This window comes from Trichoplusia ni, chromosome 2 (assembly GCF_003590095.1).
Source record: "Trichoplusia ni isolate ovarian cell line Hi5 chromosome 2, tn1, whole genome shotgun sequence".
NCBI lineage: Eukaryota > Metazoa > Arthropoda > Insecta > Lepidoptera > Noctuidae > Trichoplusia > Trichoplusia ni.
The window spans coordinates 11,469,576-11,613,754 of record NC_039479.1 but is presented as its reverse complement, the minus strand read 5'-3'; the positions used below and the strand labels follow the sequence as shown (position 1 = coordinate 11,613,754).

General features: G+C 33.7%; 2 protein-coding genes across 4 annotated transcripts; one reads left to right on the top strand and one right to left on the bottom strand.

Moving 5' to 3' along the window:
* Positions 1 to 35,693: 35,693 nt before the first annotated feature.
* LOC113507172 lies at positions 35,694 to 122,736 on the top strand. Of its 3 annotated transcripts, none has more exons than XM_026890043.1 (8): positions 35,694 to 35,952; positions 75,716 to 75,978; positions 111,406 to 111,638; positions 115,023 to 115,151; positions 116,914 to 117,007; positions 120,008 to 120,135; positions 120,635 to 120,803; positions 121,875 to 122,736. In XM_026890043.1, the coding sequence occupies exons 2-8, from the start codon at positions 75,900 to 75,902 to the stop codon at positions 121,976 to 121,978; spliced, it is 936 nt and encodes a 311-aa protein (XP_026745844.1). In that variant the 5' UTR covers positions 35,694 to 35,952; positions 75,716 to 75,899; the 3' UTR covers positions 121,979 to 122,736. The 3 variants fall into 3 exon arrangements, with proteins under 3 accessions (XP_026745844.1, XP_026745836.1, XP_026745830.1); XM_026890035.1 differs by having other exon boundaries at positions 121,851 to 122,736; XM_026890029.1 differs by having other exon boundaries at positions 121,848 to 122,736.
* LOC113507161 lies at positions 48,968 to 50,517 on the bottom strand. The gene is made up of 3 exons (XM_026890019.1): positions 50,413 to 50,517; positions 49,738 to 50,288; positions 48,968 to 49,630 (listed from the first exon to the last, which is right to left on the bottom strand). The coding sequence occupies exons 2-3, from the start codon at positions 50,260 to 50,262 to the stop codon at positions 49,127 to 49,129; spliced, it is 1,029 nt and encodes a 342-aa protein (XP_026745820.1). The 5' UTR covers positions 50,263 to 50,288; positions 50,413 to 50,517; the 3' UTR covers positions 48,968 to 49,126.
* Positions 122,737 to 144,179: the final 21,443 nt, after the last annotated feature.

Below are 144,179 nucleotides of genomic sequence, written 5' to 3'. Positions count from 1 at the left end.
GGAGTTATTTTGGGGCTAATATCGTAAGTCTTTCTACTCTATTACGTAAATCATGAAGGAGGTATTCCCTCATCATCCATTAAACATTTGTCAGTGATGTCTTAGAAAAAAAAATATAACTTTACTCACACGTTGGTACTTTGCTTGCGTTGGGATGGAACCTGCACCTTGTGCATATAAATCCATACATAGAACCCCACCGGAAACAACACAACCTCAATAATGACATCAACTAGCAGTGGGTAACTTTGCCAAAATATCATCAGACCAAAATTCAAGGCGCTCCACAAAATGACTACGATTAACTGAAAGGCTATTTTGCTAAGTTTAAATGGCGTGCCGTGAACTTCGACGATTGTATTTGAGAACGAATTGAGGTCTTGCATTGTACCTGCTTTCCGTTCGAACTTTTCATTTAATATTAGTTTTGCAGTTTATAAGATAATGTGTTCATTGTTTGAGTTCGGAGAACCAATTTAGCTTGATTGCTTGTTAAATGTAGCTTTTAGTGCCACTTACCTACTCTATAAATGTTGAGGAATCTGTTATAATGGTAGTAAGTTCATAAATTTTAAAAGACTATATTGCTAAGAGCTCTGACGAATCGTTCTAATATATTGAACTGATAAGTAAAAGTCATGTTACCTGTCGAAAAAGAATGTCATTTCTATTTTATTCTTCTTTATTCTAAGTTTTTCATATATTCGATGTAATATTATCTGGGCTCCCAAGTGATTAAAGATTTTGCCTTTTGAACTTCATGGATATTGAATTTAGGTAAAGCATTATTGCACTTGTAGAGGCCTATGTCCAGCAGAGGACTGCGATAGGCTGATGATGATGATGATGATGATGATGAAAGCATTATTCAAACTAAACTAAATCCTATTAATGATCCAGGAAATTATGTAACCACTAGCTGTTGTTCGTGGCTTCGCTAGCTTGGATATCGGTTACAACTATAAAAGCATTACCCTCTTATAACAAAGTCGGATAGAGCTACTGCTTTAGCAGAAGAAAACTAAATGTTAGTCGAAGGTGTCAGCTACTTCTTCATCAAATTTTATCGAACGCTCAGACCAGCCGTATGGCAGTGGTCTACCGGAAAAGTAACATATACACAATTACACGCACACACACAAATAAACTTTCGCGTTTTTTATTATTATTTGTGATATATAAATAAATCACCAAGTTGAAGAAAAAGTCACGTTATTATTGTGTGTTAAGAGACGAAATTACACAAAGGCATTAGAAATTCAATACACACTTCGATTCGACGGAAATGGAAGAAATAAGTGTTTACACCCTTATCTATGCAAAGATAGTGGTTATTAGTTTCCTGTACGGGAAATTTCCATTTTTATATAAACATTGCTTCTTTGACATGGAACTATTGTTTGTACAATTCAGCGAATAACTCCCAAAGCATTTTAAACTTTTTGTTGTTTACAAAAGGATGGTTTTCCTTTGTTACGCCGATGTTATCGTTGAGTTAGTTGGGAATAAGGTTGCATAAGTGTTTGTTTATACGAAATAACTTGTGTGGACTAAAAAGGATTGTTTCAGTTTTTCAAAGGAACTGCATCACTAATAATTTAATGTTCCGTACATAAATGGTAAAAGCGAAACCTTATACGTATATATACGCTGTCTTCCCAGCAGGCTATATCATGAATTGATGATGTATCAGTAGCCGCTATATCCACAACTACAAAGTATAGAGATCGGGCTTAAGCAACGGGTGTTAGGATCATACATTTGGTAGGTGACGAATACATTAGTGGTTTACCAACCATAAATTTGTGTAATTCATTAACATCCACAAATTATAATTGAGTTGTTTATCGGTTCGTTTTGATATAGCTTAATTGCACGGACCCTAAAATTCGCAATTCTGACAAAGACCTGGCCGTTTTTGTTGATAAAATTTCGTTTGAAAATTAATATTTTCTAGCTTGACTATTTTAAAATTTCCGTTATTCAATTATAATGCAAGTTCCGGTCATCTTCAACCCAAGTTACAGTGTCTAATACGGTTTGTATTACAAATTCAAGCAGCAATCCATCCCCAGAATCCAACTTAACAGCAATAAAACCTACACGTACAGCCATTTCAAGTTACGTTCTAATAATACACACGAAAATCCAACTCAAATAATATTCTAGAAGGTAAGATTCGTGAATACGTATACGATAGGTATTCGCAGTCGCGGTGTGTCGAAATTCGCTCAGACTCGGCTTCTAACGCCTCGCCTGAATTTATACGACGATGCCTATCACATGAGAATGGTATAGTCGACAGACTGGTATCAGCTAGTCCTTACGTAACACTGGCCGTAAAAATGGGTTTGGAGGTGAAAGGAGTTATGTGAGTTGGTAATTTTTTTGTTGCTGATTTTTTGGGTGCTGTAGCTCGAAAGGTCTATCCTGGAGTTTTAATCATAGAAAAGAAGGCATTTGCCCAGTAGTGGGAGAAAAATAGGTGTAGAGTATATAGTAGAATTGTCTATTCGCTAAAATACCTATATGAACCGAGCTTTATTTCAATACTACACATTCAATTAATAAGGTAAAGCTGTAAATATTTTGGCTTTTGTATAAATAAACGTTAAAAGAAATTCGCTGTAAAATTATACACAATTTATTTGACATTCCATGCCTATACACTAGTCAGATATGTATGTCACTGGAAAATAACAAAACCGCTAATTTGTAAATTTCCTAGGAAATTAAACCTTTCGTAGGAATTTCGTTCTAAACGAGAGATAACATGTATTATTCTAGGAAAATTATAAATTGGCGGTTTTGTCAGCTTTACGGTGACATATGTATAGTTAATTTATATTACATCATTTTCACTGTTTTTCAATTGTTGATTGTCAATCATGTTTAATATTGAAAAGAAAATATCATTTTGTTAGCATAGTGTTCAAATGTTTAATTCAAATTTTAAACTAAATTAATGTTTTAAATAATAATCTGACAAGTTTGGTGCGGATTGATCTAGGTCAAAATATTTAGTAAATATTATTATATTAAGTATAAATATTATCAGTTTACGTAATTCATATCAATGCTGGGTGTATGCTTGATAGATTTGATAATAAAAATAATAAACTGTCAATTAAATTTCAATTTAATCACGTTATTGCAATAATGTTTTATTTTACTAGTATAAAAATTATGACTGAACGATCTATCAATATATCGATTCAACACGAAAGATTATTTATATTTGCCCGCATTTCTATTCCTTGAAAATTATTTCAGTATCTTTTTTTGTTTAGGGTCGCCACTGAATACGTCATATAAATGATATACAACCACGTCTGCTTTTCCGGGCTAATTTTATTTACTTGTGTCATCGTTAAGCAAGAAAAAAATCTAGCATTTTTATTGCAGATCTTTATAGTCTTATCTGTCCCGCACATCCCTCCATAGTTCCCTATCGAACGCCACTTCAATCTATCCCTCGTTAGTACAGCCTTAGCTACTGAATTTAGTCATATATTTCAACATTTCAAAACACAATATAACTCCATCGTGAAGCCGCAACCAAAACATAAGCATTAACGCTACTTTAAACTAATCAACATACTTCAAACAGCGCGTCTAAGTTTCCCTATAAAATAAAAACCACAAAGTTCTTAACATCACTGAGGAGATAGAACAAAATATTTACGTTGGGCATCCAGCGTCTTATAATTAGTTCAGTGTTTGCGTTGTTGTAGTCTACAGGTTGTGAAGACGGCCAGTAAACTGTGTACATAAGGCTGGACACAGAGTAATGAGACAATGGATAGGCTACTGTGACTAAGCTCAAACAACACGCACGCGTTGATAGCTTTTGTTTTTTTAGATTGTTGGAATTAATTTAAATGGAGTTAACTAACCAGTATTATCACAACTATAGTTTTGACGTATTACCAGTTGCTACAGTTTTATTTTATACCTTTTGTTTATGGTTTAAAATTATCTGCACCAAAAAAAAAAACTATATAATTTAACTGTGACTAATTTTAGTATAAAACTATTCTTTCATTATAAAAAAAACAAATGCCAAAGTTATACCAAGTCGAGAATAATGGAAAATACACATTGAACACTCCATGTATTCACTAATCTGTTTAACCGAGACCAGTGTTTTATTAGGGCTGCATTATACCATAGCCGTTTAAACAGGTCCTTTGTTTGAAAACCTTAATTTAAATAATAAATTTCGTGTGTTGTACAGGTAATTTTTGGTGAGCCCTGGCCTGATTACGGAGGTTATTATATTTTTATGGCTAATTGTATTTGTGAATTGAATGTCAAAGTATTAAGCCGCAAAGTTCAATATATCATATAAATGGAACTACATACTTCTAATGTATTTTAGGAGATTTTTTTCTTGTCATTATATTATTTAGACTTGCAATCTCTCGTTTCCAAAGATTGCTTGAACATCCCTTATAACATAACTAAATAATTTGTTAAAGAATAGAGAAAATCCATAAAAAGTACGTTACACACAAAACGGCGTTTTTAGTTAAAAAATACGGCGGAGGTTGAAGGCTTTCGTTATTTTCGCTGGTGTTAAAACTACTAGCGCTGAAACTTACGGCTTTTCAGAGCAAACGATAACAGTCTTCCGAGGGTTTGTGGGCGCATACGTTATCTTAATGTTAAGTCTTAATTCTTATGAAAACGTCGGAAATTGCGTCAGAAGTTTCCCAAAAGTAGCGTTTTAAGTTACGAGGTTTTTGGTAAATGATTGTAATACTATGTCATTTTGTATGATTTTTTTGGATTTGTAGATTAAAATGCTGATGGTATTTTTAATAGAAGTTGTTAAAACTTTTGTGTTTGATATCTTATGACAGTTATGACCTATGATCATTTAAATAATGTTATGTATTGTGTGTGCGTTGCTTCAGTATGTATATGTGTAACAGTAACTATTAGGTAATTTTCTTTAATAGGCTACATTTTTAATTTTAATGCTTCGCTTTAAAAAGATCTATCCTTCATTTAATCTCTAGAAACTGAATTGTGTTTACAAATTTGCAGCTAAGATTATTTCAAACCTTATTGATCAACATCGTAAAGGTCTCTTTACCAGCCTATTCATTGTCAAACCTGTCCATAATATTAACTGCCATTAATATTTAATAAACACTACATATTATAATAGCATGAATATTAAAAGTATCGGTACAATACGATACCTGCAGTGCTATCGTTGAATGATAAAATTATAATTATAATACTTAATAAATATTGAATCAAATTACTAGAATACAGTTATAATGATAAACGCTATTATAATTTTAGGCTATAGGAATAATTTAATGTTGCTATAAATATTCATTCAATAAACATCATTATTTAATTTGATTCGTTAATTTGTTGTTTGATTCAGTTTATTTTAGACCGAGGTCGTCCCACGATGAGTTAAAGGGTTAATTCACATTGAAAGAGTAGCGGCCAGCAGCATCTTTATATATACATGTATTTCAAAGTAATTTGAACTCAAAAGAACGTAACTGAGAGCGAACACGAGACTGCACGAGGTTTTTCAAAGTCGATTCCCTTAGTCACTTTTTTCGCGTGCATGCTCTTTCAATGTGAATTGACCCTAAAGCATCCTTTCTTTCTCCTCGCTCAATGATCATAAAGAACGCAGGAACATACTACAATAAGTTCATAAAATATTTGTTACTAGCAAAATTACCCACAAAACAACACCGCATACTAATTACAGCTAAGCGATCACAACCTAAACAGCAAAAGTTCATTCGAATCGTAATTACATAACATTTAATAAAGTCTTAAATATGTTTGCTGACAAACTCTACACTTGATTACATACTTGAAAGGGTCTCGAGGCATTTCGAAATGTAGAAACAATAATTTCTCGAGCAGTGCAGAGTTTAGGAACGCGTTATGAGCAAATACGTAGGTACTGGTAAAGTAGGGTGATATTAAAGATTCCCGAATGCTTCCCCGTCTTATTGGTCTTGCGAGAGTTGTATGAACTCTACGTAGAGTGATACGCTGGAGATTTGGTTAAGGGTTCCTGTTGAAGACTTGTTTTAGTGTTTACAGCTAAGACTCCGTTATTTGTCCGTTACTAGGCTATATCTCATGGACCGTGACTTCTGGACATCTGTTATTGAAGATACATAAAAATAACAATAAATGTCTTGGTATATTCATAAAATTGATGGATATATACGTTATTGCAAATTAGTGTTTTTTTTCTTTATTCTCTTTGTACGACTCCCACTTGAAATCTATGTATTGTTCACAATGATGCCATGTCCAAAAGATTAATTTTATTTTGATTTGTTTAATTCAACCCACACAAAATAGTATTCATTTCTCTAGCAATTATTTCAATACAAACATTCTACAGCTTTTAATAATATCAAAATCCTATAACGTAACTAACGCACAATAAGATTTTATGTTACAAATATAATACAAATCCAATCATCTTAGACCCGCACACTTTTGCCAGATATAAAAGACAGTTGAGTGATAGATAAGACAACAATAAGAGCAATCAGCCTGTCTGGCCCACAAAAACCGATTAGCGAGGCACAGTGAGCGATTACATATATTATGTAGCCTGCATTAAATTAATCTGATATGAAAGTTACCTTCAATATCATAAATGAATTATAATCTCGTTAGGAATAGCTGTCATTCTGATGCTTGAAATATGCTACGGGTATTAAAATAATCTTTAGTCGATGAATCGTCTTGGTAGCTAAGAGTATCTAGATACATTTGTTAAATTAATCTAAAGGCCTCAAACACAGTCAAGACTTTAAATTAAGTACAAAAAGTATTACTACATGAGCCTATAGTAGGCAAAAATATTCTATTAAAATTATACTACATGTAAAGTTTGTTTTTATGGATGGTTTGCTACTCTTTCACGCAAAAACCACTGAACGAATTTGGACAGAATTTGAAACTCAGATAGTTTATAACGTGAATTAATACACTGAATAGCTTTTATATTTGAGTTTTTCTGACAATAACAAGTAAGACTCCCTCTTCAGTTTCTGTCTGAAAATATTGTCATTTTCACCTCAAGTATTGAATTAACTATAAAAAATTACAGTAAATATTGACACAAATTTTTAGTGACTTAAGTATATATAACACCGGCACACCATGAAAAGATTACGTCATGTCCGGAAAACCCAGTGAAATAATTTTACTTTTAATTTACATTAAACTTCACATTTCATTATAATGGTGCCAGAATTTTAAAGCCCTCTCATATCAGGCTATCTGAAATAAAATATTTGAGGAAAAATATTCGACGTGACATCAAGCAGGCTTCTGCATAAATCTAATTAAAATTCTCTGAGTGATGACGTAATGTAATTACAATGTTCATTGCACGAACCTAACGGGCTAGTGATAATAATCATGCACTTTGATAATGCTGTTACATAATTAATTAGAATCAGAATTGTGTGTAGGTTTGGGTGTGATGGGAATATACATTTTTAACCAGGTCAATTTGGGTACTTGTAAAAGTAACTATATGTGTAGGTATTATAGAATTTGTTTTTATTTAGTAGGCAATTAAATGCAATAAAGTGCTAAAAGTATTTTGTGTGATTTGGGCACTTTGTCACTTGTAATTTGGTTAATTTGCTATAGCGTTGCATTGGTATTTCATTCACCAGATATGTTAATCCAAGGTGTAAGCTACCTCCAAACCAAATTTCATCCGAATCGGTCCAGCCGTTTAAGCATGAAGAGGTTACAAAAATACACACATACATATACACTCGCATGCTTTCGCATTCATGATATTAGAGTTGACATTGCAATATTGAAAATCCTCAAATAGTCCCAGTTTTAACCTACAAATATCCACATAAAATTTTGGTTATTTAATCTATATTAACCCTTCAATGACCTCACTTAAAAATAACATGATGGAATCTTTAATCGGAAATCAGGACAACAGTTCTATTTGACGTCAGCACACAACTCTGTGTTAACAATTTGAGTAATCGGTGTGACGCAGTGTGAAGTGTTTATTTATTTATACGTATTTAGAATTCTACTAGCATTTAAAGGTCATACCGAGTACTCCTGAGCAAAGTTCATAAACGTGCTTCAGCGTATGAATTATAAAGTAGTCTTTTATATAGGTACTCTAGTCTGTATGTTGCCGTTATAATATTTAGTTTCATGTAGGCTAAATATGTCTAATCGTTAGAATTATTTTTAGAAATTCATTTGTTTTCATTGCCGAGTCTCCTGTGGAACATCTCATACTCGTTACAGTCGGATAAAATTATAACTATTGTTATAATGCGCTGAATACGTCACAAAAATGTGTGTTAGAGATACATTGCGCTTTTAGTTTAGGTTGTCCTTTACTTGAGACTTACAAAAGCAGTAATGGATGAAAAACAAAAATCTAAATTCCATCGCATGTTCATCAATGGTAGTCACGTAAAACAACAAGTTTTTCGAGTGTTCGCATTATGTATGGATGAGGCTACTTGGGATCGATGGGTTCTACCTTAACTTCGCCATAAATCCTAAGGATCAGGGATCGACGACAAGTTTTAATTTAAAACGACTTACCACACGAATGCTGCCGGCAGCGGGATTAAAACTTGTTCGCTGGGATGTATCGCTTTCAGCTACCTGAATATCAAGATTTAAGAAAGGAAATCAAATTAAGATGGCAATTTAAGGCTGCTTTTTTGTACAAAACGTGAAATTAAAATTTTTCACAAAAAGAAACAAAATGAAACCTACATTGGATATAACTTAAATGACTGATATTTTAAATGTTAACATGATTATCATTATATTATTCTTTTTGTTGCTCCAGAAAATTAATTGTAAATTAAAACAACAAATTATCTATTTAAATAATGTTAACAAGACTTAGCATTATCCGTAGGATCTCATTTTAATAGTATTTAGAATCATTAATTCGAGCCAACCAGAGGAAAGGCGAGGAAAATAAATTAATCACTACTAAAGACAAAAAACTGTTTCTTCTTTAAGCTAAAATATCGAAACGGAATCAATAGCTTTGCTGCAAGTTTTAATCCAAGGAGCGACGGCGATCGCTCTCTAAGTCCTTTTAAATTAAAACTACTACTGACACGTCACACTTAGGATTTGCAGAGACTGACGTCCGGCTGTCTGGATACACAGTATAAACTCTACACTTAGGGTTCCGTATAAATAGACCAAAGAAAAACCAATTTTTGGAAGAAAATTGGCAGCTTTCCAATTTTCACTTCCATTATTTGTCGTTTTAACAGCATCATCTGTCAAAATTTCAATTTCTCCGTTTTTGTTTTGGGCCTATTGACAGATAGGCAGATGGACAAACCTAGACTAGTCTAATCTAGTCTGACCTTAAAACGAGCCTAAGCGCCAGTTAAATCCTAACAAATGCTACCGTCCGTGAAAATATACAACTTTCTCGAAGACAAATTAATTTTAGAACTGATTACCTAATTCAGCCCAATTGCAATCGACGCGATGAATTATGGAGCTAAGTCTTCACTACAATTGTTTCTTCTAGTCGACTAAAGACTAAATACTAAAGACAAAACCCTTAACAGAATTCGTTTGTTTACTATATCCGTGATACCGTTCCTATAATCACACTCTAAACTGTTTCCGCAACGCCGCATACAGGAGCGCGTCGTAAAAAAATATTTGAATAACACAACACATGCGCAATGTAACGTACATTTATTAATATTATACAGCAAAATATGTTAAAAGAATAGCGAACGTTCACACGACAAACCTGCCCGCTGCGCTTTCGTGTCTACACACTTGTTACCGCTAAAAAACTCATAGCCACAGTCTAAAAAAAAAGTGAGGACGGAATTGTCGTACTGGTCTTTTAGGTCTTCACAATGTTCGTGTTTTTGTATTCTGTGTCAAATAATATGGGTGTGGTTATCCGTAATGTACGAGGACCAAGTCCTGCCTCCGGTATTACATTTACATAATGTACTTAGCGCGAAGAGCCGCATACAAAGGCTCTCCCCAGAAAGTGATGAGATGAGTGCGCGTCAAAGAAAAATGAATTCTTTCACATACTGTTTAAACGTATATTTCTTTGTTATAAAAATATTTTGCTTGTATTAAATTATTACGCGGTATTTTACTCGAGAGTACCTAAGTAGAGTTTTCGTTTGCAACGCTACTCCTATACTGGTTTCTAAGTGTCTCATAGAATATAAACTATCTACTATGTATGCAAAACGACTGTCCAGTCTATAATTTAACTAAACTTTGACCTGAACTTGATTTTCAACGAACTTAGGTTTTGGAAAGCTGAAACTTCGAGAATTGATATTATTAAAGTCGTAAATAAATAAATATACATGTGTAAGTGTACACTGGCCAGTGACCACTTTTAAGTAAATCTAACAGAAGAATAAAAAAAACAGCATAATTATAACTGAAAACCATTTTATCTTGAGCTCTCAATTAATGAGTGATTCCTTAAATACAGCGTTAAATCTTAATTTGTCGGTACCGCCGGCACTCGCCTCTACACTGTGAGCCACGAACCTCCGACTGGGAACCAAATTGAATAACGCTTGAGGAAGCGATGGTATCATCTTCATGGTCGCTGGACGCTGGTCACACCGAACACGAATCTGAGAGGTCATTATGATTATTAGTAAGTAATGATACTAGACATTCAAACTATCGTAACATAAAAAATGTTTATAAGACCTGTTGGTGGATACTATGACAGCATTGTCAAGGTTAGGTTTATGCTTTAGCAGGTTTTTTTTATTATATTATAGATTACAGTAACAGGTACCTATACACTAAAATTTTAGTTAAAAAACTTTAATACTCAAATCTTGTTTGTCTTTATGATTCAGTTATCTACGGTAAACCAGAAACATCTTACTAATAAACAACTTAAAGGATTAAACTTTTTGCTTTGTATGATAATAAATGCCTGCTTTAGGTCCCACTGCTGGGCAAAGGCCTCCCCCTTACTCTTCCACACTTCTCTATTTTGTGCAAGTTCCGGCCACGTGCGCCCCGCGTATTTGATAATAAATAGCGCGGGCACTGCACGCGGAATTTCTCATAAAATCCAAATAACCCGTTCGACTTTTGTTCAGTTAACTATATTTTGTTATTCACATGAAACGTCAGTATGAAAACAAAAGCCAGCCGTCGATCAGTCGCATTGGTGAGGCGAGTGGCAAAAGTTGGCACAGAATCGCTCCAAGTTGCGAGGAAATCAAACACATAGACTGCGACATATTATAGACAGGAGATGAAAGACTTATTGTTGTGAACCGTTGAGGTTTATAGGGATCATGTGTTTTGAAAGAGATGTTCTTTATGTGATTACCTGTTTGATTTTGATTTAGTCAAAGATTAGTTAATTCAATAAAAAATAACTATCAAATTAGGCTACTAGGAATTTTGAAGGTTAAATGACAATCATCTGCACCGATAGTTGCCTTATTTCTTCCACGTCTTGATCATGATTGTGTTTTATATAGTACCGGCCTATAAATGTCCCACCGCTGGGCACAAACCTCTTCCAAGAGAAAAATATTATTTAAATTTGACCTCAACGATAATTTGATTTAATAGATATAATAGAGAACGACAAAGGCTGAGCTTAAGAAGAAATAAAAAAAGTGACACCAATTTGAAAATAATGATCAAGAATTTTACTCAAAAATGCAATAAAATATTCCTATGCACATTAAGGCTCGCTTCGGTGTAAACGAAACTATTATGCAAGACTGGCACCGGATTGGACTGGCTTAAGTTTCATTGTACAGTTGAGCTTGTTTTAGACTGACGGTAAATCTTCAACGATTTTACGGTTACTGTGAAGCTAGATCGCACTTGTATCATAATAAAGCAGACGAATTTACATACTGCAGTCTTTATAGCATGAAATTTCAAATGTTGATCCAACTGGTTTTACATTTCAGTGGTTAATTTTTAAGTATCACTGTTTTATTTGTTTTGTTGATGGGGCATCAAAAATAGAATTATTTGCGCACTTAAAAGCTTAGGATTTCAATTCATTATATTTTTGTTTTGTTTATAGTCTTATTTTTTTAAAGTAGATATGAGATTTATTTTAGCCGCGATAAACAATTGATTTATATATTTATTTCATAATTTATGTACACAGAAAATTCACCGAAAAATAAGATATTATGAAGAGAGATCTTCCAATTGAGATATAATAAATGAAATCTTTTTCAGAATCTCATCATATTCTTCAGAAAAATGCAACATTTTTCGTCTTAAAATTCTAGCGCAATTAAAATAAATAACGCTATGGCTTATTCAAACTACAAGTTTTGCAGTAACAGCAGACATACATTTTCTACTTTTAAGTTTTAATAAAAAACAATTACATACGTTTCAGATTACAAGACGCTACATTCATTTTTAAACAATTTTCTTAACTCAACTTTCTCTACTTTATGTAGGTTGCCTTGTGTGGTATAAGTCGAGTCGTCTTAAGGTACTTTGGGACTCACATAAATTTATGTGTCGTGTCGAGTGTACTGTATTATTCTATACAATTCTGGGGCAAGTTTGGAAAAGAACAAATGATGTATGTGGTGGCCATATTTATGAGTGTTTCTGGTATTTTTCTTTTAAAAATCTATACACGTTTTAAGACGTAAAATAAAAAAAGATATTAGAACAATTTGTTTCAATTATCTTGTTTCCTTGAAAGACTCAAAAATGCAACTTTAACTTGTGCCTTGTAGAGTATCGTTTCATTAAAATCTTCACTATCATTAAATTATTAGAGGTTTGGAAGAGAAAGAGGAAGACCTTTGCCCAGCCCAGTGGGATCTAAAATAGGCTATATAATAAGTTGTTTGGTCGTTTTTTGTTCAATAAACAATAGCTTTTGTTTACCCACTCACCCAAATGTACATAAAAATCACCATAAAAGTTAACTTTATTATAACAACATCTGCTGTCCAATAATCATAATGATAATGAGATGATATGAAATCTCCAGATTCAATACCAGATTGGAATGCAACAGTAAACAGAAGATATGCATCGATACCTCGCTCGGAATCCGGTCAAGTGTTAACGTATATTACACGTCACTGTAATTGGCTCGCGATAATGAAGTTGTAGCGACACGATGGAGCTCTAGTGATGGGCGTACTTGAGTATCGATTGTAGATCGAGTTGGTGGTGGTCGGATTGTATTTTATTTGAATATCGATTGTGTGAAGTCAGTTTTTTATTGTTGCTGATTGTATTATTGTGTGGGCCGGTGCATTAATATTTTTTCCTCTATGATTTTGACAAAGATTTTTTTTCCTAATTTAAGGTATTTTTTGTATCAGCGTAATTTTTTTGAAGTGTTATAGGTATGGAAGTCTTAAATTTTGACGTTAATTCACAAGACCACTAGTCTATTGAAGACTCTAGAGGATATGCTGACAGCAAATACTTCTTCTGTTACAAAATTAATAGTTTTCATAAATAACAACATTCTTTAAGCAAGTCTGTTGAGACAACCTGTCTTAGGCTTTCCTGCAAAAGAAACTGACATCACAAAGTAGACATGCAATACCGCAGGAAATTGATATAGTGATTAAACAGATGTTCTACTCTAGTTACGTTCCCTGACGGAATCAGCTGATGCAATTATCGACAGCTTTCGTACTGAAAAACTGTTGCTTAAAATTGTTTATACGCACATAAATGAGAGTTGTATTAAGCTGAAGCATAACAATAAAAAACAAATTAAATTTTAGTCGATAAACGTTCCTCATAATGATCGGAACTAAATTACCTTTAAAACGTTATGAACTCAATTTGAAGCTTAAATACTATCCATAAATCCGCAACAAGCCGCTACAATATTAAATTTACTAACTATTAATGTACTCGATTTCGTAAATCCGATTAATCGACTATTTGGACAGCACTAAAAATGTACGCTGAATTAACTTCACTACTGCTGGTTATTCTGTCACTTCAGTATTTCAGTTTTCATTTAATATAGGTTCTGTTTCAAGTTAGTAACTTTGTATAAGTTTGTGATATGCAATATGTACCAAGCCTTCGGTGTTAATTAAATTTAATGTTGACTGTTTAACGTTTTGATACTTTGTTGGTTTGCCAATTTGTTTGTCAAGAACTGAGGTAGCAACTTAAGACAGCTTTGCGTTTAAATTTCTTGTTGGTATTTTGGAAATTAAAAGACAAAGTAAGGTAATAAGGTTCTAGGGATTTTGTTGTTAAAGAACGAAATGAAGATAGCATATAATATACAGATGTCTGTAACGTCATTAATTAAATGTGTTTTTTTTTTCGATTTTATATGCATGACCACTTTAAAAACCTTTTATTATAAACCAATGAATTTAAAACTCATTTACAAAACTGAATATTAATGTCTAATACTCTAAAATGAACTCAATTTTCTGAAGCTTCGTTATAGTCTACGTCTACGTTCGTTAAAGTCTAATAGACAGAAAACAAAGCATCCATTATTAGTATCTCGTTCCATCAAAACGTATTCAACAAATGATCAACATATTCCCAAATCCATAGAACTTGGCAGTTGAAAATGATGTCTGAAATATTACGCTCAAAAGCTTTGAAAGATGCTACATAGATGTAGTTTGTCATTGATATTGACTGCGCCAGAGGCGAGCATGTACGCTATCCGACGTAGTCTTATTCCCGGCAGACGCATGTAGATTCGAACTCATGTTAGCTTACACTGTGAATGATACGTAATTTTAGATATAAAATGCAACATGTTTTGATTTGTACGTACGATCGATGTTGCTGTGTTACGTGATGTGTTTGAATGTAAAATGTTTTTGAGATGTTGGGCATGATAAATATCATAGTTTTTAGTGTTTCCCTCCTTGTCTTTAATTTTATAATGTTTATGATGAGGGACAAAATTTTTAAGTTTGCTACTTAAGTAGAAACTTATATGAGCTCGATTTATGTACCTAAGAAAAGAAAACACTATATTTTTTTTGGAATTGAATGATTGCATTGGAAACATGCGCAAAGAAGAAAGACACCCAAGCTTAATACAAGGTATTATGATCACACAAACTCTAAGCTTGTTCTTTGCGGGGATTGAACCTGCTGCATGTGATTGGCGTGATGATTTCAAGCATCGGGCTATCTGCGCAGTAATTGGTGAGAAACAAAATGAGAAAACAATTTAATATTAATATAAAACAGTCATACCGTCACAGTTTTGTTCAGATGAACAATACCAGCGCAAACAAAACAAACCAGCAACACATATCAGCTATTTGGCTTCGGATATGCAGTCTGACGCTACTCTCATGTATCAAAGGTCTCGGTCATCCAGCGGGAGATTACCCACAAACAGCGATACTACAAGAGGGATGATAAATCCGTAGCAGGTTCCGTCCCGCGCCCCGCTCGCTTCGCTCACACTACAAGCTGTTAATTTCCGCTGGCTTGTATCGGCTGAGCGTAGCGACGGCGGTATTATTACGCCTTCCCAGCAGTTTGCGACCTGTTACATAACATTTGTTAGGCTGAGGTCTTGTTCAGGAGAGGAACGGTTATGGGAGCTGGTGTCATGTCTCAATACCTCTTGGTGGACTTGGTATTCACTTGTTCAATCACTTTTGGTTATCAACGATGGTCATAGCTAGTCCACCGACGATGAAAAATAAAAAATCCCGGCACGTACGAAAGGCTTTTTTCTTTGAAACCAGGATACCTGAGAATTTTTGAAATGCTCGTCGAATTGATTGTTTGAAAACGAGAAGCGCCTATATTATTATGCAGTGTTGAGACCATCTTGCTTCTACGACCCGAAAAACCCTACCTTCAGAGATGGTGATAGACCAATTGGTCAAAATTGCAAGAAAGAAGTACACGTGGATTGAATCTAGACATTTTTGGAACTTTGTCTTCTTCAATCTTGGTCAGGTGTGAAAGTGATGATTCGTATCTATTGTCTTAAGTTACATAAGAATGATACTTCAAAAGCAAAAAGTTTAGAGAATGGAGGTCCACACATAAAACCCACAGTTCTACATATATACCTGTCCTATTTCGTAAAACGTTTGATATAATTGTATATGAATAACATAATATTATAATGTAATTATTGTGTAAAATGGAGTGTGGGCGTTAAATAGCAAGCATCTACCCACGTGGAAACAAACTGAACATTTGAATTATTAATTTACAAATGTGCATTTCTAACTGGTGGTAAACCTCTCTTTTCACTAATTTATTTACTTTTACCAATTAATTATTCAGCCGATAGGAAGGTATGGAAGAAGATGACATGTTGCGCCGACCCCAAATAAAATAATTGGGATAAGGGCAAGGGAATGATGAATGATGACCAATTAATTATTCAGTAACAATTGATAATAGCCTACTGATTTGTTATTTTTAAACTACTGTCATAATAATATTTGTTGTTATAATTGTTGTCATTACATCAGAGTATAGACGACATTGTGATTAGTAATAGTTTCAAGTCTCAATCGCTTTCTCTTTGCGAACCGGAGGTGTCTATCATCAAGTGAGACAGAAAGGTTAGTATTACTATCCCTTTCCTACTCATCGGCCTAGCCTTTTCCCAACTATGTTGGGGTCCCCTACCAGTCCAACCGGTTTCAGCTGAGTACCTGTGTTTTACAAGGAGGGACTGCCTATCTGACCTCTTCAACCCAGTTACCTGCCAACACGACACCCCTTGGTTAGACTGGCTGTCAGACTTTTTCAAGCTTCTGACTACCTGTAACGACTGCCAAAGATGTAGGAATAACAGCCGGGACCCACAATTTAACGTGCCTTCCAAAACACGGAGGAACTCGCTATGACAAAGATGGTCACCCATCTACGGATCAACCGCGTCAAGCATAGCTTAACCTGTGATCGAATCACTTATGCGGCTATAGCACAGCCACGAGCTCCTCACCAACTACTACTATCTATATTTCCTACTAATATTATAAATGCGAAAGTAACTCTGACTTTCTGTCTGTTACGCTTTCACGTCTAAACCACTGAACTGATTTAATGAAATTTGGTACAGAGGTAGAGTTGACCTTGAGAAAGAACATAGGATAGTGTTTATCCCGGACTTTTGAAGAGTTCTCTTGGAAACGCGATATAACCGACCTCGACGCTGGCGAAGCCGCGGGCGAAAAGCTAGTTAACCATAATTCATATCTGAAACATAGACATTTTCCAACATATTATAATAATCATTTAGCCATAGTTATCTTTACGCGCCCTTCAAAGGCAGCTAAAATCTTTAGGTTACCCTGTTATCTGACTATAGGGCTTTTGATTGCTCTTAACGACTATCATTAGATATTCATATGACAATTAGGACTAAGGGCTTAATGCGCGTTTTGAGGACCCTAAATCACTTTCACGCAATGTAGGAGGGTCTTGGTGTCCGTATGTAGATGTTTATTGGGTTTTTATCTCATATACTTGATTGACCCTTCGTCATTGCAGTTAACCGAATAAAAAGATTTTAAATGTCGTATGTATTTTTGATATTTATATCAATTAAAATGAAGTGAATTACGTTAAATATGAAATCTCGAAGTTTGTTAATAGGTCATTAATTATTAATTGTTGGCTGGCTCACGTTATTCATTTGAATTTTTCGATTTTTTAAGCTTACCTCTGCTTAGCACTAACTGCTGTAACAACAAAAGCTAAGAGTCAAACTTGATTAAATTTTAATTTGACCAATTAGATGAAAATCAACAAATCATTATCCAGTCCAAACTTCAGAAAAAAGACATTAAAAAATGCAAACGAATTGAGAACCTTTTTCAATTTTTAACACAGTTAAAAACATGAAAATCATAAAAAATTATAAACCAAGCACATCGATCTTCAACTCCAACATCAAGACATAAATTGTAGAGCAACACTACTAAGTGATGACGTAATCAATACTAAATGCTAAGCTCAAAGTAACGTGCAGTTAGACTAGGTTAACGATCAGTCTAAATAAATAAACGAAGTGCACACAGCCTCACCGTATCTTGTAGTGTACCAAAGAGGTTGCTGTGTAGTTTACTCTATATTATTAACACGTTTATGTATAAGCTTCTGCTTGCGATTCTGCTTGGGTAGGTTGTTTGGTAAAAAGTAGGGTGTGTCCCATCTTTGGCCTTCATATGTAATGTACCTTAAAGGGGTGCTTTTTTATAAGTTGTGTGTATTGTTTTGTGAAAGTCGAGTGATGGACAGGTTGTCGAGTTTATGAAGGACTAGCTGTTGCCCGCGACTTCGTCCCCGTGGGTAGAAGATATAAGTTATGATTTATACCTGCCCTGTTTTTTTTCACATTTTCCATTCTATCTTCGCTCCCATTAGTCGCAGCGTGATGGTTTATAGCTTAAAGCCTTCCTTGATAAATGGTCTATTCAACACAAAAAGAATTTTTCAATTTGGACCAATAGTTCCTGAAAAAAACAAACAAACTCTTCAGCTTTATATATTAGTATAGAGTATAAATATAGATTACCACAAATATCAAATTTCTATCTTAAGGATTACTAGAAACGATTGTTGTTGCGAATTTGTTTGAACCGCTTAAACAATATCATGAGTAAAGAGTTATGGTATGGCAACTCGCATTTAACCGATAATTTATAATTAATTCTTTAAAAATTTACCTAATTATTATACCTAAAAAGTTACCATTAAAATCCAGCCTTAAAGAACCTAAACCGCTTTCCGCTCCCCTTAAGCTTCATAGGATAGGCATTATCTAACGTTCATAGGCCGCACTGGTTGGATATTGAGGAAATGACACAGATGTTTCGGATCACATGTAATTCTAGGTATGTTCGCGAATCTTATGGTGCATCCAGCAGCCAGGATTATAACCGGAAATTTGGTGTGTCGCGTCCTCTATTGTTGGTTTGCTAAAGGAATTGAAAACTGAAAGCTTCATTCATTTTATACAGCAAGAAAGTTTTGTAGCTTTCTCTATAATGTTTAATGAATTTGTCCGGTAAATACCCGTTATTATGCATGGCGCATCTAGAATGTTGCTTAAAAATGCAATTGATCATCTTCAAAAAGGTTACTCTCTCAGGCAAAATTTCCATTAGCTGATCTTTCTTTCTTTGGTCAAAATTTTTCATTATATTTTTAATGAAAAATTTTGACCTTACATGAGTAGTAATCATTAAGAAGACTAACGAATTCCCAAAAAAAGTTTTCCAAATGCTTTGTCCCAAAAGCTGTTTACTTGTCTTGGTTAAAATAATATTGTTAATGGCCTTACTATTCCAAACATTTTGTATTTAGCCTTAAATAGGAACGGATATTAATAAATAACTAAATCGTAGTGCAGCTTAATAGAACCTAGTCTAAGAAAGTTTTAAGAGCGTGGGTTCATTCCTCTCATCCTCAGAAACTAGGTTTATAGCTAAAAGGAACAGGCACGTGTTAAGTTAACTCTTATAGTCCGGTACCAAAGTACCAAAGTAGTTACTAGACAAAGTCGCATCAAACTATCAACAGAAGTCGGTATTAAAATGTAGAAAGCCATAATATAATATATCCTGGGACAACTCACACACGGTCATCTGATCCCAAGCTAAGCAGAGCTTGTGTTATGGTAACCAGACAACTGATAAACTTACTTATAGATTTCTAAATACATACATATTATAGATAAATTACACCCAGACACCAGAACAAATGATCATGGTCATCACACAATATTTGTCCTGGGCGGGAATCGAACCTACGACCTCCGGTATAGCAGTCAGGGTCACTAACCACTAGACCAACTGGCCCGTCAAATATACTATCAAACGATGCTGTTTTGATAATAAGATCATATATATAGAAAGTAAGCATTAGAATGGATAACTTTTGTATGGAAATGACATTCTTTACTTTGACGCGAATTCTTAATTGCTTTTTGTCAGTTCAATAGATAATATGGCCCTGTTGTTAATAAAAGGTATCATAGAATTCGTAGTCTACAGTATGGTGGGTGAAACTCTACCCTCCTAGCGTTACAAAATAGCTAAAACTATAAAAGTATCTTTCCTGACGATGTTACTGATGATGATGATTTTAGCTCCGAAACTTGTTAGCAATGGTGATAAATACGCATGAATAATATAGTGAGTTTTTTCTAAAAGTTCCGACCTAATGCTGAAACTGACACTTTCACTGGAAACTGTGATTATAGAGTCGAGACTGAAAGATAAAACTTCTTCAACTATGATGGGCCTTTTGTGGGATGGGACAAAAAAAATTTACAAAAACCAAAAAATAACAATATTCTTTCAATACAATGAAGAAAAACAAATTGTCAATCAAGAGCAATCAAAAGACAACTGGAATTATATCGAATAGACTCGATTCATCCGTTATTTAACTCAATCGATTCTCAATTCGCACCATTAATATTGTTTTCCGACATTTTCTCGTCTGTTTCATTATTTACCTAGTTCCATTAGCATTCCAGTTTGGGTTTTATGTATGGATTTGTTATTATTGATTTATTGTATCGACTTTTTTGGCAAGCTCCACCACTTATTAAGTTTTATCAATATATTGTTTTATTCAAAAACTAAAAAAACTTCGTGCTAAATAGTTACAATCAAATTCTAGTGAACTGTAAACAAATGATATCTCGAAACCGAGAGAATATTTTTTTTTAATAGAATAATATTGTGTCTTCAATTGAAATTCTGAAAGGTAAAATTTGGTAAACTGGCCTTTGAATATGTGTAAAAAAACAAAAGAAGATGATGTTGACTTAAGAGAATTTGACTACAGAAATAAATAAAAGAGTCACAATAACACCCAATAGCGCGGTATCGCGGTAAATAAAAAAATACAAAGACGAGAGTTTTTGGAAATATATCTGAAGGAATAATTAGACTTTTCTGGTCAAATACCCAATTGAAATAAAAATTAAGTTTCAACCGATAAGTAAAAAGCAAAAAAGTTTTTTTAGTTTATTTTATCACAAATTCAAAAAGTGGTGCGTGATAGGTAAGTGTTTGTAGTTGTTGCCGCGTGTTTCGATTGTTCTTAACCTAATTATAAAGCAATATAGAGGTCAGTTTCTTCTTTTCTCACCTCAAGGCTTTTGGTCTAGACCAGTGCAGTTTAGTTTCAAAACCTTGCATGCCTCTCAAAATAGAACCAATTAACAAAAGTTATTGAACGGCCGAAACAAAAGAAATCTGAAAGAATCGAATTCCGAGTGCTCACAAATTATACACTTTATAGTCTGATTTGACGAAATTGAGTTTTAAATGGTATTATTAGAGTCGTATTTAGATAATCAACATGCAAATTACAGATGAAATCAACATGAGCATTGTGTTTCAAGAAATTAAGTATTTTTATTTACTATTCTTGAACTATAAAAAGGTTGATGCACTTTGCAATATTATAATTAACAAGATCTTACATGAAAATAGTCCCGAGTTAAATATTTACTGGAATGTATATCGGCTTTTTTTTTAATTTAGATGGATGCTTAAATTATACAGTTTACTTATGTGACAGTACTTACTTTATTTTTATCTATTTCTATGAGATTATTGATATGAATATTGTAGAGCCTGAAGTAATAAAATCAGAAGAGGAATTTATATTGAAGAATATGAAATAGTTTTAATCTGATGAAGCTGAGAGCTGGCGCTTAAAGAAAATTAAGCTCTAGTAGAGGTTCTCATAATTATCAATTTGCTTTAAATTATCATGGTCTAATAATTAATATCTTGGTCGGATTAGCTATGATTATGGTAAAAAAAATCCAATTTAGTTGGCTAGCGTGAGGAGTATTATTATTTTTAAAGAAAAATCGACATATGCTTTACAAACTCAGTCATTTGCACTAAGACTCCCACCATCAGAACAGCTCACACACAAATGGTTGTACTATATTTGGGGTTAGAACCCGCGACACCTTGAGCACAGTGAGTTTTGCGTGGTGATCTATATCACTCAGTTATTTATGCAGTCTATGAGTATTTAATGATTAAGTTCGAAAATATTTGTAGCAACACAGACCTAATATCAACCATACTTCGTTTGATGGAAACTACGAAATAAAGTCTATTGATTTTATTTTTAAGGATCAACAATCATTTTAAGTGTACATAACATAAAATCAGTGCTAAAAACCAAAAACAATAATTAAAATAATGCATCAAAAATTCATCGGTATTCAACAAAAACAAAATTGAAAAAAATGATATGAACTATTGTTTGCAAAATTGTTTTTTAACAAGTTATCAGAACAAAATCAAAATGGCTTCGAAATCAAAATATTTCTATCGCTCCAGTAAATCCGCTTTCAGGGGTGACGTCCGTCTTCTTTTCAACTTTTATTTCCTACCTGACTGTTTCTGTGGAGCTACACTATTGGCGTGTGGTACAAGTGACAAACTTTTGGAGTTTTGAGTGAATAGACAATGGCTAAAAGAGTAATCGTATGCTACTTCTATGTAGGTTTATCCAGTGGAAGTTAACTTATCACTGTAATTTTAAATACTTATTTTATTACTTTTATGTTATTTCTTTTATCAGCCCCATTAATTTATTTACATACCAACACCGTACATACCGAATTTTAAATGGGCACAATTAAATAAAATATATTGTCATAGGCCATGGAGTGGACTTTCTAAAGAAACAGAATTCAATAGCTCTTTCTCATAAAAATAATAAGACGCCTTTATTATTTAATCCCCAATTATTTTTAACAAACAAAAGAAAAATACAAAATTACCTCATCACTTGCACCACACGTCACAAAACATGGCGATCAAGAAGTTTAAAATCCCTTTGTGGACACATCAATCTTGCTTTACATCCAGTTTACAAGCAGTTTGTATTTATCTTATTTATTTGGGACATATCTATTGGGCCTTTGCGGCGTTGTGAACAGGCTTAATAACTTCAAATATTACCTGGTTCGCAACGTGTGGATAATATGGTAATTGTGGTACGATATATTTAAGTAGCAGAGGAAAATGGTATTTTATATTGATGGCAAAGTAGCCCTTTCACATATAACCTTTTTATACAGGTCTGTTTTATTGGGTGCAGTTTTTTCATTGATGGCGTGTGGAGTTGAATAAGCGACGATGACAGAGATGTTCTGTATTTAAAGTATAAAACAACGGTGCTACTGAAGGTATTTCTTTTGAAATGCTGGTTGATTTTTTGGTGTTGAGCCTCTCCAACCAGTGAAGCTTAGCAATCAGCTGGTTATATTATCCTCCTTATGGAAAGCTTTTCAGAACAACTCTCCTACGTTAGCAATATTGGTAGACAAAACATTAAATATATTACATATCTCTTTGGATATTATGGTAGAACTTTGTCAACGCCCTCATATTTTCTATTCAATTATTAATTTACAAAAAGCCTTCTTAAAAATACGTAGTATAAATACAAACGTCAGCTATTTAAGTTGCGGATTAATTTATAATTATGAAATGAAGTATATTTTGGTAGAGATCTAAAATAAAATAATAAATTCTGAATAGGTAAGATAAAATGTGAAAACTTTATTGGGGTAGAGCATGCGACAAATCAAATAACTTGGAACTTAAGTGTAATGGGAGCAGATGAGGTTGGTTACACGGAATCATATAAACACGATCTTTTGAAACTGATCTATGTTCTTGCATGCACTATTCAATGAATAACAAAGTATTAAAACTTATTAATTTAGTCTTTAGTATTGTAAAGGCGAAAAAGACATAGTTAACTTAAAGAAAATCATTAATGATTTTTGGAACATAATAATTTTTGAAATAGATGCATAACAGTTTTACTTCCTTCCGTATTTAAGAATATTTGGGGTAAATTAGGTTCTTAGATGTCGAGAAGAGTCTTCTACTTTTCTCTACATGCAATTTTTAAACCGTCGACAGAAAGACACATGCCGGTAATTTTTTGCTTAATTTTGTTTTTAAAACTCAGTTCAATAATAAGTGGTGAAATCTGCCCTAAGTCTAGCCGTGGAGCTTAAAATCCCTAACGAACATCGTCTGGTCGGTTCGACCGCATTATTAAAGAGACTAGTTAGTAATTGAGCGTCGACTCATATATTCATGTCTAAGTGACGTCACGACGTTATTTATAGCTCTACCGTTTCTTTCTGTTAGTTTTACTCTCAGAACTTTAACTATGAATGTAGTAAGAGTAAACAGTAGGTGTATTTTATTTTTAAGGAAGTTTTTTTTTATTTTGGTTGAGGAATAGTTTCATTTTTGCACAAAAACTAATTGGAACATTTGATACCACTAAGAGTGGGTGCGCATCTCTTAAAACAACAGTTTGTTTTCGTAACAAATAAATTTTGTAGAAATAGAATTTCTGAGACTGTTTTTCGCCCACGTCAACAATTTCATTTTCATCAATTTGAAATTCAATACAACAGTTATGCTTTGGCTATTTTCCAATGTGTTTATTTCCAATACTACATACACTCCAATCTATTATTATCCTACCTGCCACCACCACACACCACGTTCTGATTTACGTTACCAACACCGATACACACATTAATTGCTATCCCAATAATTGCTCAACTATATAATACAATCCTTCAGTCTACATTGTATGTTAATAAAGTGGTTTGGTTCCTCAGATCCCACGAAACATACCTACGTTGTGTGGCTCAAACTTAATCATTGTATTGATCCACGACCGCCAAGGCTAAACAGAAATAACACGGAGATTAGCCGCCATAAAATTATAGCTTATTCGTAACTGTAGTGAACCACTAAAGGTAATTTATTTTACCTTTACAAAGTATCTTTTCAAGGGGAAGGTTAGGCTGCTCTATCTTTGCGATCTTTGAGGCGGTAGGAAATATTCCGGTGATTATAGATTACGAACGGGTTTCAAGCGATGCTCCTTCGAATTGTAGCCTTGTTTTTTATGTAATTTTTATTTCTCTTTTTTTTAAACATTTATATTTATGTAGGTATGTTGACGAATATTGCATTTTCATATCTTAGTTTGCTGTGTTTGAGGTCCAAATTACAAACAATAAAAATTAAATATTTTTTTCTTAGAAACGTAATGATTGCAGCCAGACAGAACTGCCATGCCAGTAAAAATAAATGCACATGTTAGCTCCATATTTCCTTCACTTGATTTTAAATATACGACAGTTTAGAACGTAGTAATCTGGAACTTTGTAACCAAATCGTAGTTTCAATTATGTCTCTTGTATTCCACCGTGCGAGCACAGCGTCGACGCTGACTGTTGATCGAATGGTCGTAGACTCAAATCGGATTTCGTTTGACTATTGCGTCCAATTCCCCGGAGCTCAGCTCAGCTTGTCGAGTTCGGGTTCGGTCTGCAGCTCTTAGATGCAGGCGATCGATTCTTGGTTGAACATCACTTTAAATGTAAGTTACAAAGGAAAGGTATTACCTGGGTTAAAGGAATACAGGGCCTATTGGCCTAATAGTTAGTAGCCACCCACCCAGGATAAAGGTTTGTGTGATGAGCACGATCATTTGTTATGTGTCTGTAATCAGAAACACATTTGTCACGTGTATGTAAATATGTTTATCAGTTGTCTAGTACTCATAATACAAGCTTTGCTTAGTTTGAGACTAGATGGCATTCTGTGAGAGTTGTGGAGTATTAATAGAATATATTAGTTTTGTGTATCTGCGAGAGAGAGGGATCACAATGATGACATCTCTCTTCTCACTCACAAAGCTGTACTTCATGAATCCAAAAATAATATGCCGAAGTATTGACGACAAAATCTGTTTTCTATATTTGTATAAGGGTCTGCTCCTAGGTTTTCATCTAAATCCAGCAATAACTTTGCCGGAAAACTAAAGAGACTTCATACAAAACTTCATTGAATATAACAATAATCGGAAAAAGATTCGTTCCCAGATTTAAAATAATTAATCCAAAAGTTAATAAAAATACGTTATTCAGTTAAAGTTTTCTAAATTTCTCAAAAGTGCACGACAGTCTATCGACAGACTTCATAATTACTGTTAAGTGCAGTTCATTCCCCTTTCAAAACAAATGTCTTTAGGTCCTTAAATGTATGAGTCTAGGCGTCTTACACATGTGCTATAGTATCAAAGCAACGCTAAAGGAGTAACGTGCGGCTAAAGAAACAAAGAAAAACTAAGATCGTTTGCGTTCACGTATGTGCTTGCATGTGTGCGTGTATGTGTTGCCTTTGTCTGCAAGTAAAACAAAGAGAATCGATCTCCTCAGCCTTCAGTCATGAACGTGAGAACAGGAGTTAAACGTGGTGCCTGTGCAGAATCATATTATGAACTAGTCAGTTGTTAACGATTTTGAATATTCATTAAAATCAACAAGGCGAGCAAATAAAAAAAAACGACTACTGGCCTACGATAAAAACGACTCTCGGTCTAATATAAGCATATGTTGCGGAGACTTTTACAAACGTAATAATCACATGCAGAAAAACTGAAGATTAAAATGAATCTATATAAATAGTTCCAACAAAACAAAACACTATACATACATACTTGAATGTACTTTTAAAGATCGTGCTTAAGTGATTTTTCGATTGAAGACATAAATACTCCAACCGACATTGAACGAAAGGATGGATGAATACAAAACTTATTAAGCCCATAAGCGATTTGAAATTTCAAATATATTACGCAAAATAAATAAAATTAATTAACTGTAGCTATGCAAACTGGGATCGGATCAAACAAAGTTGAGTTTTAAAGTCAATGAAAATTCGCGGGCCCAAACCCCGTTTGAAACAGTGTTGGCGGTCTACGAGAGATTTTAATTAATTTTCAAATATTTCCGTCTAATTTGCGATGTTTATAAAATATCCTGTTTTCTATATGAAACACAAATAGGGCTTTGAACTTGGTTGTGTAGCTTTCGAATTTCTATGTCTAATTAATTTCTCTAATGCTAGCTTATATTTCTTTTGTTTAGATACTTTCGTGATGGAAAACAGCATTAGTATTTTTTTTTGTATAAAACCTTAGTTCAAAAATTAAACATAACTTAAAACAATTATACAGATTTACACAAAAAACAAACCCTAAATGTGAGAGATTTTTGTTTATAGTGTGTTTGTATGACAAAGTTCATATAGCTAATCTTTTTAATTACCTAAACAAATTAAGTACTAATTTAAGAATGTCAAAAACCTTTTAACGATTCAAAGGCAAAGAAATAGCACCTACGTGAATAAACTTGAAAAAATGGTATTCACATTACCCTTCATGATTTTCAACACATGTAATACACAAAAATGTCAAACATCAAAATTTAAACTTGAACGTTTTTTGATTACAATAACGTGGTACGAGTTTTATCTTAAAAGAGCAAGTAGCTTCAGTCCTAAGTTAAGAAGAATTGAAAACATAAAACTTCACAAAATGACGCAGTGATCTGCAACTATTGGTCAGACGCCAAACACTTAACTACAGTCACAAGAATATTGATATTCCATGCATTCCTTTCCAAACCCATAAAACAAACGAAACTCGTACCGTGAATGTGATAAACTAAAATTGTTATTCAATATTAAGATTACGTCATAGTTTTTGACCTAATCAAATATTGCAATATTTATTTACTTGGAAAAATATTGTTAGAATAGGTGTTACAAAAAAATAGGTGCATAATGGTCTGCTGTTTTTAGCGTCCAAATATTTTATACGAAAATAGGAAATTATTTCGTTGAAATAAAAAACAACTTAAACAAAAGAAATGTTTTGTTATAAGTTATATTTTTATTTATTAGTCTTATTGCCTGTCCCTACGTAGGTAATTAAATCTTGTAATTTCAATTTGACCCACTTCACGGTTTCCGATTAGGCTTGAATTTCAAATGCGTATGTAACATTGCGTGACATAGCAATATTATGATGATATGGCGCTGACCTAGTCCGGGGGCCGAAAATTAACCATATGAGCCTCGTTATAAAACGTCACAACTCCTCTAGCAACTGACTTGAGTCGGCACCAAGTCTTATTTTCCTGGTTATTTTTTCGAAACCCATTCCGTAACTATATATACCTATATAATAATTATTATCATTTGTTATTCAGTTTATTTTTCGCTTCTATGTGCTAATGTTAATATATCGGTATATTTTATTGTTTTAATTATATTTACCTTTTCTTACATGAGGTGAATTTATCTACACGCAAATAGCTTGAAAAAGATGCCTATGAACAAATTGCTTTGAATGTAATTTAGTTCTCTCAAAATTTGAGAGAACCACTATTTTTGATTTAATCAAAAATAGTGGTTCAATGCTCAACTAACTATTCGTAGTTTTTTAAAAAACCAAATTGAAACTGGCGTAGAAAAGCATCGAACAAAAAAGACACTTAGATCAGAAATCCTGGAGTAATTGAAGTATATACATAACGACGTCGACGTCGTTAATAACGACGTTTAATTCTTCAATCACAAATACGTTTCTGAAAGCTAGTTTTTACTTTAAACCATGTATTTATATTATAAATTCTATTACATTGAAGTTTATTCCTAATAGTAAATGTGCGATTTGGGTTTTATTCATTTTAAACAAAAAATACATAGCCAATTGTGTTATAGGCGTACGAGTATGTAAAATGTTTCTCATAAATTTGGTATTGGAATTTTAATTTCACACTGAGAAAATAAATACTGATATATTTATCGATATTCAAAAAGGTAAGTAATATTATTTAATAAAAAGGTAAAGCTTTTATTTATTTCGATCGAAAACGATCCCACGGGTATATAAAATCTGGATAAAAACTATTGTAGCAACCTACTAACCAGTTAGCACATGGTTATAAACTATCTTTGAACTAAGTTTCGTCTCAATCCGTTTAGTGGTTTGTGTGTGTATATTATATGTAGGTATCTAATATATATGTACATATATTTTCATATACTTGTTTTCGAAATACGCAGTAACACAAAATCAATGTTTATTTAATAAATCAGTTCGGATGTCAGGTAAATGCTAAACATACCTAATTAATTAGCTGTTTGTTGTTTGTTTAACGTTATTTTATTAACACATTTGTTTGTATTTTTGTCTCCATCACAAACTCAGCAATAAAAGTCAAATTGTGACTTAAAAGGTTGGACAACGAAGAGCATAGAACGACCAAAAAGTAGAGTCAATGGAATAAAACTGAACTTTACTAAATTCACCAATACATTATTTTAATAGTGCTTAAATTAACGTTGCGACCAAAGAACTGAAGAAAAGTGCTATTATAAAACGCGTAACCGCTGATAATAATTACTCAAATGTAGCAAGCGGCATTTCAAGTCAACCAACTTACGTACCTGTAGTAAAAATAAAGCAAACCTATACATTAACACTTGTCAAAAGACAACTTTAGTAGTAGGGCGTCAGGTAAGACTACGATCAAAACTTATTAACATTTCCCAGCCGAATGAAGCTAAGATTATATTCAAACTGAACGTAATTCGATCCTAACTGTAGGTGTTCAACTGGAATATCTACGCTTTAGTAAGACGAAGCGTAACAGAACTTATTAAATGGAGATCTTGTATAGAGACGACAATGCCGGGAATAAAAGCTCCAATTTGCTTAAAAGTGTCTTACATCCACGGATTTACATGTTTTAAGATAATTGTTTTTACAAAAATTGTATTTCAAATTTTCTCTATAGATGACTTGGTTGGGGTTTGTGAAGATTTAGACATCACCTCTATAAGTAAAGATATTTTTTTAGGAGAAAAAATATGAGACAATTGTATTGCAATACCCTTTTATGCTTAAAACGCACTTAAAATTGTTTTAAATCGTTTCATTCAATAAGAAAGTAGTCATAATTTTTTTTATTTTTAGCAAAACAAATCGGTTTTCATTTAAAAACCGGTCACTTGCGAGTCGGATTCGTGGAACTGTGGGTTCAGTCCAAATAGGTTAAAGAAAACAAAATTTGCAACAAAAATAGGTCACCCAAGAAATGAGCCGCAGGTAACATTCACCTCTATTTTAATTATAATTATGGTGGCAACAGAAATACATAATCTAGGAAAATTGTATTTGTCTAGCCGTCATGGTCCATGAGATATAGACTGCTGAAAGACGGACAGGCAGCGGAGCCTTGGTAATAGGGCTCCGCTTATACCCGTTTGTCATGAAACGATAAAAAAAATATATAACATAGTTTTGCTTTAAGAGTAACTAAACATATTCAGATTTTTATTCCGCTTATCTCTCTGACTAGAAACTAAAATTCTCTTATATATTCCTTGTATGAAATCTGAGAAAAGTTATTATTATAGCTCTCTCTTGCTTCTAAGCACGCCTTAAGTAATTGCAGGTTTTCTCCAGGAAAATATTCTACTTAGAAACAGATCCTATGTTGGGATTACCACATCTGGTTTACATGTATTAAAAACTACTTTTTCTTATGTCCAAATGTTTATCCAAGTATTTATCGAGATTGTCCGACTAGTTTCGAACCCAACCGGCGTCCTTATACGCGTGAAACTACTATAAAAATGAAGTCCATATCTTATCAGTTGCAAGCATGGATATAGGAAAATAGCAGCCATGCTATTTATAGCATGAAAGAAATTTAGCTATGACCGGCAACAAATTGTCCCAAGTACAAAATCAAAGTACATCTGAATCATAAAATGGCCAAAACCGCTGGATACACTAGGATCATCAAATCTTTCATATTAAGACACATTAAAAATGTATTATGGTTTTTTATTACAGCCACTGACTAGGTTCAGATCAACGAAAAACATTGTAAGAAAACCTTAACTCACGAAAAATACTTTGTCTTTATAAAACAGACGATAAAACTCAAGAAAAATCAATTTACTGCTATTAATAAACTTCAAAATTGCCCTCATTGCCGTAAAATAAATTAGTGCATAATGGCCTTTAATTTCTTTTTTATTGCCTATAATAATATCGTGGCCCGTACTTAGTTGCCTGTCTAAGGTTCACTGAAATTATGGCACGCAGACTGATGTACAGTTTATATCTATATGACTTTGATGGTTTAAGACTAGTTATAGCACTTTTCATGGAAACGTACTACATTTTCGTAGACGAATAATTGATTTTTATTTAACTGACAGGGATTTATAATTTATTGAAATATTAAACTGTATTAACGTTTCTGCGTTTTCGAAATAGAACAGTGACAAAGACACTGAGTTACCATATTAATCTCTTCAATTTTTGAGTATGATTTAGGCAAACAGTTTTACTTAAAACAATCCCAAAAACGGTTTTCTTTTTCAAGAAAATCTAGTAGCCTAAATTTTCAAGACTGCTATGAAGGTTAAAGACTTTTAGGCCTATGTAAAGAACACTAGAAGAGCACCAAGAAACAAACATTCTTTAGCATCCCAAACTATGTTTGGGTGAGAGATATCCCTTTAGTTAATTTACACCCTTCCTTAAGGGGCTCATTAGCACTTTCGGGGAAAAAGTGAGATACGTTTCGTGCCTCCACGTAATCACATTAGCGCGGTATGAGACAGAAATATATGCTTTTACATTTATTTTCAAAGCTTATTCGAGTCGTCGAGATATCTGTGAGGGATAAAAGAATCGTTTTCTTTTGGTAAGAGGAAATAATGGCCAGACCATGAGTTTAAGTGATGAAATTGTAGAGTGTTTGATGGTTAATAATTTATTCTTGTAATGTGGTTTTGTTTAAGCATTCTGTTTGGGGCTGATACAAAAAGCGTCTTCTTCTTGCTCTTTAAACCCATACTAATGTTATAAACGTACACTCTGTCTGTATATCTGTTAAACTGACACGCATAAAGCTTTAATACACAGATAGTCTACAATCATAGCTTAACTAAGTAATAGTTTTTCGTGACTTTTCCTGCTATGCGACATTCACTTCAAAACGAGAAAGATAAAAAAACGCAAGATTTTTCTCGAATTTTACAAACTATTATTATTATATCCCGCTTAATCGATCACGAACTTATGAAAAAACGATATTTGTTATATTATTAATACAATAAAACACTATTATTAATTAAATTTTCGAAAATTTCAAAACTATCACGAACTAATTGCAATAAGAAAGTGCGATTCAGCTACTTGTTTCACTGAATAGCTTAAAAAATAGGTAAGACACTGAAAAAGTCACATTGCTTGACCTCATTTTGCACTCTAGAGGACCCTATGCATACAAATTAATTAAGTGAATCAACTGAGACGGTTACAAGCCCTCATTTATTATTACATAAATAACAATAGCAATAAATTCTCCTCAAAACATTTAATCAACAATTCTCAAAATGTTTTACCATTTAATTTCTTGTGAATAATTGAGAATCTCATCGATTTTTTTTCTAAGAAATCACATTCAGTATTATGCTCTACACAATAAGTGATTTGGCTACATAGCTACGGATACCGTAGACGCGTAGCAATGAGCTACGTTTCGTAGACGTTGACTGAATAGTCTATGCAGCATTACGTATGTTGTTTTGAATTGGATTTAAATATTATTAGAAAAAAATATTTAAGTTTTGAACATACATATTGCTTAGAAATCTTCCAATAATTTTAATTTATTACTATCAAACAAAGTCTAATATTTTTATTGGCTTTTCTCTTCGACCAAAACTTAGTTAGCTATTAAAAGTATACATTAAATAGAGATTATTGTTGTTCCAATCAAGAAAAGTCGTTTTCACAAAATATTTATTTAACAAATTTGGTCTATTTGTTAAACAGTAAATACGTTGACTTTTTCAAAGTGATTTTATTTACAGTAAACGAATTTGTAAAGATTAGACCCAACAAATCCCAAGACCAAATTAAGTTTTCAGTGCCCACGATCGGTAACGTGGAATTAATCTTTTTAAGTTTAGGTTGAAATTAGGTTTAATAAAGACTCACGAAAGGCATTTAGAAACGCAGAACAGGCGTAATTATTGAAATATATTTTAAGTACATTTCATTTTAATACGATTGCTGACTAATAGCCTTAGTCACTGCATAGTCTGCAGCTGTTTTTGTCCCACTATTAGGACTGAGTTTTGAGGTGCCAGCATTTAAGTGAATGGCTCACATCATCCGGTTGCACAAAATACCTTTGAGTGATTTGTTTTTATCGTGCCAAAAATTCAACCCGCACAGGTTTTTTTAATGACTTACTGGCTAAAGGACACATTTTTAGGGTTCCGAATCAAAAGGGTAAAAGGGCACCCTATTACCTACCACCAGGCATGTATCTCATGAGCGATGATAGAGCAACAGTTGAAATATTCACAAATGAGGGATTATAAAAATAACAAGGGCAAGAGCCGCCATAGCAAAAAAAATCAATCATTAATTTAATTTCATGTTTGTGTCTTATCCCTATGGAACCCTCTGTTTTGCGAGTCTATCTTGCACTAAAAAGATTTTTATTACTTTTTTTAGTCAAACGTACCACAAAAGATAACGTTAAATTCAACCCGTGTAAGCAATTACCTGGAGTCGAGGTCAATGGTAAATTAAAGGTTACAAGTTTACGTAAAATTGCTTTTGTTTAAGATCGATACCCGCTAACGTAATTTTAAATGAGTCAAACGCTTTTTAACAATGTTTGCACGTATAGTTCATCCATTAAATTTAAAAGCATTGTTATTTGAAAATGTATTTAAACATGAGAACGTGTATTTATTCGAAAATATTTACTTTAATTATGATAAATTACATTTTGAAATTGCTTTTCTGTATTTTGCAAGGGTTATCTCATATCACATTTTTTTGCCATTAGCTTCAACACACACGATAAAAAAAATGTTTTTAAGGTATTAACTTTGCTAAGTTAATTTTTCTATTTGTGTTTTCAAAAACAAAATTGTAGAGCTTTAAAAGAAAGGCCTTTACTTTTTTCAACTACTTTTTAAAATTAGGCTAATAGAAAAATAGGATTAAGAATTCAAAAAACAATAACAGACTCGCCATGACCCCAACAAAAACTCATCATAAAACCCTACCAAAACTCAAAACGAAAGAAAACTTCAGAAATGTCTCAAAAAACTTCATAAATTAATCAATAACGAACAAAAGTTTGTTTTTCGTCGCGATTGAACATTTTAAAAGTGTAGGCGGCTCCAGGTATTTATACAAAAAAATATTGTAAGTAGGCTACGAAAAAGAAACTTGGGAATTTCGCATGTGTTCAAAGAAAAGTTATAATAAGTAGCTACAAAACCGATACATACATCATTTTACACACAAAATCGCGAGAGAATGGTACCTTTATGAATTCCAATAAGTCTTACTTCGAACGCAGGTGTCATTTCAAACGGGGAAAAATGTGTACTGTGCTTAGAGTGTGGTTATGTGCTGCAGAATGATGTAAAATTTGTCTGGCGAACTTGTGTTGAAAGGGTGGTGTTGTTGACAATGTATGGTCTCTGATTTGCTCTTTTTTTGGGTTCTGTGCACGAAGGGTAAAACCGGACCCTATGTAAGCCTCCGCTGCCTGTCAGACTATCCACTCTTAAAGCTCGTGAACCATTGTAGCTAGGGAAAATAACAACAAGTGTGATCATAAGTTTGACGGTAACCAATTTTTGTTACAAATTCGTTTTGCTTTATCATATTTGTACGTAATATTACGATTTCCTTTCTTTATCTTCATTAATTAAAAGACAAAAGACTCACAATCTGGTATTATTATAATTTATTTTGATTTAGAGCTGATAAAATACAAAGTGCATCGTCTCCTGTCAAGTTTAAAATTAGCTCCTCATTAGTCTTTGTATGAAGTAAATACATCATTAACGTTTAATTCAGTACGCGGTTATCAATTCACAAGAATCTATAAATGCCAATAAATCAATGCGCAGTTTGAATCGGTTTAATCGAAATCGTCTGAGTCTCTTCACAATCAGAATTCCGACAATGATATACCGAAATTGTGGTTTTATACAAAGCAACTGCCATCTGGTTAAGCATTAATTAAAGATAAATTCTGTTTTCGATCATTATTTTATGAAAATGTACTTGTATTTGAATAATATTCTTGCTATTATTTTATATAGGTATATTTAGGTGTTTTAATGAATTGTTTTGTCCATATTGGTGTATGTAAGATTTAAAGTGACTTTAATTAGTATCAAAAGTTTATTGAATATGCTAAAACATTAAGTTAAAACAACATAACAACATAGGGGATTCTGTTTAGTACTGTAATTGTTCCCTTCATTTATACAAACAACACTAAATATTGAAGGCGGGACAGAAATGAAATCCTGTTTAAAAATTCTCTCAACATAAATTCTCCGTTATCATGAGCACAAAAAGCCAACCATATTCACTGACGTCACTATTTGATACTCTACATACATTCCAAAAGTCCCTTTACGTCTAAATATTTTGTATGAAACAAATTCCGGCCGACGTCAATTAGTTAAACGAGAAAACCTGAACAAAATCACTATTATTCTTATTAGCCAACCAGGATAATAAAAATACACAAATATCAAATCAGAGGAGCTCCATCGACTCTTTGAAACATCCCGATAAGCAACTCGCCTGCAGGCATCTAGATCCGTTTTTTCTTCCACGTACTGTCCTTACAGCGCATACTTTATTTCTATTTGCCTGTACTGCGAGGTAAATGGGGAGGGGGTGCGGGTTGAGGGGCCAGGCACGCGCGGTAGCGTCGCCCCAGCCAGTAGAGGCTGCGACGACCGAGCGAGCGCCTGTACGCGTCGCTCCCAACACATAGGACTGGTGACTCTCCATAGTGTCTGTGACGTGTTTCAGTGCCAGCACATGCGTGGAAATGACCATATCGATGATTGTGAACAAATGTTTGTGACTTGTGATTAAGTGGTTGCGTGCGACTAAGTAAGTGAGTTGGGTGCGAGTTCATGTGGTTGCGTTGCATAGGTATCGCCGGTAAGTAGTGGTGTTTTCTGCAATAAAATTAGCATAGTAACAGGATTGGTACGATTGAGCTATACACTCGACCAATCCAAGCAATAATTAATCTTATTTTATTGTCAAAAGGTTATTTTTTAAATGGCCGTTTTATAGGTCGATTTTCACGTTGTTTTGTGCAGGGTAATGAGGTTATAGGGGTTGAGTGAATTTTGATGCTTTTTATTGAGGTGGGTCATTAAATTTAATGTGCATGAACCGAGTGTAATATTCGTGTACCGAGATGTTTATTCGTTTTAATTATTTTAATTTCGATATGTGAATAATGATGTTTCGAGAATCAATTAATATTTCATAAACAAGAAAGGCAATTAATCGTTTTAATTTAAAAATACTATATTATTACTTACCTTCACGAGTGCCGTTTTCAGGATACGCACGTGCCGTCGCATTGCTTGAATGTGTCTTTTGAATTTGTATTTCAACTAATAAAAAAAATATTCATTGAAATCAGACAATTAATTGCACTTTGGTTTTTTTTTATCAATCAGGTATATTTAATTAATAAAACCAGCGGTTCAGAATTGTATTTTAGGATCAAAAATGTCGTCAAATTTCAACGAGTATATAAACTGCACTACACCAGCCGCCAAATATATTGTATCTATTGCAGCATAATTATATTCTTACATAAAATATTTACCTTCATAAATAAAGACCTTTACAAACCGGTTTTCGTATTTAATTAACAACAATAACCAACCTATTCTGAGCTTTAGGGTTAGCTAGACGACGCGCTATAGATAAATCTGGATGATAGCCTGCCTTCACCCCAATCTTCAAACAGTTGGGCGTTTCTAGTCTAAAGGTCACGGTGATATCGAAATAAACGATAGATACAAAACATAACAATTATAAATACTACTCAAATGAACTATTTAAAACACATTTGGAATTCAGCTGCCCTTAATTATACCTGTCGTTAATCGCCGATAAAAAGATAGAGAAATAAAGTAACTGCTGGTGGGTGACCTTCATTAATTAAAGTGGAATTACAAGAAGAAGATTGACGTCTAAAACTGTCATTCATCAATAGACAACCATTCTCCAAATTCTAAAAACAAAACTGGTAATCTATTAAATGCTGTTGCTACGCAAATTATTTAACCACTAAAATTCTTAAATGAAATTGTGAACACCTGCCATACTGTGCTATATCTGAATGTACCACAACACGGCAAAAAGCTTTTTTTCCTTGTAGAAAAGGAATGAAGATTGACATTACGCTTGGTAACTTGCGGTTTTTTGAATCCAGATTTCAGATTTGGTATCCAACAGGCCTAAACCTCGTGATATGGCATTAGAATGTACAACGAATAGAAAACTTCAGAAGTGAAGGGATTACTAAAAGAACAGCAGTGAAAATTCAATACATTCGGCAAAACCTGAAAGAACCATTGAGGCTCTGATAAATCTGACTTGTCTACAGCCACTGGTCTTCAAGTCAATCGCCTTTTATCCCTCAACATATACGACCTCACTACCTTAATCAAAAGTAAAACAGGGTGTGGTCAATCAGTTTATTAAATGGATCAAACATTAACACTTAACGCCTCATTTGTCTCATGACCGGGCCAACTGAAGTCTTACTACTACAAAAGCAGTCGGATTAAAACCTATGCTCGATATAATGACGCAGATTCGAAGAAACAATTGAAATCGCAATGGCATTGTTTGTCCCCCTCATCCGAAGATAAAAGGAGATAGAAAAAAGTTAAAAGGACCATCGAGACGATCAAACGTTTTTGGCTAAAACGTTATGTTTTTCCTGAAACCGTTTGAAACTGATTGCGCATGTCAGAGCTAAATGAGCCATACAAAAATATATTAAATAACACGAAACGAACTCCTCATACACGTTAAACATTACAAACCAGGTAGGTGAACGATAAAGAATGTTTGAATCAACCCCAAACTATGTATTGGTCCTAAAATGTCTCGTCTTGGAGACCTCTCACAAGAAGAAGAAGGAAAAGATGTAGGTACGAGAATACAAAGTGGGATTGGCACTGAAATGGCCGAAAGGGAGCAAACTAAGTAATGTTTGTATGCCAACATTACAGGCGGAAGCCAAATTTGCCTACGGATACCGACGCTATAGCTGTGGGTGGAAATGATTACAATATGAATGCCCATTGGGAATTCCCATGGGCATTTTGAATTCAACCTTATATTGTCACAAAACAGAAAATAGTTATTTCTCCGGGGATACAAAAGTGATGACGGCTTAAGCAAACCGAGGAGTAAGGAAAACTAGTAATGTGGATCTGAGTTATAACAATGCTGGAAGTAACATGGCAGTCGTTATGTTTGGAACTGGCTTGATATAAAATCAATACTAAGCCGCTTCTGGTTGTAGCTTGAACAAATAAAAACTGCCATTATTTTACGAGAATATATAATTAAGCATTTTGAAGTAAAAGATCGATGTGGAAATCGAAAGATCTTTAAAGCCAAATGCGTTCTTAAGTAGACCGACTAGCTTTTTTGCTAAAATTTTGAGATGATAAATCAGAACTTACACAAATTTTGCAACATTCTTGTCTTTAACCCACAAAATTAACTCTAATTTACAACTTCGATGAACTCTCTTACTTTAAAATGTAGTTATAATTTTTTTGAGCATTTCCTCGATGCCTCACCCTTTGCCCCGGGAAAGGTAAAGGGTTATCCCAATTATTTATCGACTTAAGAGCAGCTAAACCGGGAGCCACGGATTTATTTCTAGACGTTCCCGATAATCCCACATTTAATGCATCCTGATATTTAGGGCAAGACGAATCGGTAGATGTCGCAAAATCTGACTATCAGTGCGGTAAATGGAAAACAACAGCCTATCGTTTTGAAGTAATAGACTGGGCTGACGGTCGTGAAACGTTTAGAAATAAATCAATGGCTCCCGGTTTAGCTGCTCTTAAGTCTTGCAGTTGTTGAAGTGTGACATCACTCAACATGGTGTAGAGCGAAATCTCCCTTCCACACCTACAAAATATAACGAAGACGGTCGTGATAGGCCGGCAGTTCTTCATCGAAACCCAATCGATACTTCTAAAGATATCCAAACGAGGCTTTAATTATGCAGAATTCGTTTTGATAATATTATGCGGGTGACGTCACAGGAATGGCGCAGTCGTGCCGGGAATGGAATTTTATGTTTCGTATTTTAATATCAGAACCAACCGAGTTCATTAAGAAAATACTGCTTTGATATTCTCTTTTAGATGTTAATATTTTATTGTTTTATTCAGTTAATTTAGGATTGAGATCTGTAAGAAATTTTGTTTGCCAATGTTAAAATCTTCAGTCATCTTCGTCAACTTACCTTACTGTTGTTTTTTTTTCAAATGGCAAATGGGATCGTCAGTAAACTGAATATAAAAAGGTTTTATGTATCAGATATAATCTTATCAATGAGACAAATACAAAGCGCTTTAAACTCAAGCATCGAAATTAAAATCTTCAAATAGAAAAGGTCGGTTACATACAAATAATATTATTAATAAATATATTTCACATTTTCACTTTGTTTAAAACTCGAAATAGTTTAAGAGGATCTACGTAAGAGGCTTAGTCTGCGTGGTTTGGTCGCATTCTTTGTATGCAGCGATTTTTATTTATTAAATTTAAGGACTCGGTTTGAAAGTTCTCGTAAAATACAATTTTGGGAACATTTTCTCTCACTCTCGATAGATGGCGCTGTAGTTCTTTTCTTGTCAGCGGGATGATATTACAACTTACTGCACATTTAGCCTACGTTATTAAAAGGGATTAATTTATTATAAGAAAATAGAATCTTTATTTAAGCTTTAGCTGATGCTAACACTTAGTTTTTTTTCTATTGTAAGTTTAACTAAAGGCGATAAAACGATTCGCCATAAACACCTGTAATAATAAATTTACTATACTTATTTGCGCTCAAGTTTGCATTTTAAATCAAGACTTTTACATTTCTTGTTTAATTCTCTAAAGACAATATTGTTTTACGAGATTACTTTAAAAGGTCTTTCAGTAAGTTCATAAGTTATCGTTCATTTTAGTTTTAAAACAAGACTGCAGTGAGTTAATCGCTTGCATCGAAATGCGGCAGACATTTTCTTCACTTATATAATCGGTCAAGAAGGCTTTTTCGCTGTACCTTGTAAAAAATGCAGATAAAATTAATCTTGACTTGTGCTTATTATTTTGTTTAACACTTAATAATACATTTGTTCAAAAATACGAGAATCGATGTTAGTAAATGAATAGTTTTGCTTGTATATTGTCCAAACACAAGTAAAATGGTTATCAATATTTTAAACTTTTAAATCCTTCGTTTTTTACGCACCACATACATGCGGCACATACGACACATTATAAATGAGGTGATGATTGAAATTAAAAAGATGAATATTATAGAAAGTTATCGACATAACTATTATTTACTAGTAAAAAACGAAAAAAAAAATCTGTCGGAAGTCACGTAAAAACGGAATAATTCTTGTATACTATGACTACCATAATTTTGACATAGCTATGACGGTAAAATATGTACTAAAACTCCGAACAATTCTCAATGCATTTTGCCTTACCGCGCAGTCGCAAACCATGACTCGATTCCCCATAATCTTGCCACAAAATTCCCTTTATCATCAGCCGTTTTAATCGAAAACCAGTTGATCCTCATCAAAATGTGTCTACAGACAAGAATCGATCAGTTTTCAAGTTTGAATATTTGAATAATTAACGGGGAACTGGATTGGGAGCGTTGTATTGATTTTGTGTAAAAATAACACGGTACACTGGTTATTTATTCAACATGAATATGTAACGAAATGAATTAGGCGATACTGTTTTTATTTTATCTTTATTTTTATCAAGTTATTATCGAAGAGAAATATTAGATAAGAAAAAAAAAGATTTCACTCATACTCATTAGACTGGTTTTCTTTAAAATAGAGAAATATCACTGTCATTTGTTTCTAATCATGTTTTAAGTGACATAATAATTGTTTTTGTATTACATTAGTCATGCAACATAGCGTATTAGTAAATGAGTCTTCTACGATTATACAAAATGATTTCATAAGCAATCGGAAACAATGAGGAATGGTGACATGTTTATGAAAAGTTTTGTGTGTTTAAACAACATGATATGACAGTCTTCTTTTGTTTCATTTGATCGCTAAAATAACATTTAGTTCATAATATGTTCTTGCGTTCCTTATGCTGAATGGTTCCCTGTATGTCGGAGTATTCTTATATTATGAGTATTAGTCTTGCCATTCGCAGTAAAATAGCTCTTTTCTATTATCTTCATCGTGCGCAAGCATAGTTCGGCTTACTTACAAATTTTCTTGATCGTTTGGAAAATAATGTGTGTTCACAACAGTTTAAAAGGAGCCTGTAAATTTAGTCGAGTAAAGATCCAATATGATTCAAATGAAATTAATTTTGTGCGATTCGATTGATAATCTTTCATAATTCAAATGGAAAAATACAAAAAAAATATCGAGTAAATACCGTACTAATGATAACGCTTTTTAACACCTCATATGGAATAAATTTTATTGGAAGCAGTTTTATTGCACTTTTAATAATTAAAAGTTTTAATTTTGCTTCGTAATTTTTATTTCAAAGAATGAAGCTGCTAGTTTTATATTATGACCCTTCGGCGATGCTTGAAATATAAACAGGTACTCAATAATGATTGTAGCAAGATGGCTGTTTTTGATTTAATAATTTGAATTTATGTCCATAAAGCAAATGTAAATTTATTTTTGCAAATTATCAAGAATGTGTAATGAATTTACAGCGAGACAATTTAAATTAATACAGAAATGCAAATGTTATTCACATAATGTTCTCGATAACGACCTATCCATTAATTTTTTCACTGTATTATTTGTAAAGTGAACGTGTAATGAGTTTTTACTTGATGTGCCTTCTCTTTGCGTTTCAATTTGTTTACTTTTCATATAAATATAGTAGATAAAAATACTTTGGAATGTTGAAATAAGGTTGCAATATGAATAATCACATTTACCGTTAAAATCGGAGAAGTACGATTTGGGTTTGCGAGACTGATGGTTCTGTAAAGTAGGCTAAAGGAAAAAAAACGGTTGGGTGAGATATTTCCTACCTAAAAAATTGCTTAACTCCGATCATTTTGTAGTAGGTATTACCGTGATAGCAAGACAGTTCGACCTTTCACATACATACACGGTGATTTTTTAGTCGTCTTACAAAAGCAGCCCAGTTCATGTATCCGACGTAAAATACCCCTAGGCGCGATTTTTTTTTTATCATCAACTAAGATACTAAGTACGAAGAAAATTAAACAAGAGAAATCTGAAATATACTCTTAAAAATGATAAAATTGTCGCCGCCCGCGCCCCTCACCATTGTTACAAGACTCTGACCGCGCTCGCAACAGAGCTGTGTTTCTAAAAAACTACGAATTACATCATAATCTTGAATAAAAATTGCATTTAATTTTTTTTCAAATCTCTTAAATACCTTTTTTTTATCATGAACGTGTTCTAGTCATTGGATACATGAACTGGGCTGCTTTTGTAAGACGACTAAAAAATCACGGTGTATATGTGAAAATTTGAACTGTCTTGCTATCAACGTTTATGATGTTATAGCCTGTGAGATGGACGAACAGTGGATAATCGGCTAATTCTGACTCTGAAACGCTAGAAAATTTTATTGAGCCTACTCACCTAAAAGTCTACATACGTCATCATCACCATCATACTGTCTCTATCTAGGAATATGATAGGGACAAACAGACATTTCAAAAGGTCACGTACACGTAAAGCTTTGTAGTTTTCGGAAAGTGTATCTAATATCTACATCAGATATAAACTGAACTCCGTACGGAACATTTCATCAACAATCCTATCATATTAACCTTTAATCATTTCTCCCGAGTCGACCCCCAACAACTAGTCCTCCACCCATACAATACAGTCATCTGCTCAAAATGTAGCTATCAAGCCGAAAAAATATACTATAAAGAACCACCATAATACATTAAGTATAAATCAAGCTACAAGCATTTCATTTAGATTCAAAACATATTACAATAAACTAACGATAAGAATCTAGGTCAACTATTTTGTTCGTACATACAGCCATTTAATTTCAAACAGAGCTTTAGTCAAAGGCCGCTATAAACTGAGACCTTTGCACGGTTACTTTACGCCCGGAGCCTTTATAATTAGCTTCGTAATTATCGTCTTTTTTCAAAGAAACGTGATTAATTTCCTCCTGCAATTATCTGTCCGTTCGCTGCCAAAATACATAATTATCGGTCCAGAATCTAAGCAAAATCTTCTCAAATTTACGTTGTATTTTAAGACTGAAAATGTAACAGTGAAAATGGTAAATGTGTTCGTAATTTTGTTGGCTTGATTCGTTGTAAAGTTTCAACGGTACTTCCCTTTTTGTGTTGGTTTAAAATTGGCACATTACTCTCGACGGTGAAGCCTTGTTGTACCACTTCCAATCTATTTTCAAGAATTTGGAGACGTATGAACGTCATTATGTTACTTAATTATATATCTTTGAATACACACGGCATATTTGACAAACTAAAAGGAACGGTGTGTATACACATCATGTTTATCGAGTCATCTATGACACATTTAGTTCTAAGCACTGTGGCAACAAGGTGCACTAATTCTCCACAAAATTACTTGGTCAATTTCCTGTCTCCTAAGAGAATCTCAAATGAGTGTACCAGGAATTCAGGAGTCCCAGTTAGAGATTGTACACACAATATGTTTGCGGTATTCAAAGCAAGCTTGCAAGCAATGGCGTCATGCCAATAGTCAGAATTATTAGCAAGAGGTGCTCTTTGTTACTGGAGTGCTAGTGCTATCAGAATATACGTCAGACGTAATATTGCTCTATGGTATCTGGAAAACAATGTTAAATGTGCTGCCAAATATTTTGCGTATTATATTTGCTTATACACAAGAAGAGGTTTGACTCTTAAGAAAGTGCTAGTGTGCATTTTGGGCTTGTAGAGCACTTTAGTCTAATGAAAGAAAAACTTATTGACGATTTCTTAAAAATACTTAAGTATGTGCAATACAGCATTCAGCTACTATCAATGATTTCTTAGTTTGTTTTCTTTTTGCAACTAACAAGGATATTTTTGAGGGAGGATTAGACTGGAAGCTGACCCTTCAACAAGGTTTGGAAAGGCTGATGATTAACATAAGTGAACACATTGACAAAATACGCTTCTTGTTATTCTTCTCTCAAAACAACTCAACTAAAAATCTTATTAACAAACAATACCCACGCAAACACAATTAATAAACTTAATAAACAAATACGAAATACCCTGAAAAATCACAAGCATGACAGTTATGTTATGAAAGATAACAAATAGCGTACTTCGGCAGAGTTATAAAAACGGGAGGGACTACGAGTTAACGACGAGTATAGGCGGAGGCCCTCTAAATTACTGCTGGAGGAAAATATCGGAATAAGCATGTATGGTCAGCATCAAAAGTCGGTTAACAAAATCATCTTTTGAACACAACTGTAGACCATGTCATTGTATATGACGCTTTTGAGCTATTTCGCAGGAAAATAGACGAAACCGAATTTTAACACCGATTTTCGACATACTATTGACTGAGATACTAGTATACTAGGTACATATTTTTTATTACCTCTTAAGCTTACTATCGGAGACGTGCGAGAGAGACACGGCTCTATATTATGTAGAGTGCTGTCGCGCTTCCACAACTCTATGAATAACTTTAATAGGCTACTATCTATTTGAGTTCCGATTTTTGTTGCTGGCCTTACTAAGAAGGATACACGGAAAGAAACTAATATCTGGTAAATAATTAGCTCGACGCTATTATCGTATTTATATTGAGGTTCCTAATTAAACTATCAGGAAAAGTAGTAAGTCCGTACTTTGTTGATAAGCGACACTAATATAAGTATTAACGATGTCTAAACCGTTAATATATTATTCTACAATCTTCAGACAACGCCATCTAGTTCCAAATAAGGAAAAACTTATATTATGAGAGAGACAAGAGATAAACATCCTCATCATAATTATATTTCTCAATACAATGCGGTTTTTCATGAATCGAACCACGATTTCTGGTAAACCAGTCAAACAGTCTAGGAATGTAGACAGCATATATTTTGTTTACGATAATGATACGATTAAGACTTGTCGCTTTCATACATTTAAGTCAATCAACGCTTGTCATTTGAATCTTCTTTTAATACTATAAGAATAAACTAATTACCTTTAAACATGGGTTTTATATAGCGCGGCTGGCTAATTACTGATCATATTCCACTGGTGCATATTAACATCATATTTTTTCAAAAATATGGTTTTCTCTTATCAATATCGATCAATGTAAAGTAACTTTGTATTGCCTTTCCTCTTAATTTTTCCGTACGCAAAGGGCAAAAACGAAACCTTGTTACTGACGATGCGCTGTTTGTTTGCCAGTCACCAGGTTGTATGTTATGAAATGATATTTGGCCTATCTTGGCTAAATGAATTGAGTATCAGATATGACGTATTGAGTCACCTTCATAACAACAAGAAATGAAAATTAACATAGAGTTAAAGCAAATTTTATTTCTGCACGAAATTTGTATTGTAAAAATAAGATTTGTAATAAAACCTTGTTCACAATCAAAAACAAATAAGTTAATAAACATAATGGTTCCAAGGAGAATCCTAATAAAAAAATCCTTTATATTTTAAGCATATCTATATTATTTGATCATACAGTATCCGGAATAACCTTAATGATACAAGAGGAATTGAGAATATTTTTCCTTTTTTTTTCCTTTTATGTATTTCGTATAGCTTCAGGGGTTTCTTTAATTATATCTTGCTTTATTTGTTCTGACATTGGTAACACGATCATTTGATGTGCTATAGTAATCAGACAAGATTTCTTTCTATTAATTTTGCAATGTATGTGGTTGTGATGGTGATTTATTGGTGCATAAGGCAATGAGAATGTAGCATAATTATGAAAGGGGTACAAAATAAGGGGTTATTGCTCTCCTCTAGCTGTTTAAATATTTTTATAAAGCAGAGCGAAATTTGAGACATTCAAATTTACCATTTTTTTATTCACGTAAATCTTTACAATTTTATTCACAAAAGCGTAACAGACAAAATATTAGATTTCTATTTAAAATGGAAAAAAAATATATACAAAAATGGTACAGCTGTTAAAAAATAGGTTCGTTTTGATTTTGTTAATAGAATAAAATATATGACTGACTGAAACTTGTAACACCATAATAACATAGAGCATAGCTATTTGTAACAACCTGTATTTTAAGCGTTGATTAATGGTATCAGACTTGCAAGTACTAATTACGAAATGGTATTTAAATAAGATAAATTTCCTTTCAAGAGTAATGAAAATGACTCAGAATTTATGATAAATTGGCGTTAGAATTATAAATTGTATTAAAGAACTAATCTTTCAACTTGTTTCGAATAAGGTACATTTCTATGATGATTAATATTCCACATATTACATTTATTTGTTTGTGAACGTGAATTAAATCTTAAATTTCAGATCCAAAGGGAATTTTTAGTCTTCGTCAATCTCTAAGGCATTAAATAAATGGAACCTCAATTTCAGTCAATTTGTTGCAGCTGCAAAACTTAGAGAACAGATAAAGTAGTTAAGATGCGCACAAACTGATCGACTCCCAAGGCACCGCCTATTATTGGTTTTAACTTACCCAAGTAAGATGTTTCGTGTACTCGGTTTCTCAGAACCGAAAGGCGACCGGAACAATAAATATTTCCCGGCAATCCACCCGGGAACCACCTTTTGCAACAAAGCATTTAGACAGTTAGTGCTAATAAGTTTCCCAGAACTAACAATGTAACTCCCAACATTTATCAGTCGTTTTTCTAGAAAACGTTCCTAAGACTTGAACTAAAAAAACGACGTACGACAGCATCCAGCTCGCAAAACTGGAGATTTATCGGTACGAACCGCTATTTTGCGAATTAAAAGAAAATAGGAACAAAAACGAAGGCGGAATTGCCAGGCGCGGTCACCGCAGACAAACTGCCTGCCGTTTTCGAACGCCCCCAGAATTCTAATAAAGAAGCAAATTGGAAAATCGCAGGTATTCGCATTGTACGATGACGCTGAATTGCGGAATCCGTGTTCCAGCGCACATGATTAACGAAACCAAAGAAAATACATGTCATGACAATAAATTATTGTCCATACTGTCAGTATAGTACACTTTTCCATTTTAGTCAAGTACGCGTGTTGAGCCATCATGTATTCAAGTAGAACGGATGTCAACTGACGTACCATATTCATAAACCACTTGCTTAGTCAACTTCCTAAGGAATTTGTTAAGCATTTTTATGAAAATTATTCTTGTAAAAAATGTTGGAGGAATTTTTAAGTCCACCGCGCTGACGAAAAAGTTAAAATTGTTTTAAATGAAAATCCAGTTTGCTAATGTTTGGTGTATTTTCGGGCAAACGTGGTTCCATTGTTATTAAAATTTATGAAAGCCAATAAGGCTTCATTTACATAAAATCATAGTGTTTTGTTATTCTTCGTGGGATCAACTAATTTTGAATTTCGGTTCTTACGTGGGCTTTATGAGTTTCTATAACATTTTCATTCGCGAGCAGGTCACATCAAATGACGTCATTTCTTAAAATAAATCTAAAACGTTACAGTTTGACAAGTTTCAATCAAAATCATCTCGCCTGTTTAAGGACAATACAATTACTTAGCAATGCGGATAAACCTTCTTTATACCTTCTCAGACTTTAATAAACCAGCAAGAATCCTCAAAGGCCTAACATAAACTTAAGAATTTGTACTCACACACTACCCTAAACAGTAAAATTTTGAATACGCAAGACGTAATAAAGAATGTATATGAGTACTAAACAACTCCATGGTTTGGTCACGAATAAAATGTGTCAGTATTGCGCGAGTTACATTGCCCCTGGGTGCCGTTACTTTCAGTGCTTGCGTTCCAGCACATTTCGAATTAAACCGTATTTACGACTTCCTACTCGCTCTGCCAGCCTGGTATGCTGACCAAATACTTCTGCGCTTTTGTTCGTGTATTTATTTAATTCTAGATATTGGGGTACTTAAAGAGATTTATTTTGGACCCTGCAGGTTTTACTTTTTATGTTGTAATTAAAACAATGTAATGTCCAAGTAACGGGTTACTTAGGTGGCTCATTTTGCGGAACGGAGGCCTTGACCATGACGCGGCAGAATCGCTTTATATGAGAGTAGGTAAAAATTAAACAAAAGCTGTTATTAAATATTCCAATTAAAGAAAAACACGGAAAAGTTTCGAAAAAGCCCTTTTTCCTTCAGTTCTTTTAAATTTCCAGTTCAAAAAAATACTGCATTCACTTTTGAAACTATAATTTCTGCTCTTAAAAGTTTGGATTCGAATTATCTAGTATTTTACCTTATACACTAGAGTTAACAGACCATAACCTGTTTCTACCCAATGACTTAAGTTAATCGAGAAATTTTATTACGTAGTTCAAAGATATTGTCGTCAACACTGTAACCAGTGTCACCCGGTTTTAGAACTTATACCTCACGTTGTAATATACAATTTAATCTTGATAAAATGAGTTTTAAAATTTACTAGCTTCGCTCCACGATGACATTTACTATTTATAACACATACAATCTTCTGTTCACACATAATGGGGCAAAAAATGTACCTCCAAAATTTTATCCATATCAGTCATCGTTTTAATTGTCTGTGGACTAGTACAAACAGTGACCTAAAGGTATTGACGGATAGCTCTTATTTACACACTGTAATGTAACTATATTTAATTTTTTGTTTGGTCACTTGGTGTGAAATAGAGGAGACTATTATTTTTATTCGTGTAGAAGATACAAACACACATCGTTTGTGTAAGTAACGGTCCGTAAGCCTAACCATTTTAATTAAAACTAGCGGCCCGGTACGTGCTTCGCTACGTATAAAGTGAAATAAAATAAACAAATCGGAACATCAAATTCATTTATTTAATCAAAAAAATATTTTATTTAAAATCGAAATCAATTGCTAGCTATTTACAGTCAACACACTAAAAATAGGTCATTTATTTACCTGTTCGTGGATCAATCATTGGTATATTGATATGGTAACCATCGTCACCTTTCCAATGCAATATTGGGTACTGTAATGCATCGTAACTACGATGAAGTTCCGAAACACGTTGCAATTGCTCATTTCTACGATGAAGTACAATATCACGGGATTGAAACTGATCACCAAGAATTACAATTGCAACCTCATCAATTGTTGGTGCATTAAATCGCCTTGCATGCTCTCCAAAAGGTGTTCTATCAGCTCTTATTACGATTTTGTGATTATCAGTTGGCATACGATCGAGAGCAATTTTAAACAATTGAACTAATGCGTTATGCTGATGGAAAAACCTTTGTAGCTCACGAATAATTTCTAGTCTTGTATTCGAAACAATTGCACAACGTTGATCCAATTCACGATTTTCATCACCAATAAAATAAATTTGCAAAAATTGATGATCAGCGTCGGGGTATGGCAATAACGAACCAGCTTGATGATAAATCTGGCCCTGAATCTGTAACATGTATACAATTTTAGGTAAATCTTATATCAGTTTTTTTTTAAATATACTTTATGCTTCAGATTGATACAAACATGGAATAATCCTGTTGAAGTATTTACCTTAAACGTCGGCATAAAATTATCTCTAATAATTTTAGTTGCACCAAAAGAAGTCATTTGAAATGCCGAATTGTATTGTTGAATATGACTCAGAAAGTGCTTCGACGCTTGCGATGTCCCAAAAATAAATGAATACAATGGTTCGGGTGGAGTTTCTAATGCTGGCAATCTCACTTTGCCATTAGCACAACACATGCCGGGTGTTTCACCTCGAAAGTTAGCCGCATCACAATGTGGACATATTGCGTCCATCATTCCAATGTATCCATACATACTATAATCAATCTGACTGTTGTAATTAAAAGCAGCACGCATCATTTCAGCCAAAACAGCACGACGTATTCGTGATGGCCGTGCAAGATTCAGTACAGGTACTGGGTTAACAAATCTATTGCGTGCATTACGTTCACGCTGCGATGCATTAGCTTGTGCGCGTTCATCTGCAGTCTGTGATCGTCTTAGTAATGCCACATCATTTGCATTACGCGTTCGCCGACCTATATTTGCTCGTCTGGCTGGTGGCATTTTTCCCGTATGCACATATGTTTTCGCTTAAAAATCGAAAAAAAAAATTAGAACAAAAAAAAAAACAAATTCCCAAGAAGCTGTCGCATATGATGCCATGTGAAATCATATACGGCAACTTAGAAAAGTATACATAAATTCAGGACTCACCGTTTGTATGAATGCACTGCAAATGCAATTATGTGAAAAGAAATTTATCGCTGATAATATGATTTAATCAAACCACGTCCAAAATGAATTGACGGCATGAATGACATAACAACGTGCTTGTCCTGTCAACAAAACTTCAAAAAAGTTTCTGTGAAAAAAGTTTCTATTGAATTCATTTATTACAAAAAATGTGACAAATGAGGAACCGCTCGACCGATTTTGTGCAAACTTCACATAAACCATCTACTAAATATCCGACCAAATCCTAAGCATTTGGTTTGGATAGGTGAGCCCGTTCTTGAGTTATGGAATTACAACGAAAAGTGGCATTGATTTTTATATATATAGATATGGCTTTGTTTGAAAAATCAACATAATTCCTTCGAAGAAATCAAAACTATAGAATGTGTTACTATACTTCCATAATTTGATTAAATATGTATATTTAATTCAACGAGAACAATTATGCTATAATTAAAGAAGGTAAGTTAATTAGCGACAGCAAAGTTTTCGTTAATTAGGCAAGTTATGAAGGTATCCAATTTGGAATATTTCCTATCGTAATCATATTGATTGTGGAAGGAAATTATTCTTGACAATCGACTGGTTTGAAATTGGCACAGAAATGTTATGAAAATATATTATTAGCTCAGAATTTATTCCTTATTTCACTTCTGAGAGCCTTAAGTTTTACGTTATTACATTTTTTTACAATACAGTTATGATTAATAGCTATTTAAGGATCATGGAAGTTGTGGAAGCAAGACAAAGTGTACAACGCGTAGTGATGTCTCGCTTGCACATTGACAACAGACTATCTTGAAGATCTCATAGTAGACGCTTTTTTTTGTACGTACCCAAAAAATTTTATATTAGCTCACAGTAAAGATCCATTTTTGTTAACCACCATCTAATGTCTAGAATCCATTTAACGGATACTCAATCTTACACACAAAAAAAAAATAAGTGCCAATTTTCACCAAAACCGCACCAGAAAAAAGGTTTCACGCATCAAAACACCCTTTGTTTGCGTGCCCCCATCATATGGACGTCCGATTCAATGAAAGTATACTAGTCACGCGATTTGATAACGTAATGTGACTATTGAAAATCAATGCACAGGGTTAATCATTGACTTGGAGACTGACCTTTTTGATAAAGGGATCGCCGCGACGTATATCGGTCAAGTGGTAGTTATAGATTTTTTTTCTTTGATATTTTCTTGCATGAATGATTTTTTCAGTCGACACTTTCGCCTTAGATTACAAGTAAGCTTGAAATTAAGTAGTAAGTTGTTGTAGCTTTAATTATGATCGGTTGACGAATTGAACAAAAACCAAAGTTGCTTTTGTACACGTGGATGTATTTTGCTCGAAATTTACACTAAAGATTCACAATACATCAGCTGAACAAGAGCCTCAAACTAGAGGAGCCAGAATATGTTTAAAGTACGCAATTTGAACAATAATTAGCGAAGAAATTAAACTAGAACATAACCCAAAAAACCTCTTTCATATTATTCCTTAAAACCGAATAATATATTGCCATCATGATCCTTTGTTCTCGTCAACTCGTGAGCCCCGCAACGTAATTTCGGTAATAGTTATCAAGTTACATTACCTCAGAAGATAACATCTTGATGAATAAATTAGTTCGCGTCATTATGTGTGCGTGAGCGTTTATGCCGAGTCATTGTTAGATACGTGAACCTTCTTAATTATTCCGTTCTTGTTTATGGGAAATTGTTTTAGGTAATTGGCGTTTGCTACTTTTGTGTCGATCGCTTTTTGTTTCGTGTGTCGAAATTGAATTATGTTGGTATTTATAAATCGTTTAGTCTTTTTTTTTTGGGTTAATGACATCTGATTTTATGTGATTATTTTGAGTGTGCCAGTAATATTTTATTTGTTTTTAGAATGTTTTTCCTTTTGAGTAAAGTTTGGTTGATTTTTAAATATTAACAACTTTTAAAATATTTTTAAAGCTGTGTGTGTTTTGCGATTACTTTGTGACTTTAGCCTAAAGGGAACAAAAGGATACATCTTTACAAAGAGTTTTAAGTTCTAAACAATATTTCTTGATAATAAAACAACCGTGTAAATATTCTCTTAGAAAGCCAAACAACTGTTATAAAGACAACGCATTTATTTTGGAAAATTTCTTACAAGTTAATCCCCAAGTAACTAAGCATAAACAAATAAAATTATCATAATTAAACTTTTTGGGTGTAAATCAACGGTGGATTCTTCTAGGCAGTATTTTTGGGTCCGTATTAAAATATCTTGGAAATACTGTGGAGGAATTTGAATGCTGAGTAATTTAAATTTCTAGACAAAAATATCATTTTGCTATATTTTTCTCGGCGGCTTTTCCCTCTTTCATGTTGGCTACTTACTAATTTGGAGGTGGTCTCCCTTTTCTGAACTTACGCTTAGACATTATACACGCTCAACCGCGAAGATGTGAAGTTATACTAATTTAAAATAAAAAATATAACATTTTGCTCTTGTCTAGAAATCGAAAATGCCCCCATGGGGAAATAAAATGATAAAAACTATCCATAATATCCAGGTTATAAACTCGGCTTTGCGTGAAAGAAGAACAAACATCCACACATACAAGCTTTAGAATTTAGCTTTTTACGAAAGAGCTGCCTGAAGAAAAATGTAATGTCTTGAACAATTTTGGCCGTGGCGGATAATGTCGTAATATACACGCCAGCTGCGCACATATTATAATGCACAAGCATGTATGCGAACATGGTGCACTCGTATAGTCAGATAAGATGGCAATCTGACGCTGTGAGGTACAGATCAGATGTAGGCACATTTTTATGTGTCTCTTGATACACCAACAATTATCTCACTGAAGTTTTGGTTAAAATAATCTGTTAGACCTAATTATTAAACTTTGCCGTTTAGTTTTCGAAGCAAGTGCTATTAAAAATGTGACCGAATCCTTTTATCCATGTAATTTAACGGCAACGGTTGGACTGATCTACTGCTTATGTTTTTTTAATTTTGTCCGATGTCTAGGAAAAGTTTAAGTGGTACGAGATTAAAGCACCGAGCCATTGCTAGTTTAATTAAAATATTAATATTATATTATAGTGAGCGCTGCATTTTAGGATCATAACGTAGCCTGTATTCATAAATAATAAACTCTCGTAAACTTCCGCTAAACGTTTTATGAGAATATTGAGCGTGACTTCTTCGCGATGCTGGTCCCCTGGTATCTGACCGATAGAACCATTTCACTAGATAATAAAGTATTCTTGTAGTAAGTAGCTCATAAGTGCAGAATAACGTAAGTACTACTTACAGGATAACTGTTTTAAACAAGTGACATGAAATTCGAAAAAAAAATCGCCTTTAAGTTTTTTATATTCTGCTGCACTTATCGTTTTGTAGTTTCACAATATTGTTTCAGAAACATCAAACATCTCGATATAAAGAGAATTTCATACTAAAGCATTCCCAAAAGGATTCAGCTAGCATTGTATTCCTTTAACACCTCGTCAATGACGTCACAAAGTTTGGCATAAATAATTTTCATTTCAAAACTCATTGTTTCCAAGTCCCAGTTATGGCGATGACGTCACGAATATTTTAGTGAACTTCCTACATCGGTTCGATAACGCAAATGTGACGCGGCGTTTTTGCTGCGTAAAACGAATGAAAAGCGAACTCTGGAAATGCCGAGTCATCCTTTTGCAGCAAGGTTTTTATGCCGCACTCCCGTTGGCAATTAAATTGAGTACTAAGTTAGAAAAGCTTAGATATACTTAGTATAGAAATATTTAATTACGGAACCGTTTCTCTTGTAATTTATTAACTTGTGGGTGACGCACGTTTGTGAATGGGTTTTGTACGTTGATTGCTTTCTTTTAGAATTCCATTTCGATTTTTGTAGTTGCTCGATTTGTTTGTGACTGATTTTGTGAATGTGACTTGATTAATTCCTGTGTTTTTCACTTGGCAGTAATACTGGTTTTATTGCTTAGTTTTTGCTGTACGTTATTTTTTTATTTGCAGATACTTACTTAAATAGATATGGAACCTTGAGCACAATCCAGAGTTGCGTCAAGCAAGGTGTATGACAAGAAAATGGGTTGAATACCTTTCGACTCTTCATATCTTCTACATAATCGATTGTCCTCAACCTCGTCCACTACTCATAAGTCGATTAAACTCTACTGTTTAGGACGCGGGAAAAACACCTATTAAATAGTAAAATTGTCGTCACATACAGAAACAAACCTTGAACCTTATAATACTCATTGCAATTGGAAACAAATAAGTTTTTTGGTAATCCATCAAGTTGACGGATAGACAATTAATTGAAAAAAAGCTGTTATTTTCTGATCAAATCAAAGGTCGACTTGAGCTACAAACATCGTGTATGTTAATGACGAGTGACGGTATTACACGGCTCAGCAGTTGATATATTCCCAAAATATTTCCTCCCGAAGAAAATTACGTAAGCCGCCTCGTAACGTTTCAGCCCACTGCACACAGAACACACGTTGATTAGATTACCACAGGGGAACACGACTGTAACTTTCTAATATGTAGTAATCGTTAAAACGTGACCTTTATTGCAATAATTACAGGAGCGAAATTCCTTTGAACTTATTTCGGGTAACCAATTACTTACCCACGCATCTTCGCGATTTGTATAAGCTCACGGTCTTTGACTAAGGTACGAGGGTTGTCAGTTTATAATGAGTAAGAACACCTTGCGTACTATATGTGCGAAGGTACTAATCTCTATTTACCGTGGTACCTACTTCTGCTGCTAAAAGTATATTTGTATTGTTGAGCGATAACCCTAAAATATTTTCTCCGTTAACTTCGTTCCTTTTTTATGAGAAAAAAATACTCTTCTATCTACTACTCTTCATTTTAAAAGATGAACAGCAAATTCATTTTGAGATTTTGTAAAGTTTGCAGTCGTGTTTTATGTTTTTTTTTTGTAATGTGAGTATATTTTGATAATGGTATTCTTAATTGAGTTCTATTTCAAAATTAAAAACCTTTTTTCTGAAGCTGACTGAAAACTATTTCGTGGAAACTTTTGCAGTTTTAGTCAAAAGACAGCATTGCCATTCGTATGTCGACTGATTGATGAGAAAGCCAAACGTAACATACAGGACCTTGTGTCAAAATAAATGTCTGACCTGCATAATATACAATGTACGTTAGGTAAATCTCTTTTATGTACAGACGTACACATAAATCTATATATATCGTGAACTAAATAAATCCAAAAACAAAAACACATTTTTTACCGTTAAAGGTTGCAAACCTTTAACATATGGAAGTTACTTGGCAGCATATACTAGGTTTTATGTCAAAGTGACACACGATGTCGATGAGGGAAATTGAACTCTCAGAATAAAGCCTTAAGGTTATAAATCAAAATAAAAATTTATTAAAAGCTCAGGCCATGTCAGCATCTGTCTCCAAGAGGTTTTCGGAATTCCTTTAAGAAGGGATGTGGAAGCTAAAAATTTCTAAAGGGTCCATATACAATTTCAAACTGTTGGTAAAATATTGAGTTTTAAAATTTAATTCTGAAGGTTTTTTAATATGATATACAACAATATGATATCATAGTTTATTCAACATCTCCATTATTCTCTACTCATAAAACTACTTAAATCGTAAATTTTCAATTCAACCCAGTACAGTGCCTCATAAAATATGACTAAATAAGTCATAAAGTATTCGCCGAAGCGTAATAGCCTTGCAATAGAAATTTGGGACATAATGCGACACATTTTGTTTAAGTGGCAGTTACGAGTCAAGCCGAATACGGCGTCAGAAATAAAGCAGATAATATGCATAGTGCTGAAATTGATTCAATGGCGCCAAAATCGTGTTTTGGGATCCTAATGACGCGTTTTAGTGATGTTTGGACTGGCACTTTGATTTTAGATGAATTGATCGTTACTTGGTCTGAGCATACGACCTGTTACTTTCACTGTCACAACCCATACTCGAAGAATCGATTATATTTCATTGGAACTGAATTGGATCTTCCCATTTAATGGCCACGCCAAAAATAGATTCTCATTTTAAGGAGGCTTTAATCTTATTATAGGCACTACACTTAAACGCGCAATTTCAATTTTTTTTTAAATATTTTAATTTTTTTCAAACTACTTTGATGAATGAAGTCATTTCATATATCCATAAGTGGTTCCAAAAATATTGTATTTTGAATACACAAAATACTAGTATGTAGTATACAATGTACTAGTATACTGGTGAAAATTATGATGTATTTTTTCTATAACCCAAGAGTGGATACTTATACCTTTAGATTTATCCACTCTGAAGTATATGATAATGTTCTTATACTTTATTTAATAGGCCATTTCGAGCTCAAGAAACCCTTTTATTGTAAATCAAAAGTGTTTTCAGGCATATAATCGATGAACACTCTAAAATAAAAGAGGGTAACGCGCTCAACAGTTAGCTGAAACAATGTGATATGTGAAGTAGGTATATTGCTCATGAAATTCAGCTTAAGGAAATTGCTCCTCTTCGAAGGAACCCTTGAAAGCGTTCAGAGGGGAAAATTTGATAGCTTATAGCTTTGATAGCACCAGAGTGATGACGAAAATGTTTTTGACGTTAAAGAAAAATGGTTTATGTTGAAGGACACTTTTTTGCCATTCGGGTGAAATTATGTTGCGTCTTGGTAATTAGTTGCCGATGTTTGAGATAAACCTCACGGACATTGGTACGAAATTCATTAGTGATGTATCTATGCACCACCACTTACAACCATACTTGTTGATATTTTTCAATTACGATATGATTGAATTACTTTAATGAAAACTAGTAGTTGTCAGCGGCTCCACCCACTACAAATAGACAATGATCCCACGAAAACATAACATCGGTATACAAACTATACTGTGTGTTAATCCAGATTTTAAACTGTCTGTGTACTAAATTTCGTTAAAATCCATTCAGTAGTTTTTGCTTGAAAGAGCAACAAGCCTCCATACATACAAACTTTCCCGTTAATAATATTAGTAGGACTTACAAGTATAATATTAGCTCATACAAAATCGTCTCACTCATAATACATTCACATCATACAGTCCTATACGTAAGCACTCTTGTTTTATTGTCTTACGTTATGACTAGCACATGACACGACACAAACCGAAGCTTTACACGGTATCCATTAAGTCTGATTACTAATCACTGGTAATGGAATATTTCGGTAAAATTGAAGGCAACAAATAAAAATTTTACGTCCTCTGCGGAATTGTAAAGCAAGTATCATTGGTTTTGGGGAATTTGTTCCTAATGATGGGGATATCGGTGTAGCGTTAGAATGGAAGAAAACTTAATAGTTATTCTTTTAACAAGCATTGATTTGATATTTGACGATTTTAAGGGTTCCCACAAAGAGTAAATTATACGAATTTCGATTACTTAGGCTCCGCTGACTGTACGTTTGTCTCCAGTCTTAATTTTACGAACCGTAACATCTAGATACGGCTTTGGTTTGAATATATAATAAGGCAGGAAATTAAGTAGCTTTAGAAGTTGAGTGTAGTTAACCATCTGAATCGTGAATTTTTCGTTAAATTATAACTTTATAGGACACAAGTTTTTGGTCCGGAAAATGTGTTTAGGTTAGCAAGGCTCTATTGGTATATAGCTGAAGCCGTAAGGATGAGACGTTAACATAGAAAAAGCTTAGTAGAAAATTATGCAATAAAATTGAATAGACCAGTAAAATAGCTACCTAATACGTAATAGGTATAAGGTAGCTTTTAGGGCTTTCAGTGTATAGTTCTAACGTATGATTAAATATTTGGTACTTTATTGATTAACCAGTTTTCCCATGCTGAATTCAGTTACTGAAAGGAAAAAAACTTTTAAAAGAAACTTACCTAACTTATCGCTTACTCGAAAGTTTTCAAATATTACTTAGTTGATTTATTTTTCGTACTAAGTAACGCGACATAAGTTAAACCATAAATATGAAACTTTGGCTGTGTCGCTGATTTGATGGAATCCCGCGCCTGATCAAGATCGGTTCGTTAACTTCCATTTTGAGTTAGCTTTCATATTAGTCCAAGGGAGGTGCGATAAAATCCTCCGTTACATATTTTTTATAAAGAAGTAAAAGGTAAATATGAACGTATAACAAAACGGTATATTTTTTTTTATTTATTTAGCTGATTAAAAATAAAGCTTTATTTGTAAAAAATAAATTCGATATTGAAAATAAACTGTTGTTATTTTTACATTTTTCGAGATGTCATTGCTTTTTTATATTTGTCGTGTTATTTACAAATTAAGTTCATGTCCAATAAAAAAAATATCAAAAGGATTAAGTGAAATAAGCCCGTTATCAATATTGCGATCAAAGCTTTATACTAGAAGAAAATAATTCAAAGGCGGGCTTCAAAGAAGGCTCCAAAGTGGATTTGTATTGAAAGGGTAGAAGTCTTTACAAACTGTTCAACTAGGGCGTCTCCTTACACCGCCGAGTAAACATTTGCTGCGAGATGAGTTGACACAGTGGGCGCGTGTAGTTGACAGCAGTAAAAGTATGGATGGACCTACTTTCCTAGAAAACAGACTTATATGTTAATGAGCATCGGAAAATTTGTGTCGTTCATGAAAATGCACATTTTGTAGAGGGCTCGTTTAGCTACAAAGTCATTGTCCAGCAAAATACTCAGTACAGGTAAAGTTGACCGTATTGTATAAATATTTATATTTTTAAAATAAATAATATTATAAAAAGAATAGCAGGATGGATGCGAAGGACGTGAGAGGCAGAGAAGAATGGCACAAAAAAGAGACCTGATTGCTGAAAATAATAAATTAACATTTTTATACCTAAGAACGATCAATACTCTGCGTAAAAACTTCACGATAGGTATAATAAAGCACCGTATGAGACGCTTCTGGCATCGAAAGTCAGGAAATGTCTTCCGGCCACCGTAGGGGCGGGCCTGCGGACGGTGAGTGATGGGTAGCTCACCACCGAAGTCAGCAAGCTCTGTGGAACCCATTAGGGCTGATGCTTGCCGGGGCAGCGGGGTAGTCCAGAAGGGTCACCGCGACCCCGGTATACAAAGGGCGAAAGAAGGTACATGGTTGCGTTTAAGACAGTAAAAGTCTGATACTCCCGTCCGTACCAAAGATGTAAGAGTCATTAGATGTTTTCCCAACCGAAAAAGGTATACTAAAGCTACACAAAGACAAAATTACCAATAGGCTTAAGCCCATCCCATTGGCGAAATATGGACAAGATTTATAGACAAATAGGTTAACTACAGCAATGAATAGGAGAAAGTTATTGAATGGTACGTAAACTCGGACATAGGAATAGCCAATTTATGGCTATCGTAAATAAAATTATAGCTGTCCACACCCTTATACATATTTTAGGAGAGTATTTGTGACAGTAATAATTACAGTGCGACCTCGATAAAATGTCGGTTTGACTAAATATGGTTGGTGAGCATTTATTTTAGTATAATTGTAAATGTGGAGTGGTGAAATAAATATTGAAGCCGATGAAAGTATGTATTTTTATATTTAGCTTGTAGAAGATTGGCCTTTAACAAGCAGTTACAGAAATCACGTTTATGTATTAAAATGACATGACATGTCTGTTTTATGACGATAATATTTAATACGTCTCAATTGAAGTTCTTTAGAAACAGGTTAAAAGAAAAAAAAGGTTACCCATCAAATATACCACAAAAGCAAGCGTTGTTAAACCTGTAATTTAATTATTTGTATTATTTGCCTGCCTGGAGCTTATGACAGACAACTAGACATAAAGATAAGTCTAGGTCCGTAACCCTTAAATTTACACTTCAAGAAGTTAAGTATTCTTCTTCTATAATCGTTCTTTACCTATTTCTATGGAACATTCAGCGTCTAGAAACCGACTTGCACTAAATGGCTTCTTTCTTCTAGACTTCTCTAAATCGTCTCCACTTGGTATTTCCATCGGAGTTATGGAATGCGGATCTTTTTTGAGCGGAAAGTGTTTGATATATTTTTTCGTTTCGTTGCGCTCTCTGCGGGCATTCGGCCAAGTTGAATCGACGTAAGGGCCAATAACTTTTGGTATTACAGTGGATGAATTAAGGGTATATATTTCAAGGGGTAAAGTGGTTTGGTAATCTCTGTGTACAAAAAAATACTTGTTATTTGTCTTTTTACGAAATATGGATTGATTAAAGGTTGAAACATACTTTTTAGAGTTCTGAACTCGACGGTTTCCTATTATTAAGGGTCCGGTACCTGTCCATTTGTCTTTCAATAGGCTGCAGCACATGAACCGTGATAACTAGAATGTGAAATTTTAACAGATGATATATTTTTGTTGACGTTATAACAGTCGGATAAAGCAACGAGTTGACAGGGAGCAAAATCTGAACTATAACATTTTTTGGAAATTTTGCTTTGGCCTTTTTGTACAGACTCCTCACTGTCGTGATTCTGCCTTGACCAATTTTTCTGATATCCAGTGTCTAGTCCCTTTCCTAATATAACTTCGAGACTTAAACAAATTTGGAGAAAAACCAAACGCAATACTCGTTAGTTCAGACTTCAGACTTTAATAAATTCAGAAATTCAAGTCTGCCTTCACTAAAAGTCTTCCACTTAAAACGTAACATGCTCAAAGAAAACCTTATGCGAGGAAGTTCTGTTATTTATATCTCACATATTTTATAGCATAAAATATTTATATATTAAGAGCAGTCCTGTCAGACTTATTTGAAATTCAGAGGCTGGCTTTGAAATATTATGACGCTTTTCCCAGTGTGTTAGTGTACATATTTTTCAAGACTATCTGGATTAAATATCTCTTCGAGGTACATAGAAAAAGGCTTTTAAAATTATTATTTTTTAAACGCTTCAATATGGGAGACATTGAAGAGTTTTCACTTGTGTGAAAAAACATCCAGACACAGGACAAGTATTTATTCTACGCGGGGATAGAACCTGCGACACGTCGCACGCTTTGGGTGTGGCGAGGTGATCTCAACCACTTGGCTACCCACGCATCCTGTGGACTTAACATATTTATAAGTATGTTCTACTTTCAAATTGTTGAAGTGCCTCTCTTGGGTTTAGGTTTCCCATGAAGTTTCTAGAATTACCTTTTTAATCTGTATATACGCTATTTGCAGTGGTATAATTTTGACTTAAAACCCTTTGAACATGTAAAATATGTGAATACACGTCTTCGCTTCTCACCTTTAGCTATTCTTTAACACCTGAATGCTCCGGCTTTACTGCGGCAACAATACTTTTATTCCAAACGTTCGTTTTCTGCGAGTGCTGTGTAGTTTCTAAAAATAGATGCGATTTGGGCAACGGCTGGGCTCCATATTTCAGAGGGTACCCATTCGGGATGAATCTAAATCTCCGTATCTTTGGCTCCTCGCCCGGTACAACACTGTTAGGTCATCAGAGCAATGACCTTTATTGAAACGGTGGTTAAGTAATCGTGACACTTGGTTTTGATTTCAAAGTTTAATCTATACTAATTTATAAAGCTGAAGAGTATGTTTGTTTGTGTGAACGCGCTAACCTCAGCAACTACTGGTTCGAATTGAAAATTCTTTTTGTGTTGAATAGACCATTCATCGAGGATATTATATATAGCCTCATCACGTTGCGACTAATGGGAGCGTAGATATAATGGAAAATGTGGAAAAAAGCAGGGCGGGTATAAATCATAACTTACATCTCTAACCACGCTGACGAAGTCGCGGGCAAGAGCTAGTTATATTATATATAGGCATCATTATAGTATAGTTGAGGGGTTCCGTAGAAATACGAACAAAAAACTAAACACTATTTAAATGATAATCAATTTTCAGATAGGCATTATGGATTGTAAAAAAGGGTACATTTATTGTAAATAACTGAATTAGGCTTTAGCGTAAAACTTGAAAACCCATAAAACTCAAATATGCTAGCGAAGTATTACCCAAAGGACAACTTACGAATGTATTTAATAAACCGATTTTCTAAAGATTTTCCTTTTCAAATTGCACACTTGCAGATATTTCATTATTTAAAAAAATCGTTTCACATTTTTTTCTGTATTGTAGAGATATAAAGTTATACGCCGCGTCGTTGTCAAATTCATTTCGTACCGCCATATTGGCAGCTATAAAAATATTTTGTTTTATGAGTGGATAAAACCAACCCCAAGCGTAAAGTAAGAATTGTTCTGACACAGTCTAAATAAATGGGAGGCTAAATCAATATTTCGTGGAGTAAAATGAAAGGAGTTGAAAAGGCGAGAGCATAAAATTTTTCAACCTATTTTATTACGTAGCATATTTTTAACACATTAATAAACCGCTGTGTACAAGAATAACAACAGACTGCATGTACAGTAGAGCTGTAGTTGTGGACATGTCCGCCGCCATTCCCTCTTAGGAATCATCATTCCTGTGAATGTTTTTCAGAGCATGGGTGTCTTTGTGCATGTGGTTTGAATATTTGGGAACCCCCCGATTTAACTTCTTAGCGCGGAGTCCATTAAAACAGAAACCGTTGAATTAAAATCCTACACTCCTCAACTTGAACTTTGTAATAGTAAGTTATTGTTGCAGTAGTGTAGCGTCTTACCACTCAAGCCCGATCATTTGACGGCACTTTAGAAAGACTGGTATTGTAAAAAGATTATGTCCGTGTAGTATCTTGGATCGATTTTCATGAAACATAGTTAAGAATACTCCTGACTCAAATTATTTATAAAAAAATCAAAACCAAAATCGCTTCGGTGCGATTCTAAATATACATAGAGCCATATACAGACACATAGACATGTCAAATCCATAATAGCCCGTCGTTTTCCTTCGGGGCTAAAATAAATTGCGTGATTTTCAAATGTAATTCCTAGGGTTCTCCACTCGATATTTGAGTAGGCAAATATGTATAGTAGATATTATTAAAAAAAAAGAAAGCATAAAAAATATAGAAGAAAATGCAAACCTCATTTAAACGTTCTAACAATGTCGCAGTTATTTTACCGCATTCAATTTCTTGCTTCGAATACTCAGCTGTAATTAATATAATTAACACTAATTAGGTACACGCGAACCTGATTGAGTCTTTGAAATGGTGTGGACGTAAAGAAAATAAGTGTTTAACTTTAACTACTTTCAGAAATAATAGTAATTTTTGTGTTAATTTTGACAAAAAATAACTTGAGCGTTTTTAATTTTCATTGTGACGTTCTAGATAAAAATTAAACTTTAATTTTTTTATCATTTTATGTATATTTGAAATGACCAAAGCACATCAAAAAATAGTGATCAACGCGCGTTTTATATTACAATTAGTTACTAATATTGTAAAACAAAAAAGTAGCATTTAATTGAAAAAAATGCTGCTGGGTCTTTAAATTTTGTATTTGTGAAGAAATAATAAATAATAATAATAGAAGAAATTTAATAAATAATAATAAAGATATACATATCTCTATATATCTTAAATGATTCCTAAAAATAATTCGTTAAAATCGAATGAACCTAAACCTCAACAGATTTTTCTAAATCTACTATGATATTTACAAAAAAGCCAACCTCCATCCAATTCTTCAGTAAATCGGAAAAGCTCTAAACGATTTCACTGAAAATGACAAAGTGCCCATTTTGATAACGACCTTTTCAACTACATTTAAAACCGTTATCTCTTATTCGAATTCTTTTAAGATCACAAGAAGACTTCAAATCTCTAGACCGTAGCAGATGAGTAAGCGGGACGGCGTAGTTTACGGAGTACCGCCGTCTTGCTTACACTACTGCAATTTGTTGGCCAACATCCATTCTGCTCACAAACTAGCACTCAGTAAGGTTCAAAATAAGCACTCCCACTACCAAAACCCGCATTCAATTAAAACGAAACCTCATTACAGGAACATTTTAAAACAACTTACCGCGCAAAATCGTTCGTTAATTAATCCGAATCCATTAAGCAAAGGCCAAATCATTTATAGCTTACAATAATAAATAATTAAAATTGATGCGAACACGTTAGGACGCGGTTTGTTACGAATGTTATGATAAAGCCTTTATATAGAGCTAAGGGAAATAACTGTAATTTAACACCCCGAAGGGATTGTAAATCGTAAGTAATTTATATTAATAGGTTTGAATTTATGTTAGTTTTGGTTGGAGGTGCTGCTTGGGGACCGATAGTGTTACTAACTAGACAACACTAGATCATAGCAAATTGTTCTGTTTTCACTGTTATTACATTCGTGTTTTGTGGGGCTGAATGTTTGTTTGAACTGGGCTGTGTTTTGTTTTGTTCGTTTGAGATGGTATGTGTGTTGGGTAAAATTATATTTGTATTACATATATTGTTAGACACAAAATTTATTTTCTAAATCTGGTATAATTGTTACTTATATCTAAGTTAAACAAGAACATAATTTAACTGAGCTAAAACAAATTCGTCTCTGTGCGTTCAAATGTCCAATTTTTTCCTATACCGTTTTTAGAAATTGATAGTTCATTTGTCATATGTCGTCACGAAGTCATGAAGACTTAGTGGTCCAACGTTTATTATTGCTTATAATATAATATTATAATACAAATCTACTATACAATTTCATATCAGGAAATCGTGTAATGAGGTTACATAAATTCCTAGTGATTTTCTCATACCATTAGTTTCTCAGTAGATATTCCTTGACAAACACACCTGCATTACGCATACAAATCAAATGCACAAACACTCTGAGCAAACATTTATCGTTCGACCATTCGATCTCTCCAGTTCAGCTGTGGGGTAAACAAATGAATCCTGAATTGTTGACTTCAGTGGATTAGGAACCAAAATTTCCTGTAAATTTATCTTGTAGTCCTGCACTGCGTTTGCCGACTCGTGGTGGTAACTTGTTTTATGGGCTCTAGCACTATTAACTGATGATGTGATCTGATTCTCTGGAAGCTGAAGATGAAAAGTTGGCTTTACGTCGAAACTTGAAGTGGCCTATGTTTGACAGTGTACCGCGATAGGCTGAGTTTATCCTCCTTTGTGAGTCCTTTTGAAGGAGTTATCATGAGCTGATCTATGCTTGTATCCGAATAAATAATTCTTTAGCAGTACGCTTAATTTCTGAGTATTTACATAATATACATATATACATTAACTATTAAGCTTAAAATTTTAAAGGAAGAAAGAAAAGTTTAAAAAGTAAAGAAAAACTCTATTGTGCTTGGTCACAATAGAGTTTTTCTTTTTCTTTTTAATACTGTGATCTAAAAAGACTAGAATTACATACTTATTAATTTTGCATCATACATTTTACTCAGTTACGTATTCTTCTTGGTGATACTTCACATTGTCCAAAGCGCAAGGATCAAAGCAAAATAATACATACAAATATTTCTCCAAAAATAAAATACTTTGAAAATTAAATTTGCTTTCAAACACGACAATTCAACAAGACTGCAACAATACTTTCTCAGTGAGTCAAAATGTGAAGTAACTCAATTTTGCCTTAAACTCATTCCGGTTAATCCATTTTTCTCTTTCTGAGAGCATCCCTTTAATTACTGAGGTTATTTGAGTGGCTTATGCCGCATTACATTCTTCCAAAACCTTAAAAATCCAAATAAATCTCGGTTAGAAACGCCAAAACATGGGCAGATGGAAAAATTTAAACCCAACCATGATTTCGGCCGGGTCGGATCTCGTAACGGTTGTAATTTATTTTTGGAAGACATCGTTCTAAATGAGTTTAATGAAGCAACATACTATAAACATAATGATTCTAATTTTATTCTTCAGAACATTTTATTACATTGTTTTTTTTTTCAATTAATTAACTTTATATCTACAACACTGCAACGGACGCCCAAATCGAATTTTTACTATTTTAGAAAGTAGTCATGAAATATCTGGAGTGTCAACATTTTCAATGTCTGGACATAATTATCAAAATATGAAATTTAAAACAAGCGAACATCAACAACGCACTCGGTACTCACAGCACAGGCTGACGAAATCGTTGAATTATACAATACTCGTAATCTGCCTACGGGACCCAAAAAATACGAGTCTTTTTGAATAATCACAGTCATTTTGTAGACGCCTCGACGCCACCCAGCGGGCGTAATCTTCAAGTTATTGCGTTAGTATTAACGACTAGAATAAACATAGGAATATTTCAGTATAATGAGGCCGTTTGCGTTAGCGACAAAATTAGTTCGAGTTGATGCGTATCAACGTTTTGTTTAGAATTCAAGTGATTTGTATAAAAATGAAAAAAGAAAAGAAATTCTGTTCTCATATTCAGAATTCTGTTTAAAAAAAAAACCGAAACAAGAGGGTAGGATACATTTTTCTTATCGAACTCAAATCGTTGAATTAAAACCTCCTTGCTTTATTCACTACATACATTTCCCAGTAGTATGTAGGTACAATGTTTACGTTCTCTACACGTGCTGATTCTACAACAAACAATACCCCTTCCAAGTGAGGCATTATAATGTTATTCCCTATCTCGTCAGTTTTGTTGCCAAGGGTAATATGAGACTGGCTACTGTCATGTGACGTCATCCTTTCTCGTGACACTCGGTCCACTTTGATCTCGTCCTGTTTATTTTCTCGTTGGTTTAGGGCATACCGGAAAATGTTATGGGGAATATTATGTTTCTGTATAATTTTTGTGCCAATGTTCTGCAATTTTATGTTCTGGACCTTAGAATTAACCAACAAGTTAAAAGTAACAAGTTTGACAAGATACCCAAAAATACTATTCAGACGCTTACAATTGCTTCATCAAATAGAAAAGTTTGAATTTTCCAAAAATACTTAGCATTACTTACATTACTTACTTACATTTGACTATTGAAGGTAAATGCATATCTAGTTAATAAAAAACCCTACTTATCCCAAACCAGTAGGAATAAAGCCGCTACGATATGCCGACATTTAGGTCAGCAATCGATATTTCAGTTACTTCGTCACGTTAATAATGGTGAACTTTCTCGGAAGCCTATTAAAAATTGAGGGAATCAATAAATTTTCTCATAAGGCCTTTCAAGCTTCCAAAACACGAAAGGAAGGAAAGCTGAAATCGGATTATGAATGTGTAAAAATAACATAGTTTGTGAGATGCAAAACTTTAAGTTGCCATATGTCATAATTTTACCAAATTTTGTATTTCGCATACCTAGTATCTCTGTAGTAAGATTTTGTATTACTTCTTTAAGAACCTGTCCTGTCCATGTCTGTACTCTTGCCATTGAAGCCGAATTAAGATCACACGCGATACTACACGTCTAGTTTTCATACTAAGGAGCAGTTGTCCAAGTCGCTCGGCCAAATTACGTAGCTACAATTTCAACTTTTCAATCAACAAGAACTTTACAAAATTGATCCAGACCTTCACAAGTCCCGAATATTCGAGGACTGAATCGGACTCGTGCATATTACAATAGCAATCTAAACTTCAATCACTTGTTTCAAGACCACTCTTGATAGGAGTTAACCGAGTAGGAACAATTTATGTATAGACATTTGCAGACAAGGCCAGACCTTGAAGATAATTCTTGCATGATCAAGACTTTCTTGTTATTTTCTATTCTAAAAAACGACTCTCGCACTCAGGAATTTAATCATTATGTCGCGAGGGATCGACAAAGATTCCTATCACATGCACAAAGACACGCAGAACCATTACAAGCATTTGTGGATCCTACATGTGCATATGTGCAGTTTGCCGAATCAATAATCTCATTTGAGTTGCTTTTCTCCTAAAAAAAGCTAGCGTGACTGAAATGAACAGTCAAGGGAATACAATAGTTACATAAACATCTTAACAAAACAAACACAACAATATCAAGATCTACGAAAAAATAAGAATTCATATAGATTAGATATTCTTCGAATTCATCCTGAATATATTTCCTCTAAACATAGCCATATCAATACTGGCGGAATATTCGTCCGGAGTACAATACCGTTTGATATTCCGTGTATGTTCCCCGTCCTGATTCCCGAGTGAGGATTGGCTCGTCACGTCGTCAGCGTCTACAGGGCGCGCCTTCACACGTTTCCTGTTTAAATGTACTTTTTCGTGGCAATTTCTTGTACATTGTGACAGTTTTTTGTAGTTGTTCTGCTTCTTTTTATGAGGTAAATTGGTATGAGGAATGTTTGGACTAGTAATTTTGGTTGGATTATGTAAGCGGTAGTGAAGTTGTTGTCCTTGTCCAGTATTCCTTTTGAAAAGTGAAATGGGAAAGTTGTATAACTGTTGTTACTTTTTGTAAATAAGAATAGTTAAAGACTATTAAAAGTTTTAGGCTTTGTTCAAACTTAATAAGTAATAAAGAGGACAATCCATCCAGTGATAACAAAACTAAGTTCATGCTGGCTTTAATTAACTTTAGACTTTTAAACAAAATTATTTATCTACTAAAAATTTTTGTCACATACTTTACACTCAAACATTATCAATCAAATGGACTCTACAATTGAGCATAATAAACCGTAATCCCCTGTATAATCACAGCCTTATTCAAACCACTTCTACCTGTCGCGGTTTTGTAAAGAAATATAAACAACCGGTGTGCGTAAAGAGGAACGTATCTTCAAATGATAAATGATGGCAGTTCTGTATGCATGGCTCACGCGCTTTTTTTCATTCGGTGTGTGAACGACAGACACTTCACACAAGTAGTTGCTTCTGTTTATACTAACATGGGCGTTGAGGGATGAATATACAGCGAGATGGAAGTGCAGAATAAATGTCAGCTATAATTTAGGGACCAGTCCTGTAGGTATATGACAAATGCACACACTCAAATATGAATAATATCTTTGTTTTAGTTAACAAACAACGTTTTCCATGTTTTATTTTACTCATATGGGGTCCTTATGTTGGGAAAAATCGTTTTTTTTTTGCCCGCACTGCATTAACTTACCCTTATTTTTAAGGGTAAGTTATGTCAGAAACTTATGTCATCCTTGAATCATCGCTTTGCTCATCTCCGTGCTAACAAAATTTATTCAGTGAACCATTTAATAGTCCACAACATTCACGCAACCAGCATTGATTCTACTTAAATCCATAAAAAGTTAACTAATAAACTCAGTATGTGCAAAATCATAAAACAATACGAATAAACTCTCACTTCACACACATAACTCCAACATGTTTCAGTGTTAACGACTTAATAAGGCACTGTCTCATTATTTTAATAGACGTTTTGAAGTAATAAAGGCAAGTTGGTCCTTTGAAGAAGAGCCTAAAGTTTCTCCCAAACATACACCAGGTTCATGTTTGCCTATAGGCAAAGTTTTAATGAGTTACAATGTTCTTATTTGTGTTTGTGTAAGTTTTCGTGACTTTTCTTCCTTTCAAAATAATACTTTGTTATAAGAAATGAATTCTGCAAAATTACTGCAGTTCTACTCGTAGTTTTGGTTAACCAGAAAGTTGTGTTTTATGACAACATTTTCTGGCATGGAAAGTAGGTGATGTAATAATGTAATTTTTTATTTTATTAAAGTTTATTAATATATGAACTGGAGGGTGGGAACTACTTTTTGTTTAAAAAACGACTCGTGCACTTATAAATTTAAGCAAAAATATTTAAGTTTCATACACCAAGACCTATTTTTATAAAAAAGCTATGTTGGTTATAAATAAATTACCGTTAAATTTGAAACCTCCCAAAATAAAACATAATGCTCAAAAGGTTTTTTGTCACCCATTTCCTATCTACAAAAAAAAAGCTATTGAAAAAGTTACGGAAAATATTTTGACTAATTTATATGATTGGCTCGTGACCTTCCGAAACTTTCATATCATTCAATCAGATTACTATTCTGCACAACAATAGTTTATGAACTTGTGTATTTCTTCCAATCCATTTTCATATAAACTACGATATTACGTTCTCTAGCTATTTTCGGTCTATTTTCGGTATTTTCCGAAATAAATTAACTAAATTACTTAATATTTTTACGTTTACATCATGAGGAAATCTTACAACGGAAAAAGGATGTCTTTAATAAATTTCGACTTCTGATTAAACAAGATATAATTTCTAATTTTTGACCTTCACTTCTTGTATAATGTATTGACTAATTAATGTTTTCGCAATATAATATGAATTAAAATGAAGACAATTCTGTAGGTGAACTATTAGCAACGATCGTACGGCCACGACTCAGATTTTCTCAGTATGGGAATTCAGTAAATACAGACTGAAAACTGCAAACTTTTTTTATTTCATATTGGTCACATTTTTAATACGCTTTTCGAGGAATGTGCATGGTATTGGATCTGAGCGGAAGTTCGAAACCAACAAATACTTTATTATCAAGAGGTATATATCTTACGACCTTTATTTATAGGCACACCTACCTCGTGATATCTCTGCGTCACCCTATGATGCAGGGATATCAAGAGGTAGGTGTTGACTGGTAGAGAATGCATCAGGCATTAAGTCCGCCATTGTACATTTAATGTATAAAAGTGTAAATAAATAAATATTATGTAGTTAATGTACATGAAAACAAAAAGGACAAACCATTGAGTATTTATATTATATTAATAACTCAGTCACATCTAAAACTGGAACCAACTTCGTTTAAACATGTCACAATGCAGTAGCAGCTGTGAAAACTAAACCGTTATCTAAGGGCACTTCAAACAAACTAGCACCGAAATCAAAACAACCAGGCAATTTAGCTAAAGATATTGCTCGCCATAAATTCACTTAGTTGGTTGGAGATCGTAAAGTTTTTACATCGCCCGAAACTTACGGTGTTATAATGTAAATGAGTTCTCCAACTCTTCTGTCCCTAAATCTTCACAATTTTCCCACCAAAGCGTGACAGGTTTAATCTTAGTTGATCGCGATCGAGCGAAACTTGTAAATAATGTGTGGTTAGACTCATAAATACTGGTAATCAAGACAGTTCGAATCTAAATTCTGAAGTTGTGTATAAAAAGTACAAGAACTCCATCGAAGTTGTTTGAAATCTGCTTTTGTATTTGTTGGGAGATTAGGGCTACTTAGAAAGCGTTGTATTTTGATATCGTTCTGATGTTTTGAGCATCGACTTCTGTTTAATTAAAGCTGTGGTGACAAAAACCTTTGTCCCTCGTAGGCATTTGAGTTATTTAATCAAGAATCTCGACCAAAGAGAATTACAAAAGAATCTATAATTTTCTGCAATCTGATACCTCATTTAAAAGATTTTCGAAACAGCCTATTTGGACAAATTGAACGACTGTAGCAAGCATCAGCTTAAACTGATATACTAACTGCAAAGAATTTCAGCTCTCCAACCATTTTTCTTTAGACATCTTCATCAGATACAACATTTGTACCAAAATGATCCCACATCTCAACAATTACAGCTCTATCGATCAATAACAGGACATTAACACTTGAAGTAGCCAACATTTCGGGAAGGATGATACAAAGTTCCTGCGATACGTCTTTGTCAGAGTCCAGAAAAACATTGAGGACAAACTGTGGGATAACTTCATCAATATTATCAATGTAACTTGGTGTCAATTTGTTTTTTCTTCCGGGATCGATGGAAAAACATGCTTCAAGGTTTTTGTGGCGTCTTTTTAAGATAGTGGCTTTTTAAATTCTTATACAGTATTCGAAACTGGCAGCTTTATTTTAGGCCTATGTCATTTTATTTGAATAACAGTGTCATGTGCTTACTTTTATAAGTATTTGTTTCAGTTGAGAAATAATTGGATATTTGTGCCAATTTTATTCAAAGAAAATTAATTACATTCAGATATCATAGAATGGAATAAACTTGAACGTACGTCACAGTGAACTTTGTTGAATTATTCCGGTGCAAGGATTTGCTTTATGACAAAAACTTTCCTACTTTGTCCGTTCCTTGCATTCTTAGCGTTGTTTCCATCTCGACTTCTGAAGTCTTGCTTATGCACCGTAACCTACTCTTGGCACGAACAATACTTGTAAATCAAATTATTCTTTCCGAATACTTTTGTTCTTTTGAGGTTTTTATGTAAAAGTAGACTGGTATGATACAAGTTATCTCTAGGCTATTCGATAATCTAACAATAGGAAGTACCTACCAGAGCACCTACAAACAGAAGCTAATTACATAATATAATATCATCATCATCATCATCATCATCATTGGCCTAGCCTTTTCCCAACTATGTTGTGGTTGGCTACCAGTCCAACCGGTTTCAGCTAAGTGCCAGTGTTTAAGAAGGAGCGACTGCTTATCTGACCTCCTTAACCCAGTTACCTGGGCAACACGATACCCCTTGGTTAGACTGTCTGTCAGACTTTTGCTTTACATAAAATAATACCATAATTAAAAAAAAAACATCACGACGACATGAGTCGACACAAGTTTTGGTTACTGTTGGGTTTGGTTATGTGACGAACTGGAAAAAAGAAATCATATTCCTAGCATACCTTTACATTTTATTCTTATCAAGACGTTTTATCGTAATACTAGGAAAAGGTGATTTAAATTACTAGGCTGTGTCGTAGTAAAATAGAAATCGTGTCTAGTCATGCAAAATAACTGTTTTATTTGTATGAAGCCATCAAAGTACTGTATTATTCTCGTCGAATAATCACATGTATCACATAACATTTGTTGGAAAACGTTTGGAGTAACATAAAACAGTTTTTATTGACAATACGAGCTCATTTTTATGGTCTGTTTATACCGTACGGCTAGAGTGAAGAATAGATTCGTTTGTGAAGGGATGTTCGCGATTTTTATATTTATTGGTATTAAAATATCGTAAATTGAGATTGAGGTATTTTGCTTTTTATGTACGGAAGAGCAAATTATCCTTTTTTAACGGAGTTTATGTAAAAAATCGCAAGGAATATAGTCAATTCAATGCAATATAACTTATTTTTGAGCATGTGTGAGTGGCCTATATTAATTTTCAATGATGTTGTTTACTAATACAGCTTATATTATGGTTATGCTGTCACCCATTGAATCTCCGCAATACACAATCGCTGTCAATCGCACACAACCAGATGAGTTGGACTATTTGAATCTAAGCACCGGCATCACGTTCATTTCTGTTATTGTGACTGAAATACACCTCTTTTTTTTCAATATTGCTCTTGTAAACAATTTTCTGAAAAGATGCCATTTAATGATGTGTTACTACTACTTGCTTTATTGACTTAAAACCAATGTAGTATTTTCATTTTGTTTGACTACATTCTGCACAAAATATACAATATCTGATACGTTCGTTTTTGATTACGATGTGTGAACATAATTCAATTTGGTGTACACATTTTCTTTGATATTTTTATACATTTGCCAACATGAGACTTGGCATTAAGTAAGGTAGGCCCGAAGTGAAGGGAATCTTGTTTCGTCAGCATTAACATTAAGACAAATTGGAAAAAAGATTGTAGGCCAAAGAAATGATAGGATTTGGCTGTCTCTTTGAGTAATCACAAGGCCCCTTTTATTTCCTTTTCTCGAATTATTTTTATGACTTCATTAGGATTACTTAAATTGCAAACTTGCTTTTAAATAAACAGCTTAATAGCGCGTGATTTTTCGATCTTTGATAAATGTATGACTGTTATATCGTAAATCGAAAATAAAATTGTCAAAAAATTTCCATAAAGACTTTTTGTTCTGTCTAAAAATTAAAAAAATCACAGCTCTCACACATATACAACTGTATTATATAGAATTAAAATCTCAAATATCAATCACAACTATTCCCATGCCTCCTAAAACCGATGCCAAAAAAACAACATCCACAAAATCCCGATATAATTACTCAAAACAAACTCTTAACACGGGCTGTTCCACTTCATTAGCAACTAAAACAGTGACAAGAGACATAAGAAACGCTGTATAGGTGACAGCGACAAAGAGACATACAAACAGTACGGTACATAAAGACTGGGCACACAATACAATTTCTACCTCGGACGCCTTGCCACAATACATGTCGTCCTTTTCAGGTCACTTCCAGTTGTAACATGCTCAACAAATAATTATGCTTCGTGTATTGTGTGAAAAAACGTTTGTTACAACACCGGGGGTTTATTGAATGGAGGAATTTCAGATACAGGGTGTTTGTTTTTTGATTTGTGAATGTTTTTGTAGTAATGAATGCTATGTAGACCTTTAGTGTTTTTTTTAGTTCGTATTTGATGAAATAAATGGTGATGCTCGTGTAAATAAGATTAAGTTGCCTAAAAGTTTTGTTTTGTTATTGCTTATTAATACTTTTAATAGTTTTTAATTGTCAAGGATCTATCAAAAATTATTAAATATTATGGCCTCATTAGTATTTTAAAAACAGATTTCTGAAGAACATAATATATAATTCTAAGGAAATTGATTACGTAACTACTTTTTCCACTTCCAAGAAAGTTTTTCTAACAAAACTCGTTTAAAAAATAAATTAAGGAAAATGGGAATCTAATGAATTCTCCGAACATCTTTCAATACCTACTTGAGAACATGAGAGAGTTAAAAGTTCTAAATATGAGCTGAAACTCATAAAAAACTTTCAGGTCTTTTAAGTCCTTTATACATATGGCAACGCACGTGTCTGGTATCCGACAATTTTATTCTCTAATCGACCACCATCATTTCAACCTCCATAGATATTTGCACATAGGCTTGCGTCGTCGAAGACTAAAGTCGTCTGATGTCGTAGAGTTATGTACGAAAACCCTTAGAAAACGGACCTTGCCTAGTGAAGCCTTACATATTCCATGAAAACGGGTTGCTGTACTGTAATGTAATTAGCAGCCGAGCGATTTAATATTAATATTCATAACTGTACAACACTGTACGTAGAAGTTTAAATGACTCATTTATTAAAAGTCAAATAAATATGCGTTTAATGTATTAACTTTAGTTAATGAAGGTTTTGGAAAAATTCAGTCTCTTTAAATATCTCAATAATAACTAACTGTTTGTCTTGGAATATCACCTTGCTTTTGAATTGGGATAGCAGTTGTGAGAAAAAGCTTACAACAAAGCAACAAAATGTAGAGTTTTGTCTCTGTCCCATAACTGAAAACATCTTCAGAAGGAGACGGATCTCTTGGTTTAAGAATGCAACATAATTCTTTGACAACGGGTTATTCACGATTATATATCGGTATCCTTTCTACTAAATCAGGAGCTATCGCGCTGGCGAGCGAATATTGCCATCGCGTGAGGACTATGATTAGGACCGAACATCAAACTTTCATTAATTTAAATCTAATATATTTTTTCTTTGTTTACAGATGTAACCACTGACACCTGACAAAAAAAACCTAAGACAATTTAGAAGAACGATGTCGATTAAAGCGTCGCTCGTTATACAAAGAACGATGAGTGTGCCGAAGAGTTTTTAGTGAGAAATTGTGAAAAATAGAAAGAGTGAAGATGTCGGTAAAAGCCAGCGTTGGTTAAACAAAAAGGAGAAAAATGGCCTTCAAAGGATACTGCGGCGAAGTGATCGGCTTTTTCCTGGCTGTGGCTTTTTGCATCATATGTCCGGAATATGGTGAGTACTCCTTACAAAGCATTGTGTGCTGATCTTTAAAGGAATTTTCTGAACTTCTGTTGGTGTTGTTGACTTTATTTTTAATACGTATCCACTCATGTTATGTGAAGGTAAGGTTTGTGATTTTGTGGGGGACAACCTCATTTTGGAGCCCATTAGGGCCGATGCCTGCCAAGCCAACAGGATTGTCCGAAAGGGTTACCGCAGCCTCAGCACACAAAGGGGAAAAGGAACATATTTCCGCTCTACCCAAAGCGGGAGGAGTCATTTAATGAATTCCCATAAAAAAGAGCGACAAACTCAGAACGTAATTCAATGTGAATTTGATGCATTCTAAATAACGCAACCTGAAATAGGATACCATGATAATTATACCGTTTTCATAAAATATCCCTTGCCAAATTCATAATACCAAAATACCACCATATGGGCAGAGGTACTTATGTACCAACAGTATGACGTCTCTAGGCTTTTATTATTATACAGCCTTACGAAGGGAGCATGGGTCAGTCAGATATGTATAGGTTCTCAATAACTTTGCACTGAAGAACATTAATACGATTTTGAAATATTGTGTCACATTTATTGTCCTCCTACTGCCGGGCATGGGCCTCCTCTTTTTCGTGCCAATTTCTACGGTCCTGTGCCAGCCTCATCCAGACTCATATTAAAATACAAATTATTATTAACTACGCTCTCTTTAGATCGAAATATTATTAAACGTAACTAAATTAGGTAGTATACTGATTATGTGTTTAAACAGTTAAGTTATTATATAATGAACGAATAAATTATCCATTAAAATTATATCGAGCCTTATTATAACGTGCATTATTCTTGTGGTGTAGGCTTTGTAATTAGTATCGATTGAACTGGCTTGTTTATATAGTAGTTAGTGGTCCTGAATGCTATACTAGAGGTCTTAGCTTTGATTCCCATCCAAGAAATATGATTACGTGATTTGCACACTCATTTGTTTTGGGTCTGGTTTCTAAGGTTTATCAAAATACTTAAACATTTAATAATTTAAGACATGGCTGTAAGCTCCCAGCTATATACACTAGTATTGAATATACACACAGTATTTCCAATCTCAAAAAAGTAACAGAATTCCGCACGGCTTAAAGAAATCAAAATGAATCTTTATCCTCTAAGAGCCTCCGTCAAAAGGTTCAACTTTGAATGTAAACTGAAGATCAACCTGATAAGAATATTAAAGCCCACATATTTATATCCGGATCTACCCGCACACGTCATACCGTTGTCATTCCGCACAAAAGTAACGTCATGTTCTTGCCAAATATGTGCTTGTGTATCTTTTATTCTTTACGCCAATTTTTTTTTGAAGAATTCCCAATTCCTTTGTGATTTTTTTTCGATTGCTATTCGTTTATTAAGATTTTTTCGGCAGTGATTTTGTTTCCTGATTTCTATCAGAAAAGAAATTCTTTTCTAACGACCTCTTTTTTAAAGTCAAAAGTATTTTTGTATTCGGCAAAAAAAAAATGGGAATCTAAATAATATGCAAGTAAATAAAAGAAAATAGTAATAAAGTATTTTGTTTAAATTATTTTCACCATTTAAAAATGCTTGAAAATGTACGACTTCCCCAAAAGCGAGCATTCTCTCAATCATTTTCCATGTACAAAAATACCACTGTCATATAAATAATCAGAATATGGACAACAAAAACTCTAGTTTCCTGAAAGAAAATTACGAATTCATGTAAAACATTTCCAATGCACGGAACCCTATTAAAGATTAATAGGATACGGTTAATGTAAAATGAATTTGTGTTCGAAAACCAGTGCATTTTTGTATTGAAATATGCGAGTGGAACAATTCATTACATGACCAGATTATAGCCGTGGAATGATGCGGAAGCAGGGTTAAATAATTATGTTTTAAAGTGCTTCATTGTTATTTTAAACTTGAATTAAAAATTTGCCTAGGTGATGTTTAATGAAGACGTTTTGGATCAAATAATCTGAATTAAATGTCATTTTCAATCGCTTATTTTGAAGTAATACCTTATTATTTTAATTTTATTAACAAATAAATTAAGTAAACTTTTTTATAAAGACTTTAAATTAAGTTAACAATTGAAGAAATAACTTAAATGTATGGGCACATACCGTATGCTATTAAGCCAAAGATGGTAAAATTAGGAGCTGACTCCAGAAGGCACTTAAAAAAGAAGACTCTTATTTTCTTTACGTCGATTTGTTGTGTTACCATGACATAAATAACAATATCCACATAAAAATGTACTGGATATATCGACTTCAACAAACTCGCCACCATTGTATTGATTTTAGTTAGAAACACACTATTACAATTAACTGCCTGGAACTTGACCTAGTCTCCAGGTTAGAATTTTTAATAATTCACTTCAAAGTTTCCATACTCTACATGCCTATTAGAGTTGCAGAGTTAAACACGATGCTTTAAGGGACTAGACACTGGACGTTAAAAACAAAAATGGGTAATCAATTGATCAGGGCGATTCAAAATCAAACTCCGAATAAACTAAACTCTTCAGCAATTACTTGAAAAAATGCTTAGGTTAATTTATTATTATTTTTTTATCTTTAAACAAAAAGGTAGGAAAATTATTAAATCGTTACTGTCTTACTTAAATGTACTTATAACTAAATATATATAAAAATAAATATTTTTCCAAAGAAAAAACATTTTATTCTAGTACAAACTAATAATTTAGCTACTTGGTTTTATAGAACCATTAACTTGTATAATGATCCATTAATCATTCGCTTCACAACACTTAAAAACACGTTAGCAACAAAGCCTCGTGTTTTTAAGTTTTGGCAAACATCAATCACTAACTCACCGTCAATCAAACATACCGCACTTACGTAATCGGTTTTATTAAAACGTTCAACCGATGTCCGAAGTAAACAAGCCGAATTCGCGACTACGCATTCCAGTTCCCACAAAGAGTGCCCACCAGTTCAGCATCGCAAATTGTTGCAGAACCCAATTATAGTGGTTTCGAACCCGAAATTTTGCGAGACCACACCAAGTCCCGAAGTTTTACTAACAAATTTACCTAACCGAGACAAAACTTGTTTTTGAATTTTGACGGCAAGCTTCAAAGCCCACTGCCCAGGTATGCTATGAGTAAACAAATAGTTCAATATTGAATTTAAGTGGGGAATCAGATAATGGCTTTTGTTCAGTTGTTGTGGAGTTTTATGGAAATCTATTTATGGATTTTATTTTGAAATACCCCAAAGCTACTGCCAGCGTAAACAAATTAACAATTCAAATTATTTTACAAAACAATCGAGTATTTTATGTTTATCAGTTACTGTGATATAAATGTTTTAGATTTCAAACTATAATGAAATTATTTGTGAAGTGTTGTTTAATCCCAAGTGTTTTAAAAAGTTCTAATATTCGAATTACAAATGTTAATTTAAGTACGTTGTATTTAAAGTTATGTTATTTTTATATAATACTCTTAAAACCGACAAAAAATGCAAGAAAAACAGTGCTGATATGGAAGAAAGAAGCAGAGAACCCAAAGGTGAGTTCAGGTGTACACTTTGGAAAAGTCCAGAGTATGATTCGTGGACTTTTTCAAAGTGGACCCGTGAACTCACCTGCGTTCAACGAAGATGCGACTGAAGATGAAGAACTAGATCTCTCTATTTCCGAGACAGAAGAGAAAACGCCAAACCCACAATATTATTATGACGTGTTAGTTTCAAAGCCCTAACAGAAACAGAATATAAGTGTTTCACGAAAGCTTGTTCCATATCTAAGTATAATTGAACAAGTGATTTGAATTTGGGTTAATCAAGACTGATTATAATGATGATAATAGTGAAAGTGGTGCTTTTTAAACAGTTTTCACACACAATCCATTTGAATTTTATAGGTTTAAGGCACTTTTGGTCTGAGGTGATGATGTATAAGTATTTAATTGTGTACTAAGTTTCTTCAATGAAAATGAAATGCAAGCCTCCGACACTCGAAGAATAAAAATACCAGTTTAAATTATTAACTATCCGAGACATGCATTGCCTAGTTTGCTAAGCTTATTTTATGAGTAGAAAAAAGACATTTTGTATTTATTTAAAAATTGTTTATCTATCTGGATAACCCATCTAGCCACTAGCGTCAGCTCATTTTCTAGAACCCTGGGTCCGGAACTAGTCGGACCATCCCGATAAATATAAGTGAGCTAACCTTTATTAAATGAGTTATCGTGAATTCGCCTCACTACAGTTATTATAATACACATTCGGTGTGTATTTCATTTTATATTATTCTGCGTCGAGTCTAGATTCTTTATCATCATACTCGTAGCTACTAAAGGCTAATAACCTTGATGTACATTTCGATATAAGTATTAAAAATGTAAGTAACAATAACAACGTATATCAGTATTTTAATGGGATCAGAGGTCGTCAGCATCGCAAAATACACAAGTTTCTACTCATCGCCTCCGGTCGTCATTATTTTACCCTTCATTCAATCCAGAAAATTGTTTAAAATTTTTTTTTTACAACGCAATTTTTGTAGGTCCAAAAATTTTGCAAATAATTGTTTAGGCCCAAAAATAATGATGGAGCAATTCTGATTTGTATTTTTATTCAACAATACAAACAAAACTGAAACGGTTAACAGCTTTTCTTGATGCTTTAAAAATAGAAAATTAATTACGAAACTTTTGTAAGATTGAAGATGTCAAAAATAACTTTAATTAAACAAAACAAACAAATACACTTTAATTTCATCATTTTCTTACGTTACAAAAACTTAAACAGTTTACAACCCTAACAAGTAAAATAGTATAACGGGACAACCCTATCACTCTGACCCTGTCTGTAACTCTGAACCACGCATGCGCAATCTTAACGCCCTTCACGCGTAGCTTGAACATACAGCACCAAAGAAAATAACTTGTAACTTATTATTTTAAAAACGAAAATTCATTAAGCGCCAAAATATTTCCAGTCATCGGTCACCGGTGACCGATGCGCCTAGAATTACCTGATACCATAGGTCAAGTCGTATTTTTTAGTAGGTCCAAATTGATAACAATAAATAACACAACTTTTTCAATAAAGGAAAATACTATCTCAGGTTATTTCTTACCGCAACGAATCTATCTAAAAACGAAAGCCAGCCTTAATCGAACTTTAGCCCATAAAAATCTATCATTTTATTTCATGTTGATCTGAAATATAATTGATTAACAGAGTAGTATTCCCATTCGCTACTGTGTGGCATCGCGAATTTTTTCAGAGAATAAAAAAAAAAGTTTTTTAGTCTATGGCAACTCACAACTAAACGTCACTTTCTTTTTTCGCGACTTAACGGCATCGTGGTGATTTTGTTAATTACACTTTAATTACGTTATTTAAATAGTTTTTGGCATATTTCAAGTCGAAAAAGTATTGCCAAGTGATACAAAAGCCTTGAAAATACTGGCCAAGATGTTTAAAAGTGATCTTCGAGACTATAAAGGCGCTGCGGAGTTAATGCAGGATGCGTGTACGCAGCCCTTGCCCTAGGTTCATCGCCGTGGGATGGAACCCCAAATTACGGAATATAAACGATGGAACACTGACCCATAACCTCAAAGAGGGGGACCAACAGGTGAGGTTTTCTCTGATTTTAGGTTCAGCGAACAAGGACGCAAATATGATGTGAGATGATGCGAAATACTAAAAACATGCATGAACCGAGCGGGTCCGAGAGACTTTAGCTCGAAGATCGGGCTCTTCGCGAGACGTCGTAGCTCTGATAAACCCTACTGCAAAGTTCGGGACGCGAGCCCGCAACTTTGATAGTACACAAAACAACATGCATTACGTATAACCGAGCTAGTACGCGATGCTCCACGCTCGATGTTAAATTGTGGGCGCCCCCAAATTACGGAATATAAACGATGGAACACTGACCCATAACCTCAAAGAGGGGGGCCAACAGGTGAGGTTTTCTCTGATTTTAGGTTCAGTGAACAAGGACACAAATATGATGTGAGATGATGCGAAGTACTAAAGACATGCATGAACCGAGCGGGTACGAGAGACTCTAGCTCGAAGATCGGGCTCTTCGCGAGACGTCGTAGCTCTGATAAACCCTACTGCAAAGTTCGGGACGCGAGCCCGCAATTTTGACAGTACACAAACAACATGCATTACTACAAAGTTCGGGACGCGAGCCCGCAACTTTGATGGTACACAAACAACATGCATTACTACAAAGTTCGGGACGCGAGCCCGCAACTTTGATAGAACAACATGCATTAAGTATAACCGAGCTTGTACGCGAGACAGCTCGAAGATCAAAACTTCGTACGAGATACGACAGTTTTGATGAAGAACATACTATGTTCACTGGTTCTCACAGTCCACAACAAGAACCAATGGTGACACTCTTCGAGGTGGATTCGAGGCTCAAGATAGAAACAAGACCAATGCACCTATCAAGAATGTATAACAAAAGTTATAACCGAATACCACCTCTAAAGCTAAGCAAGGACTGTGGAAAATATAAGTGGTCCGGCATCAAACCAAAGTGCTAGCACAGCAAGGTGGACCCAAGAGTGGTATGATACAACTGTGACACCCTCGCTGAACAGGACACAGGAAGGGTGGCCCCGAGAGGGTACACCATGCCATGCATCCAGCAGGCAATTGTCAACCAGGTATATGTAATATATCTAACTGTCTTTCATGTTGTGAACATACCACCACTAATGTACCTTAAAATACTTGAACATAACATTGTTTACATAAACAATATACATAAATAAATGAAATCAACAATATGTGTCAGACCATCAATAACTCATGAGTTAGGGGCTGTACAAATATACACTCACAGTAAAAATTTCTATCTATATACATATATGTCTAAAGATTTAATATTCTTAAGACCACCAAACTCAACGGACAGATCAGATTTGTTCTTAACTGAAAACCAAAAATATATATAGAAAAATATTATAGTTTTCAAATTGTGGATATGGGAACCTTGGACCATCAATATCACATGTCTTGCACAGTCTTAAGATAAAACTGATTCCTTAGGTTCAATAACACCTAAACTCAGAAAAATTAATCCGCTTTGAGTTTAAAAATGTCATATAAATTTACTGCAGTTCCATGTAGTCCATGTACAGCACCCACAGTCCTTACAGACTAGAAATTTAACAAACTGTTGTCTGAATGACCACCCATTGGTTAGAATCAGTATAAATGTCTGGCTGACAGAGGGGCTACACTCACATTTATCTAAATGATTTTCCCTCAATGTTAACTATGATTAAAGTATATTAGTGCAATAAATACTTTAGGTTTACTATGAATAGAGACTAGTTAACATCAGAAATACAGCAAGAATGCAACTCCTAACTATAGAGATACTAAATATCAATGATATTAAACATTGCCCAATCAGCAAATTGGCAAGATTGTTGGGAACCTTCTGTGAACCTGCCCAAGAGGTTATGTTCAAACACACACAAAAAATAATAAAACAAGTTAAGTACTTAGCCTTGTTGCATAACAATAGCAATCTTGATGCTGTCAACTGACCTAAGATGGGGCCCCATTACATAATCCGAAACTATAAGAACATTATAGAAAATGTATACTAGAACTAGTTTCTAAAGCTTTTCTAATAGAATGGTGACACATTGTAATGGCGAAAACAATTGTAGTGTGGTGCCTTGTTTAGAATGATGACTTGCATTTAATACATCAATTAGAACATAATATTAACTGGATTAAAACACATTGCAAGATTATACAGCCAGAGTAACATGGCTGCAAATACATAAGTAAGATAAATAGTGCTCAGTTCCACATGTAAGTCAACGAAAAAACCATACTTGTTTCGTTATCAATAGATTTTGGGCCCCACAAGTTTATCTATAGCAATAAAAACAATGTGACACACACATCTCTAAGAAGTGAGGCACCCAATAACATTAATGCTACTAAACACTAAATGTATATGCATCAATACTTAGTGGACATGAATATGTTTTTTAAGCATTCCCAACATTTGTTTACCTTACTAAATGTTTCAGAATATTAATAATGACAAAGCAAAAAGTCACTAAGTTCTTATTCACCCAATTTTGGGATTTTTAACCGACAACACACACTGAGCAGACTAGGTGCCCTGACAAAAAGCATCTCTTAGGGGAAGCAGTTAGAAGCCAACGTTAGATAGCTCATTAACCATCATGTTACCATCTGTGTCAACAAAGCAGTAACCGGGATCCTCTTTTGATCTTCACCCTTATTAATTAGGAAACATTAATAGATAGTTTAGAGAATGGAGCTAGCTTCAAAACCCTAAATTTCCACAAATCAGCATTGACTCTAAAGATGGGAGAGGAATTAGGTATGGATAACAAAGGATTTCTGAGAGGCTTACTCAGATTGAGATTTGCCTGTATTACAGAAAGCCAGAACCCATATTTTGTATTGAACCAGCTAACTCATCTGCTAGCTGCCTCAAAACACAATATTATAAACATATTGCTTATCGGTTAAGAAAGTATAGATGGTTATTAAATAGAACTTGCAACAACTGGTTACAAGCAACATGATGACAAAATAGGCTAGAACATAATTATATGGCACAGGAATAACTCTGTTGACAATAGACACAAACATACATATATTATGTTAATGAAACATACAATACACCTGTATCTGAAGACACAGAATTATTTAGTTATTTATTTGAACCAAGACACAAACATCTTCTAACTCCTAGCTTGGATAGCTGCTCAATGGGTACTAGCCGCCCTCTCATACATTAAACTAAATAACATAGCCCATGTCACACCCTGACAATTAATAAGATGAGAATTGTGATAACCAACCTTACTCTCAGTAAAAAAGGAAAGGAACCATAATGTACTTTTTACTTTTAAGATCATAAATTATGGCTAACTTCTAAGATTTAAAGATCCTTGTAGCCTTAACCAATACCTGAAATAAGTTAACTTTACCATATTAAAAGTTTTACCCTTGGCCTTCAAAACAGTTAATCAGGTATCAAATTTATACCTGCTGACAGCTGTATCCCACACTCGAGCAGTACATCTGCAAGAGCAGCAGGAATGCTCTTGAGTTTAATCAGGGAAAAAGGTGGTTTCGTTGTAGGTTCTACTACCTTTGCAAGGCCTTAAAGCTCATGTCTTAGGAACCGACAACTGCAGTGACAAAAATTTTAGTTTAATTTTAATCATAATTGAGTGACTTACAAACTGCAACTGACAGTAAATGGAATATCTCATTATCATCTTGTTATTTCTTATTAATAGCTTATAAATAAGAAATATTTGCAGTACCTTAAATACTCTTATTATTACTGCGCTAAAAAAGAGCAAAAATTAGTAACTAATTATCTAATTTTATGGCAAAATTAAAACAATATGAAGAAAATCTGTATTACTAAAAAAATCATAATTACATTGTAAATAATTAAAAATAATTATCAAATTGTTTGACACAATTAACACAATGTGTAAAAAATTTGTTACTAAAAATTTATTGTTACATTGTTAATAATGAATAATTAATTATCAAACTGTACACAATATCACTATGTATTGGAAATGTGTCTTACTCAAAATCCATAGTTACATTGTTAAAAGCTAATGGTTAAGTATCAAATTGCACAAGGTGCAGGAAATTTGTATGACTTAAAAAAAGTCATAGTTACATTGATGTCAAAAAGAGCACAAATAGTCAATCATGAAATTGGTGGACACAGTCTCCACAATATGTGGAACAATTGATAAAGATATATTTATTTGCATAAACATGTGTAACATAACATAAAATTTGTTCATTGTTCCACTTAAAAACTCATATTACATTAATCTCAGTAATAGAACAAAGATAAAGAAGTATTTATTTGCCTAAAACATGTATTAAACATTTTTTGATGTGGTGAAAATATAAGGACAATATATGCATCAACATGTTCTGCCCTTTTGGCTTACAAATTTGGCATTTAGAAAAATTTGTTAATTACTACAGACTAATTTTATAAAAAATGAAAATTAATAGTTGATCAATAATCAATGTGTATGACAGAATATATGTATTAAACATTTTGTGATGTGGTGAAAATATAAGGACAATATATGCATCAACATGTTCTGCCCTTTTGGCTTACAAATTTGGCATTTAGAAAAAATTGTTAATTACTACAGACTAATTTTATAAAAAATGAAAATTAATAGTTGATCAATAATCAATGTGTATGACAGAATATATGTATTAAACATTTTTTGATGTGGTGAAAATATAAGGACAATATATGCATCAACATGTTCTGCCCTTTTGGCTTACAAATTTGGCATTTAGAAAAATTTGTAAATTACTACAGACTAATTTTATAAAAAATGAAAATTAATAGTTGATCAATAATCAATGTGTATGACAGAATATATGGATAAAAACAAATATAGATACTAATATTAGGATAATATGCCACTATAAATAGATATCTTAATAATTATAAAGCCTTAACCGTTATTCATCATATCCAGGCTTATAAGATGTACCCATTATGCCTCAATCTCTGAACAACTACTCTGTTAATCAATTATATTTCAGATCAACATGAAATAAAATTGAGGATTGGATTAACTTACCTAAGTGACATCCAATCGTAATTTTATGAAGGTTGATCTGAAATATAATCACCCACCCCAACCCCAGCATCAATAGCTGAACCCTGGCATAATGGGACCCACAAAATCATGGTTAGCTCTAAATCAGTGACGTTTAGTTGTGAGTTGCCATAGACTAAAAAACTTTTTTTTTTATTCTCTGAAAAAATTCGCGATGCCACACAGTAGCGAATGGGAATACTACTCTGTTAATCAATTATATTTCAGATCAACCTTCATAAAATTACGATTGGATGTCACTTAGGTAAGTTAATCCAATCCTCAATCGTCCTTACTCATCTAAATTAGACGTTACTTTTATTACTTATAGTTAATAACTGATATAAATTGATATTGATAACCGAATTTAATGCGATAAGTCGTAAAATGAATAGAGATTCTTAGCTTAGGTACTAAAATTACCGATATTGCTAGCCTTTCTAATAATGTAGGCTGATTGCAATATGGCTTAGGTCATTCGATTTAGGTAATGAAGAAGTTTGATTGAAAGCTGTATTTTTTTGAAGTGTTAACGAAACACAATATCACAATTGCATAACTGCATCTCCTTTCCACAATAATATGTTTTATGATGATCATATTATAATAAACGCGTTGGACTTCTGTCTTTACATTTTATGTTTTTTTTTTTTGTAGTAGTAAACCGATTTTGTTGTTTTTTTTCATTTAACGTGAAATAGCGGTAATTTTTCTGCTATAAATTGTTTTGTTTTTAGTGTTTGGCTTAGTGTTTTTTATTTGGAGTCGGTTATAGAGCTTTGTTATTAAAAATGTATTATTACTCACATATTGAATGGTTTTTGTAACATTAGATTTTATGTTTCAATAACGTGTAACAACATTCAACATTATAACTGCTTACCTCTGCGTATAATAAAAGTTTGAAAAGCTAAAACACTGCATCATTAGTTCATGTCTCGACCAACATGAAAACCGTTTTATGAAATAAATGTAATTATGTTCTCAAAAAGACGCCGTTTCACAAAAAATCATAACGTTATTCATAATTGAGTCACGCGCGAAACCGGGAAACATTTTTTATAACTGCAGGCAGGGTGGCAAAAAATATCTTAATAGTGTAAAGAATTCTTATACCCAAGACGTAAGGTTCATAGTCGATTGACAATAGCTATTCAATTATTAACATTTTTTGGTATTCTGCACGAATAGAGTCATAAACAACGTAGCGAAATACATACCTATATTTTTTTAAATTTGATATTAGAATATGACGAAATTAACCCGTTTTTGCCGCAGTGGTACAAAATGTCTCGAATACATACATGTCGTACATATTTCAGTGCAATTAGAGGTTGAAGGCACGTACAGACATTTTCAGTTCTGAATTTCAAATTAAGACAAAGATAATAGACTTACTTCTATGTAATAGTCGTAATTGTGGAACTTAGAGATCGCTTAGAGCACATGAGCTATTAACATGCTTCTTAAGAGGTTATTAGTGAAGAAGTTTGAATAACCTAAAAGTTGTTATGACTTCAAGGCATTTAATGTAATAGTCGTAATGAAATGCTTTTGCAATTAGTAACTAAGAAATTTATATAAAGCAAGCATTTTTTTTTGTATTTGACAATTAAAATAAGGCATCATATTAAGAATTGGATCTCTTTAAATCATCAGTCACTGGTGGCCGACATTTGAATTGAACTAAAAATGTAGCATTTCGTATTTAGTGTAATAAAAAACTGGTCATTCGTCAATTATCGTAAGCAATGAAAATAAAATTATTTAGCCCTTGGCAGAGGTCAGCCTTAAAAGAAGTCCTCAAAATCTAGACTTTACGGTCAGTATTACGAGTTACCTTTGCGTGACCGAATATTAAGCTTAAGAGTCTAAAGTTTTAATTAAAAACTGAGTCATATTATTTATATTGCGATAATAAAATTAATGGAGTACATTTAAAGTAGAAATTATAATCACCGACGAAGTAATATACTTTATGTTTTTAAAGTTTCGGTCATTAAACTTGGTTTGTTTTTCTTTATTAAAATTTTGTTCGTCATAACATACGAGTGTTTTGTTTTCATGTATAAAAGAGTTGCCAATATTTTTTCAATTATTTCATGAACAAGAATTTATTTTCACAACAGAAAACCAATGATCATAAAATATATCGTAAATTAAGTTCAACCCCGAACAAAATCAGCTGTAACAAATCCCAGAGGTAGAACAAGAGCTAAAAATTAAATAAAACTTAAAACTGACGAGTGTATTTGAAAAATATTGAATAATATCCCTATTTCGTTGTTGCCTAAAGTATCAAAAGTATCTGGAAATTCCCACAGACATTTGTATGTCTTTTCGAGGCGTGAACTTCGCGAAATGCCGACAGAACAGAAATAAAGTTGTGAATAAAATATTACATTGTTTGACCGTATCGCCGTTGGAGGGTTAGAAGCGGTTGCAGCCGACGTATTAACTTATAAATAAAGAATGTTTGGAAGCAAAATGTATGTACTTACATAAATATTTATGTGAATTCTATGAATATGGAATTCGCGCTTTCAGATTTAGGGAGAGATTAAAAAATAATCTCGTGTAGAGATAGACGGTGGAAAATGTACTTTATAGGTTTTTGAATACGACACATTTTTGACAGATTCAATGGTTTTGTGGACGAATAAAGCAGATCCATCTTTTTGACTCGATATTTTGAGATGAAAGACGTGTTTGTGACTTAAAGATTGATTGCTGATTATGACACGTACAAAAACACACGACGACGTCCTAAAATATACGTCCGCAAACATACTGACATTTTTTTGTTTCTTTTTAGATGTTTTTGTTCACCTTAAGTTTGTTTTCCGTAATCAATTTTAAGAGAAAACAATATCAAATCCAGACGTTTTCAGAAGAACGTCGGGAAGAAAGTTCGGACAAGCGTATTCTTTTTTTAATTTAAAACTCATTAGTCACTTGTAACTTATCAAAGTTTCTTGTGGAAGAAAAACAGTCTGGCTTCTTTGTAAGATGAATGTTTCATGAATTTGATGTTATCTTAAAATAGGTCTTTAAATATGTTAATTATCTACAAGTTTATCATATTTTACTACAGCATTATGAAATTATAGTTGTAAGGGTTGGTTTAACGTGGTTTCGACAATTTTTTTATCATACGAGTATTAACGTGCAACTTTTTAATACTTTTATCATCCCAAAAATATTCCGTAAACATTACATTTCCCGAAAGCCAGCACCATAAAGTTTGAACAGCGTCCATATCTTTTACATACGGAATGGGTGAGAACAATAGTTGAAAACATAATTACAACTAAGTTTTTCAGCATTGTATAAAATTGTTTAAATAACGTTTCATGTGCGGACCAAGAGCGGCCATTGTAACGTAACCTCGCTCTAAGTAAACTGTTTTTGTATGTAAAGTTTAGCAAAACAATGAGACTAATTGTGCTTTAGTAGAATTAAGTGAGCTAAACGCTTAGTTTTGTGGGAAACGTACGAGAAAGACTTACGAATGGTTTACTTTTAAAAATTCATTTTTCTGCTACCTTCCGTGGTGTGTTTTGTTTTTGCAGTCGCTTGGAATGAGTGTGTTAGCACACTGCAGAACGAACTCCTTAAAGTTCCATGAAATGATTTTTTATAGTCCTAATTTAATAAAAGCACGATTGAAAAAACAGTAATAACAATTTACCAGCATAAAACATGCTCCTGAAAAACAATTACTTAAAATTCCTAAAATAATTGAGACAAATTTTATATGTTACTAGAAAAATATTTCAATTTTGTTTGAATTATGTATAGTCTGACCTTTATGTTTTGAAGAATATATTTTCGTTTTAATTTACCCTTTACCCAGTTTTCTGTTTTATACTAGTTACACTGATTTAAGATAACATTTTTCCACATAATTAAAAAAAAATACAATAACACGTTTCAGTTTACACAATACAAAATTCTTATATCTATTACTATAGCAACAGTCCATTTTGACAGATTTAGTTCCACGTAGGTACATTCAAGCAGAAGGTACCAAAATAATGTTTACGTTATTACCTTTTTCTATCTCCATAAAACGCTACAGTCAGCCATTATCTAATGGAGTTGACGGACTTGTTTCTGCCACGTATTTTTTGGTTTGGTTTTAGCTCTTAACGAAATGAAAATGTTCGCTGGAACAGTGGATACAATATTCTGGAACACCACACAATTTTTGCGACTCCACTGAAAATATACTTCAATTTTATCAAAGAGAAATATTAAGATTTCGGTAGTTATTTAAGCACACTACATTTCCAAATACTTCTGAATCGCTCCAAATTTAAAGTTTACTCCAGCACCACACATTTTAAATTCAAAGTCGGCCATGATGGAAGTCAATTTTTCACGCTAAAATCCTTTGTAACAAAATTTGTTTACACCAAAATCCTTTAAATCTCTTGATAATGTAAAACCCAGCAATTTCTCCGGCGGAAATGTTGCAATCTTTCGCAGTAATCCAACTTTATAGGTCAACTTTCACCGCAAAATAACATAGCTTATATTAAAGTAATGGTATTAAGATTTCGTCAAAAAAGAACGTATTTCTAATAAGCAGGTTCTAAATTATATCGATTTGGTCTTCGGTATCAATAATTCAGCTCTAATTAAATTAGTCAGTCTAAGGCTTACGTAACGAAGGTCGATCTTCTGTTAAATATTGGGTTTCATTAAAATTTACATACGGCTTGCACAGATAGCCGTCTAGTATATAAACATAAAATAGTATCACTTTTTTTACTCTCATGATCAAAGGGAAAACCAACCTATTCTCAAACGATAGTGAGAAACTGCATTTAAAAGAAAAAAACTCCATAAACACCTTAATGAAAATAGCCATAGCTGTAGCCATTCCGAATAAAAGCCTCTAAAATGAAATAAAATTTTAATATGACGGGCGGATGACAAATTAAATTACTCACACATACAAATCAACATAAATAATACTACGTTATAAAGTCGTGACTATTTACATATGTACTGTGTGTCCACACGAGTGACTCAAGGACTTAGTAACTAAATAACGAATTTAAGGCGATGAAACTTTTATTAGCTGTCTTGGTACTCGTGCGCTTTATCGATTAGTACAGGCAAGAGTCAACTGTTATATGTATGTGTAAATGTCTGGTTGATGCTAAAATAAAACAGTTTCGAGTAGCTTCAAACATCTGGGTTCCTACTTCTTTTACTCAAAGAAGCCATCAATAACATAGAGTTGTTTTTTGACACCAAAGCTTGATTTACGAGTAAATCTCACAGTCGAAACGATAAATCGATTCCTCAAATACCGTAGTCCCTAAGAAACTGAACACCAAAACTTCTTCGGATCTCAAAATCATAGTTCGACAATCGATTATAGACTTCATGGAAAGGATGTTAAGATCCAAAATCGGAAACTTTAAAAGACTTCGGGATATAAAATTTCCTGCTTCATCCTAGTATAGGTGGGATTATGGGTCCCTGGGGGGGTTGCCCATTCGGAGGAGCGAGCACGTGCATTGCTCTCAAAGCGCCGGGATCAGTACCTAAGCTCTGCTTGAAAAATTAAAAGAATACTACTTCCTTTTTTGTTAGATTGAAGAAATTCCGAATGAAAAGGTTCAAAGAGTTCATCAGCTGGTGAATGTAGATCATAATATTAACAAACTTTCTTTAGACGTTTGAGTGAGTTTTCAGTGATAAATGAGGAGTGATTGCACCGCAACGGGTTGGAAGTCAAAGCAATTTGTTCTAAGACGGGCTATTTACCGCAGAGTGAGGAAGTGGTTATGTGGCGACGGTGGTGTTGACGTCAAGGGCTGTCACAGACTGTTTCAAACTGGAATAGGCGAAAGTCTTTATGTAGCCGGTATGGTATATGTTTGTGTTTGCTTCTGCAAGACGTCTTGTTATATAGATATACTTTGTCATCTGGGTTCTGTATTTATTAACGAATCAGTCGGGCTTAGCGCTTGCCAAGGCATCTAACGCATACCGCAATAAACAGTTATATGCCTTTCGGTTTACTTATCTAAAAATCAACCGCTTATATAAATATCATGAGACCTTCAAATGCAAATAAAATCAATTAAAAGTTCACCAAACTAATCTAAATTGAAACTTTACTTACACATAAATGCAATAAACAACTTTAAAATTGTCTCGTTAGCGAAAACCCATTGTTGGCTTTCAAGGGCGATGGGGGGACAATAATTTTGTAACCCTCGGAGACAGATTACGTTCAAACTCGGTACATTTCTGTCTCTTGGGGAACATTTAAGTCATGGACATAATAGTCCCAAAGGATAAGTTGAATTTTGGTTTAAAGGGCCTCGTGAATGATGAGCCTGGTTGATGGGTAATTGTAGCTTTAGCTTACTTGGTTTTAAATTGAAGAGTATTTTATATTACTTTTTCGTCCGATTGAATTTTAAAGTGGGATAAAATGAGGATGTATATATATGATTTTCTTTTTGTTTTTGTAGTATTATTGAAATCTTTGTCAAAATACCGCTACTGGGAATTCAAATGTTGCTTTGCTAAGCCTTGATTTTTATGATTTATTTCAAAACTGGACTGGTCCATTTCTGTGGTTTACGATACAGAATCGCAGAAATATTTTTTGGAGGTTTTTTCCGAGCAATGGTACACATCAGGCTAGATAAGAAAAAAAAAGACAAGACGTTTTTTCATACACTTGGATTTAGTTTCACATTTATTTACGTTTGCCGTGTATAAACAACCAAAAAATTGCTCAAGCTTATATACAGTCGTGCCTAACACATAGGTACAGGAGCCTATTTCGTAACAACTCAGAAACACAACACATAAGAATGGTCACTTAAGGCAGAACCAGGAAATTCATCGTTCGTTTTACTTTATTTATTACCGGGAATGGAAAGTGGCACTCTATATTATTCAAGGGGCTAATGGTGAAGAAGTTTGAGCCAATGTTTACATGAAAAGACCTTTAAACATGAACAATGGGTACAAGGGTCTTTTCTATGTAAACCTCTATGTGTTGATTATTAAAATAATACGTTATCAAACTTAAGGACACATAATTTGCTGGCAGAGTATTAGGTATGCAAAATCTGAGTTAGCGGGCTCTATGCGTTGAATGGACAGTCTCTGTTAACGTTAACGTGAACGTTAACGGTTAATAATCTTTTTTTAACTGTCTCCCTGAATCAAAATGATCTCTCACGGCTGACAGGAATAATAATCCTTTAAAGAATTACTTTTGGGTGTGGTAGTAGGCCCTGTGATCAACATTGCTTTTGGGCGGTAAATCCTGAATGAGATCAGCCATCTTTACGCGGAAGATAGTGCGCAAGTTGACATGACAGGGAAAATACCAGGTACAGGACCAATGGCTAAATAGGCTTTTCCAGGTAAGGCAAATTACTACAGTACATCTGTTACGTGTTTCAGTAGAACAGAGGCTATAGGTCGACTAAATCTTGGCTTACCGCAAATCAGTCTCAGGACCTAACACGGATTGTAGAGGTTTGATAAATAAAGCTATTGGTACGCATCCAAGCCGAGGGTTTCCTAGGCTTGAATCACCACGAAACCCGACTGTTTCCGCTGGTATGAATACATAATTAAGGCCTGTTTGGAAGAGATTTCAAATGAGGTTTTTCTATCTGGAAATTTACATCAACCTAATCCTAATTTAGTAACACTAAAACCTCTTTCCATCGCAGTTGGGTAAAAAGGGTTTAATTGTACTATTAAAATAACAAAACAATTCAGAACTAAGCTCTTAATATCCATTAAAACAAGACCTATTTCAGCGTCCTCGTACCGTTGTTTACTTTAGCATTAACGTGTAAATTTTTTCCCACATAGCCGTAGATGGTTATATAACTACCGCGGTTCAGCATGTGTTGTACAATAAATATAATTAAGGCCGTACCAAAATATGACCCAATAAGCGCACGCAATTTCACGATTACGCGATTGTGGAAATATACGAGTTTAAGTACCACTTTAGACCAGAAATACGATAGTACGTAAGTGGCTGAACACAGACTGCCTGACCGCTGGCTGTCCATACAAATTGTTTTCAGTGAAGTCTGAAACCGTAATTCGTTATGAACATAAAGCGGATAAAACGTATATGCATCAACAGAAAAGTTTGTACCTGACAGGTCACAGGTTAAAAACGATATGTCGAAATTATTGCTGTTAGCAAAGGGGCATGGCTTAAAATTAATAAATTCTGGTTTAAAAATATAACAACTAAGTAAACCCAGATACCCGGTAGATTAGCAAAAAAAAGTATAGAATATAACTATTACATTACGGTATCATGGAAATATTCAGCGGAAATATTCGCCTAGATTCGCCTGTTTTCTGCCTTTATAAACAAAGACAGAAAAAACAGCCTAGTAAATAAAAAAGAATCTTAATATTCTGAACCTCTAGACGTTTCGCGATGAAATATTGAAGGAACACCACAGTACAGTGTCAACTGCTTATAAAAGCGAACTGGGAAAAATAGGTTAAGGGCTCCTAAGCGATTGGCGAAGGGACGCAAGAAAGACATAGTCGTACATTATCATTGCCATAGGTATGTTTAGTGTATCGTGTTGGTACTATATCTATTATTCAATTGAACCTGTATTTTTCATTTTGAGTTGGAAAACTAATTCAAGTAAAAAGGCCATCTTTTTAGACCTCATCTCCGCTCTCTGAAAGTCTGTTTGTCTGTTAGTCGATATGTTCTTCTGTCTAAATGTCACTAGGATGTATCTTATGAACGATGGTAGCCAGACAGTTAAAATGTTCACAAATTATTTTGTATTGCCAGTAGAACTAGTACTAATAAATATAAAAATTTAAGCTGTCTTTTTTTACATAAATAATTCAGATAGTACAATCAAAATCATAACAAAATTCAGTTTAAAATAAACGAATAATACAACCAAATACAAACATTATTCGCAAACTAAACAAGACCACACGAAATGGCTAAAATAAAGCAATTCAACGAGTTTATGTAACCGATGAAAGTGTGGTAAGTAAACATTTATAATTCTAATAAAAACCCGCTCTGCGATCGAAAACAAACTCATATAGTCTAGCTTCGTTCATTTATTGAAGATAAACAAAGAAACTAGGCCGTGTTAGGTTAGCCATAATTCTCCAATAAAAGAGGACACTGAAATATTATGAATACAATTTTAAAAACCTTTTTTTTTGTAAAACTATTCTGTCAGATGTATTTTGAACTATTTCTATGGTGGGGTCTATTAATTTACTATTATTAAAACTTAAGTTTCTTTTCTGTCGAAATAGGTTACAGCAACTTTTGTTTAAGTCTCTGTATATGTCAAAATTTATTCGATTTCATGAAGGAATGTTAAGAATATCACGAAATAATCAAAATATCGCCTTCACAGATACGGCCTTATTGTCCTCGAAAATCAAAACGCGTAGACACACTAGCTGAGGCACTCCCATTCAAAGTCTCTAACAAATCGGTTCAACTTGCACAGTTTGAACCTCTATCTGCTAAATGTTCTCACTTAGCGTATAGTCCACCGCACAGTAATAGTAATACTTCACATTGATATAACCCTTAATACAAAGGCTTAAGGTAGGTTTTTGCGTACCATTTTTAATTAACTTGTGTGGTCGTTTGTACGTTCTATGAAGCCAGCAAATATGTATTCGATCGTTGATTACGTTTGAATTGTCAATATTATATAACAGTTTTTTTATTCGCTTGCCAACTTCAATTAGGTCAACTTTGATTAGACTCTGAGGACACAATCACTGGTTGTTTGTATTGACTTATTTTTAATTAAACTACGAGGGAGTGAGAGTGATTTTTTAAAGTTATTGATCGCGTTACAAAAATAACCGGTCAAGTGATATTCAGGCCAGACCTGTTTGTTTTTTACGATTACTACAAAAAAACAATTAACGAAATAGGTTACTTATATAATTAATAAACAACTAACTAACATCATTTGTAAAAAACCACTCAAAATCTGATTTCAACGGTTCATAAGATACAACCTGGGGTTCCATTGTTACTTTTTGGGTACATAAACCCAAAAATATATTTACATTACTCTTTTGAATATGATGAATGATCCTAAGGATTGGTTTCTTTTTCGCGCTCATGAAAATTTGACTATTCGAGTATTTTTGTAACTGTCTATCAAACGAAGACGTTTGGTTCGAGGTGGTATTAATAAATCTTAGGATGTTGCGGTAGGTTCTATTTTTAGAATCCATCTCATCGGGAGATAAAAATACTCAAAGATTATTATTGATAGACTTGGTTTCAAATTGCCTTAAATCCGGAGTACACATTTTTTTTTCTTTGAGCGTTAAATAAGGCCTAGATGCTTTAGTAGATTCGTTTTTCACGAAGACGATATTGCAATTTCTGATAACAATTGTACGAGCTACAATCACAATAAAACCCATGACAAATCCGTTTAAGTTACCAAAGAAACCCAACACGAGTTGAGAGACACAATTACAGAAATAGTCAAACTAGGCTTTAATATAGTTGTTACCCGTAACAGAGTGGGGTTGGATTATAAGAGGTAATTGAGTTTTGGCCTCAAGTTGTTTGAATATGTTATCAAACGGGCAAATGTAACAGTAATTTGTGAGCAAAAACTAATTTGCCCAAGTTCAGTAGTAGCTTTGGTAAATTTTATCAGATTCCGAGGTGTGGGATGGGATCGAACGAGAACTTTGCTTGGGTGTGTTAATTTTAATATGAGTTACGGTTTTATTTCTCGAATTGCGGAATATAATATTGGATTTAGATTAAAGCTTGATTTGGGTTCTGAGTTCAATGATCGATCTTTATGATTCTAATTTTGTTTGAATTGCTAGGTTTAGTTTTATGTAGATTCATAAATAAATTAGGTTTACTGATTTTGATATCAATGATGTCATATTTCATTTCGTTGTGCTAATCTTAATGATTAGTCTTTTAGCTGTAAAATGAAGTTCAGTTCAGGAAAATGTCACTTAATATATTTCATAGTTTCAGTGCTTTGACAACCACAATCTATAATTATCATCCAGATAGACTATGGAATCACCCCAGTAGCATTCAAAATTCATTACCATAAGCCATAATCTGCAGGCTGATTGCGTACATTTTAATGACATGGAATTTAATTAAGACTACAAAAGATGTTGGCTGCAGCCTCGAGATGACCTCGACAGAGTGATCGATAAATATAAAGAGAATTTAGATCAATGGGAAAAGCGTATGGAAGAGGAATTAGGAGGACAAGGATGTATAAATACGATTAAATGCGATCGTTTTATCTGTTTTATCGAACACAACTCTGATCCGTGAGTATTTTATTTATTTTAGGTTAGTTTGAATCTCTTCTCTTAAATCCTTGCTACATGTTGGAACTTCATGCAACGGTTTCCATTAATGATAAAAGCGGGCTGTTGGTTAGTGGCTATTAATCACTTAATTTTCCCAGCGGTGAATTACAAAACAACTGAGGCACTTGCAAGTTTTTTATATCATGCCATGGCAATTTAAAATACAAAATATACAGCTCGAATGAAAACAGAACCAACTGTTTGGCTTAATTACCATTCGAAATTACAACTTAACTACGCAAACTTTATTTTCTATAGCATTACGGAATACGGCTATGGAAACTAATTCTTAAATAATAACACGAAAGTGGGCTTAGTAGGCAACGACACGATACTAAGGCTTAGTTTAGGCTGTCGTGCGTTCCTTGCCAATGGAAATATTAATTTGGTTATATTAAACGTCGCTTTGAATGCTAACAATACGTTATTGCTCGTGCTTTTGGGGACAACGAAATTACTTCGCCTGAAAGTTCACTGAACCTTTTGTGAATCGAAAACGAAACGCGAACTTAGACAATTGTTCACAAAGTCATCTTAGACAAAGATATACTTCTATTACTTATATACTACTATATTCTAAAGATGTTGAGTTGAATCTTCGTTGACGTTAATCACTGGTCATTTTATTTTTGTACTTTTTAAGTATGCAACAAAATAAATAAATAAAAACATATTTTTTGGAAAATCAACCTGATTGCCCAATTAGAATCTTTCTTTAACACCTTCCTTCTTCAATGTCCTGTTGAAAATCGTTATCACGATCAATCAAGACGAATTCGTTGTTGTCCCAAACAATCTATTGTATTAAATCTGTTCCGCCCTTTCCTTTTCAGTCGAAGGTGAGATATTTGATTGGAGGGAGCGTGTGAACTGTACGATAGTGTGTTTCGAGCTTAAGTAGGTCGCGGGCAAGGCGGGGTGTTTCCCGGCTCGAGTTATTTTCGCTCTAACGAGTTATCGCAATCGACCTTTATATGAAAAGAGGTAATTGCGCAATATGAATATCTGCGTATCAGACTTTAATATCTAGCTCGGAGTAACGACACAATTTCAGGTTCAGTTTTGTTTCTTCTCCTAGTTACTATATTTGAATGATATTACGACGTGTTCTAAGATAGGCAATTGTTTCTCGCGTCACATAAAGGCTAAGTGTTATATGTATTTACAACAGAATTTACAGAATGCTATCTCTTTGGTTAGGAATCACTGTAAATGCTGGTTAACTGGCATCGCGATTACAGACATATCTGATGGATCGTCCATTAAAAAAAGAACTAAAGTGTTCCCTATAGGATTTAATTTAATCCATAAATTGCTGACGTTTGCAAGTAATGTAATTAATTGAAATGTGGATGGACGTTTAACCACTTTGCGCACACAAAGCAACGCCACGTACTCCGTCATTAATTGAGAGGTTTGATTAATTGGATTTTTACCAATGTTTATTTATTTTGTTTTCATTTTGGACCGAAAGAAATACATCGGATTTTTTGTACTGTTGTGTTTGTAACATTTGATCCAGAATATAACAATATTAATCTGAACGTTGTGAATTTATATTTATTTTCAATAAAAATACTTTATCATGGAATAATAAAAGCGAAGTTTTTAGATATATTTTTGGTGAACCAGCCCTTCAAATACATTCTTCCTTAAACTCCTTAAAAGCAAAGAGTTTTAAAAACAGAATTATCTATAAATAGCTGTAACTCTGCCTACCTTGAGTGCTTTAACTTCCTAATCTTGCAGACGACATGAAATACGTGGAAACGCTTTTTCGTGCCTGCAAACACAAATTTTTAAGTGCTTCACAAATTATTTACACCTAAGCCAGTAGCGACCTCACCGGTACGTATACTCTGCTGTACAGTCAATAGACGGTGGAACAAGGCATGAATTTCGGCGACAGAATGATTAAATCCTTCTTTCAATGAATATAAGGACCTGAAACAGCAGTTTCAGATGATACACATAATATTTATGAAACAGTGGTTTAATTACGTTTCGGTAGGGTCGCCTGTTGGACTAGATGTGAATCATATACTCGGTTCTTTGTTCACCTCACCTATGGTTTAAGTGAATTAAAAAAATAAATAGGGTCAACGCTTTTTGTCGAAAACATGAAATAGATTCTTGAAACAGGTGCCGCAGGCATAAGCTACGTAAAATTGAAGTTTCACCATTCGTGCTCATCTTTAGAGTACATCTAAAACCCACTTAAAATATCAGGTATCATTACTATCCCGCCGCTTCCAACTCCCGTTTACGAACCCAACGCAGCTGCAACACAACAAACTATAACAATAACTTACCATCAAGCGAGTACAAGTCGTCTTAAAACTCTATAACTCTACACGCTCGACTATCGTAACTCGGGCCCACCTCTCTACGCCTGACCAAAGTTAGCTCGAAGTCACGCAGCCTTCCCTCTCTCCTCCCTCCCCCTTTACCCCCCCCCCCTTATACCCGTATTCGTGCGAGGCGATTAACCAAATTGTAGGGAATGGTTTAGCACTGCGCCACTCGGCTACTTAGCTCTCTTAATAATAGAGACTCACGCACCTACGGGATGCAGGTATATTTTTGTTGTCGAAATTCGTGATGGGATTGAGTTCAATTAGTATTTGCTGATGGCTGGTTGTATTACGGTCATTAGCGGTTGTATTGAGCAGAAGAATGAAGAAAATTTGTTCAAACTGTAGACTTTGATATGAATCTCTGCTTTTCACATTATGATCATGGACTCGATTCTGATCGTATTGAAAAATAGTGAATCTTTTTACTGATCCATTTTACTAATACATTTTTTTCCCCCATTTATGCTAAATGTGTTGGGCGTTATCTTATAATATAAAATTAAAATGAAACTATCTTGGAGTGGTAATAGTAAATTTGAAAATTAACTTCTTTTCGTACGATTCATATAACCTGCTTGTAAAGTTTTAAGGCGCCCATAAACCCTTAAGTAGCACAACCCAACCTTGTCTACTGGCTGACTCACAATTTTTTCATTTTAAAATTTACACCTTACAAAACAAGACAAAACACGTAACACATTCAAAGTATTGATCGAATTAATAGGAAATCCCACAAGCACACGTTATCAGCCAATTAACAATAGAATTCCTAATTTTATGCAGCCTAGTTCATTCCAACATAAAAGGCACTATTAACAACGGGTTGGTATTTATCATTTAAATTGACATAATTATAGAGAATAAATTTATTGCATGTATTACCACTGCGTGCTATAAATTATCGCGGAAAGCTAATATTATGAGGGATTTAATAGCTACAAACAAAAGTTTTATTCTACCAGTCATTTATTTTGTGGTTAGCATAATTATATTGTGCCGTTTTGTTTTAATTCTTATTAAAATACTATATGGTATAAAATCGATTAACCGTTAATTAAAGGTACCAGTTCGCTGAGGACACCTTTCTAAGATAATTTTAATTTGAAATATTTAATTGGAACATAGTAATTGGATGAAAACCTTGTTAAATTTGGAAACATTTTAAGTTTTTTTCAAAACCTCTGACTTTTAAAAAGTTTTTAATAATGAACTTCAAGAATTGTGTTATGTGTACTGTTGCACAATCATAATTGTTAATTATCAATCAATCGTGGTTGGGTATCTAGCTCTAAGATTGAACAATTACGTTTTAGAACCACAATTGCTGATTTTATTGTTTTAGTAGCCTAACTTGAATGACAGAATAGTTAAAATACCAAGAAAATAGTTTTAAAGTATAAGGCTTTAATTTTATTTCGTTCGACTTCAATTCAAATATATCGGGTATCTAAATGTTTTTACAGATGGCATATTATAAATTGATACATGTAAAATAGTTTATTGACATCAAGGCCTACCGTTTTTATAGTTGTACTTTTCTAGTGGTGGAAACCTGACGAAACACGATGTCACACATCTAACTGAAAGGAAGTAGCTTCTCTCTTTTGTAAAAGTAATAATATTCCTTTTAGAAGTGGTGCTAAGTGTTTACTAGAAGTAAAGGAATCTCTGGACAGCTCATTAATGGGGACATCTCATTTAGAAGTCACGTGACTTATGTAGTTGTATTACAATTTTATGGTAAATTGATAAGCACATTATTTTTTTAAATAATCCTTTTCAATAATTCAAAATTTTCCTTTACCGATTATAGGTTCTTATTAAAGCCTTTGTTTCTCATTAAAACGTGCCTATGGAAATGAAACGGACTCATTAGTAAATTTCAATTACGCTGGCAGTAAATTTGGAATTAAGTTTGCAATGAAAGAGGTATGATAGCGTGTTTGTGTAATTTTGTTATTAAACTAGCGTGCACTGGTTTTTGCGGTGCTATGAAATAGTTTTCAAAGAAAATCCTTTAGTTCGATAATTGCGATTTATATATCTACAATACCGCTATAGAAACATAGAATAGAGGAATATTGAAACAGAATTAAAAAATAATACAGTCTTTTAAACAAACATTGCATTTTATTTATTTATTTATTTATTTATTTAATAATTTATGTACACACAAAAAATAAAGAAAAACACAAAATTACAAAATAGGATGTACAAGGGTGCTGCTTATTTCTAAAGAAATCTCTACCAGCAGACCCGCGGTAGTTTTAGTGTTTGAATTTAACAAGCTTGATGAACACTTAGTACTTCATTAGCATGGTCAAAAACATTGTATGGATTATGATCTTGTAGTAAATAATTTATTAATTATAGTTACATAAATGAAAAGTGAAAGTATTACGGGTCATTGAACAGAATATTCATAAGGCTCTTATAACGTTTTTAAACTTTCGAACCATTGATGTTTGTTTTCTTTTCGATTACTTATTTTTATTTTTAATTTATTTGTTTAATACTGAATTCACTTATTAGACTACTATCAATCCGAGGCCTACTTTCATTTTTCTTTCTTCCCTATTTTCTTTCACTTATTCTCAGTTCGTATTTTTAAAGACATTTTATTTCAATGCAAGATCACACGATTCAGTTCTCCCGTCTCAGTGTGAGCGCGAGTAACCTAACCTCTCCAAGTCAGCCAAAGAAGTTAACAAGTACAATTTGGCTAATGGCGCTCGGGCCACGGCACGTTCACTTTGCGCTAGTGGTCACAGTTTTGTGTATAACCTAATTACGTATAACTGAAGAAATCTTAGATTATAATCTCAGATTAAGTGGTAACACTTGGTTGGGTTTAGTTGAAAATACTGTTTTGTATTCTGGGTTGGTGTTTGTGAATTAATAAAGGTTTGGTTGTAGGACATGAATAAAGTTTGGCATTTAGTTTCAGGGATTATAAATAAGAATTCTAAATTATGCTTAAAATTACCAGTTTCCAAAGTAACAAAAGTCATTACATCGATCCTCTTCAAAAACATTTTAATATGAATAATCTTCACGAAACTAGTAATATCTTACTTTAATTTATTGCTATGAAAATATGAAATTAAAATGAAAAAGTTTTTTTTTTCAGTACGCCTACACCGGACGCTTAAGACGTTGCAGATTACTCTAGACACCTAACTATAGGTGGCTAGTAATATCACCTAAGTAGCTACGACCATAACACATTTTCCTCAAATCGTTACAAAAAAGTAACTGAAATTACCGAACACAACGCCAACTTTCCACTCTAAAAGAGTAATGATAAAAGCATTTCGTATTACCATAAAATATTATTCATGGCTTTCCCAAAATATGTTCATGCGTATAGGAAACAGGCAAAGTTGTATTAACTTGAAGAAGTTAGATTAACGTTTATCCAGACGTATGGTGCGTGATTTATTTTTATATTGTGCGCTTTTATGTTATCTGTGCAACCTTTCATGGCGGCTGTTCAAAATGGCGGATTGAAAATATTTTGACGTTTGGTTTTATTGTCAAGTCAGTGTTCTTTTTTTTAAGTTTATTTTTTAATTTTGTTTTTACTGGGCTGCAGCAGCACTGCTGGCCCTTTACTGGCGGGTTTGAACCATGATTACCACGCTTGTTCTATGCGGGTTGGGGATTTTAATTACCAATGTTTGGAATCCAGGTTTTCTCTAGGTGTTTCCAGTCACCGTTCGTCAGTTTCTTAGAATAATCAAAAAACTACATTTACCTTTGAAAAAGTCACGATCGAACTTGCCCTTTCCTGCTTACAAATCTGCGTACACAGAACCGCAAGGCCACCATGTTACTGTAATGTAATCTATACTAATATATAAAGCTGAAGAGTTTGCTCGTTTGTTTGAACTCTCTAATCTCAGGAACTACTGGTTCAAATAGAAAAAATGTTTTTGGTTTGTATCAACCATTCATCGAGGAAGGTTTTAGGCTATATGTCAGGCTGCGACTAATAGGAGCGAAGATACAATGGAAAATGTGCAAAAAACAGGGAAAATTAATCATCTTCGAGGGCTTCCGTTCAAAAATTCCTAACTTATATCTTCAAACCACGCAGACGAAGTCGCGGGCAACAGCTAGTATAATATAAAAACAAAAGGAAAAAAACGTGATATTTTTCAGTGTAATTTTCAAGCTTTCATTAAAGCTATTTGCATATAGCTATTTGCTAGTTACATAATTTGGAGTTTATATTAAAATCAATTTATAACGGCCTCAATAACTTTGTTGCCAGTAATCAATATAGTATATTACCCCATAATATACAGTTAGAACCGTGATCAAGCATCCGGCAAATTACAAATTAATTTTCGTTCCAGCTCGTATCAGTTCAATGGAACTGATTAATATTGAAAATTATTACCGAAGTGAATTGCTTGCGAAACTTTATATTAGTTATATTGTATGAAGGTAATATCGTAAGGGCACATTTTTGATAACGTATATAATATTTAAGCTTGTATTAATTATTTTTTGGTAACTTATTTATAATGTTTTAAATCTTGGAGTTGAATATGATTCCAGATGTCTTTAAATGGTTTTAAACAGGAATAAAAATGTGCTTAATGTACTGGATTTGCATTGGTACTGCATTAATTTTAAATATCATTATTAAAATATATGACCATTATATTTAAAAAATACTGAGGCAAAGATTCTCTTACATATTAAAATAGTTTTGAATATGATAACAGAGCTATTTTGTTCAACAAAAATATTCTTACAAAATTTCATTTTATATTCACTTTTTGAATACTATACACACATAAAAAACATGTGAAAAAATCTCATCATAAATTCTTTAAGATATACCTCAAAAAGATATATAAAATTTAATACAAATACAGATGATATATCAAATACAGAAGAAATGGCTACAGTCGACGGCGAAATATCTTTTATATTGGCCCCGGGGCAAGACATGCTGTTCATTATTCACTTGTAAACCTATCTTTTGAAGCAATGCCTTGAATTTTAAAACAATGCTACTTTTTCAGGTTTTTTACTTTGATGGAATTTTTGGTCTCCTTATCTGGTTTATAGCCGTTTTGGTTCCAAGCTTTTATGGTAGTGCGGTCACAAATGCTCAATATTGTTACCACAGAAGTATTCCTTTGTTTAATTATTCAAAGTTTATTTTTATTCCGGATAAAAAAAAATGATTGCCCATGAGAAAATAAACGTTTTTAAATTTTGCCGCAAGGACCTGAATAACGATTGATCTAAAAATCAATTTGTAGGAATAAATGATCAACATATTGACTAGAAAGTCCAATCTATTATTATATTACGTAGCGTCACCACAAACCGAAAAATCAAACCGTCTAAATTCTGCTCCATATTTTCACGAATCAATCTATTCCACTGTGAATGACGTCCAACACACGCAATTCTAATTAATTACACACCAGCCCACTTCCACACCAAAATTTCCACACAGATCATTGTATACAGCAGTATGTCGAGAGGTGGCACAATAGATGAAACCCAATTATATCCTTCTACTTAACCGAACAAATTGTACTGTTTTGTCACTAACAAATTTGGTGAAGTTGAAAAAGGGGTGAAAGTATGAAGCCTTTGTTAGTCACGTCACGTTAGATAATTCTATTGAAGTTAATATTGATTGATAAGCCGGCTTTCTTTTTGTTGTCGCGTCTATTTGTCAGATGAAAACTGTTAGTCATGGTGACATCATAGTGACTTTTGGGGTGACAAAGGTGTACATTTTTGTTTTTGAATTTGTTTCAGTAAAGACTGGGGTTGACTTGTATCTATTAAATGATTCTGATTCATATATTATAATGAATTTCTGATCACGAAAATGAGTCATTTTATTTCTCATATGCGTATCGGACTTATAACAAAACGCAGGGTGCTGACTTCACTACCATTTCCGTAAATTTAATTCACTTTGCCTATTCATCAACCGCGTTTTAAAGATAGCAAAAATTTTCTACCGTGATTAATTAAACCAAAATCCCCACATAATATTAAACCTCGTTAGAAACGTTAAACGTCATAAATCTTTAGCCGTCTTCACAAATTGAGGTTAAAAGTATCCCACTAAAGATGAGTTACGCAACCAACTGTAACACAGAAATTAATTTCGCGAAGATACTGTAAGCACTTTTATTCTGATACTTGAAATGAGTGTGAAATTAGATCTTGAAGATCATTTTAAGATGAATAAATGAAAGCCGTAAAGAAAATGAGTGTTTGGCGTCAACAAAGGAGTTTAAAATTTAAATAGCGCAATTTTGAGAGCTTTGCCCAAGAGAATCTCGTCCTTCACCTGAAGGTTTTTATTGTGTTTGTGATACTCTATTTTCACTTCTACAAATGAGGATGTGTGGAACTTCGCATGCATACTCTCCTTAGCTATCCGATGATAGTCACGTGGTATTTGCCTGTGCACCTAGAACACCAATCTCACGGTGGTCTGATCTGAAACCCCCGTAGGGTTTGTCTTGAGCCAAGTAGCTTAGATGCTTAGGAAATTCTCTGACCTTTTTCTGCTTGAAAAACAATGGAGTCTTAGTTATAGTTTAACAGTTAAAGTCGCTAAACGTAAATCAAAAAATAAATCTACTTAAGTATTGGTTATTTAATTCTGGCAGCTTCTTAGCATAATTAAAAGTCACTCCTTACATTTATGTAGTTTCAAAACAATTTACTCTCTATTTTATAAGTAAAATGGAATCGAAAGCTGAATAAATAAACAATATTTCACGAGTCTTAGGATGCGACAACTTTTTATATTCTCATTTCGTTAGAGCTAGCAGTAAATTGTAAATAAACGGAACGATGCCAGCAACAAAGCTGTTACTTGATACGATTTTATTAACGTCAATCCTATTAAGAAAGGGATTTGTTTTTAATTTCTAAATGCTTCAGGGTTTCCTTATCAATTGACTGAGAAGTTTATTTGTATCGGGTTTATTTATAAGACAAAAACAGCTGGAGAATTACCACGACAATTGGATGCAATATTTTTGCAGTTGTGAAGGCATGACAGCCCACTGCGGCATTAAGTGGCGTCTCGTTCCCCTCCAATAAAAATATTTCTTTGAAACTTCGTAGGTTTTTAATAATTTTAATTCATTAGTTTTTTAAAACCGATTATCATAACCAACAAACTTCACAGCCTATTAAATCATCAGAAGAAATTCTCTGGCAATTTCTTATCCAACGAAACAAGTAGAACTCTTAATCACCGACTTCTCACACAAAAACAAATACTATATCACTATCTAAAGAAAATTTTCGTACGACAGGCCACATCCTTATCTTACGTATGTATTACGTATTTTGTGGTTTCTTCCTACAATTTGGCCAGCTATCGTAGTCTGGACATTTCCACAAAGATTTATACCCAACAGTCTTTCTCTAATATTGTTTACTTCGGTAATGGCCGCTTTTATTACTGCTATCCATTTGCTTTGTTTTATTTTTCGAACTTTCGGATTATCGGCTTTTAATGGTAACGAGGTATTAACAATATTTAGTATTTAAGTGTTTTTTTTTTATGTTGCGTTAAAAGAGTTTGAGAGAAATTGTTTATTCTTTGGACTTTTTGATGAAACTGTTTTATTTGGGAAAAAGTATTCATGGTGCATGCTATGTTTACATGTTGATGTGGTAACTGCAAATGTTGATCGAAATGATTGTAAATTGCGGCGTAATTATGAATGAAAATATTTAAAGCTACAAGACACTTTTCACACATCAAGGCTTAATACAGAAATCACCTTCACTACACTATACAAAGCTTTCAAGTCATATACCAAAATGTATTCAGAAGATACTATACTTACTAAAAAAAGAACTTTTATCTGAAATTTTACACAAACGAAAACGGCTACAACATAATTTCCCTGCACTACTAGACGTTTACTGGCCTGTGGCCGCATCTGCATTGCGCATTACTTAAACTTTAAACATATGCTTATAAAGCTACTTCATATGTATATCTCCATATGAAATTCTACTTAGAAAAGATAACTGAAGGCGCGCGTACCCTTACTTAGACAATTAATTCTGAATTTAGTTTGACGAAACTCGTTAAAGGAGAATCCTATTTAGCATAAGTTTTATCATTTAGAAGAAAGTTAAATTGTATTGTAGTTTGTTTTAAATAAGTCTGAAACTAGATATAATATAGATATCAATAAATAGTTATAATACGCAACTATGGGATAATAAAAACAGTTTTTTAATTCATATATGGAATGGCAAAAATGACGTGGTGGTTATCTGGTGGCCTTGCAGATTCCAATGCAGGCGAGATACCAATGTGACCTTTACAAAGTTGTGGGAGTCTGAAATCGCCTATCGACAGTGAGTTAGGGGAGTGACCAATGCTCATACCTTTCTTTAGAGGGGCTTTGTTCTGATCATCTCTTCATCGAGATTGACAATTGGGAATAAATAAATGAGCTAAAATAATCCTGATCGCGTTCGTATTTTCATTTACATATTTTTTTGTCGAATAATTACGTCGAAGTTCCATCACAAGAAAATCTGTCAACAAGAAGATAGATAATAATATAAATTGTAATAATATTTCTCGCCTGGAAATATCCCACGAAAGCTTCACAGAACTTTGATCACGTTCCAAATAAGATTGATTCGGACATTAATGAAAAGTTCGTGGGCACAATAAAATTAAACCGCAAAAAGTTCATAGGCACACAAAAAGTTTTGACATTTCCCCTCCAAGGTTTGCAAAAATATGTTAGGGTTTCCGCTATAAAATTACCAACGAACCCTTCCTTGTTCGTGTTTTGTTCCGATCCCTTGTGTTCGGCCATTTCGTGATATTCAATACTGCCAGTAATAACAATAGGCGAGGCCTCTAGTTTATTATCATGTATGTTATTAGCATCGGGCGTACGGAAAGTGGGAACAATTGAGAAAGTTCTGCGACAGAATTTATCTGTACCCTAATATTGGTTTGTGGAGTTTTGACATATTATTAAAATAACTTTAAGTATTATTAGAATTTCCGTTTGATTCTTCGTTTCGCGTCCTTCGTTTAGATTATTTGTTTTCGATCCTTTTCCGGGCTTTTCATTGTTCCCTGTATTTATACAAATTGTATTTTTGGAACGGCGCATTGTCTCTAGTGGTTGATATTTCAAAGACAATTGATCGTTTGAATGTAAGTTAAACATGGTAAAGACGATATATTCAATGGTACATATTGCGGCATTATCATATCAACTTAGTACAATTGAAGTGGAACGTCTAGTGTATGCTATTTCTCCAGCGCAATCATTGTTTGTGTCAGCAGTTACATTGGAATTTTTATTCTTATGGCACCGTTAGTGCAATAAGAATAATTTGATCATTTACTGCAATGTCTTTTAGCTTATTTTCTTCTATACTTGTCTTAATGATATCAGTTGCTATTCTTTAAAAAAAATATTTTCTACAAACTAAAAGCAGAATCGACCTCAACGGTTAACCCCTATGTTACGATGAAGATTCCCTTAGAGATTAGATGGCAATTAAATAGACAGGGTAGTAACTGACGAAAACGATTATGAATCAAATGACGCTTTAGGACAGACAGACGTGGTCATTTTTTTTATTTAAGAACTCTCCAAAGGTTTCCTAGCCTAATAAAGTTAATTATAATTTTGTGTTTGAATTATTTTTATTATCCTAAGCCGTGTTATTTCAACAATGCTCTTAAATTTGTTATTTCGTTCTTGTGAGTCACCTGTACTTGTAAATCGAATTGAACATGTAAGTGTAAAACAAGACGACTTAAAATATTGTTTATTTAATTTAAATACATGTACAAAACTATTGATTCAATTCAGGGAAAAGAAAGAACTTTGTGTAATATTACCGCATTACGCTAACTTATTCCAGAAACATGCACATTTGCTTCATTATGCTATCAAGATCAATATACTCAGCATAAAACTAAATGACAAACGGAGTACATCGACAGTTCTGGAACATTCTAGAAAACAAAGTAACGTCTCAAGAGTACCAAGAACAGCACTTACACATTAAAATAACATTAGCGAGCTCGTGTTTCTTACAGTCCCTGAAAGCATTTTGAGGCGAGGTTGCAAAACAAATATTACCTTTGAGTGAGAAGTAGTAATAATGTTATATTAGATGGCTTTATCTTCGCGTTTGTAATGAGCAACATTTTCGTTTGGCATTTATTCAAATCTTGGAATTATGCATTGAAGTCAATTCGATGTCGTTGATAAGGGGTTATGTTTTCGAAAAGCTACTCTTTTTCTTATTTGTTTCCATTTTTAATTAAGGAAATCCGAAAGAGTAAAAAAAAGCCTGATGATCCGATAAACATCTTTATCGACTCAACAAAACAATTTCATTTCACTAAACTAGCAGAAAATCCCCAACAAAAACTGAAACAATTCGTTCTAATCATCAACTACCTAACTATTCTCATTTTCCTAACATTCAACAAAAAGAGAAAAAAATCTTCGACGCTTCGAATCCAGTGAAACTGGCGCACGCCTCGAATGCCCGGTGTGACGTCACTCAACGAAGTGTTCACACACGTGATCGGTTTTACGAAGTTTCCAGCCGAGCAGACACGGATAATAAAGTTGTCGGCGTTAATCTATTCCAGTACTTTGCGGCACTATATTTGCAAGGGTTAAAACGGGGAAAGTAACTCCAACTTGACGTCAATTTGCTGAAATATATTCTGAGTAAAGGTGACATTGCTGGGAATATTTTTGTGAACTTTTCGTTTAAATTTTTGTTGGACCTTACTTGTCCTGGATATATTTTGAAGCAGTTGACTTTTAGTCATATCAGAGCTATATTGAATTGTTAACATAAAAATACATTACAAAAGGTATAAACGCCCGATCAATACTCTTCAGTAATGCTTAAAAAATGTAAGTGTGCGAAATTGAATCTTACTTAAACCATTTCTTTCTTCCTCAGTATCATCAGCCCAGCGCGAGCTCGGCAAGGGTTCTCCAACGAACGCCTCCGCCACAGCCTCGCCGTCCGGTTCGGTGGACAACTCGATCCGGTCCGGAGCGGCGCTGGACGGCGCGAGGCCCACGCCCCGGACCGGGCCCTACTTCGACCTGATGGCTTCCAAGAACGTCACGGCTTTACTCGGCAAGACGGCGTATTTGAACTGCCGTGTCAAGAATTTAGGGAATAAGACGGTAAGTTTTTTTTTGGAATATACACCAAAAACGCAACGGCCAGAAGAGTAATTATTACAAGCAATGTTGAGTCTTATAAAAGACGCCGCGATCCCGCATGAGCCTTCTAAAGACTTGCAGTGCCATGCTTAGTCACTGCTTACAGTGGGGATTGGCCTGAGGTACCTGTTTAGTGGTTACGATAGTATAGTCTTATTCAAATAAAGATTACTAGACTTTATGATTAAATCTGTCTGACAAAATTACATTTCGTTGCACCTGGTTTTTAAATAACGTCTCCTTTGCGCGTTTATAACATTAAAATTTGGTTAGTTTTACAAATACGAATAAAGAAGAAAGGCCCAAACAAGCAGGGAATTTACTCAGAACTAAATACTTACGACAAAACATACCTGGATCAGTTGATTTATTAAATGAATATGCCTTGTTTACTAAATCGAAAGTTTAGGGTGAGACTTTCTCCAAAATACCCATAAAAAAGTTCCACAAAATTCTACACAAACACAGCTATAACTAGTAAAGTATCTGTTGTCTCTAAGCACCGACGAAAAACGTCCAAAAGTGGTGCAGCCTTAACGTCAGGCCCCAGTTCCCTCTATAAGTTTATGACTCACGTGAAATGACGCCGAAGATAAAAGGTTGGGATAACATCTCGACGTTTTGCACGTACCTAGCGGGATTTATGTCCGTGGCAATGGATATGCTCTATCCTTTCGGGATCTCTCCAAAAATACGTTGGCGTTGGTGATGCTCTTTCCTTTCGACGACATTACATTGGTCTTATTGGGCAAATGTTGGTGATGACTTAATTCTACAATTATAATGTTGGTGTATTGGTGTTACGTTCATTTTTCATGTGAAGGAGTAAACAAACAAAACGTAAATATCGAAATGTTTTTGTTTCATAATGTGAAATAAAGTTGAGCATTCCGTTTAATAGGCATTGAAATGATTTCAATACTGAACCATGTTCATTTCATAAAACAATAACTGTTTGCATGTGTAATAACAACACGCGACAGAAGTATTTCGAAATAGCGAGCTTTCGTTTAATAAATGGATATTTATTTACATTCGGTATTATTTTACTTGTTTTAATATCATATTAAATGTTTCGAGAGATGAATAGGTGGATTCGATAGTGTTTTTCTATACATATTTTCGTACCTTTAATTAATATGTTAAACAGTTATGCAAATTAGTATCTTCCAAAGCTCATTTTCTGTGTTACCTTGTCTCTACATAATAAACAAAATATTGAAATATATGACCTACGAAAGTTATATAACCAAGAAATCAAAATTAACCCACATCACGCACAAGTGCTCAACTCAAAAAAAAAACTCCAAACAAACTGGCGGAACGGTACCATAAAATTGGCATCTCAAACTCACATCCGAGAAAGTCAAATTACTTCAGAACATTACTGCGGCACCAACGCACTTACAGCGACCTCTCCAACAACAGACATGTACCTACTGCGCGTAAACTTGAGCCGTGAGCATACACAGCCGTACTAACGAGTTACCCTTATTTCAACAGGCTACGTCCAATTTACATAGCGGTGTACCACAAACTCCTCGCTTAAAATGAAACGTAACAATAGCACAATGAAACTTTAAAGTCTGTATTGTGCTCAACTTTATAAATAAAAGTCTCATTAGGCCGACTCGCCACATCCCACATAAATAACAAGTCTGGCTAACGAGATCCCTGTTTCTTTCGCACGGCGGTTTTTAAATGCGACGCTATCAACGTTTTTAATTTATGTGCTGGACCGTAATTGGTGTGGGGTAAATGGTTTTCTGCATTCAAATTTACGGCTGACTGAACATTGTTTATCGATTCTCGTTTGCCTAATGTTTCAGAAAAAAATACAGAAATACAAAACTGCTTCTGTGGGTATTATTTATTCATCTATTACGGCACTGGACTCGATAACGAGCTGTATTTTACATCCAACATCCACAAATGTGGGTACATACAAAAACCAAGTAGCCGTAAAGATAATGACGTTGAGAACGGTCTTGTATAGAAAATGTTAGATCTAAAACCTTTGACCTACCGACATCTGGTTCTTCTCGCTCGTTAAATAACTACAATAGCAGATATTTTACAAAATCGTTCTTTTCTAAGTCAAAGTAAGTGTAAGCTTGAATGTAATCTAAAAATGTTACATAAGCCGTAAATTGGTAGAATTATAAAGCGAAAATACCACCATTAGGCAAAACATAGGATGCCTCTGCTATTGAAATAACCGGTCAATTGCGAGTCTTTCTAGTAACACTGTGGAATCTGAGTATAGTTAAAAGAAAACCTGATTTTGAAATAAATTTGATTGTACTTCCAGATTTTTCAAACGCGATCATTTTATCACCGGTGTTACTTATTACAGCGGAAACTGAAATGCATTATCTGTAAAAATGTAAACTGTCTAGCTATCACGGTTCTTAGCCCGGCGAAGCTCAGGCGACGACTATTACAGACAATTACAGACAAATCCTAAAGAAATATAACATAAATTACTTTCAAGCAAATAGCTTGGAAACTTCTACATTCAAACCAAGAAACAAACACCGCAAAAATATCAGGCCACTAAAGCAAAAAAACAAAACTTACCTTCATTTAGAACTATAATGATAGCGAGCGGCACAAGAACAAAGCTTCCTAATGCTAATGACAGATACTGTACAAGTTACACTGTTATACCATTAGGGTTTCCATTTCCATGCTCCGTTATAAGCTATTGCTAATGTGATTCTACTAGGGTTTTATTTTTTTCTCGTCATACCGAAATGAGTTTCGTTAACTACCTCATTTCCTTGTGAAATATTATAGGCTAGCCGATCCGTTTGCCAAGAATATTTTTGAGATAATACGAGATGATTGCACTAACAGTCTTTGCGTTTTTTATGGTGTTGGGTTATTTTAGAAACAGTGATTTGTTTTTTGATTAGGATTTTGCTTTTGAGGATTTCGTACCCAAAGGGATAGCTATATTCAATCTGTGTAATTTTGAGCAGTATCTCTTGAACCGTGCGAACTAGACAAATGATCTCGACTGAAATCTATTATTTCATTCAAGATTCTAACACTTTACCGACTTTCGGAATGACGTATGCATTCAAGGACAACATGTTTCAGCGTATTTCAGAATACACGTTTAAATATGGGTGATTTGCTTTATCTCTCTCCGGTAATGTCGGAAAGCCATCCTCTCGTACTAAGAGCGTAAAGGAACAAAGAGTGCACCATTTTTGAGCACATGTTTGTGTTCCTGTGCTCTAAGTTACCCAAATGTAATCAAATTTAACATTATTATTCTTATTCCAGAATTTTCTATCCCTTCGACTTAAATATCTTAATAATATACTTTTGTTTCAGTTAAACATGCAAGTATCTTGGGTGCGGCACAGAGATATACATCTACTTACAGTTGGACGGTACACGTACACAAGTGATCAAAGGTTTCGAGCTATCCATCTGCCACATTCCGAGGACTGGACTTTACAGGTAAGAAATAATTTTGAAGCTAGAAAGAGACAACCAGTCTTACTAAGGGGTATCGTGTTGCCCAGGTTGAGTTGAGGAGGTCAGATAGGCAGTCGCTCCTTGTAAAACACTGGTGCTTAGCTGCATCCGGTTAGACTAGAAGCCAACACCAATAGTCCCCATAGTTGGGAAGAGGTTAGAATGACCAATGGTATAATTTTACATCACACTGCTTAAATACGTTTAGTATTTGAGCAATTTCATACTTGGCCCATCATTTGCATTCACATTGTGGAAGCTAGACGCTGCTCTGCACCATGTGGCTGTCATTCACATATACACAGCTTCAACAAGGGTTTTGGTAAATAGTAGTCAGTTTTAAATGAGTTACAAATTTTTGTACTTTCACAAATATCGCAATACAAATAAAGTCAATATTCAAAAGAAATCTGATATTTAATAACTTTCACGAAGTGATATGTGAATGTTGTATACAAATAGGGATGATGACAATTTTTTTTTGCAGTGTCCGTCTTGTAGTTTTTTTTGTATAATGGATACGTATTTTTTTAATTTGTGCCGCAAACATAAATTGACCAAATTACAGTGAATAAATTTTATTCTATCGTTACGTCACAAGCCCCCTCTCCTAAACTTTAAAGCAGTTAATCTTTGTCAATTCTAGTTTTTCTGAAAAAGGAAAAAATACGTGTCTCATACTTTTCAATTATCTAACTGAGGGACTAACGAGATTTTTTCTTTTTATACCCAGTCATCATCCTTATTGTATTCAGTCGTCAGCTATCAAGTGAACTTTTTTGTTGAAATCAAATAAAAGTTTTTAAAAAAAACTCCCCAATCTTGTGACGCATATACCTACATATAAACATTTAAATTACAAAAGGTGACGTGAATTCTAAGTAGAACACATTTATGACCTGATTATGACTATAAAACATAATAAACAAGGCACATTATTCAAATATATTAGACCTGAAGCCATAAAATTTAACCCACTATTATATATGATAGGATTCACACGACGTTTAATACAGACATTAGTTGGGTCTCCGTAAATATTTCTGGTATAAGATTAACGACTTGAATTACATAATAATATAGTAAAATACGTAATTTATTCATCCCAAGTACAGTTTATGAAACATGGTTAGAACTATATGCATTAAATTTGACGTGAAATCATCCGTTTTACATGTTTCAGTGTTTAAAATGTATTAAAGACTGCCTTAAAAAAACTGTATTGAAAGTACATATAGAGATGAGCAGCTATTAAACTATTTGAACAAGTAAAAAATGGCATGTCATATGCCATATGATATGTGGTGTGCAATAAAGAATATTGTATCTATCTACCTTTTATGTTCATGACGTGGGCGAAGAAGGAATGGTGTTTCCATAATTAGAATATTACTAAAATCACTTTCATAATGCGGATTAATAATAACTTAAGGACGCTTTAATAGTTTGTATTTATTGGGACCGAAACCAGTCAAGTTTTTATTCACGACTTCAACCACCGTGTTAGCATATTAAAAAACTCCTATTGCATAAGAATAATGAATCACACATTATAATATATAGTGCAAAAACTATTTTTTTTAAACAATTACATATTAGCTGTTACATAACAGCGTAAATCTTAAAACGGTTTTTCAATTCAGTTTAATATTTGCCGTAACCTTTCCACGTCTAATACCTATTACTATCACGGTACTATATATCTTGAGTATAAGAGAAACTGTAACTGTTATTTTTGTTCCAGATCAAGTATCCGCAGCACAGAGACTCCGGTATATACGAGTGTCAAATATCTACGACTCCACACATGAGTCATTTTATACACCTCAATGTTGTCGGTAAGATTTCTTACTATTATAGTCACTTTTCTTCTTGTATGACAATTTATTGCAGGAAAAATCTGTACTTCTTTCCCACGATTGTATAAACTCACTTTCTTGTCTGTTTGTCGTTCTGGTTTGATTTTTGTGAGTCAATTTTAAGGCACTTCCCGATAAGTTAGCAGGCCGAAATTTTCAGGGTAGCCTCAAACCCGATGGCAATGCAATTTACAACTATAAAAACGGCTGGAACGATTTTGATATTTTGAATGGAGTGACTTCTTAGTCTACATCGAGTAGACAGGATCTAAGTTCTTTTATTATTAGGACATTTAAAAACGTGGGTTTTTAGATATGTTAAATCTATTAATTTAACTTTTTACGATACTTAGGCTCGAGTTTCAACAGATGTGTGGTTAATTAAATACATTTTACTAAATTTGACTTCTAAATGTGGAATCCTAAACAATAGGGCATTCAATTATTCCAATAATTACGAACATGGTATGCAATAAACATCAATTTACAATCTAGAATGAACGATTCTCCATTTGAATGTGCATTTAGCGTACACATCGAATAACATTAATTTATATTAACACTGGCATATATTCATGCTCATTTACATTCTTGAAACAAAAGAATACATCAAAAATTGTTCGAAATTTTGAATGGAAAGAAGAAAATCAATATCTTGAACTTTGCCTGAACTCAAATCACAGCCGTACCTAAGTTGACAGTTCTCGTTAAACACTAAAATTCAGTTCAGTAAACTCGATATGTTTCATGAAACAGACCTTTGATCTCGCCCTTTGTAATTCAAACGATTGGTTGTCCTAGTGTTGATTACCCGTATTTAATTATTTTGAACTATTGTTACGAAAATCAACAGAATAGAAACTTGAATAATATTTATGTTGGATAACTAATAGAATAAGCAGTCTTGAATATTGTGTTTGTCTTGAATGTTTCGTTTTTGAAGTTCCGTACACCAACAGAAAAAACAAACCTATTACTAAGACCGAATTTGTCAGTATGTCCATCTATATATTCGAATATTAGAAACCCATATAACATTTTAACTGATTATATTTGTATTGTCAATGTAATAAAAAATAGTTGTCAATGTTATAAAAGAAGAACAATCGATCTAAGAAACACTTGGTAAGATAGTAATCTTATTTTAAATTTCGACGAACCTTTAGGTTTGAGTTTGCAACTCGCATTAATTTGACCAAATATAGTTTTTGTAAATATAAAATAATATCCCAAGTCCTGACCATCACATTACAGAAATTACGTCAGCACGTAAATTGTGTAGTCTATCTATTAATACAGCTGCTACCTACATATTGTCTATATCAAAATATCTGAGACTAAAAACAATGAATCCCACATACGTAAAACAAAAACACTAAATATAGTCTAAAACTATTTCAATACAATTGAAATATGTTAAGTAATACAAAGGCAATGCGCTATTTCGGTCATTCTAGTTCATATTAAAATTGACTATAGAACAAGCCCGCCATATACATATGCTCATCATTGCGAGTTATCTTAATCTGGATCAATTGTGATAACTGACGAACACTAACTAGCGCTTAAGCCTAATGCCTTCCAGGGAAACCATTGACTGTCTTGGAATCCGCGACGAAATTAATCAACAGAAGTCAATATAAGGTGTAGGAAAGAATTACTTTCTTATATTATTCCTATTTGTTATATTCTGATACCCGATGAGTTTAGTCTCCAAGTGACTACCTTCATGCTTCAGTTACTCGCGCACTTCAGCTCGCCTCGCCGTCCGCTCGATTTCAAATCAGCAGGCTTTCTCCCAAAACTAGTTTGATCCTGTTTTTGGTTTCGATCCGAATTCCATGTATGGTAATGGACCTATCTAACCAGAACAAGATCGGGTAGCGATGCAGTGTTATCAGCGTTGTTAGCTGTCGATCGCTTGTCGACTGTAGAAATTAGAGCTAGTGGCGGATTCCGAAGTAACAACTCGATCTCATATCGATTGAAACAAAACTCGATTCGAAGCCTACGAGTATTAAAAGTTCGTAGTTTTTGTGTCACAGAATATTTAGTCGTTTGTATTTATAAATATACAAGAATATTAATCAGTTGTCTAGTACTCATGATATATAAAGCTTTCCTTAATTTGACACTAGATGGAGTTGTGTGAAAGTCGTGAAAAATATAATTATTTTAGGTTAAGTGACGCATTTTCTGTCAGACAAGAACTGAGATTAAAATTGCTGAGTATCGACTTGTGTCATCCTATATGAAGGGGCCTACCCCTAAACACATAGAAACATAACTTTTAATTTGAACGTTTATCAAAGCTGTTTACACGAGTTTAGTAGTCAGTAAGTTAGTGAACTTAGTACTGTTTGTGTTAATGTTTGTCCATGGCGGTTAATTAAGTGTCGCATATTATGGGGACTCACGCATATGGGGGCTAAGAAAAACAAAACAATAAGGGTGTTGGTTGTTTTGTTTTAAACGTAATGGGTCAATACACAAAATGAAGGCTGTTGAAGGTTGAAAAATTGATTAAGATTTTTAGTACATAATTATTGTTATAAAATTACAAAATTAAAAAAATTAAAACAGTACAAAAACAATATAAATATGTGTACAGTTGTTCAAAATAAAACAAAAAAAAATATTGTAACTAAATATGTGTTTACTTAATTGACAAGACACTGTCACGTCCGCCATATGACTTTTTTTTCATTTAGAGATTTTAGCCTTGACTGCTATACCGGATGTCATGAGCTCGATGCTAAGAAAATTTTTTTTTTCTGGATTGGCTCGATCATTTCTTCTATGTTGTTTAGTATGTGTTGTCTGTAACTCCTAAAACAAGCTTTGCTTAGGTTGAGACTAGAGGGCGTTATTTTATAATCTCGTATAAAATTAAAAAAAAAACACCGAAAACAAAAATGAAATGATTTGACATTGAAATGCCTTTTAAAAGAAACGGTACTCATTATCTTCTTGTTACAGAGCCTACAACAGAAATAATTGGGGGTCCAGACCTCTACATAGATAGAGGCAGCACGATCAACCTCACCTGCGTGGTTCTGTACTCGCCAGAGCCCCCAGCTTACATATTTTGGAATCATAATGATGCGGTAAGGTTTTCTTGTAACAATATTAATATTAACCTATCACCACTTTTTAAAGGTAAACTGTTTCAATTCGGAACTTTCTGTGTGTCTAAGCCTTCTTGATAGTTTAGATAGAACTGTATTGCTTTGAAGGGAACTGGTTGGTTTAATGATTTCAATGATTGTAGACATGAATAGTAACATACCCCTAAAAATGACTCTACATTTAATTTTTACCTAAAACATAATATTTTGTAAATGTTTAACATGTAGTAAAATTCTCCTTTTTGCAAAATTCATTACATTCCTTTGATGATACAACTAACTATATTATTAGTATTATGTAACCGTTTTCATTCCACAACCCTTAAAACATGTCACATTAAAACCAGAATTCCGCACAAACATAATCAGAATTACCATAACATATCCGAACAGTTTTAACATGAAAAACAGGAAAACGTATCCAATCTAGAAAATAGCATCAATTCTATTACCATAAACATGTAGTGAATAAACACAGATAATAAGTTACGACTCTCCGCGGGGGGGCGTGTCCGTCGTGACGGAGAAAGGAGAGACGACTACTTCTTTCCTGCTCATACAGCAGGCAAGGCCATCTGACTCCGGGATGTATCAGTGCAACCCGAGTAATGCGCAGTCCAAGAGTGTGATGGTGCATGTGCTTAATGGTGAGTTGGTTGATGTTATGTGTATTTTAAGTTTGGTCTTTTTATTTTGTAGAGTTGACAGATAGAGTTGTTGAGCCCTGAAAGTGGACTGGTTAACATTCGATATACGTTAACCAGTCGATTCGAACTCACAACATCAAACCAGTTAATTACAATATTATCCTCAATAATTAATTATAGGAAAACATAAATAAGTCCAAAAAGTCGTTACAAATACTTGAAATCATTCCAAGCATCTTGATTAATCTAAATAACAAAATAATCTCATCCGTTATTTACGGTAACATTAGCGAACAAATTCTCAGTAAACATTGCTTTAATTAGTAGGTACCTTATCAAGAATCTATTTAATTTAAATTATAATTTATTAAATCTTTAATCTTTATATTCAGAGGGAATTCGTAAAGAGCATCGCAATCTACTTGATAAACGACCTTCCTAAGATAAAGGAAAGAAAATACATTTTTTAAAACCTCCGCCGAATAAAAATTCAGCCTGAAGGCTATTATCATTACAGCAATGAATCAACTGAATTTCTTGTATCTTTTATTGCTAGGCGTTTGAAAAACTTGGATAAATTCATAAATTTTGAATTAATTGAATATTTTGATAACGGTGTCTTGGTAGATTTATTACTTGTTTTAATTGGGGATTTCTTGGATGTTTTAATCGCTACACGTGTAGAAAGTTTAGAGTGTTTTTTTATTTAGTTTGAGTTTTATTTCTGATATTTTTTTTTTGTATTTATGGAAATATATGTGACTTCAAATATTATTTACTTATTGGCAATAATTTTCTCAGAATTATGCAACTATATGTGCTTGGATTTTCGACTGATCGACTTGGCCTAATTACTTAAAATCAATCAATTAACTACGTTTTTTGAAATTTCATAAGCTTATAAGTAATTTTCCTATCAAAAGAACGTCTTTAACATTTTGTTCGAAATGAGAGTCTTATTCAAAATTTACCATTCTTAATCTGATTCTCTTCTATATGAACTGCTATCAATATTGTCGAGAACAGTTTTAATTTTTGCCAAAGAAGCAAATTCGATTTTTCCTTTATCAGGAGAGTACCCGGCGGCCATGCAGCGCGGAGGGCAGGCCTTCGCACCGACCTCACCAGCGCACTGCCTCGTGCTGGCAACCTGCCTCTTCCTCACACTCTCTTGACACATACGGTTCTTCTACTAAATGTAAATACGAAAATTTTATTAACAGGCCCTTGTATTGACAATACATACATTGAAAGTTGAATCGATTGTCGATACAACCGCCTGAACAAATTTGCTATTTTATAGTGTGGGTTGTGTTATGTACAATATAAAGTAAATTCATGAGCAAGTAGGTAATGCTTGTTCCTTATAGTGATGTATATAGTGTAATATAATACGTGTTAATCATATTATTTATGTAATATTAGATTGATTTCCAACTTATAAAATCCCTCATCATGGATTAAATTTCAGTATCTTTGTATCAGGATTATTATAATTTGATATTACATTTATTGGCGAATAATTCAAACGTAATCTTGTTTATGATAGATGTGTATTAGAAATGATGATGAAAATATTAATCCAACGTGGAGATAGTGGACAGAGGAATGTAAAAACAGCTGACAATACTACGTTTAAAACACAAAATGTTTAGACATGAAAATGTAAATAGTTGAGGTTATACGAATCACTCTATCTAGCCTTTAATAATATCTGTATTAAGTGATGTAAATTGTAAGTAAGATTTTAGTAAATTTTGGAATCTAAATGATGTTGTAAATAGTATTTGTAAGGACACTTTTGCCAATGGGTCTTGGCAAGAAAAAAAAGACAAAAGCTAGTGCAGAGTCCCTTAAAAACAGCATACTATAGAAATAAAAGAAAAAAAAATTTGATGAATAAAATTACTTCATAGAAAAAGTCTTGGTGAGACCCATTTGAAAGAGAATATGATACTGTAAAATAAATATACTAAGTTAATAGAGTAGGTGTAAGCGTAATCTAGGAGAAAATATTTTACATAGTTAGAAAACAATTCTGATTTGAAATCGAATAATTGTTTGTGTACTTAAATATTCTTCCTGTGACCGATATATTTCTATGAATATAACGAATAAATACGTAAAGAATCTTCGACTTTTTTTCAAGTTTCCGTTGCTTATTACCTAACTTACGATCTGGACTTTATTTTTTATGTAAAAAGTGTCTACGTAGTCTTGACCCCCGTCCTCTTAATTTTTAAAGACTCGTTATTTATATAAAAAATATTGAAGTGCTTTCTTGACAGAAACTGTCGTTAAATATATTTATTTCCACAACTGTACATAATGCTGTCCAGTTTCAGCTGAATCTCGATGTAAAAAAACGAAAAAAAAAGTCATTGAAAGTGTTTTTCTTGAATTAGGATAACAGATCTCGATAATTATAACCAGTTATTATTATGTCAAAGGTTTATTATTGTATACAAGTAACAATAGTATTAAATGAAACTTGTTGTATGTATTATGATACCTGACGATGCGGTGCTCCGCATAATATAAATTACATGTGTAATAAACATTATAAAGAAACAATAAAGTTTTAAAAAAAATATTTGACTTTCCGTACTCAATATCAATGCCATTAATCTGTTTGAAATCGTATCGGGAAACGCCAGCCTTTCAACAAGATGGACCCATGACCCAAAAAGGTACCTCGAAACTGGATGCGAAAGGCATAGAGTGGTGTGGTAAATCTTGGTAGGGTCAAAAGACCAGCAGTGGCAGCAAATTATTAATTGAAACCTATTGCAGAGGTGCTTTGTCTCCTATTATGGTGGGTTTTCATCAATCGCAATGTTACTCGATACATCTACATGTATAAAAAAATTGTAAAATTCAGGCAGTTATTTAAATTCCTATATAGATACCAAAATAATTCCTAAAGTATTAATTAATTTTGCATAAAATATCAACAGGAAACAGCATGAAAAAACTTTGTAATTTAAAAATTTCCTTTCTATATCTTCATATAATCCCGAAACATGTTTAATTAAATATGTTAAAAGAAAATTCGTTTTTGCCATCGTACATATCTGAACATTGAACAGTAAAAGTTTTTTTATACAGAAATAAATCATCAGTGAAAAAAAATATTCAGTAGGAAAACAAGAAGCGAGCGAGCGATCTTATGAATATCTAATCGTTCCGAACAAGGATGAAAGATGTCTTTCCTAATTCGCGAAGACTTATTTACATGCTACATCAAGCCAGATACCAAAGAAAGCTGAGAATTTGATATTTTTATTTCATTCAACAATGATACTTCGATATTTCAATAAGAATTTTTTAACATTTTTCCATGTTTCCCCTGACTTGTAACAGTTTGCTGAATTCATAAATTATTCTTTTAATAATTACCGAGAACAGAGTTTTTGTGTTAAATTAAATTGAAGTTGGAATTCTGTTCATTACATTTTCTTTTACGTTACAAATTATAATATGCGAAGTTTGCAGAAAATGTTAATGGCAGTATGTGTTCTTTTTTAAATTACGATAATTTCTGGAAAAATGTGATATAAATAAAAGCTTAATTTCAATTTTAGGTTCATGAGTAAAAAAAAAAATAATTTTATAATATATAGCTATTATTATATTATTCCACTCTCCAATGATAAAAGCTCAATCTAATTTTTAACGCTCTGTTGTCTGTCCGTCTTCTCACCTGGCCGTCTATGCGCCTGATGTTGTATTCTAAAGAATAATAATGTTTATTTGATTTACAAAAATAAAATGTTGTTCTTGTCATATAACTACAAAGAAAAGAATCCCATATGTTCAAATTATTTTCAACTTTGATTCTGAAGTTAGTTAATTTCTTCTTTGTATGACAGTCGCACAGAAAGAATAAGTTTGGTTGTTTTGATGATGGTGAAAAGCTTTCGGACCAAGTGAAGAATTTTTACTTTAACTGTTCTAATTAAAACTTGGTTTAAAATTCCATAATTGAAATTTAATAAAAAATAATATATTTTGGTTTAAAAACTAATGAACCAAACTTGATGATTTTTGATAGGATCAAAATAAATGACAGGTAATATACTGCAGACGAATTGAGAACGTCGTACTTTTTGAAGTCGATTGGAAATGAATAAACCCTTACTATAATTATAAAAGAGAAGAAATGTGGAAGGTAATAAAGAGTCGGTGAAGGTAATAGAAAGTCAAAAGTAAACAAAAAACTTCTACGCAAAGACACGTGATACATTACTAAAGCAATTGATGTAGAATAAAAATACGACAATCCTACCTAAATTTATATAAAAAGAACGTTTCTAAAAACCTAGAATGAATGATATCAAATTAATCAGCTTCGGCCTACAATACGCCCAACGAATAACAAAGGTCAGGAAAACTGTCTTTAGGCGTAGCAGCTATTTTATTGGCTACGGCAGAGCTACGGTAGTAGTGACGTCATCTATTCGTAGCCACACAATAAAGTCTTTACATAACTTTCTGTTACACAATTTGATATAAAAGCAAAAATATTGTGTAGCAAGCAATAAAATAGCTGGTATATTTTAAATTCGTATCCAAATGTTTTCGTAAAATAATATCGTATTTTTCAGCTATAAAAGTGTAAACATATTTTTTGTGTACAACGTGCCAAAAGAAATGACTTACACAGCATATTTCTATTATAAAAATAAATTATTTACATTCTTTCGTCGCTGTTTTTGACATGGCTCCGATAAAAATAATTGAAGGCCGAAAAGTTTGCTGCCTTTATACAGCTATATAGATAGGATGCAGCGTATTAAGCCAAGTACAAGAGAAAAAAATGGAAAAAAAAAAAATGCACAAACTATTTGGACAAACCTCAAAATTAGACTAGACGGCTTAAGAGATTCATTAATAAATTATTAAATTGAATAAATAATTTTAATTCAAAATGATAAATCGTGCCTTTTTCCCACGTTTTTATAAACTCACTTTCTTTTGTTTGTTTGTTTGTCATTCCGGTTAGATTATTGCAACTCAATTTTGAGGCACTTCTCGATAAGCTAAGGACAATGCAATTTATAACTGTAAAAAATGCTGGACCCATTTTGATAAAGTTAAAAAACGTGGGATTTAGAGTTTTTAAATCTATTATTTTTTTAATTTTAAAATTTTGTAATAAAGAATCGTCAACCACCATTTTTTTAACTAAACTTGGCTAAAATGTTCACATTCACGTTAAAACTGAATTGTTTTTCAGGAATAGTGTAACAATATCGATTGTAGTTGGCACGCACGTTCACCAAATGTACGAAAACAGAAATTACAGCACGGCGTAGGGTGAGAGACGTGTCGATCAAAATTAAGGGTCGTGTTTTGTTTGCGTGTAACGGTTGGAGGGAGGACGGGGTTTATTGCATACTACTTTCAAAATTGGCTTTTTAGTATTCCGCATATTTTTTATTTCTTGATTGTAGGCAAGTAATAATATACAGGTTTAAAGACGTTTGTTAGAAATTGGGTAGTTAAGTTTTATTATTTAAGTGAGTCTTAGTACAGCTCTACTTAACAATCGTTATATACCAGTGTGAAAAGAGTAACAATAAACTATACTATTTAAAACCTTTACTTAAATTACCTTAAGTAGATTTTCATGAACTAAGCCTTTCTTCCCTCACCCTGGAACGTAACCAAAAACCGAAAAGTCCTTATCTTCAGTAAAATATCGTAAATCAAAACAAAACCTTCAACATACAAAGAGGAAAATAGTCCAAACGTAGTACTATTTACACAACAGTAGCGAGTGATTCGTACTGTTAAACTTAGCGCCCTTAATAAATACTGAAGACACAATTAAATATACATTAACCAACACTAACTAACTTTTAGTTTTGTGGACCAATTTGTTCGGAGTTAGTAACGGGTCTCTTAGCGTCGTGCGTCGTCTCAATTTCCTGCTAGAAGTTCGGTAATTAATCATATCAGAACTAGTTATTGGAAATATTTTTTGTATCGACTTTGCTGAGTTGGACTAGAGATGAGGATTTTCGGAAAGCGTCAAATATTGTCTAAACGACAAAATAAAGTTTCATGTAAAATAATACTTTGTCAAATTAATGTCTGGTATACGTGAAACTCGCCATGACTGTGGGTACCGATTCAAAAGGAAAAACCGTAAGAAGCCAAAGTATTTAACGAACTGAATTAATCAATTCGTATATTTTTTTCTAAATCTTGTTAAGTATTTTTGACCACTTAAAACTAATTTGATTCACCATATTAAATAATAAATTTACAAAAAAAAACATTTATGCCTTATTGACCTTAAAACCAAGTAAAAGAGTACAGAGCCTTTATGAAACAAAAAATAATAATGGAACACGCTCAAAGCTGTGCCAATGCGTGTCACGTCACTCTATTCCCCTAGCTTCTAAACTGTAGCTTAACGATACCTATGGGAACTGACGGCCAGTCTGTTCGTGTGGAAACGACTCAATAAACTGTATGCTCGAGTACAACTCAACAGTATATCGTATTCTGAGCTACCTTTGAGGTTGATTTACTTTGGATTAGTTACTGGTGACAGTGGCCGACATAGTTGACTTACTGATTTAACAGTTAAGGATATCTAAAAGCTAAAAAAAATTTGAATTTGGCACAAATTGGGATTATAAATGCAGGAATATGTTGCTCGTTCAATGTGTGATAAATTGCAATGCATTGCCAAGTATATTGGCAATGCACTGAACGGTGGTTCAGATTTAGTCAGCTGGTAAGAGTCTGGTACTAACCACTTCATTCGAAGAGACTCAACCATGAGGATACCTCCACTTTCCAAAAAGGGTTCATGGCTGCATTAAGCAGTGCAGGTAGAGTCATTAAAGGTCAAGTAGGTTTGTAGTAGTGCATACAATTTAGAGCTCATTGGGACGATAGCGTTTATAGCTGACAAACTCCAATATGTTCATTCCGGAAATTTGTCTCAACTGCACTTATCGATTTGAAGATTTCAAATCTATTCCAACACTTGCCTTATCGGTGTCGGTACAGCGAAGCTTCGAAAAGTGGTCGTCAGTAGGTACTGAAGCAACTAACTCACACGATGTCAATATTGAATCACCACTGCCTCACTCGCTTCAATATCAAAGTTAGTGTTACTCAACGTAAATCAGCCTTAATGCGTATATCTTTAAGTTTCAATATAGAACAACAACTATGAACTCGTTAAATATATAAAGGCTAATGATAGGGTCGGTCCGAAACTTTGAAGCATAAAGGTGTGAGTTTAAAACTTTGTGACGTACGTAAGACTTCGTCGATTCCCTTAAGACATCCACAAACTTCTTCAATAGTTTTGTTTGCAGAAGAAAATACGTGTGACAAATGTTGACGTATTTTAATATTTATTTATGACGATATGCCGACCTCCGTGGTCGAGTGGCGTACGCACCGGTTTCAAGGTGTCGCTAGCTGTGAGGTCCCGGGTTCGATTCTCAGTCGGGTCAATGTAAAATTTAACATTTCTACATTGTCTCGGGTCTGAATTCCATAACACAAGTGCTTTAGCAACTTACTTTGGGTTCAGAACAATGTATGTGATGTTGTCCGCATTTTATTTACTCAAACACCAATTCATACATGGTTGGATGTAATACGCTCCCCCATAAAGCCATAGCTGCAAATAAATTCAAAGGTCAACATAATTTTATGACACAGTATTGGACACTTTAAAACGAAAACAGTTTACAGACCCTATTCAAAAGAGTTTACTCATTATCGTAAAACCTAGACAATTTTATATTCTGTGCATATTTAGATTACCAGCGGCCGGTATAAACTGCGTACTGGTTCGCCTTGCCTGTTTTCTTATACTAAATAGCAACGTTTCACAAAATTGGAACGCGTGACTTGCTGTAGTTCGATTTTTAGGTTGTGGGCACACTGAGTTGAAAAAAATATTTGTGTTGATTGCCGATTTCAGCTTGAAAATGGAATTACTGTTTTCAATGTATTATGTACATAACATTATCAAATAAAATAGTATTATTTTTGGAGTATCATTTCGGAAGAACTTTTTTCCAAAAAAAGTAAACAAATTTTTAAATTTTCTTTTAATAATGAGAAAACCAAGAACAGGCTCAATCCATATAATATTTCCCAAAAAACTAGATTTCTCCCATTGTGTCCCACACGTAAGCAAACGATTTAAGGTCGGAGTAATAACACAGATACCATCCGACGATGGCTATTAGTTATTAGTTTTTTAAAGTAGTCGATCGAAGACTTTCATATAAAGTATACATATTGCAAAACATACTGCATAAATCCTTGTTTCTATTGGAATTTATTAGAATGTTATTGCATTCTTAAATTGTATGAGGTATTTTGATAAAATCCAGCCTTATATGTGTATAGCGTTATATGTGGAGCTACAATGGTGACATTAATTTCACACCGTTCCGTTCAAACGGTTCGATCAAACCGTTTCAGGCGGGTTCCATAACATACATCGTGATATGAGAATTTTATATAGGTATCAGTTTTTATAATTTCACTCAATTGAATCGACCAATCAGCTAGACGTAGGCTATTTTCAAGATAAAGCATTAAGATTTATACATATTATTTCAACAATTTTTTTGGTGCTGTAGTTATCATTGGCCTAGCCTTTTCCCAACTATGTTGGGGTCGGCTACCAGTCCAACCGGTTTCAGCTAAGTACCAGTGTTTTACAAGGAGCGACTGCCTATCCGACCTCCTTAACCCAGTTACCTGGGCAACACGATACCCCTTAGTCTAACCAAGGGGTATCTTGTTGCCCAGGTATGGATGTCAGACTTTTTTTTGCAAGCTTCTGACTACCTGTAACGACTGTCAAAGATGAAGGAATAACAGCCGGGACCCACAATTTAACGTGCCTTCCGAAACACGGAGGAACTCGTTATGACAAAGATGGTCACCCATCTACAGACCAACCGCGTCAAGCATAGCTTAACCTGTGATTGTATCACTTATCCGGTTATAGCTTAGCCACGAGCTCCTCCTCTTTTTGGTGCTGTAGTTAGTCCGATAAAAAATTATTTACTTAGGTAAATGTAGCCAATGTCAACTATGAAAGCACTTTTATAGAACATTCACAGAAGATTAATGTTTCTTCCTGTTACAAAAACGATCACTAATTACTTTTCTTTAAGGAAAACTAAGTATTTCCCACGGAAGAATGGGCAACAGTTTAAAAATAAAATGGAGTTCAGTATTCGCTATCTCATGTACCTAATATTAAATTCATCACAGAGCTAAATAATACTTTTATTGTGATGCCTAAGCTTCTTTCCTTTTGAGTACTTAAACAATACTTTATTATATCTAACCTATATGTACATAGTACACAATAAAAGATTTGTTACTTTCTAGCCACAACTACAATGTAATATATTGTTCTTTACCCAACCGTCATCAATTCGCATTGGTTTTGAATAATAAGAGAAGACATGTAACAACAATTCGTACAAGGATTTGAAAAATAATAGAAGTCACAAATATGTTTTCAAGTTTATTATTACTGCTACAACTATTTTACTACTGCATCCTTCCACTAGATTGACATTCAGATTTACAAGAATTTTAAAAACATTTCGTAAAACTTACGATTACTTAGTACGATTTGTGATAAGAAACCAGGAGCCGAATTTACTGCAAGCCAATTTCAAAAGCTAGATCTAACGTCTTCACTAACCTAGATGTTCGAGTCTCCCAAATATCTCCGCAAGCCATATTGTCGTCTTACTTTATCTAAAGCCCACTCGAGACTTCATATAACTTACAGCTCGCAAGCCAAACGACTCCAATCTAGTTTGACCCCAAGCTGCCAGCTCCGCGCAGATTACATTAACTGCACAGCTACCAAACTTCCGTAAACAAAATCTTATTACGCTTTGGATCCCATTCCGACTGTAAGTACATACTTAAGACCAACAAAAATATATCATCAAAAAAGTTTTACGTGTAAAAAAGGCCTAACTGAGATTAATGTTCCAAGAATTTAATTATCTAGACGTGGAGTAGGTGCGGAAAAGTTTTTCCTTACGTAAGATGCCACTTTTTGCTTCCAGTGACGTCATACGGTGATAAATTAGGTGAAGTGCTGAGGTTTATATAAATCATGCAAATATTTGTGAGTGTTTGTCAACAGATGGGATCTAATGTCTTTATTTGGTTGGTCGTGGCGTTCCGGTAACCTTGTTCAATAATGTATTGCTGAAATAACAACTCATTCGTGGAAGTAATTTCGCAGTGTATTCATTCTTCGATCCAGTTTCCCAATTTCATTATTTAAGGTTATTTTTTACAAGAACTTACTGATTAATCTCAAAGATGAATCACTTGTAGTAAGCAATTGTTTGTAAAAATACTTATTTATTTCACTGCACAAGAGCTATAATTGTGGACCTTGTTAAGCACAGCAAAAGTATAAGCATCAACTTTCGCAATACTATACACAATTTTCAGTATGTCCACACACAGTCACATACATAGTATATTTACAACAAAGAAACACCGTGAAATGTAATCCGAATCATACAAATAAAAAAAAACCGTCGCTACGTCGTACAAATCAGTCATGATTAGCCTCTGTATCTCGTAACAGAGTTCATTACAAAATGAAAACCGTGATTCGACCTCAATCTGTGACAACGAAAATCGGGTTACGTAATTAAAAGAGCATGAAATTGTAATAGTCGCGAGTACTACGGAACAACAATTAGTTTAAAACCAAACTCCCATTGCGTTTATTGTACGGATGTTAATTATGCGGACTTTCAACCGTTGACGGGATATCCATACTTTGTAGAGTTTTGAGTAGGAATAAGGAAAATTGTCGCTTCATAAATTACTTGGTGGGTGTGTCTTTCAGTTTCTGAGATAATTTTTGAACCAAAATTCGTAAAAAAATAATAATCTAAGCAATACCGACTACAAGTTATTAATGACTGATTCTATGGTATATTTTTATAGAACCATCCTAATCAGAATCTAAAAGTCATAAAACTACATAAGCATACATCGTCTGAGTATATTAGGACCCGAATACGTACAAACACATTAGCATTAAATGCGAATTCGACACAATACATTATGCTCAATCACAGTAACAAAATCAGGTAGGCACGATAAGCTTTTAGTGCCAAACTTACCGACATCGTTAATTAAACATTACTCGAATAATCCCCGCAACAAAACAAAACGAGCTAAATCAGAAACATTCGATTCAGGAAAACATTCAATTCGATTGTTACGATAGTAATCGAGTCCACCTTTAATAAACATGCCGATTAATTGAACCCATGGATAGGAGCGGTCCAATCTCCCCTCACGTACTGGTCCAGATTAATCCACTCGGGATTACGGCAACTTAGAACAGGCACAATTATGCGTGTCACGACGCTCTTCTTATTTTTTCTCGGAAAATACTTTACCCGAAAAGGTTAAAACAGGGCTTATACTAACTCAGTTTCGAAGAAATTGTTACTAACATTATGAGTCTGTGTTCTAGGGACATTTCTATCAGGAGTTTCTGTTATAAGGTTACGGTAAGTTGAGTGTTTTTCTCAGGAATCTTAAGTTAAGAGTGAAGTATTTTTGGGGAAATCGTGCAGACAGGGATGGGAATAGAAAAAAGTACGTGAAAACTACGACAAACAGGCAACGGAAGAAGCATTATAAGTTTATACCCAAAGCTTCTACAACTAAACTATTCCATGCAATATTCAACAAAAATTACCCACAAGGACTATTAAATTCCAAACTATCGGCCCCAGCCGGCCACAGCCAAAACCGGTCAAAATTACCTCCACGTTCGATTACCGCAGTGATTAACTAAATCGCGTTGAACACCATCCCTTAGACCAATCAACCCCCACGTACAGAGAGTTGATCCACAGGAGATTACAACAACTTTCTATCGGGCAATTTCTAACAACTGGGTATTAAGCCCACATTGATTGCCTTAAGTTTTGAGCCCTTTGAAGGTTAGGTGTCACTGATTGGGTTTATCTTGATTGGGACGTGTTTGTCCTAATTTCTTGGATCATTGTAACACATACGGTCCTTGCTGATGCAGAGATATCGCTTTTTAGTAAATGAACTCTTCACGTGAAGGCTATGATTTGCTGAACCACATGTGAAATACACCATATTTGATATGCACAGATAAGTCCAAACATTCAATCATTACCCTATAGGATTCAGGGTTGATATTTTAAAATATCAATTTGGGTAAGGCAATCATCATTAACGTTGTTATATGCTGTTAATAGTTTAATCTATGTAAATATTACACGCAATGCGCATATATCACGACACACGAAACTGTCGTTAGCAACCGGACGCCAACGACAATCCCCTTATCTTCACTCATATTTGAGGGCAAAGGGATGCAAAGCCAGGGTAATCTTAGATAAACCACGGAAAATCTCTAAAGTACTATCATCAGGGCAACGACCCCTTTGGAAAAATAGTTTTTTTTCTGTTTAAAATATCCCCAGACAGTAATGATCAATTTTCCAGCTAACCCCCTTCCCCTACTGTCTTGCACATCAACGACCGTCAGAAAACACATCAAATCCTTGCAATCTTCTAACACAAAGGGGAAGTATGGAAGGGGAGATTATGGTATGAAAAACACCATGAATGGCGGGAATAAGTTCATAATAAGGAAGTATCCCCTTACATTCTTATACTGCGATTTCATATTTAGGGGCGGAGGGGAAGTTTTTATTTTTATTTCTTAAACTTTGTTCGTACAACCGATTTACATAATTGCAGTCGCATTTATTGTTTTATGACAACGCTACATTGTATACCAGATCCCCGAGCTGATATAAATTTTCACCCCAGACTTACGAGGGGGATATTGCGTACATTCTTAAATTATTGTTTCGAAGTACGATTTGTAAATGAAAAGCGAGATGGATGAACGTTATGAAAATGTTGCCTGTTTATGCTGTTTACTGTAAGGGGTATGCAAATATACAAATTGTGACTTGGATTTTATGTTGAAAACAGTGACGCAAGCTTTTAATAAGAGGGGATGTAATGTTGTTGAAATTCAAAGGGAAAGAATAATAAATTAAGTACTTATATTGCCACAACATACAAAATCCCGAAAATTGATCCAAAGTCTTCCTTGACATTAAGTTTTATAATAGTTCCGTACTTTAGAAAACCAGCAAAGACAACCTATTTTTATACAACGAAATAAGTTTTTCAGGCAATGAGAAACCCGTAATCTGATAACCGATTTACCTGGTATAAGGATATCGGATTTCCCTCATAATTAAATTTTGGAGGTCAGGGGCGCTTCGAGTTTCATAAAATCGTTTTATAAAGACTTTTGTAATTATATGTTTGAACTTAAAAGCTGGTAGGCTCTCTGTGTTTTAAGTAATTTTATGCGGGGTTTGGACTTTTTAGCAAAATACGCAATACATTCGTACTTATTTTTTATTTATGTAAGACGTTGACTAGTATTGGTGGTCCTAATTCCCGTAGCCAAGTTTCGCTTCAGGTCATGTCGTAAACGGATTTAGTAGTTCTAACATGATTACTCAAACAGTACAACCAATGTAATTATAACGGTCAGGTAGTTCATCTATACCCAATAACGCCCGACTTGCCGATTCTCCAGATTACATACATAACGTCGGTGAAATGACAAATGACAGTCGACAAATCGAACAGCCATCTTTTTGCAAATTGCCGGAGACAACAAAAGGCGATCGAAAAATGAATTTTACAATTCAAAATGTGGAGCTGTTTTCGTTCAACAAATATCTGCTAGCGATTGTCGTTTGTTTCACTGGCCACGTAACAGTGTGAAGCTTCATTAGTTGTGGCTGGCGTACCGCGTGAGAAGTACCCAAGTACGTGGGAGACAGTTACTTGCACACCCATTAGAACTCTCAATTTCAGCTTAGAAACTCCAACTAAATTGTCACTGGGATATCGATTAATTACTTTACAATTAGAACTGAATATTCTCGTAAGACTTACGAGGGAAACTTGCTAAGTACTTTATTATTGAGCACCGAATTTATGTAGAGGAATATGTTAAAACTATATATATGATAATTTAATGAAGTGAGATGAAATGCACAATGTTTTTACGTAATTAAAGATTAAATTAGATAAAAATGGATCATTAATTAATTAGATACATAGGTAAGATAAATTAAACACACCATCGTAACATAAAACGTGAACAAAAATAGATTAGGAATTAATTTACTAAAAAATTTCCGTAACGATTTCCGTTCCCCTCAAAGACATTATTATTTAACAACACAATCTGTCATTGTATTACACGATAACGGCTGGATACACGATATTTTTTTACATAACAGACAGGTGTGACACCCCTACCCCGTACCACTCCGTACCTCCCCACCCTAATTCCTGATCCAATTAACATAAAAACAATACATTTATTCAAAACATTGAACCGTTTAAATTGAGGGTAAGGACCAAATGTGTTCACATTCATGGTCGTTTCACAAACACCCTATTTGTAGGGTCCCTGCTAAAGCGATATTGCATATCTTCAACAATAACAGTTCTTTGACTCGCCGACCCTCCGTAATTTTACGAGAACGCATCAGACATAATCTCAGATTTGATTTTCGGAATGTTTATAGTTTTGAAGTGAGATGTCGTCAACTTTAGTACTAACACTGGCTGGACTTCGTCGAGTACGGTGTTATTGTTTATGATGTCTAGATATTTGTTGAATTATGTTTGATCCTAAATGTTAAACGTTAAGCCGGTCATATCGTTTAATTTGTTTGCTTAGTATACGCTTTATGAAATAAAATTATTGTTACTATTTATTTTGAATGGGGTTTTATAATATTCCTACAAAGTAGAAAGTATTGCCAAAAAAATCAGGATACAGTCTGTATAGGACCACATCGCCTAAATGGTTCAACGTACATCATCTTACACACACAGATAAAACAGGACAGATCGTATAAACTATATCACCAAGATGTAGTAAAATGTCTACTAAATCTAAGCGGAACCTTATTAAAATGCTATGGTAAGTGGTCGACATGACGGCCCATAAAAACTGATCATATTTCCTATCGTACATAAAATGTATAGGAGTATGTGTGTCTACGCGTTTAGGGGCAAAACAAACTATACTGAGCTTATACGAACCATATACGTTTTGCCACGGAGTAAGGGCGTAAATAGACTTATACAGGCTGTAATTTTTTTGCAGATAGTCTTGTTGTTAATGTTTGGTATTTTTTTTTGGTAGTATCTTTTGCGAGGCTGTTTAATGTTCAAGTGATGCAACAGTTTACACACGTGTAGTAGACTAGTTTCAGATCCAACTTTAGTCCTATATTAAGAGCTGCTGAATCGCCGATTAAAATTGGTGTTTGTTCAGAAATTGTGAAATAATCTGTAGCACCATTAAAAACTAAGTTCTTGAACAAAAACAACAAAGTAAACATATTTGTGCTAGAAATTATAAAGATAAACACTGTTGACGACCCCTGCCTATTAATCAATCACTAGTCAGAGATCACCAACACGCGGAACATGAACATTACTTGTTCTCCCTTTGTCTACAAGAAAAGGCTTGTCTTGATTGGATAGTTCCAGGTTAGTACAATCCTAACACGTATTGTTGTTTTATATCAAGCGGATCGTTGTTTTGTTGCCACGTAAACCGTAAACATGAGTACGGAATAAAGTTTATATTTGATAGTACGTATTGTATTTGCTTGTGATTGTTTTATTCGAAATACTCTGATAAAACAATTTTACGAAAATAAATCAAATATGTCATTGATTGATCAAAAGTCAACACACTCACAGTGTGTTTGTGTGTATGCTTATGTATGTTTATTAGGTACCTTATAACGAATTAATTAAACGACTAGACAGATTTTGATGAAAGTTGGTATGGCGACAGCTGACACTGGATAAAGACATGCTACTTTTATATGGCTTCGTTAGTAAAGGGTAATGTTTTTGCAGAAATAACCGACATCCACGCGGGCGAAACCGCGAGCAATAGCTATTGATACAATATGTGTTTACACATTACAACCCGGTCAAGTCAGGCCCCAATTTTCAAAGCTATTTATAACACGTAATTTTAGTACGAAATAACTCATTTCGGAAGCAAACAAACAAACCCATCCAAAACATTCTGTAATAACAGTCTCAAGAAATCTACGTAAATAGAAGATAATATTACCCAAATATCGAAATTTCGAGCAATTTCAAACGATATCCACCCTTTACCAAATCGCACCCTCCTTGTAACCGGATACATGCCGCGAGCGCCACGTGACCTCGGACTTCCGACTACGATTCGCCAAAACTGACGTGCTATATCTCCACCAGCAAAACTAGACCTCCCCTTCCCTCCTTAGCATCTAAGAAACCCATAATAAGACGGGAAACCGTGTGCATCAAGATGGGTCACGTTATGTTAGACAATTGTTTCACCGCTAAGCAATCCATCTGCTACAGTAAATAAATCGACAGTTTAATTTCGAAGAAGGTTAGTTCTCATGAGATACGTTTCTATAACTTATTTATACACGCCCTGTTTGTTGGTAAACATTGGGGTATTTTCGTTCGCAGTGCAGAGTTCATTCCTATATTGTAGAGAGGAATAGAAGTTACAAAAATAACACGAACTGAAAAAGTATAATTCAATAAAGAACTTAAATACCGGTAGAAATCGGTTCTCGTTCAGATTTTCGTTTCAATTAATTAATTGCTAAGTACCCGACTTGCTCTTTGCTTGATAAAAAATATTAGATTCAATTTTTTGCCAAATATTTTTTATCATACTTGAAATTGAAGTCGTTATCATAATGTTAGTTTTTAATTTCTTATAATAATTTTTCCTTTTACGGTTCCGAATAAAAAAGAGAACCCTAGGCCATTACTGAGACACCGCTGACTGACCATTCGTCATTCATCAGGCTGTATCTCTTAAACCGTGATAACTTGTCAGTTGAAATGGCACATACCATATTTCTGAAACTGCTCTAAAAAAAAGTTTAGAAATGGATATCAAGGTTAATTTGATGGGCGATTTTATTGAGATTTTATTTGTACTAAAACTTCAGTGTCACAAGTCTGGCTTGCACTTAAACAGCTTCATTTACTTTCGTAGCTTATCAGTCGATAAGAAATTTGCCTTAAAACGATATATCTGTATCTAAATGATTTCATTTTTAGGAAAAGTGTCTATATCTCTGACGAAGTTTTTAAAATAGCCCAGACGGTTCGATAAGCCAAGTTGAACTTCAACAATCTAGACGAGACATTATTCAATACTCTTCTGAAAACTTAAATATCTCGTAAAAGTTACAGCACAAATCAATCAACCTAATCCAACTCGCTTTTATCTCAGTCTTGTTCGAAGATATTCAAGCAAAAAACTGGAAAGAAACATTACAAAACAAAATGAAATAATATAATCCTCGGTGTTTAATTTCATTTTTTCCACATGAAAGCCATTTTGCATTTAATATACCCTCATAATAGTAATATATAGTGCGAATATTGCCGATAGGGGTCGTTAATAAATTACCACCGCGCCATCGCACAAAAAGCCTTCGCATAACCCTTAAAGCTATAACGAACAAACGTATAATCAACCTTAACTCGCAAGTACCACCTTATTCTCAATATTACCCTTATGTCCAAACAGTAAAGTTCATTTTCGTAATTCGTTGTTACTTGTGATCTGCGGTTAACGGTACAAGGGTCTCTGTATTATTATTTACTTTTATTTCATCATCATTCCGGTCACGTTTAAACTTCACCTAGGGAAAGCCTTTATTGTTTTGTTTCGCTTTTTTCTTTAATTAGGCTGAAGTGAGAGTAATATAAAATACTTAACTGATTTTGAGAAATAGATTTTTAGTGTGCTCAGTTCTTTAAAAAAAATAAGTTTGAGTTTGTATGTCGTTTGTCATACATATCATAGAACTGAGACACATCTATCAATGTGGAAATCGAAATCAAATGGAAATATAGGCCGGCTGGCAAAAGCTTCCTCAAATCCCTTCCCTTCATAAGCTCTCTGCCATGAGCTACCTCATACGAGTATTTTACCGTAAATTATAACCAGCCCATCTGCATGACTTGATTAAGACCTTCAATCAATATACAATTATTTTAGAACCTTTGAACCTTCCATAACTACGGTACACACATTTCTAAAGCTCTACAAAATATTGCCTCAAACGTAACCCAAGTTTACCAACAAGCAAAACCGTTTATCCATTCTAAAATGTTACCCGCCATCGCGAAATGCAACAATAATCCTCCCGGACGTTTCGATAACCAAACACGACGCGTTTTTCGTTCGGCAAATAAACCCATCCACACATATTAGTATCAGGATCCAGTCGGGGTGCCTCGTACCGTCTCGATACGAATATGGCTTGATTAACCGTCCGGAGTCGACTCGTTACCGCATTAACATAATACCAACTGATGTCTCTACATTGGGAGTTTGGTATTTACATATTATTTGAATTTCCTGAAAGGAAAAATTCGTTGAGCTTTGTGGCTCCCGATTTTATAGAGTGGTCATTAAATATTTATTGTTATGTTTTAAAAGAAACAATGTTATTTTTCTTTAATGGATTGGATAGATAATTCTGGTTTTTTCCCTCTTCCTACGGGTTTTTGGGTCCGATTGTTAAGCTAAGACCGCCCACTGTGTAAATTGGTTTGTTTTTTGTTATTTATAGAATTAAATTATAATTAATTATGTTTCTTAGTCTTATTTTGAAAGATCATTAAGCAAAGAGTGTGGACTTCTCGAAATGTCAAGAAAAGGTAGTTAAAATTGGAGTATGTGATAAATTAAAATACCTAGTACCTTCACAGTATTTCGCAATTGTTTTAAAGTAAACTTGAAAGAAACATCAAATAGACTTCTGATTAGAGAAATGTAAAACTGTATCTACGTTTCTGCTTATCCATTTACTAAGAATTGACTTACATAAAGCCTTTTATTACCTTTCACGAAGTAGATTGGAAAATCTTTCAGATTAGACGCTAGAGACTAGATAATCGGAATTTAGGCCTTCACTACAAACTATATTATGTAAACCTCTGGGCTCCAATATAAGAATAATTTCCGGAGAATTGCCTCAGTTAATACAATGGGAACTTTAGATCGGTACCTATAAACAGACTGGCGTTGGTATGTGTTACTTTAGAAAAAATAAATAAAGGGAGAGTCAAAGAGAGTTTATAAAAGTGATATTGAATTCATTTTAAATTCTTTGATACTTTGTTTTTTTCTTCTACCAGATTTCTACCATTTTCATCATCCTAAAAAAATAGAGGTTCCTGTATTCCAATTAAGCTTTTTTGAGTTGTTACATTTCTAGTACCTCTTATAGAATTGAGCAAAAATAATCATGCCATGCCATCCCAAAATGTTATGAACAGTGCATACCTTATCAATAGTTCTTTTAGTAATACGAAGCGTAATATTAGCATCAGATACCAGCCATGGCCAACCTATTTGAACCCAAAATACGCAAACAAAGCTGTTCCTATGAATAATTAATAGGAAAATCGATGAAAGCGCGGCACGAGATCGATAGCTGTTCAGTTTATTGAAAATAAACATTTGAATTGGTAATATTCAAAGGCTTTTCATAAAAACAATCAACGCCAAATGAACATTTCCATGTCAATAAAAATAAAACAGAAATGAAAAATTTTACTCGAAAACGTTTCTGATTCTCCGTATTGTTTTTCGTGGTACTTTACATCAATAAATATTGGAAAAGATAAATAAGAGGTACGAATACTTTTTTTTTGTTGCGATTAATTAATAAGGACTGATTGAAGATTGCTCAGACAGTTGAACAAAAAATCAATTTCTGTGTAGGCGGTCAGCTTAATAACTTTAGCTGTAGCACTAGTTTTTGTGTTGGCACTACTAGTGACATTCACATGGAGCGGTCTCACTCTTAATTTTCTTTTTAAGATGTCTTGTGTATGAGTTTTAAATGCTTTTGGAATCCTCACATACAATTAAATTACTCATATACAACTCCAACAAACCGTATGACCGTAATACCTATTGCGTAACCTCGACCAGTATATTAGAATGATTGTTATTTTTTAATGACGTCGGCAGCTGACATACATAATCTGTGTATTTTCAACTACCTAGCCATCACGCTTTGTGTGACGGCTGATGAAAGAGGATGGCAACGTGTCAGATAGATGGACAGACAACTTTAGTACCACGGTTTACACTTATGGTAAAAACCCTAAAAACTCTTAATTTAACTAATACCTTACAGTTTTATTTTACTCAAACAAAAGGCTTAAAATGACCACGGCACAAAGCAGACCATATGACTATTGCTGTTTACCGACCGTTTGTTGACAAGTTATTAACGATATGCATGCAGAACATGGCATTAACACGTAATGCCTGCAATTGTCTATTGCTGGGCATGAGAATATTCGATCGAATTTCAACGGCCAACTATTTTGCAGTCCAACAAGCCGTTTTGAAGTCTCGTGTAATAGTATTAGTAGAATAGCTTTCGTATAGTTTAGAATTGTTTATAGATTAAGAAAATTATCATCTATATCCATGATGTTCGGGAGCAAATTTTGTTGTTTAAATATTTATTAGAAAATTTATAAATAAACACCTAAACACCTGGTTTTGATTAACATAAGTAACTGTTTTCTTTGGTTTTTCATAACTATGTTGAGGTGGGCTTCCAGCCTCACCGGGTACAGCTATATAGCAGTGTTTACAGGAAGACTATTTGAACGACCTGCTCAAAACCTGGAAAACGTAATACCTACTGGTAAGATTGGTTGTCAGACTTTTTAGATTCTGACTATACAGCCGTCAAGTATGTATAATCAAAAGTCTAATATAGGTGATCACCCATCCGTGGACCGGCCGTATCAAGCGTAGCTTTACGTGTCCATCAAATATATTGCGTTGTTGCATGCGAAAGAGATTCAAATATAGATTTCCAGGTTTTCAATAATTCTAACAAAAAAGTTTCTAAATTCGAAAATCAAGTCCCAATCAAATTACTTCTCAACAATAGCGATAACAGTTTTGTATTCCAAACCAGACCTTCAATTCCTTTCACTCGTTTTGAAATTCGAACACCACCACGTTCACCTTGATTGGTCCCTTCCCGTCCAATACTGACGCATGAAACGGTTTTCTACCAGAAATTTTTCATTTGGAAGGGTAACCCGATTACCTCAGCTCGCTCCCTGACAATAGTCCACTGGCATTCATAATTACATTTGCATAAAGACGAGAATCGCTTGCTGCGTTTGTAGGACGTCGGGTTGGATTAAGCCACGTAAAATCTAATGAGTCCCGCTGATAATGGGCCGGCCTCATTAGATGCAATGACGTCTAATGCGCGGGATCTTTTACTATGCTATTAGTTTGAAAGTATTCTCTGATATCTGTACTTTTAGATTAAGTTACAATAATGTGTAATGTAAAAATTCTATTACAATCAGTTTTTAGACTGAATATCTGTTCCTCGCAGTTTCGCCTGCTTGGATGTCAATTATAGCTACAAAACATTACTTTCCTTTACAGCATTAAGGAAGTTTTGTGTGATTTCAATTTGTCAACTAGTATGGCATTTACAAAATGAGAGTCAACAACAACACAAGCAATAAATCGTGTTTTTGATAGAAACTTATTAAATACATTTGAGGTTGTGATGTTCCATTAACTTAAGTAGTTTTATATCTTGTCATAAAACTTTTATGTTCCTACCGTTCGTTATAGGGTGGTTTAATTTATAATAATGAATACATCAAAAAAAATCTGTGACCTATTTGTAATAAGGGATACTACACAACTATGCACTTAACTAGTTCCTTTTGTGGTTACTGAAAATATTTCGAAAAAACGTTCCTATTCTTTACTTACTCTGACACAGTATTAGAAGTCTTCATTTTTTATTCTCTATCATTATTTTGCCCCAGTTAGAAGCCATCAAGTCCTACATACATCGCGTGACGGGAAGGCATTACAGCGTTCGATTCACCGTCGAAACGTCATAAGATCTTTATCGAAGCGATGAGCTTCTAAATTTAATTTTTAATTAAGTAAGCCCGTCAGTTCGAAGGCTTGAAGCCCTATCATCAGTTCAGATTCCATTTCCACGTCGAAAAGTTCAAGTTTTTGGCATTAAATTGATAACTAGATACGATTTCTTTGATCTAATTCTAAAAGAGATAATTATTGAAGGTATTTAATAAGGTTCAGGTTCGTCTCATGTTCCGATAATTAAAAAACGTCGTTTTTCCTTGAGGTCCGATGGCAGTTCCGTACAAAGTTACTAAGCGCTTATTAAAATAGTCGAGATAAAAGCAATTTTATTAAAATGGTATTAAAGCAATTAGTTGCTGCCATAGTCGCTTATTTTCTGTTTTAAAGGTGAAGTAATTTTTATGTAGAGATAAAAAGAAAAATTGCTTAAGGAGTGCCTATTTAATGATTACTACTTTGCATTTTATTGGAGCGCGGTTGTATTTTTTGTAATTGTTTAGGCATAGAATAAAAATACCCTATCTAGTTATCAAGCTTGACCAGCTGATAACTTTTTGTGTTTAAGATTTAAATTTGTATTTAATGTTATTACAATACAACATAAACAATGGTAAGTAAATTAAAACTGCAAAATAATCTTTCACAAACTTTTAAACTTAAAAATACTTAGTAGGTACATAATATATTAAATACGTTTTTATTTTTTTTAATTATGAATAGCAAAGCAGGTTGGTACCACTATATTTTTGAACCTATATAAATAATTTATAAAAAAATAGCTGGCTTATACTGGATCCCTAACTAACGTGGGCAGTGAGATTCGTTAGGCTGATATTATTAAACCGTCGTACAAAAGTATATTTTAATCAATGTGTTTTGTTCGTTAACAATTCTTTTTAATACATGTATTCAGAGTATTACAGACAGTAATTAGTAATATTAAGAGGAAATGTGTACATAATCAACAGTCTCATTTTTTTTTCTCGGAGAACAAAAGCTATCGATAATATAGAAACAATACTCTGTATATTAATGTACTATTTTATCTGTGGACTTGATATACCTACGTGTATATTTAGGGAGCTAGCATCCGGTGTTATTTGCTAAAAGGAACTTGTAGCCAGAAAAAAAAATTTTGGTGATTTCAGACACTTATTTTACTTTTATGTCTCGGTCAGGAAGGGGAATGTATTTTACCTACTTCTCTTTTTCTATATTGATGATTAATTTCGTTGCAGATTCCAAAGCTGTCAATTGTCTCACCTGGGACATAG

Coding starts and splice junctions, on each gene's coding strand:
- LOC113507161 (XM_026890019.1), bottom strand. CDS start 50,262: ATGCCACCAGCCAGACGAGCAAATATAGGTCGGCGAACGCGTAATGCA. Junction 49,631..49,737: donor ATTTTATGCCGACGTTTAAG/GTAAATACTTCA, acceptor TACATGTTACAG/ATTCAGGGCCAGATTTATCA.
- LOC113507172 (XM_026890029.1), top strand. CDS start 75,900: ATGGCCTTCAAAGGATACTGCGGCGAAGTGATCGGCTTTTTCCTGGCT. Junction 111,639..115,022: donor AGAATTTAGGGAATAAGACG/GTAAGTTTTTTT, acceptor CTTTTGTTTCAG/TTAAACATGCAAGTATCTTG. Junction 115,152..116,913: donor CCGAGGACTGGACTTTACAG/GTAAGAAATAAT, acceptor TTTTTGTTCCAG/ATCAAGTATCCGCAGCACAG.